This window comes from Cyanistes caeruleus, chromosome 18 (assembly GCF_971803275.1).
Source record: "Cyanistes caeruleus chromosome 18, bCyaCae1.hap1.1, whole genome shotgun sequence".
In the NCBI taxonomy this organism is placed as follows: Eukaryota; Metazoa; Chordata; class Aves; order Passeriformes; family Paridae; genus Cyanistes; species Cyanistes caeruleus.
The window spans coordinates 13,635,119-13,774,756 of NC_141718.1; the positions used below are offsets into that span (position 1 = coordinate 13,635,119).

At 49.3% G+C, this 139,638-nt stretch overlaps 6 protein-coding genes, 2 long non-coding RNA genes and 1 pseudogene across 26 annotated transcripts in view; 5 read left to right on the forward strand and 4 right to left on the reverse strand.

The window, feature by feature from the left end:
* Positions 1-11,836: 11,836 nt before the first annotated feature.
* Positions 11,837-15,728, forward strand: LOC111936779 (olfactory receptor 287-like; annotated as a pseudogene).
* Positions 15,729-18,378: 2,650 nt separating this feature from the next.
* LOC147649961 (uncharacterized) lies at positions 18,379-19,030 on the forward strand. Its single transcript, XR_015277831.1, has 2 exons — positions 18,379-18,492; positions 18,922-19,030. It is a non-coding gene; the product is annotated as an uncharacterized LOC147649961 (long non-coding RNA).
* A 14,945-nt stretch (positions 19,031-33,975) lies between these two features.
* Positions 33,976-36,666, forward strand: PLA2G3 (phospholipase A2 group III). 4 transcript variants are annotated; one of them, XM_086856415.1, is made up of 8 exons: positions 33,976-34,414; positions 34,488-34,620; positions 34,693-34,827; positions 34,929-35,112; positions 35,260-35,389; positions 35,500-35,623; positions 35,734-35,868; positions 36,030-36,666. In XM_086856415.1, the coding sequence occupies exons 1-8, from the start codon at positions 33,991-33,993 to the stop codon at positions 36,235-36,237; spliced, it is 1,473 nt and encodes a 490-aa protein (XP_086712541.1). In that variant the 5' UTR covers positions 33,976-33,990; the 3' UTR covers positions 36,238-36,666. The 4 variants fall into 4 exon arrangements, with proteins under 4 accessions (XP_086712541.1, XP_086712542.1, XP_086712539.1 ...); XM_086856416.1 differs by having other exon boundaries at positions 36,033-36,666; XM_086856413.1 differs by having other exon boundaries at positions 34,929-35,389.
* A 99-nt stretch (positions 36,667-36,765) lies between these two features.
* INPP5J (inositol polyphosphate-5-phosphatase J) lies at positions 36,766-44,908 on the reverse strand. Of its 2 annotated transcripts, XM_023937809.2 has the most exons (12): positions 44,207-44,908; positions 43,295-43,405; positions 41,705-41,813; positions 41,004-41,120; positions 40,757-40,932; positions 40,113-40,224; positions 39,607-39,716; positions 39,095-39,284; positions 38,747-38,884; positions 38,305-38,397; positions 37,958-38,062; positions 36,766-37,843 (listed from the first exon to the last, which is right to left on the reverse strand). In XM_023937809.2, exons 1-12 carry the CDS (start codon positions 44,812-44,814, stop codon positions 37,223-37,225), a joined length of 2,490 nt encoding a protein of 829 aa, XP_023793577.2. In that variant the 5' UTR covers positions 44,815-44,908; the 3' UTR covers positions 36,766-37,222. The 2 variants fall into 2 exon arrangements, with proteins under 2 accessions (XP_023793577.2, XP_023793575.2); XM_023937807.2 differs by lacking the exon at positions 41,004-41,120 and having other exon boundaries at positions 44,207-44,905.
* A 3,339-nt stretch (positions 44,909-48,247) lies between these two features.
* Positions 48,248-51,010, reverse strand: LOC147649962 (uncharacterized). Its single transcript, XM_086856417.1, is given in 1 exon segment — positions 48,248-51,010. A coding segment is annotated over 1 exon segment (1,077 nt). The 5' UTR covers positions 50,920-51,010; the 3' UTR covers positions 48,248-49,842.
* A 6,295-nt stretch (positions 51,011-57,305) lies between these two features.
* Positions 57,306-61,740, forward strand: SELENOM (selenoprotein M). Its single transcript, XM_086856418.1, has 5 exons — positions 57,306-60,231; positions 60,314-60,349; positions 60,429-60,463; positions 60,859-60,937; positions 61,026-61,740. The coding sequence occupies exons 1-5, from the start codon at positions 60,013-60,015 to the stop codon at positions 61,236-61,238; spliced, it is 582 nt and encodes a 193-aa protein (XP_086712544.1). The 5' UTR covers positions 57,306-60,012; the 3' UTR covers positions 61,239-61,740.
* A 622-nt stretch (positions 61,741-62,362) lies between these two features.
* Positions 62,363-84,120, reverse strand: SMTN (smoothelin). Of its 5 annotated transcripts, XM_086856408.1 has the most exons (22): positions 83,879-84,120; positions 78,941-79,101; positions 78,616-78,709; positions 78,442-78,520; positions 78,077-78,348; positions 76,484-76,586; positions 76,062-76,279; positions 75,875-75,938; positions 74,582-74,680; positions 73,742-74,071; positions 72,688-72,791; positions 70,547-70,663; positions 69,390-69,545; positions 69,223-69,298; positions 68,798-68,962; positions 68,191-68,253; positions 67,957-68,020; positions 67,456-67,626; positions 67,238-67,358; positions 67,016-67,167; positions 65,537-65,708; positions 62,363-63,294 (listed from the first exon to the last, which is right to left on the reverse strand). In XM_086856408.1, exons 1-21 carry the CDS (start codon positions 83,927-83,929, stop codon positions 65,564-65,566), a joined length of 2,805 nt encoding a protein of 934 aa, XP_086712534.1. In that variant the 5' UTR covers positions 83,930-84,120; the 3' UTR covers positions 62,363-63,294; positions 65,537-65,563. The 5 variants fall into 5 exon arrangements, with proteins under 5 accessions (XP_086712534.1, XP_086712536.1, XP_086712533.1 ...); XM_086856410.1 differs by lacking the exon at positions 70,547-70,663; XM_086856407.1 differs by lacking the exon at positions 65,537-65,708.
* A 16,402-nt stretch (positions 84,121-100,522) lies between these two features.
* MORC2 (MORC family CW-type zinc finger 2) overlaps positions 100,523-139,638 on the forward strand; it is a 60,017-nt gene continuing 20,901 nt past the window's right edge. For 4 of the 11 annotated variants that reach the window (XR_015277827.1, XR_015277828.1, XM_086856398.1 and 1 more), the window contains exons 1-11: positions 100,523-101,184; positions 107,185-107,238; positions 108,712-108,746; positions 109,718-109,786; positions 123,580-123,670; positions 125,222-125,330; positions 126,545-126,704; positions 126,786-126,897; positions 128,141-128,266; positions 134,589-134,668; positions 139,491-139,573. Coding sequence is in view for 8 of the 11 variants with exons in the window: in XM_086856398.1 (XP_086712524.1) it covers positions 100,535-101,184; positions 107,185-107,238; positions 108,712-108,746; positions 109,718-109,786; positions 123,580-123,670; positions 125,222-125,330; positions 126,545-126,704; positions 126,786-126,897; positions 128,141-128,266; positions 134,589-134,668; positions 139,491-139,573 (1,569 nt within the window). In the remaining 3 variants the exon portion in view is untranslated. Of the gene's footprint in view, positions 101,185-101,564; positions 102,632-107,184; positions 107,239-108,711; positions 108,747-108,836; positions 108,939-109,654; positions 109,787-123,579; positions 123,671-125,221; positions 125,331-126,544; positions 126,705-126,785; positions 126,898-128,140; positions 128,267-134,588; positions 134,669-139,490; positions 139,574-139,638 lie in introns of all 11 variants that reach the window. The other 7 variants (XR_015277829.1, XM_086856400.1, XM_086856401.1 and 4 more) reach the window with 5 other exon arrangements.
* On the reverse strand, positions 115,002-118,599 carry LOC147649963 (uncharacterized). Its single transcript, XR_015277830.1, has 3 exons — positions 118,556-118,599; positions 118,239-118,459; positions 115,002-117,426 (listed from the first exon to the last, which is right to left on the reverse strand). It is a non-coding gene; the product is annotated as an uncharacterized LOC147649963 (long non-coding RNA).

The following is a 139,638-nucleotide window of genomic DNA, read 5'->3' on the forward strand; positions in this document are numbered from 1 at the left end:
GAAGAAAAGAGATGTAAAGTCAGAAAAATCAGAAATAGGAGGAAACTTACAGGAAACATTAATGAATATGTATAAGCATACAGTATATAAGTTTAGCTTGAAGTGCTTTGTTTTGTATGTGAGGCAGGGTGGAAAGCCTCCATACCCCGGTCGGTTTTGTAAATGAGATAGGGTAACAAGCCCTCCTCGTACCCCGGTTAGTTTTGCTTATGCTTTAATCATACTTAATTACTGGCAAATTATATATATAAATTGTAATCTTTTTATTAAATTATATTCTTTTACTAAAATGTATTCTTGTATACCAAATTACTATACAATTTATTAAATTGTATTAATTTTTAAATAAATTGCCATTAACCCAAGGGACCTAGTTGTCAAAATTCTAATTTCATTTATAACAGTGGGGAGATGAAAATCCACAACTTGTGAACCAGATGCTCATGAAACAAAACAGCCTTGTTTATTTTGCAGAGCTCACTTTTATACTCGAGTCAAAACTTCCAGGCTTAGATAGCTATTGGGTGGGATCTCTCTCTGTCCAGATCTCTGCCCAGTGATCTCTGGCTCACTTCTCAGCTTGAATGGGGCTGGCCAAGGGTCCCCTGTAACTTATCCAGGGACATGTTCAGGTATGAACCAGGCCAGCCAAACTGGATTTGTCTTATGGTCAGATTCACTTTGTCCAGCCCAGGCCAGCTGTACTGTGGCAATACTGTGAAAGGAACAGCATTCAAGCCATGGAAACCACCATGTTGCTGTAAGATCAGTCAGCATCAGGTTTTGATGGCTAAATACAGGTGAGTTCCACCTTCAGCCTGTCTCATGCCTGAGGTCTGTGTGTTTAACAGCCTTTCATCAAGATGTTTCCACAGTGAAATCTACCCAAAATCACAACAAAATCAACACTGAAAATCAACCCTGAAAACTAAGTGTATCAAGTTTTGGTGACTTCCTAGAAACAGACATTTAGCAAGTGAGCCAAAATCTCTTTTTTTGATCACCAGGATGGTGCTTCTTTACTTGCATTACTTGCTTCTCATAGGGCTGAAGGAATGCTCATGTACAACTGTAGAATCATTAGGAGAAACAAAAAGCAGAGTACTTCCAAAAGCAGCACATGCTGATGGCAGCCAGATTAACAGTCCAGCAAAGGATCCCTGCATGTCAAGTGCAGTTTCTCAGGATACCCAGATAATGGAACAGGGAAGGATGGGGGAGAGGTGGGGAAATCAATGTTCTGGTCTCAGACTGGAAGAAATCCTCAAACTATTAAGTGTTGAGGCTGGGAAGGTAAAGAACTGGGCAGGAATTATAACACACCCAGGCAAGAAGGCAAAGAACAGCAAAGCCAGTCTGTCTCAGAGATGAGAGTCAAGCACCTCTGGGAGAGGTGCCTCTACCTGAGAGGTACTAGAAGGGAGACTCAAAACCTGAACATGACTACCAGCCTAGGAAGAGTCCAAGTAGTGTGGGAGCGATGAAAATCCTGGCATTCCTCACCTTGTGTGTCATCAGAGGGGATCTGGAAGCCTCACAGATGAGATGAATGCTGGCATCATGGTGCCTGGCTGTTGGGCTGTTTCCTTGGAGATGCCTTCCCAGAGACTAGGGAGCAAGACAGAATGTATGTGCATGAGGGAAATTCTTTCTCCTTCAGTTCAGTTTTAAAGCAAAGCTCCTTCTCTTCTAAAAGGTCTTCCATTAAACTCTGTAATCTTGTTGCAATTTTGCAACTGTTATTCTCTACAACTTTGTCAAATCTAAGAGTCTTGTAATTACTTCTGTAATTTCAGACAACCAGGTCCCTTGACTTAATAACAATTTAATTAAAAGTAAATACAATTTAGTAAATTGAATAGTAATCCGGTATAAAATAATACCGCTTAGTAAAAGAATACAATTTAGCAAAAAAATACAATTCATATATATAATTTGACAGTAATTAAGTGTGATTAAAGCATGAGCAAAATCGACGGGGGTATGGAGAGGGCTTCTCACCCCACATCATGTACAAAACTGACCAGGGTGTGATAAATGTAACTTTGGAAAAAATTCGTGAAAGAATAAATAAGCATATAACTGTATTTATAAGAATGTAAACCACATAAAAATATAGCGTGGCCTAAAGATTCCTCCCCAGACCCAGCAGTAACTACCTATTCAGGCGATAATGACCCTAGGCGACGCTTATCAGCCTGAGAGAAAGAGCAGAACACGGGCCATCAGAGGAGCCCAGCCGAGATACCCATCGGCTCCATGCCGGACCTGGACACTTCACCCTGAGAGCCCAACCGAAAATACAATCAGGAGGCAATCAGAACCTTTCACGTGTGAAAGGACTCTGCCCAGTTGTCTATTGATTCAGTTCGACGGTTCCAGGAAAATCCATTCAACCAACCATCTAGACTCTTTGTGGAACAGTGACTGCTTGGAGTTTGGCCTCAGGGCACAAAATCCCTATAAAAACCCTGGACAGTCAACCCTCCGTGTGGATTTGGGTAAATCTGTACCTCTGGGTATAGACCCCTGTCCACCCAGCGCTGCGCTGATTTATTTTATTGTGTTTTTTTTCTCCCGTTTGTGATTGAAATTGTTTTATAGTAAATCACTGTCTATATTAACCCTATTTTGCCATTGCATTTATAACAGATTTGGTGCCGTGACTCGGATTTGGAGAATCTGCAGGTAATCTCACTGCCCAGGATGGGTACCCCCACTGATTTTGGCGGCCTGGTGAGTTGAGAACCCCCGTAGCTCGTTCCGACATCTGAACTAAATTTAGACTGAGGTAAAACCACAATAAAAAGGAGACGGATCCGGAGCAGAGAGCTCGGGAAGGCACGGAGCCTTCAGGAAGCCGCGGCTTGCTTTGCTCGTAAAACGTCTGTTGTGCACGAAGACATCCACGCAGGAAAATAGCTGTAAGTACTGCTGGTTGAGCGGGTGATCGGGCGAGTTTGTGAGAGACGTGATCTGATCACGAAGCGAGTGTGGACTTCAAGGCCGCGTTTCTATCCTCCCACGAGGGTACTGGCCAACCGCGAAGGAAGCTATCCAGAGTGAAAGCCTTTTTTCACGACACACTTGTAAAAACCTGAGACCAAAGGGTGTCTCGGGGGACTGATCACAAGGAACTAAAAGGGGAAGGATACGTCCTGTCGGGCTCGGGAACTGGTAAGCGCTTCTAGTTAAACGGATCAAGGTATAGGTCCGGAAGAGGATCAAGAGTGATGATTACAAGAGACCTCAGCTCAGCTAGTTGAAGGGTGAGTATCGGCAAAATTTGATTCCTCGAATAGGTGGGAAAAAGGTCACAACGCAGAAACAGAAACAGACTTACAGAGGAGTCGAAGATAGGTAAGAAATTATATATATATTTGCGAAGTATGGGGCAGAGAAAGAGTAAGCTACAAAGAAATCGCACAGGGAAAAATCCCTCCTCGATCAGAAGGAGGGATCACTAGACATCCCGCTGGAAAGTCCCTTGGGGTGGATGTTAAAACACTGGGAAGACTGTCCCCAGAGGAAGGGGAAATCAAAGGCAAAATTAATACATGACTGTATGGAGGTTTGGGGAGGACAAGAGTTGAGAAGTCACCTTACTTGGCCAGTGTTAGGCACATTTGAAAAATGGACGTGTAATAAGTTATTCTCCTATGTGGAGAACAAAGTCCCCTCGGATCCCGAGGAGAAGGAATATGCTAAGCTCTGGTTAAACGCCAGAGTAGGGCTGTTCCCAATGAAACAAAAAGAAAAACGTGAGTCGAAAACTGAATCCTGGGAACCCCTTGACCACTTACCTCCCCCGTATCATGAACCGGCTGAGCCTTCCTCCCCAGATCAAGTGGTGCCTTCAGCACCTTCGGGCCCCCGAGACCAGCCCACTGAGATGCATGTGTCTCAAGCGGGAGACTCGGTGCCAGCAGCGATGCCGGCAGCCCTTCCCCTTCCCCTGCCTGCAAGCACCGTAGCCACAGGAGCCTCTTTGGAGGTTTCTCCTGCACAAGGCTGGGGATTGCTCTATCCGTCCTTGCCGGTCCGGCCGCCACAACCAGGACCCTCCCATATACCGGAGGGGATCCCCCCCGTCAATCGGGTGGCGGCGGAGTTCCCACAATTTATAACGGGAAAGCAACCCACAATCACCAACTCCCCTCCCACAAGTAGAACCCGTTTAAGAGCAAGAATGATGGGAGATGAGTGGGGAGAGAGTGAAGAAGGGCACCGGTTGTTCCCTCTTAGGGAAGTACCGATGGCCCCAGGAGTGATCGGTTTTGTGAATGTACCCCTTAACTCTGGACATGTAAGGGCATTTAAGAAAGAGATGGGGAGGTTGTTGGATGACCCTTTTGGTGTGGCTGAGAGGTTAGACGAATTTTTAGGGAGTAGTATTTATGCCTTTGACGATCTTATGGCAATCCTAAGATCATTGTTTAATCAGGAAGAACGAGAGATGATTAAACAAGCTGGTATCAGAGACTGGGACAGATGCAATCCACAGGGGACACCAGGCAACCAGAAATGGCCTAGCGTAAGCCCGAGCTGGAATGCACAGACAGAGGAAGGCAGACGGAATATGATAGATTTAAGGAGCATAATTGTCCAAGGTATAAGAGAAGCGGTCCCTAGGGGCGAGAATATTAGCAAAGTTTTTGGAGAGTGTCAAGAGAAAGAGGAATCACCCACTGAATGGGTCGAAAGATTAAGACGCAGTTTACAGATTTATTCTGGAACTGACCCGAACTCTCCTGTGGGGTGGTGTTGTTGAAAACACAATTTGTTGCTAAATCTTGGGAAGACATTTAAAGAAAATTAGAAAAGATTGAGAGATGGCAAGATAAAAGCCTCCAAGAGCTCCTAAGGGAAGCTCAAAAGGTATACATGAGGAGAGAGGACGAGAAGCAGAAATTGCAAGCTAAGGTTTTAGTAGCTGCAGTGAAAGAAGTCCAGAAACATGAGCAGGCACAGGGTAAGTTTAAAACACTGCCCGGAAAAGGTCGAGGCTCTCACCGGGCAGCCCCAACCCCACGGAAAGAACCCCCTGAGTGCTATTATTGCAAACAGGTAGGACACATTCAGCGGAATTGTAAAAAAAGAATAAAAGATGAGAAAATTTTCCAGGAAGACTAAGGGTGTCGGGGGCTCTTTAATTTGGGGACCAAAACATCCAAGGAGCCCTTGATAAAATTAAAAGTGGGCCCCCAACGGCAGGAGGTAAGTTTTCTTGTGGATATTGGGGCGGAGAGAAGTACCCTGCAGAAATTACCATACGGATGTGTGGCCAGCCGAGAAAAAGTTTTTGTAATCAGTGCAAAAGGAGACCCCTTCGAAGTGCCCGTAATAAAGGATGTAGAAATAGAATCTGAAAATAAAATTTGCTTAGGAAACTTGCTACTAGTAGAAGAAGCTGATTACAATTTGTTGGGAAGGGACATGATTGTCACTTTAAGAATTAATATCATGATTAAAAATTCTGAATTAGTAGTAAAAATATTCAAACTGACCCCTAAAGATGAAGAAGAAATAAACCCTGAAGTATGGCATTCAAAAGGAGAGGTAGAAAAGCTAGATATCAAACCGATCAAAATAGAGCTTGAGAACCCAGAGGACCCTATAAGGGTTAAACAATATCCCATCCCGATGGAAGGGAGAAGGGGTTTGAAACAAGTAATTGATGACCTCTTAAAAGGAGGTACGCTAGAGCCTTGCATGTCACAACATAACACCCCCATCCTGGCTGTAAAAAAGGTGGATGGCAGTTTTCGATTGGTCCAAGACCTAAGAGCGATAAACGCTAGGACCCGAACTAGGTTCCCGGTGGTGGCTAACCCCTATACCTTGTTGAATAGACTCTCACCTGAAGATGTGTGGTACAGTGTGATTGCTTTGAAAGATGCTTTTTAGACCTGCCCTCTGGATGAAAGGAGTAGAGATTATTTTGCATTTCAGTGGGAGGACCCAGATACAAACCGAAAGCAACAGCTAAGGTGGACGGTCCTCCCCCAGGGGTTCGTAGAATCTCCGAACCTTTTCAGGCAGGCTTTAGAGCAATTGCTAACCCAATTTATTCTTGAAGATGGGACAAAGCTTCTACAGTACGTAGATGACTTGTTAATAGCTGGATCAACGGAGGAAAGTGTGAGGAAGAGTACAATTGCTTTATTGAATTTTCTAGGAAAAAGCGGTTTGAAAGTCTCAAAATCCAAACTGCAATTCACAGAGCCTGAAATAAAATATCTAGGCCATTGGATCTCTCAAGGAAAAAATAAATTGGACCCTGAAAGAGTGGCAGGCATCCTTGCATTGTCTGCACCGAAAACAAAAAGGCAAATTAGACAAATTTTAAGGCTCTTGGGATATTGCAGGCAATGGATTGAGGGTTTCAGTGACAAAGTGAAGTTTTTGTATGATAGATTCAACTCTGACAGGCTGAAGTGTACTGAACAGGATGAGTCCAATTTCCAGAAATTGAAAAATGTCCTTATGACCGCCCCCATACTAACTCTACCAGATACAAACAAGGAATTTCAGTTGTTTGTAGACGCGAGTGAACAGACAGCACAGGGAGTCCTGACCCAAGAGTGGGCAGGCAAAAGGAAACCCTATAGGGTTTCTCTCGAAAATCTTAGATCCTGTTAGTCGGGGTTGGCCTACATGTTTACAGGCAATTGTAGCAGTGGCTCTGTTGGTGGGAGAAGCAAAGAAAATAACTTTTGGGGCTCCCCTGGTAGTTTACACTCTCCACAATGTGAGAAACATATTGCAACAAAAGGCAGAGAAGTGGCTGACTGATTCCAGGCTTCTGAAATATGAAGCCATTTTAATCAGCTCACCAGGTTTAAAATTAAAAACCACGTCTGCACAAAATCCTGCCCAGTTTCTATTCGGTGAACCTCCAGAAAAATTAGTACATGATTGTACTGAGATCGTGGAGTTGCAGACCAGAATAAGACCGGACTTAGAAGATCAGGAGTTAGAAGGAAGAGAGAAGTGGTTTGTAGACGGATCTTCGAAAGTCATTGAGGGAAAGAAAGTCAGGGTATGCGATAATAGATGGAGCATCCGGGGAAGTTGTAGAATTGGGTCCTTTGAAAGCAAGCTGGTCCGCACAAGCTTGCGAGCTCTATGCTCTCCTGAGAGCCCTCTGGAGGCTGAAAGGAAGGAGAGGGACCATCTACACGGACTCACGGTATGCCTTCGGGGTGGTACACATTTTTGGGAAGATTTGGGAAGAAAGAGGATTAATAAATACTAAGGGAAAAGACTTAATCCATGGGGGAAATAATTTGACAGATTCTAGAGGCTGTCCGAGAGCCGGAGGAAATATCAGTTGTCCATGTAAAAGGACACCAGACGGGGTTGCAGTTTCAAACCCGAGGTAACAACCTAGCCGATAAAGAGGCGAAGCGAGCAGCTCTGCTCACCATAAGTATTCCTGAGGTAACTCCAGAGGAGTCGCCTGAAATCCCCGTGCTCCCTTCAAAAAGGGAGATTGAGGAATTCAAGAATATAGGGGGAGTCATGAAACAGGAAAATGGCGGTTACCTGATGGGAGGGAACTACTTCCGAAGGGAGCGGCAAGGAAGGTATTACAAAGACTACACAAACAGACCCATTGGGGAATTCGGGCACTGGCCAATCAGTTCTTGAAATTTTTCAGGTGCAAGGGGATCTTTGAAATTACTAAACAAGAGGTACAGGGGTGTGTGGTTTGCCAAAAGGTGAATCGATCCAGGTTCAAACAGTTTGGGGAGGGCGTCCTCTCTCATACAGACCATTTGAGAGGATCCAGGTAGATTTCACCGAATTACCAAAAATTGGTAGACATAAATTTTTATTAGTAATAGTTGACAAACTAACGCACTGGGTGGAAGCCTTTCCTAGAGCAAGAGCCACAGCCCAAACAGTGTCTAAAATTCCATTAGAAGAAATCATCCCTAGGTACGGGATAGTAGATTGTATTGATTCAGATCAAGGAACTAATTTCATTTCAAAAATTTTAAAACAAATTTCAGAGGCTCTGGGTATTAGATGGCAATACCACACCCCTTGGCATCCTCAAAGTTCAGGACAGGTGGAAAGAATGAACCAAACACTTAAATCCCAATTGTCTAAACTCATGATAGAAACAAAAATGTCATGGATTAAGTGTCTCCCCCTTGCTCTGCTAAATACAAGAACGATGCCTCATTCTGAAACGGGTCTGTCACCTTTTGAAATGTTGTATGGGATGCCATACAAACATGGAATGCCGGTGGGACACCCTCAAGTGGAGGATGTGCAAATACAACCTTATCTCATTGCTATCAACAAAAATTTACAGGACCTGTGAAAACGAGGACTAATTCCCCAAAGCGCCACTCTAGGATTCGCTATACACCAGATACAGCCTGGGGATAAAGTCCTCGTCAAAACTTGGAAGGAGCTTCCCCTCACCCCCCATTGGGAAGGACCGTTCCTCGTTCTCCTGACCACAGACACAGCTGTCCGGACTGCAGAAAGGGGCTGGACACACTCATCTCGAGTGAAAAAAGTAAAGGATTTACGACGCCTCCAAGTGGAAAGTCACCACCCCTCCGGGAAAGCTGAAAATTAAACTTCAGCGTCATCACAAATGACCAGTGACGACCAGATAAGTTGTATCAACCCTGAATGTGATTGTTTTCCATTTATACATTTTAAGTGCGCTTATTGTAAACAGATTTGGGTAACCCACTGTTGGGGAGGGTACAAGCCTAAGGGATTGTGTACCAAGTGTTTAGAAAAGAACAAGAGGAGACTAGCCATCTCTTAATACTTGCCACCCGGGCGGGGTGTTTAGAACTTGACTCTCCTGAGTGGTATCTGCTTTTTCAAAAGGGGATAAGAGGTAAACTAGACTCCAAGGCAGAAGTTTGGAAATCGAGTGCCGAAAGACAGTTAAGGTACCGTGCAGGACAGACACAATCAAGTCATCTCGGTGGGCTACTTTCAAAAGAAAGTACGCCATAGGGACTACAAGGGCCCCTGAAGAATATCCTTGCTGTCAAGAAGATGGTAATCCCCGCTGTATATTTTTATACGGGCGAAGGGCAAGGCAGAGGGATACAACGGTGGGAAATCCTGATCGTCCTGAGTCTAGCCGTGTGCTTGGCCGAGGGAATGAGTCTCGAGGTATCTCCGGGGGAGCGTCTCCTGGGGAAGTGTGAGCAGTGTCAAACTGCCACAGATACCGGACGAATAATTGACTGTCCTCCAGAACGACAAAAAGGGCTTTGTTTGTCTAACGGCACTCAGTATAATCTCTGTGAACTAAAGGGGGAGGTCTGGTGTTACCACTCAGGGGCAGGTTTTAAGGACGGGCAGTCTAGGACTCCTATGAGAAGAAAAACCAAAGCTACCCACTTCAGGTATAAGAGAGAAGTGGGAATGCTTCTTCCAATTCCAATCTGTAGCCAATGCAACAAAACTGTCTGGATAGAAGGAAAAAGACAATCCACCTTTTTAGCATATTATAAAGTCAACCCTTTGTGTTACAATAAAGCAAAGTTAAAAACGTGTACCATAGGAGGAAAATTGTATTGGGAAGGTAAAAATTTAAAACATGAAGAAAAAGCCTCCTTTGGTAATGAACCGATAATTCTTGATTTGTTAAAAAGTGATGATGACCAAGTATGTTTACAATTTGATCAAGTGTTCTGCTTCTCCAGAGATGAGGAAGGGATGGACCCTGAAAGCAAAATAAAGCAACTAACCCTAGAATTAAAAAGGCAAGAAGTAGAAATTTGGAAAAAGAGACTAGAAAGAAAGAGACTAAACTCTCTTAGCGAGCACTATGAGCAATTAGAAAAACAATACAGTAACTGGGGATTACCAGCCCCCAACCAGAATCTTTTCATAGACCTAATGCAAGAAATAGCCACAGAATTAGGTCTATCTAACTGTTGGATCTGTGGTGGTTTAAAGTCGGCTGAAAGGTGGCCTTGGAAGGGAGAGGGACTCACCCCAGAGCAACTCCTAAAATGGGAGAGCTCAAAAATGTCAAAAACGACACGAAGACCCGAGGGATGGGTGATAGACCAAAGAATAATTGCTACCATCTGCATTAGCAGAGAGAGAAAAGAATTCACAGACTTAGTAGGTTATACCCCGTGTATAAACACACTCACAGTGAATTCTAACATGAAATCAAAAACGTGGCAACCTGAACCACCTGCAGGCTATTGGAGTCGCACCCGGGGAAATCACTGTGAATGGGTCGAAATAATTGAACTATGTTGGTATAAAAACTCCGGGGCCAATCCCTTCCATGCACTAGAAGGCCTAAGAGAATATTGGGATGATCAGGCAAGAACAAACAAAGGTTGGGAAGCTCCCGATGGCATTTACTGGATATGTGGCAAGAAAGCATATAGTGAGCTACCCAAGAAATGGAAGGGCTCCTGCACACTCGGAATAATTAGGCCCTTTTTCTTTACTCTACCCAGAACAGAAAGTAAATTACTGGGAGCTCCCCTCTTTGAAACATTAAATAGACAAAAGAGGGAATTAAAACGAGAACTACCAATGGCAAGAGGCAGTCAGAAATGGAAAGAAGAAGAATGGCCTGCTGAAAGGATCATTAAGTATTATGGGCCTGCCACTTGGGCAAATGATGGCAGTTGGGGTTACCGGACTCCCATTTACCTTCTCAACAGGCTTATCAGGTTACAAGTGGTAGTAGAAGTAGTTTCCAACCACACCTCAGAGGCCCTAGAACTCCTAGCGAAGCAACATTCACAAATGAGAGCTTTAGTGTACCAAAACAGATTAGCTCTCGATTATTTGTTAGCCGAGGAAGGAGGAGTGTGCGGTAAATACAATGAATCCGGATGTTGCATGTGCTATAAATGCAACGGCAAAATATGACTAATATAGACAGCGATTTATTATAAAACAATTTCAATCACAAACGGGAGAAAAAAAACACAATAAAATAGATCAGCGCAGCGCTGGGTGGACAGGGGTCTATACCCAGAGGTACAGATTTACCCAAATCCACCCGGTGGGTAGAATGTCCAGGGTTTTTATAGGGATTTTGTGTCCTGGGGCTAAACTCCGAGCAGTCACTGTTCCACAGAGAGCCTAGATGGCTTGGTTGAATGGATTTCCTGGAACCGTCAAACTGAATCAATAGACGACTGGGCAGAGTCTTTTCGTATGTGAAAAGTTCTGATTGCCTCTCGATGGTATCTTTGGTTGAGTTCTCAGGGAGAAGTGTCCAGGTCCGGTGTGGAGCAGATGGGTATCTCAGCTGGGCTCCTCTCACTGTTTAGTTAGATTGCTTTTTCCGTCGTGGCTCATAGGGTGGGGTAACCAGATTCGATGTGGAGCCGGTGGGCATCTCGGCTGGGCTCCTCTCATTGTTTAGCCTGATGGCCCGTGTTCTGCTCTTTCTCTCAGGCTGATAAGCATCTTAGGGTCGTTATCGCCTGAATAGGTAGTTACTGCTGGGTCTGGGGAGGAATCTTTAGGCCACACTATATTTTTATGTGGTCTACATTCTTATAAATACAGTTATATACTTATTTCTTCTTTCACGAATTTTTTTCCAAAGTTACATTTATCACACATGGAAATAGATGATTATGGAGAAACGATAAAAGGACTAGCTGCCGAAATAAAGAAAGTAGCACATGTACCAGTTCAAAAATGGAATTTGATTCTGCAGGCTTCCTGGTGGGACCAAATATTTGGGCAGAGGGCTTGGTGGAAAAAGTTAGTGTTCTTTATATCTTGTTCAATTGCCGGAATCATCTTCCTCCCATGTTTGATTCCTTGCTTCATCAGATTAATTCACTCTGTGGTGCAAGGAATGCAGATTGCCACCCTTCCAATTGACCCAGAAAAGGCACAAGAGAAACCCACTCCTTTTTCTAAACTAATGAAGTTAGAGGAGAAAAGAGAGAACAAGAAAGCAGTTGAAGCCTTAAGGAAATTTGAAAATAAAAACAACCCTTCTCAGGAATACTGTGAGAATTCACTTACAGACTGGGAAGAGGAAGTATGTAGTTAAAACTCCACAGTTCTCCCTCATTAGAAATGAATAGAATGACACGAATTTTTTTATGTGATAAATTATTAGGCAGGGGACTGTGATAAATGTAACTTTGAAAAAATTCCTGAAAGGATAAATAAGCATATAACTGTATTTATAAGAATGTAGACCACATAAAAATATAGTGTGGCCTAAAGATTCCTCCCCAGACCCAGCAGTAACTACCTATTCAGGCGATAACGACCCTAGGCGACGCTTATCAGCCTGAGAGAAAGAGCAGAACACGGGCAATCTGGCTAAACAATGAGAGGAGCCCAGCCGAGATGCCCACCGGCTCCACACCGAATCTGGATACTCCACCCTGAGAGCCCAACCGAAAATACAATCAGGAGGCAATCAGAACCTTTCACATGCAAAAGGATTCTGCCCAGTTGTCTATTGATTCAGTTCCAGGAAAATCCATTCAACCAACCATCTAGACTCTTTGTGGAACAGTGACTGCTCGGAGTTTGGCCTCAGGGCACAAAATCCCTATAAAAACCCTGGACAGTCAACCTTCCGTGTGGATTTGGGTAAATCTGTACCTCTGGGTATAGATCCCTGTCCACCCAGCGCTGCGCTGATTTATTTTATTGTGTTTTTTTTCTCCCGTTTGTGATTGAAATTGTTTTATAATAAATCGCTGTTTATATTAACCCTATTTTGCCATTGCATTTATAACAAAGGTGTAATAAAGAATTGGGTAAATAAAAATTCGGAATAAAAGGTTTAAATAAAGTATGTGTAATTATAACTAATGAAAATATGGAATAAGGAATTCTCCTCCAGGTCGAGGTAGAATTCCTTTTCCAAAGTCACGGATTGCAAAAGAACCCCCCCAAATAACAAGCTTCAGCAGGCTCATCAACTCGGAGGAAAGGACAGGACACAGGCCATCATAGAAACAAAAGAACTAGCCTGAAAGTCCACCTCCGGACAAAAGCAACGCCCGGCCGATTTCGGCCGGAGACCATCAAGCAAGACAAAAGGGACGAGCCCCAGGAAAATGGTCGTTGCCAGAATTGAACACCACACCCGCCAAACCCATGCTACCGAAACTCAATCAAGAAAGACAAAGAAGAGACTACTCCTCCGAGATATCCATCGGCGCTAGCCCGGATCCCTCGACTCTGCTGTGATGAAATATGTTAAAATACATACAGACTCACTTTGCATTTGAGGAGACTCTGCCCGGACACTTACTGACTCAATGTTCTAGGCCAGGAAATCCATTCACCCGACAATCAGGGACACTTGGTGAATGGAAACTGGTTGGAATTCTAGCCTGGGGACATAAAATCCCTATAAAAACCCAGGCCAAAGAACCCTCAGACGTGGATTTGGGAACACCTATACCTTGCGTATAGACCCTGTCCACCCAGCGCTGCGCTGTCCATTTATTGTGGTTTTTCCTCGCTGTTCATTGCTTTATTAATTTATAATAAATTTATCTTTGTTAATCTTTAATCTGCCGTTGCATTTATAACAAAGGGTATGGAGGGGATTCCCCACCCTGCCTCATGTACAAAACAAAGCACTTCAAGCTAAACTTATATATTGTATGCTCATACATATTCATTAATGTTTCCCATAAATTTCCTGCTATTTCTGATTTTTCTAATTTTACGTCTCTTCTCTTCACGGCATATGCTGCACCTGTTGTTAGGGGGTCTTCAGTCTTCTTTTGGGGGTCTTTTGGATGAAGGCTTACACTCATCCTTGCTGTCCTCTGGATGGCCTCACAGGTTGGTGCGTGTGTACTAAGCGTCGTGTTATGTAAGTCTATTAATTAGTCTTACATTTGTCATGAAAATTAATCCACAAACACCAGAGGTTTATGTCTGAAGAGGAGACAGAGGAGTCCTTTTACTTTATTTGAATAAAGGGAGAGGCCATGGGGCATTCCCCTGGGGTCTCTCCAATTTTTTTGAGGGCGCCGACAACTTTTTATCATAATTCTGGCTGCTTGTCCCTTCTCTCTTTCCCCATAGGCTGAGGTACTTGAGAGGTACAGGCTTCCCGGAATGCCTGATACCTGGGATAAACCACCCCCCCACCACCCCCCACAAATGCATAATCCCTTCTTAATTCTTAACTTTTGTGGAATTCGTGGTGCTTCTTCAGTGCCTCTTTCATCTATCAGTGGAATCCATCCCATTGTTTCTGTTATCTGTCAGTGATAGTTTCATCTTATCAGCAGACTCGCAGCTTGTTTGTAAAGACAAACCCATCATCTCTCTCACATTTAATGAATTTTAGGCCCTATGACTAAAGTCGTTCTAATTTTGTCCATTTCAAGGTCGTTTTTGTCTTGGGACATCACTTACTTTCCACACTACATCCTGTACCTTAATTTTAACATGTAACATCTGTAAAGGGGTACATCTGCTTTGTAACACTGATTCTTGTGATTGCTTTTAATAATAACTTTCCAAATAGTTATAATTTAGTTAGCACAAATCAATTCCATTTATTACACCCAGAAGCGGGAAAGGGTTTGGTGGGGAAACAGCTGGAGCCTTGAAGTGCCCATTTCTCTCCCCTGACTTTAACCAGCTCTGATTAAGAGGACATCATCATCTCATTTCATATGAAAGTGCCAAAGCCATGATAGGTTAGAACAGGTATCAGCCTCTGTGAGATGTATGCTCTGAATGTAAATTGTCCTTGATCCCCTCAAGACCAAGGGAGAGTGAGTCAGGTTTCTCCACAGTTGCCTCTGCTTTCTGCATGCCCAGCCCCTGCAGTCTGTAGTCTGTGTTGCTGGATGTGCAACAGAAGTCAACCCAAGTGAAGGAGTTTATCCTGATTGGATTCCCTGGTTCTCAACACCTGCAAGTATTCCTGTTTGTTTTCTTCCTCTCTGTGTATGTCCTGAGCCTGAGTCATTGGCAATCTCAGCATTATTGTGCTCGTGAGTACTTACCATCAACTCCACTACCCTAGGTACTATTTCCTCTGTAATTTTGTCTTCCAGGAGATCTGGTTCACCTCTGCCTACATCCCAAAGACACTGCCCAATCTTTTGTTACAAAGCCACTCCATTTCCTTCAGAGGTTACCTCCTTCAGATGCACTTTGTCTTCTTGTTTGATTGTACAGAATATTTATTCCTTGCAGTCATGGCATATGCTCACTAATTGGCTGTGTGTTACCCCCTGAGCTACAGCAGCATCATGACCAGCACTCTGTCCAGGGGGCTGACAGCAGGTGGTTTCCTGGTCATATCAGCAGCTATGTCTTTCTGTGCCAGGTTATCTGTGTTTCTAGTGTTGTTAACCATTTCTTCTGTGATATCTCCCCCTGGTTTACCCTTTCCTGCGCAGATATCACACTCATTGAGCTGGTGTGCTTTGTCCTGTTTTCTATTGTCATCCTCGGCCCGTGTCATTACCCTGACCTCCTTTATTTCTATCATCTCCACTGTACTGAAGATTTCATACACTCAAGGCCAGTGATGATCCTCTGCCACTTGCTCTTCCCATCTCATGATAGTAATTATTTGGTACTGCTCCACCATCTTTCACCACATCAAGCCATCTATCAAAGCTTCACTGGGACTGACCAGAACAGTCACCATCTTAAACACAGCTGTAACCCTGAAGCTAAACACCTTCAGCTACACATTCAGAAACAGAGGTGAAGAACATCTTGACAAAGGCTTTACGTAAGTAGCCAAACAACTGTGTCCAAAGGTCTTGTCCAGGACTGTCTTCCCCAGTCTAGCAGAAAAGAAAAGCTTCAGAGACATCTCAGATTCCAAAGACAGACTTCTGTTAGAAGGAGATGGAACTGTTTTCAACTCTTAGCAAAGGTAATTAGCATTAATATAAATATTCATGACACAATCTTCACAAACTTCACTTGCATCAACAAAAAGAATTTCAGACATCAAAGTGAAAATAACCACTGTAACTGTCTAGATGACATGGGCCAGAGCTCCCTGGCTGGCTCAAACATGGGTTTTCTTTTCTCTCCGGGTCAGGGCCAGGAGGGGTCCTAGCCAGAATTTTTGTTTGGCTCTGGACCAGGATTTGAGCTCACCAGCTCACCTTCAGCACAAGTCCTCGAACAAGCAAAGAAATGAGGGGGGACCTTTCTTCTGGGTTCTATTTCACAGCTTTATTTCTGCAAAGGGAAACTCCAGGAGAAAGAGACAAAAGGTTCAGGCTGCTTCTTTTAACGTGATATGTGGATAGAAAAAACTCTGTAACTCGCAGAGTAGTTATGAGAGTAAGTATGAATTTATTCATCACTGAGGTGCATGGGGGATATCTCCTCCAAAGGCATGCACACCTTGGAGACTTGTTTCTCCCTTTTTATTCTCTACAAACTAGGGTTACACAGTATGCCTAATACATATTCATTTGCTAACCCTGCCTGTCCTCGCTTCATATTAAAATTGGTTCTACACCTATTTGCAGCTGTGCACTGCTCCTTGTTGGTCACTCTGGTGGTCTTCTGGGGGTCTTTGGGGCTGAAGTCAGCAATTTTCCTTCAGCTGAAATTTTTACCTTGTCTCTTTGCGCATGCTCCCTTCAGTTCTTTTGACCCCTCCCCCCTTTCCATTTGTAAAAAACGAAGTTCTCTCCTGTAAAATTTTAAAAAGGTTTAATAAAGACAATAAGAGACAGAAAATAAAGCAAAGAATTACGGTCGGGTGCCTTGGCGCGCTGCCAAGAGCACACCTGGTATCTTGGGAACACCCTTTTTATCCCATCCTGCTGTGAGGGTTTCATGCATATTCAAAGCATGTCCCCTGCCTGGTTCCGCCTTCTTAGAACATGCTCTGTATGGTTTTATTTTTGCTGATCATCATTGTTTTTGAGTTTGTTTTCCTTTCTTCTGCAAATGGTCAGTGTTGATAACAGTCTGGGCCCCTCATCCTTCCTCTGAGGCCAGCTGGGCTTCATATCTTTCAGCTGCCTACAGCCTGGTCCTGGCTGCTAATAACAGCTTGGTCTCCTTTTCCTGCTGCTGATAACAGCCTGGTTTCCACTGTCCTTCCACTGAAAACAGCTTGGTCCTCCCATTGTCTTGCCTGTTGGAGTTATCTTGCCTTGTCTGGATGAAACATATCCCTCCCGTTCAGAATTCCTTTCTAAGCCTATAACTTGCTAAGAGAGAGAAGAATATAGCAAAAAGCATATAGCATATAACATTTATCAGAATACTTGCGAAAAGCCAATATTTACAATATGAATTCACAACACATTTCTTTTGGCTTAGAGGTCCAAAAGAATCCAAGGAACCTCCTCATCCTATGGTGCATTTATGCTCGCATCTTGTTTAGGGATTTCAGCTCCTTATCTCATCCTGCAGTCTTTATTCTCTTCCTGCTCTTATGGGAGCAGTCAGCATTTCACACGGGTTTTGTAGCCTCTTCTTTTACTCAAGGCAACTTTTATAATTAATTCCTAATTCTTAATTTCTCTGTTTCAAACGGGGTGCTTTGGAGGGTGGGAGTTTGGAAAGGACCAGTTACTAATCACGGCTGGCCAGCTCCCCAACCTTCTAAAAATCAGGGAAGATAAGAAATAACAGGTTAAGATAAAAAAAAACATACATGGACATTTTCAAATGCCAAGCATTAGTGTTATAAGTATTTATAGTACTATGATTGTAATTGTTAGTCTGTTAGTATGTTCTTGTTTTCCCCTATTAACTGTATTGGTTTTGACCCCAGTTGTCAATTATGTAAACCCCTCCCCTTATTCCCGAACCTTCCCTGCCCGTCACCCTGGCCTGCCCTAATCCCCCTACCCATCATTATAAACCCGACCCTTTCTCCCAGAACCTTCCATGCTCCTCACCCCTACTTCGGTTCGCGATTGGTTCCCTAGTTGCTGTCCCGCCCATGACATGTCCCTATTGGTCACCAGTAATGTAACCGCCTCCCCTCACTCCTCCTCCCCTGATCCCTCATTGGACCCTGAGTTGTACCCTCCCCTGGGGATCAAGCGGTATATAACCTTGTGCACAGCTGTATTGGGGGCTCTCCTTCCTCGTCGGGTTGTGAGTTGCAGGGAGTCAGGCTAGCCTGTCTCCCTACTCCTGTTGGTATTTTTGCCATCAAATAAAGGTTTGGCTACTTCTTTTAACATCCGGAAGTGTCCAGACCCTTGTTTGTTTTTGACATTAGGGAGTAAAACCGCGGGAGGAGCCGCGGGGCGGAAGAAAAGGCGACAAAGGCACCCGCCCGACCTCTTTTGGATGAGACACAAGGAAACGGAAATAGCCGGTCAGAGGCGGGAGCGACCCCGCGCTGGGATCGGGAGAACAGAGATGAGTGTCCCGCGCCCGCCCCCGGAGCCCGCGCCGCCACAACGAGCCCGTGCTGAGATTGGGGCGGATCACGGCAACCCTGCCACGAGCCGGGCGGTACCGGGGGCTCCGTGTCGGCACCGGAGGAACGCAGAGCGACCACGGCTGCGGGTAATGGCGGCGGCATTTCCCCCCGCCCCCTCGGGCTCCCCGCAGCAGCGGCGCGGGATGGGGAGAGATCGGGGCTGCCCCCAGCACCGGCAGGGAGCGGGGGGCAGGGGGAAAAAAGCCCCGGCGGGGTCCGGCGCGGCAGCGGGGGGATGGGGGAAACGCCCCGGTCCGTCAGCCCCCAGCCAAAGAAAAAAAAAACAAGTTTTTAACTCTGCGAATAAACTAACAAACCTCGCCACATCTAGATGCAGAAAATTTACATACTTCCCACCCCTGGCTCCTCTGCCACAGTCGTAACACAGAAACTGGCCAAGTCCAGCCCTCTGGTCTTCAGGACGTGCGTTTGTTACGCTTCCAGAACATAATAAATGTGTGCCAGCAGCACAGCTGCAAGTATATCTTTGGAAATAAACCAGGCTGTCTTTCCAGAAGCCATTTGTGCTGCCGGATTGGCAGTGAGCTGTAACGACTGAGACACGGACTCAGCCAGAGAATCTGAACCGTTTATTCAAAGAAACGAGCTGGTTTTATACACTTCTTCAAGGCACAGTATTTCCTTGCATGGTAATTTTCATTATGTGACCTATCCCATGTTGCTACGTCAGCAACACGCTTTCTAAATGTCCTTCTATGGGGTGATCACACACTGTTCACCCATCTGTCAGCTTCCAGTAGGCTCCTCTCTGCAGGGCTCTGCCCGGTGGCACCTCCTCCCCCCAAGGTCAGGCAGTGAGGAGCCTCTCTGTGCTGCCATGTGCTTCTTTGCACTGCCACGTGCTTCTGTTGGCACATGCCCAATTGTCCCACAGCCCGCAGCTTAACTCTCTCCCATCTTTTCCCCCTGTGAACCCCTGTTACCACTGGAAGTTCAGGTGGTGCTGGAAAGCTTTCTCCCTTTCCAAGTGGAACAGCTATGCTGTTTCTTTTGCTTCTGCCTCAGGCTGCAAATACAATTGTCTCTTCAGGCTGTGAACCAAAATGATGGAAGCATGTACCACACCTTAGCTTCACCTGTTCTCCTCTGGAAAAACACAGGCTGCAGTTAGTGAAAGGAATAAAGAAAAGTGGAAAAATAAAATAGCAATAATAATAATATAAAGTAGGAATTGTAAATGCCTGTCCTTTGATCTCTCACCCCAAGAAGCTTCCAATTTTTTTAACACTAATCTTATTTCCCTCTTCTTTTCTCCGTCTTCTTTTCTCCATCTTTTTATTTCCTGATGACTTGTATTTTTGCCCCTTGGCCCCACTAGTAAGGCACTGGGAGGAAAGGGACTGAGAGGCCTCCTTTCCCTGCAAGATTTATTTATGCAGCAAGAGCTGTCTTTGGACAGCTTTGTCTTTGGGCTGTTACAAGCCATCCTCAAAGTCAGTAGTAACCAGGTTCTCTTTAATAGAGAATGGGGCAGATTAGAGTGAAATGACACTGAATGATTGGTGTTTGTAAATATACACATGAAGGGTTTATTGTATGTTATAAATGCATATTGTAATGTTGGCTTTTCACAAGTATTAAGATGAATGTTATATGTATAATGTTAGAACGGCTTTGTTGTGTGAATGTAGTTTTTTTCTTTTTCTCCTGCTATAGCAAGAATTTAGGCATAGGTCGATACAACGTTTTAACTGCCTGAGCAGTTAGGATAACCTCCAGTGAAGAGATGACGGGGCCCAGGCTGCCATCAATGGTCACACCCTGTAGAAAGAAGGAGCCAAAGCCCAAATCAAAAGATAAGAAAGGAATTAAAACTGCAAGCCAAGAAATGCACATGCTCTAAAAAGGCAGACCCAAGGAGTGGCCATGCAAAATAGTTCCAGGAAAAGTTTAAATATGCATGAAGTCTATGCAATAGAAATGCTATATAAAAGGTATTCCCAAGACACCAAAAGTGCTCTTGGCAGAGCCATTACTCTTTGCTTTATTATCTGTGTCTCTTATTGTCTTTATTAAACTTTTTAAATTTTACCAAGAGAGTGAACCTTGGTTTTCACATTGTAGAAAAATGTGATTGCACAGGCAAGTAGGTAGGTGGTCATTTTGGTTTTTATCTACAGTATTCTGACAAGAGTAGGAAGAACCCGTAGGTCTCAAGAAAGTCTTGGTCTTATCAGATCAGGGATTGGCCATTACACATCCAAAAGCTCTCCTCCATTTCCACAAAGCACCCTGGCATCTCCACAAATGGGAGAATGTTTTGAGTTGTCACCCTTTCACAGTTCAGTCTCTCACAAGGGTCCTCCTGGTATCTGGGGTGCATGATGGCAGAGGAATGTTCAGCTCAATCCTGGACTAATCTGTACTCCTGTCGTGATTTTAAACCAATAACTAAGAAAATTACTTATTTCTTGCTGTGAGATATGGATTAGAACAAGAGCAAAACCGGCATAAAACTTAAAAGGAAAAGAAAAAGAGAGTTTATTGACAAACTACAATAATAAGAACACCAGAATAAACTTCCAGAAAAAAATTTTATCCCCCCTCTACCCACTATTCCCTTGTTCACATGACAACAGAGACAAAAACTTTGGAACTTTGATGGTTAAAACAGTCCCAGTTCTTGCTACAGTCTTTTCACCAGTCTTTATAGAGAAACAGAAGTTTCTTCCTGCTAATTTATGGAGTTTCTCACAAGAAAACTATTTTTGTTATAGTTTTCCATTGCCCTAATGTTAGCTGCCCAGAGCTGCTATTATTAGAGTTCACTCCTCCCATTTTCACATCACTCTGAAGTGTGTATGGGCCATGAGTCTAGAGATAGCATTTTTAAGGATAAGTTATTCAAAGGCAAAAAAGTCTTCTTCATCTGTTTCTGTGAGCTTCACCAGAAAACAGTTTTCTCATTGCCTCTCAAGGCTTCAAATCTCCCAGCACTTCACTATACCATAATTACTCTACTTTTTACTCAAATTTACACTTTGAACACTTTATTCCTCTCTAGATACCGTATCATGAATTAAAGGAGTTCTTTTCAGGACTTCATTGTCCATCTCCATAGTTTAAACAGAAAGATATTTCAGCTTAATTAAAGCATCTTCTTAATTCTCTACCTCTTCTGAAGCTTCTTTTCTTTCCTGTCACTGGTAGTTTATAAAGTCTCTTTTCATGTTGATCTCTCTCTCTCTCTCTCTGGATAAAAAGATTAATCCGTAAGTCTCATCTGGGTAATGAAAGAGTTAAAATCTTGCCCAGGCTTTTGTGGATGATCTCTGTGATCTCGGTGATCTCTGCCGAACAGGAGCTGGAGCTGTTTGCGATTGAAGGTCTTTCATAGCTGCTCTGGAGAGTGTGGCTGTCTCTGCTTGCTGCTTCTTCATTCGGCAGTTTCTAGTGAATGTAGTTACAGCAAAACCTTCAGCTGAGCCAGAGATCGGCTCGGCCCGGCCCGGGCCCGAGGAAAACCTTCCCCAGGCCCCCCCATCTCCCGGCCGGGAGCCGCGGCAGGCCCGGCCCAGTCCCCGCCCGGCCCCATGGCCTGGGCAGGGAACGGGAGGCCTGGAGCTCTGCCACCCTTCACAGCCAGGAAACAAAGAGAGCCCAGAGAACTCTGGTTTTACACTTTAAGGTAGGGTTCACAAGTTGATCCCACTTTTTAATGGCCTAAACTGCTGTCAATTCTCAGCAATGACCGATAATTGGTCAGGAGAAAAGACTCTAGGCAGTTCCCAGCAACTCCAACTCCCTTAAAGGTAAAGTAACTCCATGACAGCTCCCAAAGTCCTTTCAGACCACAGGGCTTTGGATTACATCCCCAAACCACCTGCTGTTGCCTCCCTCCCGACCAATCCTTATTCTGGGGCTCTGGGCATTGCCTGCAGAGGAGAGACCCCCACCAACAGTGCAGAAGGAGGTCCAAGCCTCTGGCCATCCCAGCACCCATCTGGGACACAATAGGAAGCTGGATAGATTTTCCACCTCTGACAGCAATGCTAATTAGTTTCTCAGATGCCCCTTGTTCTTTGCACCTGAACTAGCCACCTTTCATGTCTTGCTTCTGTCCTGAAGGCAGGGCAAAACAGAAGAGATGGCACCAGCTCTCTGAGCAAAGGGCAGGTGGCCCATCTCCAAGGCAGGTTCAGCACATGTGATACAGTGTACAGGTACAGTGGATTTAGGGCAAAGGGACACTCTGGCTTCCTGTTTGTGAAGCAGTTGCATCTAGTACTGGTGGGTTCTCTGGCACAGCTTCCATTCCTTGGCAGGGATGGAAGCTATGGAAGTGGCTATAGGCAAGCTTGGGCTCTCCTGGGGGCTGGTGGTGATGGCAGAGCTGGCGGGCAGGACAGTGCTGCCCAGAGTGGGGTGGCAGCCATGCATACTGTGAAAAAAGACGTTCACTTTTTTTTATATAAAATTGAAAAGTTTAATAGACAATTAGGAGATAGGAATAAGGCAAAATGAACAAATACGGCTGGATGCCTCAGCATTCAGCCAAGAGAGCACACCTTACTAACAAAGGATTGTCCCTTAAAAACACAAATCTATTATATATTCATAAATTCTTATACATGATTCAAACAGTCCTCTTAAGTTTTAAATATTCCTTTGTTTAGCTGCAACTCCCCCCTCCCCAGAAGATCCATCTTCTTGGCTCCGTTGAGTCTCACACTCCCCGATAACAGAGGTTCAGTAAATTTCTCCCGTGGAGTCCTTGCCACTGCTGTCTTCATCTGGATAAGATAATCTAAGAATGCAGGAGGAATTTCTGACTATCTTTTCAGTCTCTGAGTTATATTAACAAAAACAGTCTTTATTTTCATACCACACTATTTCTAAGTTTTATCAATAACAGAAATAAACTATACTAGTACAGCAAAGTTTTCCTACAGTATGTGTAACATTTGTTTTAATATTTGTGAAAAGCCAATAATACCATATGCACTTATAACACATACCCATGTCCTTCCAACGGGCTGCTGCTGGTTTGAGGGCGATCCCCAGGCAGGCATATTTGTGCCTCAAGCTGATCAAGAACAGGGCCAGCTCATGACCCAGTCCCTGCTGTGTGCCTGGTACATGGTCAGGGAGTAGTCTCTGCAGTGTCCATGAGGAGGGTTGTCCTATGGGGATGCCAGGGCTCTCCTGGCCCAGCCAGAGCTGCATCTGGGAGAATGCCAGTGTTGGGGATGCCCAGCACTCCTCAGGCAGGGATGTGATAGTGTGTCAAGGATCTTCCTCATCAGAAACTCTATGTCAGAGCACCCAGCTCTGCTCCTGCTCAGCAGTACAGGGCCACAGTACTCGCACAGCTGGACCCTGGACATTCCTGGAGGTACCGGGGACTGATGCAGCTGCAGGTGGGGAAGGTGATGAGTTGGGGTGGGATGGGATATGGCACAGAGAGCCCTGGGTGTCCCAGGTCTGCAGTTCCTTTTCCCTGAGGGGCAGCATTTGCTGGTGAGTGCTGGAGGTGGCCAGGATTGTGCTCCAGAGGTGGCATCCCAGGTGTGAAGGAGGCTCTAGGAGACCTCAGACCTGGTAGAAGGGAGGCTGAGGATCGATCCTGACAGGAAATATGAGTTCAAATGTCTTTACAAACGACTTGATGGGTGAGGGTCTTTAGGAGAAATAGGTGTTAATGTCTCTACATCAAGCTGCAAGTTTGTTGTAGAACCTAGACGATTGACCCAGACAGTTTGAACTTCTGGACTTCAGGGTAATAGGAGAAATGGGTCCACACAAGTCTATTGCAGATCAGAACTTCCAGACTTTGGAGGAAAATTTCGATACATATTCAAGAGGGAAGATATGGTAAGTGTTTCAGGAAGGCTGTACCTTCCTAGTTCTTCAGCCAGTGGAGAAGGGAAGAGGGCAACATGCAGCCAGGAGTTTAGGATAAAAGGAGTCTACATCCTCTGCTTTTCATAGCGTGGCTTTTCTGCACAATCCTCAGCTGCTACAGCAGCTCCTTCTTTTCCCTTTCTGCCCCACATAGCTCCTTGCTCCACCTCTGTTCTGAGCCAGCTGGGGTTGCTTCCTTCTGCACCTGCTCCCCACAGCCATGTGCACTGGCTGCCGCTGCTGCTTCTCCCTTTCGGGTTATAAAACACTTTGGGTTCCATTGCAAGCACAAAGCTTCAGAGAAGCTGGACTTTAACTTGTGACAGGTCTTGCCACAGCATACAAAGCATCTCAAGTCGACATTAACTTTTGTGCCTAATGACAGTCCCTTGACGGTGGCCCTGGAAGCTCATCACTTCCAAACTTCAATGATGTCAGGTTTGCCTGTTCTTGGTTTAATCACCCTTCATTCAAAGATTCACAGAGATACTTTTCATTCGTCCACTGCGCACACAATGATTTCTGGAGGGCTTCAGAAGTGCAACAGTAGCAGCAGTAGTCTAACCCTCTGGGGTTTTTAGAGGGAACACCCTCTCAGAGAGCTATCCTGCAGCCAGGTTTTACTCCTAGAAAAGATACTACTGAAAAGCTCTAATGATCAGTGACCTAGCTGAGCAGTGATCAAAAGAAGCAAGACTTTTTTTATCGCACTGAAGCTGAATAGTGATGTTTGTTGGAAAAACCGTGTCCCAGTAAGCTCTCTTGTGCCAAACACAAAAGTTTTGGTACAAAAGAAGAGGCTCCTGATTAACTGAATAAAAATGTAAACAAGAAAAAAGAGCAGAGACTGATCTGTCTTCTTGGGGCACAAAGCCAGAAGCCAGAATGTCCCTCTACTCTGTAAAGTGTAGTAAAACATTTTAACAGAGTAAAGGCATGATATTTTAGTAAAAGCCTGTCTGCACAAGCCAGCCTTTGGTATAAGCGACAATATTAAAGGTAGTGTCCTTGAAATTTTCATGGAGCAGTGAGAATGAAAGAAAAACAATAGCCTTGTGTTCTGGGGAAAAGAATGTAAACCATATGTATTAACCAATAGTAACTTGTTAAGCCCTGTGAACCCTGTTGGACCCTATAAAAGTGTGCTAAAGATAGAAATAAACTATGTTCGCTATACTTCTGTGAAGACTCAGTGAATAGTCTGAGCAGTTTCTCAATATCCTTCTCACTAAAATTAAGAGACCTGGGATGCACCACAAGGCAGTCAGTGCTCACCAGGCTCTGACAGCAGTCCAGCCTGGGCAGCTCAGCTCAGATGAGTGCTTGGACTACTTCAGTGCTCCCAAGAAGCATCTGGACCCCATCTGCCCCTCAGGAAATGTCTATAGATACCAAATAACATTCTCCTTGGGAGGGAAAAAAAAGAAAGAAAAGTGATGTTTATGTTGAGCTACAGGAAATGGGACATTATTAAGCTTCTGGAATAACAACTTGAATTTTATTGTCCAAAACCACTGTAGAGTGGCAAAGACAGAAGGCAAAGTGAATGTGGTGCTCCACATACTCTGCTCCGTCCTGAGGAAACCTCTGTGGTACTATGTCTAGGCTGGGACTCCAGGTAAATACATAAAGAATGTCACTGACGCACAGAAGTAAATCAGGACACCAGGATTGCTGGGGCTGGAAGTAAGGGATGCATGAGGGGAGGGGGAACTGGGTTTGAACATTCTGGAGTATCAAAGGTTTTGAGGATTCCAGTTGCTGCCTTGAGAAGCACCTGCTCAATGAGAAGATGTCAAGGGGACAGTGCTGGTCCTTAGAGGTGCATGGTGAAGAGTTGATGGGCACATAATAGAACATAGGGAATTCCAGCTGGGTATACAACAGAGAAAAACTACCATGAGATGATTCAGGTGCTGGAACAGGGTCCAGAGAGACTGTGGAATCTCCATCCCTGGAGACACTAGAAGCTCAGCTAGAAAGAGGACCTGAACAACTGCTCCTAATGGAATCTGCTTGGAGTGGGAGACTGCTCTGGAGACCTCTGAAGGTTCCTTCCCACCTACATTTTTCTGTGATACACTGAGCAGCAGTGATAGCACAGACTTGGCAAGAAAACTTGCAATAGACTTCAATGAAACCGAGTGGGTGATTTCAGCTCTGCCCACAGCTGATACCAGGTAAGAAGAATACCCCATAAGAAAGGGAGAGGAGAACAGAGGGTTGATGTGCTAGAAGGTAACCCATGACAAGGTAACCGATGACAAACCCAGCCCACCCTCCAGATTTATTATTGTACTCCACATCTTTGTGTGGGAGAAGATGTTTGTTTAGGTCTGTTTGGAGGGTAACCTGTAGGAGTCTACTAGGTGCACAGAACAGATGTCTTCTCTCCACCTCACCCTGAGCAGTTCTGGTAAAGTGCAGTCAGTCTGCTCATTGTCCCCTGGCTGCTGAGGGCAGATTACGGAGTCTCCTCATCCGCTCCTTCCACAGTCCATCCTGCTTTTCCAACTGCTGGGCCAGTGGAGGACATGCAGTGGGACAAGACACTTGGTGAGGTGGTTGGATAACAAAGGACAAGCAGGAAGCGCATTGCTGGAAGGTTCAAAGCAGTGGCAGCAAGTGAGAAACGTGTGTGGAAAGAAAAACTGTCACAGAGATTTGGGTGCACCATGGGCACAGATTTGCTCATCTCTCTGCACCTTTGACAATCTGCCAAGTAGAGTCCGTGTTTCCAAATAGCTTCTTCGCAAGTAAGTGAATTAGCTTGGAAGGGGTGTCTGGAGATCTTCTGCTACAAGCCCCTTTTCTCAAAGCAGCTCTGACACGACACCATGGCTGGGTGCCATTCTCTGGCGGAATGCCTAGCTGCTGGGCTCCCACACAGGCACCACAGCAACCCAAACCCTGGGACAGTCCCTGCCGCCAGGAGCTCCCGTATCCCGCCGGGGCAGGGACGCAGCTCTGACTCCGGGCTCCGCAGCTGCGCTCCCCACCCGGTCCCTCGGCAGCGCCGGCAGCTGCCCGAGCCGCCCAGCCCGCAGGGAGCGCTGCACGGCGGCACCGACCGGCTCGAACGGAGCGCTTCGGCTGCGCTGGATTCAGCTGGATTCGGCTGCGTTCGGTTGGCCTCACGTCAGGGAGTAGCTCATGGCCAGTTCGTGGTCAGGAGGGAGTCTTGTCTCCTGGCCAGACTGGGAGGGACAGACTGGCACAGGTTCCCCGGGGAACCTTCTTCCCTTCTTCCGCAGCTCTGAGCGCGACCCCGCCCAAGCGGGCCTCGGAACCAATTCTGGCAGGGCCGGGAGTCCAGCTGTGCCCTCCATCGCTCTGCCTCTCCTCCCTGTGCCAGGTTGGCAAGCGAACTCCAGCTCCAAAAATTCTCATGTATGAGCTCACCTGGGAGGCTTCTGCCCTGTGCAGAATTTGGCCAACTTGGCAAGGGTTCTGGTGGGACACTCTGCCAGGAAGGAGTCACCACTTGCTGCTAGGACATGCAATGTAATGAAAGCAGAGCTCTCTCTGCCAGAGCTGTGGTTTGTGCCTCAGTGACCACCTCAGCTTGAGGACCTGATCATTTACATCATCACTAGCTGGAATGTGAATGAAAAGGAATCAAATCTGGTCACAGCTTCGCTGGTGTTCCTGACACAGAACTCAGGAAACCCATGTCCCTGCACAACCCATGAAATACATCTTCACAGGTGGAGGTATATGCCAATGCTTCTGGGGTTCCTCCTGTATTTTTATTTGTGCTTTCCAAGAAAAACAGCCAGTTCTGCTTTGACCATGATGTGAATCCAAAAGAAATTGATGAAAATCAGCCCTTTCTTGTCCTGGAGAACCTCTGGCCACAGGGCACAGGAAAGGTGACTAACAGCCCCAAGAATGCATGATGAGTAACTGTGCATGTGTTATGGACACATGGGAAAGGCAGTCCTGAAGCCTGAAAGCCTGTGAAGCTGTTCTGGCCCTCCAAAATGACTGACATGGACACAAGGATGAATTAAAGCAAAGTTGTAGGTGTTATGAGTATTGAAAAAAAGAAACATGCAGCCTCCTGAACAGCTCTTTCTTCACTGCTCCAGTGGCAGACTTCTGGAAGAGCAGCTGGATTTGCTAATTAACTTGGTGGTTTTCTAGGCCAGATTCACTCCCCAGCCATGGGCTTCTGCTGCTTACAAAACTTTGGTTCTTCTGCAGAGTCACCATTCCTGATGGCTGTGCTGAACCAGACATAGGCATGTTTTGTCTCAAACATTTTGACTTGCAACAGGAAAGATATGATTGGAGGTGAGAGTCCCTTGGAGACTGGGCAATACATTCCTAACAAATTTCCTGGTCGCTCCTGAGTTTCATGCTCAGTTTCCTCCTCCAATTCACCCCTGCAGGAGGGCTGAAATATCTGGCCATCCATGCATGATCAAAACAGCACAAAAAGTCAAGTCTACAAAAAGGCTTGTACCAGGTTAACTAGAAAAGAAAGTGGATTTGGCCCACTCGCTCTCTTTTCCGTCCCTTTCTTTTTGTCTCATAACTCCAGCTCCACACCACCTGTGGCAAGACCAAGATGGGGTCTACATACTGATGATAATCTTTGTTCTCTCTCCCTCCCTCTTCTGTGTTTATTTGTCTTGCCAAGCAAAGCACACTTACCATATTCTACCATATACTGTGTTGTGAACTTTGTTGTGCAAGTGGGAAGTTTATGAGAATGTGGTATGGCTTGTTAGCCAGCACCTTGTGGAAGTGTGTTATAAGAATTTATGGGCTTGTTGGCCAACACCTTTTGAGTCTAAGAAGTGGGCCAGTTGCCAGAGTTACAGTGACTGTACAATGAAACATAAGAGCTCCTGACACATGTCTGGTGACTTTGTTCAACCTGGTGAGAATTTATGCTGAACATCATTCCCCTGACCAGTAGTTCATGACAACAGCACCACAGGCCCAGGCTACCATCTTTGGCCAGGGGACAAGGAAACTCCTGAGTCCCAGTTTCCTTTGCAGAATCCCTTGTGTCAGAAGCATGCCATGTCTCCAGGACTCACTCCATGAATTGCTGCTCTAGCTGCCCTGCTTTGCTACTGCTGACAATCTTTAACAGCCAGGGGCACAGCTGGCCTCATCCTGCTGCTGGCCAACATATGCAGAAGCCATGTGGTTGTGAATGTTCCTGAGGCTTGCTCTCTGTAGAAATTGCTGGAATTCCTGCCTTGTCTCTAGGCTGGACTACAAATGAGAGACAGGACAGCAAATTGGACTTTGCCAGGAGAAGCCCAGACTCAGTTGCACCAGACTTGGCTCCAGTGGGAAGGAGAAATTCATTGGTGCCCAAGGCCACCTGAAATTAGCTTCTTCCTTTACCAAAACTAGGGAAACTGGCTTTCCTGGGAGATGTGTGGAGTTCAAAGAGGAATCCTCATGTTTTTAAGCTTGTCCTGCACTCATACCCCTTTGCTGAGCCATATAATTATGTGGATGTGACGTGGATACTGTAGGCCAGGGTGCACAGGCTGCAGCCCTGCCAGCCTCCATGGGTGCTCAGGGTGGAGCTAGCTGCATGCTGGGCCCTGCTCTGCCATCTGGGAGTAAAAACCACACACGTGCTATGGCTTGTTTGTCTGACTTTGCAGTAAATTATTAACCCAGTACCATACACACTTCCCTCTGCAAGCACCCAAACCTTCCCAGGCAGAGCTCAGTCACGTCTGTTGAACACAATGGGAAGGAAATCTGAAGCATGTGGGAATTTTTTCTCTTGTCAAGCTGCTTTGGTCCCTTCGTTTCATTTCCGAAGAGATGATAATAATACCAGCCCACAGTTTTTCTTGGACAATGAAAGAAAAGTGATTGTGCTTTCCAGAAATGCCTCAACCCCATGACCTTTTCTCTCCCAGTGTACCAGCCCACGGCTCCTGCCAACCCCCCACGCATGCTAGGAAGGGGGTCCCTGCTCTGACTTGCTGCTCCTGCTCTTGGTAAACCCAGCTCCTGCTGACTTACCACTTAACTGACCTTCACCTGGAGTGCAGTGATATGTACCAGTTAGGTACAACTCCTTGCAGAACTGCTTCCTCCTGGATAGTTGCCATAATTTAAAGGGACATGTTCACCAGGGCAGTAAAACCAGGTGGTCCCAAGATCACAGTGGCATGGGGAAATACCTAGGGGCTAAGGGAAAACAGAAAACAGTAGGAATTTTCTCCTACCATCAGTATCCTCTTACAAGGAACCTCTGTGCCTTGTGGTGGTTTTGGGGTGGTTTTCCTTGTGTTCCTTATGTCTTGGGGCTTTCTGTATTTTCCTATAGGCAAGGCTGGTTATTTACCACTGGAAGCAAGGCACACATCCTTGCTGAGGGTGGAGGCTGTCTAGTCCTTGGCTCAAGCAGGGTCACCTAGACAAGACTGCCCAGAGCCTTCAGGGTGCTCTTTAACACTTGGAAAAGACTTTGAGAAGGCTGCAGCTGTGGCTGAGGACCCAGAGCAGGAGATGGCTCCTGTGAGCTGCAGGATCTGCAGATGTGCAGAGCCTGACCATCCCCATCATCCCTACAGTCTAGATTCACACTGAAAATACCTGATGGAGCCAGCTCTGCTTCTGACTCAAGGGTCTCCCTGGATCTGCAAAGTGCTTGAACTGATAATCTCAACTCAGGAGTGAAATAACTACACCATTCTTTTATTCATTCCAACTTAAATTTTGTCTTCCAACCTTCACAAGACATTTTCTCTCATGAAATTGTTTCCCTGTTCTGCCAATTATGTTCAGAGCCATGGATGCCCTGGATGTTCTATTGCTTCTTTCCACAAAGCTGTAAGTTCCAACTTAGATCAGTAGAAAGCAGAGAGGCTTAAAGCAGTGCTGCAGCAATTCTTTTTCCAGAAGGCAGAGCTGTGCATCCCCTCCAAGGTTGCCTGTCCCCAGGGGACATGAGCAGGACACAGTCAGCAGCATGCATGGTACACACACAATGGGGAGCCAGTCCTGCTGCCTGGGTGGGGGCAAAGGGCAAGACTGGACATGGGGACATCTGTATGTCTGTCAGCACTGAGACATGGATGATGCCCTAGGTCTGGCAGCCACTCACACAGTCTGGTCATCCAGCCCCTGCCTGCAGGATGCATAAGAGGCATCACTCCAATGCCCATGCTGGCCAAATGCACCATGGCATGCAGAAGAGGAGAAAATAATTGCTTCACCAGCCCATTTCTGCACTCCTGCTGACTCAGGCTGAGACCCACTCCCCACCCTTGCTGCATGAACCATGACTGCTGGCATCTCCACCCGAGCTCAGTGCTCCCCCACTGCAGGCTCAGCCCTGAGTCCTTGGCAGCTTAGCCCCATGCTGGCCTTGTCTATGGCCTTCAGCCACGTCAGTGGAGCCGGGTGCAAGGCTGACAGTGCTGCTTGTTGGGGTGAGTAGCCCAGGGCTCAACCCCATGTCCTCACTGTCCAGCCAGACACGGCATTGTGCCAGCAGGGCAGTAGCTGCATGGTTACACAGCGGGGAGCTCTGCTGCAAAGGCAGCCCTGTAACCCACTGGCTGCTTGGGCGGTGAAGGCCAGAGCACTGGACATTCCTACTTATCCCCTGTTATCTTCCAGACAAACCCAAACTGGGTTTTGTGTCTCTGATGCAGACATACACTTGTCAGCCAAGGCTGTCCTGTGCTGCCCCATGGATCCTTCCCTGTGGGGCCCATGGGGCTGCCAACACAGTCTAGGCACAGGGTAGCTCCAGGGTGCCAGGCATGAGGGGGCATAATGCATGTACAGAGCAGCTCCAGGTGCACTGGGATGGGGACGCAGCACCTCCATGGCAGGAGGGCTCTGTGGATCCCTATGGGTGGAAAGCTGGTTCTCCCACATCTGGGGTACCTCCAAGCAGAGCCCTTCCCCAGCCCTGGCATGCCCATCCCCATCCCACCAGGCCTTACCCAGCTTCATGAACACAGCCCCCAGGACAGGGGAGACCTTTGTGACATCTGGGGTAATGTCACGGGTGGCACACAGCAGCCCTATCACAGCCACAGAGTGGACTCTGCCCTGTCTGCAATGCATTGCTGTCAGAGAAATCCTGATAAGGTGAAATAAGCCTACACTGCCAAGCCCCATCCATCAGCCCCCAGTGTCCTCATGTTAGGGCACATGGGATTCCACAGACCACCTCCCCCGGGCCCCCCAGAACTCCAGCAGGGCAGAGCATCAGCCTGGACACAGACATGACTCCAGACTAGCCCTGAAAGAAAGAGATTCCACCAGAGGAAGCATGGTTCCCTCCCTCCCTCCCTCCCTCCCTCCCTCCCTCCCTCCCTCCCTCCCTCCCTCCCTCCCTCCCTCCCTCCCTCCCTCCCTCCCTCCCTCCCTCCCTCCCTCCCTCCCTCCCTCCCTCCCTCCCTCCCTCCCTCCCTCCCAGCAGAGAGAGGTGATTCTGGACTTCAGTGGGCCAATTCTCCAGAGCAGTTCCAGCATCCTTTTGGGATGCAGTAGTGATGCAGTAGGATTCCCAGTCCCACTGGCTGCCCTAAGCAATGCTTCACTGGGGCCCTGGGGTGGGTGGCGGATGGGCTGTGCCGGACAGCCCATCTACCCTCCCAGAGCAGAGAGATCCTGATTCCCAGGGGGATATTGTACCAGCATAAGTTGGGCCACCAGCTGGAAAGCAGCTCTGCAGGGATGGGCCTTGGGATTCTGCTGGGCACAAACTAAGCAAGAGCCAGGGACGTGTCCTCATGGCAGCAGCCCAAGCTGCTCCAGGCAAAGCTGGGCAGGGTGCATCAGGGGCAGGCCATGCTGCTCCAGCTGGGATCACCTGGGCAAGGCACAGACATGCTGGGGTGAGTTCAGCAAACAGCCGTGATGGTGGTGGAGTGAGTGGAGCACCTGTACTGTGTGGAGTGGCAGTAGGAGCAGGGTCTGCGGAGACTGGAACAGAGGAATTTTGAGGGATCCTGTTAATACATAGACAGGGAGGGTGCAAGGAGACAAGAGTTTGTCTCTTCCCAGTGATGTCCAGAACTAACTAGAACAAAATGCAGTAAGAATAAACTGGGACATGGGAGGTTCCTTTGAATATCAAGAAACACGTTTGTACTGTGAGGATCAGGCAGTAGTAGGAGTTGCCCTCGGGGGCTGTGGTGGTTCCACCCTCAGGGATCCTCAGCTCTTGAACAGAGGCGGTCCTAGTGGGCAGCTTCTGCAGGGGCTGGACAGCACAGTGCTCTGTGTACTGGCCGCACACAGTAGACACTTGAACAGGGACATGACTACAGCCTGTACGGCCACACACATGGTTGGGCATGCACGGCACATGGACATACATTCACACACGTGCGTACACATGTGCTCAAGGTGAGTGTGCATGCACCCGTGCACACCTGCACACACACCTGTATCCAGAGTCGTGCACGTGAGAACGCAGTCGTGAGTGCCCAGGGAAAGAGCGTGTGGGGTAAGCGCGGGTAGCAGGGGGTGGCCGGGGTGGGGGAGTGCCCGGGAATGGAGGATGCCCTAGATAGGGGTGGTACCCGGGATGAAGAGGTGCCGCGGCTGGGAACCCCCGCAGCACCCGCCGCTCTACCCTGGGGCGGGGCGGGGCCTGCACGGCGCGGGCCAATTAGCGCCGGCTCCACTGCCGGGCGCGGGCCAATCAGCGCCGGCTCCGCTGCCGGGCGCGGGGTTAAAGGCGGGCACGAGGGGGGGCGGCCTGCGGGATGTGGGCGCGCGCGGCTCTGGCTTGCGCGGCGCTCTGCGCATGCGCGCGCGCTTGGTTCGGTGGGGCCGTGTGCGCGCGGGAGGCGGGGGGCGCTGCTGGCGCGCGGTACGTGGCGTTCCTGAGCGCCGGCACCGGACCCGCGCTGGTCGAGAGCGTCTGGGCCGCCCCCGGCCTCCTCCGCGCCTGCTGGGCCCGTCGCGATCCGCGCCTCGCCCGCGCCTTCCGCGCCGCCTGCGCGCACCGCCCTCCCGCCGCGCCTGGGGCCGCGCTGCGCCGGGCCCTGTCCGCGCTGTGGCGGCGCCGCGCCGCCTGCACCGACCCCGTGCCGCCGAGACCGCAGCGCCGTCGCCGCCGGGGCTGGACGCTTCCAGGAACGCTGTGGTGCGGCGCGGGGGACTCGGCGGGGAACTGGAGCGAGCTGGGTACGGAGCGGAGGCGGGCGGCGGGAGCACGCGGTATCCCTCTGCGGGGCCGCACTCATCGGCGCCTCCGCAGGGCTGTTCCGCGGCCCCGACCGCTGCTGTCGGGAGCACGACCAGTGCTGGGCGCAAATCACGGCGCTGCAGTTCAACTACGGTATCCGGAACTATCGCCTGCACACCGTGTCCCACTGCGATTGCGACGCCAGGTAAGCCCGGGGCCGGGGAGTGAGGAAATGGGGGGCCTGGGGAGCCCGCCCTCTACCGATCCCTGCCCGCAGGTTCCGGCAGTGCCTGCTCGCCATCAACGACACCGTCTCCAACATCATTGGCGTCACATTCTTCAACCTGTTGGAGGTGCCATGCTTTGTGCTGGAAGAGAGTGAGGAGTGCGTCCAGTGGCACTGGTGGGGCGGGTGAGTGCCCAGGGGTGCCCTGGTCGTCAGCGTGCCCTGCTCGACTGCGTCAGGCATAGTTTGGTTGGCGTGCAGGACCTCACAGCATGTGGTGTCCCCAGGTGTGAGCGTTATGATGTAGTGCCTCTTGCCAGGATGGTGCAGCAGAATCAGTACCACCCCAGCCTACCAGCAGAGAAGAGGGGAAGCCCTACTGTGCAGCCCCCAGGCAAAAGAAGGACTTTCTCTAGAAGAGGGCGTAAGTGGCTTCGACAGGAACTGAGGGCAAAGCCTAGGCATCACCAGGTATGGAGACCTAAGACAGCCCAGCTGCTGCAGGGCCCAGGTACCCCAGCGTTGGCCAGGGACAAGGCTGAGCTCACAACCAGGCACCCAGCAGTGCAGTGGGAGTTAGAGCCTGGCCCTGCAAAAGCACTGACAGTGTCAGGACAGGATGTGGTTGGAGCAGAGCAAGGAGCTGGAATCTCAGCATGTCCTTCGTATGGCAGCATTAGACCCAGCCCAGCCACAGCACAGTGTGGAGCCACCCCCATGCCAGCTGTGAAGGAGCGCAGGGAGCAGGGTGAGCTGGTACTGTGGGCAGCATGTGCACACTGCAGACAGAGTGGCCCAAGGCCTCAGGCTTGTGGGGTCATGTGCTAGGGGTGGCCCTTACCTCCCTGTTTTCTTCAGGCACAGGGTGCAGGTGCAACAAACTCCTGGGTAAGTGTGAGCACCAGATTGCACCCCACGAGGCAAAGTACCAGCTGCACAACGTGGACAGCCGGACACTCCTCCACTGCAACTGCACACACAGGTGTGAGTCCAGGAGGAAAAGGGCACTCTGTGCATACAGCTGGGGATCAGAGGAGGTGGGATGTCTGCCTTGGCCAGCATTTGCTGATGTGTGCCCTCCTGTGCCTGCAGGCTGGCACGGTGCCTCCACAGGGCAAGGGACTGCAGTGACATGGACGTGGCTGTTCTGGCTGACCATATCGCCATGGACTGCTTTGTCCTGGAGCTGCCTGCTGCCTGCAGCCCAGGCAGAGTATCACAGCACAGGTAAGTGGGGAGGTCAAGAGGCCAGGGCCTGGGTGGGGCAGGAAACCAGTAGTGTAAGTGATGGCCCCTGCTCTGTTGTGCCACAACCAGGTCGCAGGGCAGGGGGCAGTAGATGTTGGTGCTGCCAGATTACAGTGATGCTCACAGATTTGCTTCTCCAGCAGCTGTACCACAGTGACCAGGGCTGTGCTTGTACCTGCACGGCAGCTCAAAAAGATTCTAAGACGCTGGGGCCTTCTGCGTGTGAGCTCCAAGTCCAAACATCCACACAGGAAGACACAGGCCAGGGGAGGCACCCTCTGTGAGCAGTGCCAGCATCTGGTTGTACAGCAGACACCAGGTGCTTGGCCCCACAGAGTGCTTCGATGAACCCAAGCAGTGCTGCCTTGGGAAGGAAGGGAAGATGTGTGCAGCAGCTGCAGCCTGGAGGCTGCCTGGGGTCTGGTCCTCAAGTCCAAGGGTGGCACTGAACATGGCTCTTGGCATGACAGTATGGAGCTGGGGACCACAGCCAGAGCACAGGCAGAGGGACTGAGAAGCCTCTCAAGGAGCTGTGGCTGCCATCCATGAGTATCAAAAGCAAGGGGAAAGAAATAGAAGGGAATGGGGAAAACCCATTGTCCTTCCCTGGTGTGCCCTGGGACAGGGCGGGTAGCAGGCCACCCCACCCCTACAATGGTGACCCTTCAGCTGGGGACCCTGAGCAGTGAGGTGTGATCCCAACCCTCTTGCCCAGGCAGGGTAGGAGGGCTAGGGTCAGTACCTGCATGCGGCAGAAAAAATAAAGGGTGGTCAGAGCATGGTGTATGGTGCAAGTGTTAAGCCTGCCGTCCACTCTTGATGCTGAGACCCCCACCCTGGGGCTGATCCTGCCTCCTGCAGTGAGCACAGTGCAGCTGGGATGGGCAGGATCATTTATTTTGTCACTTGCACTATGTTCAGGCTGAGGCACAGTGGTAGAGCAGGGAAGGAGCAAGCTTTGATCTCCAGGGTACCCTGTGGTGGTCCTTGCTCTGTGCCCTTCACCATTCCTGCCAGAGCCCTGCCCTGGCCTCTTGTGCGACCTCAGGTGTGAGGTCAGCATTCCTCTCACGGGACAAGAGTCCTGCACTTGGAAGTTCATGAGGGATTCCCCAAACGAGCTTTGCCCACCCTCCCCTGTGTTGTCACCTCACAGCCCTGCCCAGGGCAGGAGCTTGGGCTGGGGGCAGCGAGGGGGGGGGCCTCTACCTGCCAGGCACACAGCAGGGGTGAGGAGTCACTGCAATAAATAAGGTAGGGAGTGTCAGCGGGGAAGTGGCAGAGGAAAGCACACAGCAAGCACACTATGGGGAGGAGAAAGGGAGCCGCTACATCAGTGGCCCATGGCATAGCTATGTCTGTCCAGTTCCTGGGGGCTGTGCCCCTCCTTTGGGGAGGTGCCACAGCCTGGGGGGCTGGTGGGGCTCATTTTCCGGCAGGGATAATAGCCCTGGTCTGAGCTCTCCTGCCGCTGGCCCAGGGCCTGGTCAATCATCTCCAGGCGCAATGCAGGCAGCAGGCCCAGGTTCCGGGGGTCAGCCCTGGCCAGGGAGCTGTCAGCAGACACACACCGGAGGCCACCTTGCTCCTGCACAGTCTGGTAGAACGAACTGCCCTCTGGGTTCTTGGCTGCCTGTCCCAGCTCCTTGCTTTTGCCTGCATGGTGTCCCAACTCATCCTGGGGCAGATGGATAGTAGGGATATTCCTGGGGAGGCTGCGACGGCTCTGGGGTGAGGGACTGCGGCTTGTACCCCTGTCCCGGCTTGATGGCCGCAGGATGAGGCCCTGGAACTTGGCCAGGCTGGGGCTTCGGCTCCGGTGACGTTTCATCTTGCCCGGGCTGGGGCTACGGGATTTAGGGGCCAGGAGGACAAGTGTACTGTCATCCTCTTCTGAGCTGCTGCCTGAGCTGTCCGAAGAGCTGCTGCCCTCCTCTGACCTGGGTAGGGAAATCTGCACCCCTGCATCAGCACTGCTGGCTGACACTCACAGGGGACTGTTGGGTACCGTACCAGCTGCTTCCCCCATACTCATCCCCCCTCCCCCTCACCTCTTGGATGTGCTCACCTGGAAGGGCTCAGTCACACCAGCGATGCTATTGGAGGTGTTGCTGTAGTATCCAAGGATGTACTCGCCATTCCCCTTCGGCAGTGCTTCCTCAGAGAACATCACCTGCAGCCCAGAGACACCTGATGGGTACTGGGTTTGGCACAGGAGTGCCCCCTCTCCCACCTCCAGTCCCAGCCAAAACCACAGATCTCTTGCTACAAACACTGTGAGCTTGCTCCAGGCTCAGGAAAAAACAATAATGAGGTGCCTGCATCCCCCTACTCTGTCAGGGGCACAAAGGGGCCATTGTCCTGCCACTGTGGGGCAGAAGTGCCAGCAAGATGGCAGGGCTTGTCCCACCTCACCTGTGCACACAGCTGCTTCTCCAGGCAGCGCTCCCCATCATCACTCCTAGCCCAGACATAGGACACGTAGTCTTTAGGGTGCCGAAAGCCCACCTGTGTACAATACATAGGAGAACACAAGTGAGTGGGACAATGTGAGCCCCACTCTGCAACATCAGTCTCCTGGTGCTCAGGCCCCTCTGCTCACACAGGGTGATCCAAAGCTGCCTTGCTCCACAGGGCCCCAGGTGTGCCCTGGGGCCCTGTGGAACCCACAGAGCAGGAGGAAGAGGAAACTGCTGGACCTGAGCCTCCTGAAGCAGGACCACATGATGCCAGGGGAAGGGAGGGCACATCTTCATGCCCTCACCATGTTCGCTGGTGGGGGTAGCTCAGAAGGGACCCCGCAGTGCTGTGCAGTGCTCCCCACTCCCTCCAGCCCCAGCAGCCCTCAAGCCCCTACCCGGTAGAGTCCTATCCAGTCCCAGGAGCTCCGGTGGAAGCCAACAGCCATCTTGTACCTGACAACTGCTTGCTCAGGCCTGCTCCACTCATCAGCCACATAAATCTCAACCAGGGGCTTGTCCACCTTGGAAGCAAACTGTCAGAGACAGGTAGATGGTGAGCAGGGGCATGGCAAAAAACTGCCTCTGCTGCCCAGTGCCCCCATGCATATACCCACAGCAGACCCCAGTAAGGGGCAAGGCAGCTGAGCTTTCCAAACAGAACTAAGTCCCCCCCTGCCACAAGGCTGGGCATTTCAACCCTGCAGCTCCTGCCTGTGTTCCCAGCAGCCCTGGATAGTGCTCACCTGCACAGCAAAGATGGCAGCTACTGGCTTGTGGTCACTGATGGTGTATTCCATGTGACTGCAGTAGCACAGCTGGCTTACTGACAGCACACCCTGGCTGGGCCGGTGCCCACCTGTGCCCAACCCCTTGCTGGGAGGTTTTATCTTCCACAGGATGCGGTCGGTCCAAGCAGGTTTTCGTTTCTTGGCACTGCAGGGCACAGAGGAGCATCTCTTGCCTGGCAGGGGAAGTGGGCTCTGACCCAAACTCCCTCCCCCTGGCACTATGGCATGTATAGGCGGGGGATGCTGCTTATCTTGGCACTCAGCACAGCTGCAGGGACAGGCCTGTGCTGGCACCAGCACTGCCATCACACTCCAGTCCAGCCTGTGCCTGTCCCAGCATGGCTGCTTTGCCTACCCCACCCATCCACTCCAGCACTCACACTTGGCCTTGCAGCTGTGTGCTGAGTGCCAAGCACAGAGCTCCTGCATCTCTTAGCGCCACCTCATGCCCAGCTCTACTCCCCTACCTGCTGTCATACTTGTTGGTGCCCACATCAAACTTGAAAGTGGGTGGGAAGTTCAGGGGTCCCTCCTGGAAGCCTCTGAGAACAGGCCAGGTGCTTTTGGCAATGTTCAGCTGTGGGGAAGAGAGCACATCAAGGAGCACAGCAGCCACCACAGCCAGACCCCTACACAAACCCCCAACAAGATTGCTCCACCCTCACACACTGACATCCCAGTCCTGTTCCTGCCAGTTCCCACAGCTCTCAGGGTTTGTCTGTCTATGTCAGCAGCTAGTCTCTAGACTCAATGCCTCAGCTCTTCACACACTGATGAGGGAAGTGTGCCCAGCTCCATCCAGACTGACCCGGGACTCTGCTGTCCCTCCCCCAGAGACATGAGAGCCAGGGCCCTTTGTGTCCTGTGGGTTGCAAGAGGACATGCCCTGACCCACAAGCTGCATGGGCAGTTTTAGGGAGAGTCCATCATTGCTTGGGGTCCAGTGTAGGCTGGCAGCATGCCCATCCCTCACCTGATCCTTCTCCCAGAGCTGGCTTAGGACATTGCTGTCAATGGCATACTTCACAAAACAGATGTCCAGGCTCTCGATGCGGAAATTGAGGTCCCCAAACCAGAACACGAGGCTGTGGATGGTAGCAAGGGCAACAGGCTGAGGCTACCAGAGCCAGGGACAGCAGGGGTAAGATGTCCCTAGCCTGGGGGCAGCCTTAGCCCACAGCACAGATGCTTTTGGGAACACTGGCACAGGTCAGTGCTCAGCTGGCAGCCTGGCCAGCTGCCAGGATTCTGTAGGTAGGACCAAGCATCATTAGCCAAATAGGACAGACTTCCCGAAGCGGAAACTGAGGGTGGAAATTTCCACAGTGAGGCACCCATTGGATTCAGATCACACAGCCAGCCCCTTTGCCTGACTGGTGCCAAATCCCAACAGTGCATGCAGTAGCTGTACCAGCCCTAAATGTGATGAGACTAAGACTCCCCTAAACACCTGCCCCACCATGCTGAGTCCACGCTAGGCCAGCTCTGCAGGCAAAACCTGATCTCCAAGCTGTGCTAGGATGCAGGGGACAGACCCCCGGGCCCTACATGGAGGTGGTCAAGGACTGGGACTGGCACTAGAGCCCAGACTGGGGAGCAAAGTGGTGAGGTACGCACTCATGATCCAGGATGCCGTTGGCCACAGGCCCCTCAAACTGCTGCATGTGCAGTATGGTGGCAAAGTCCTCCTTGCGCTGCTCTGCCTTCTCCAGGTGTGCTGGCAGGTGGCAGTTCAGGAAGCAGACCATGTGGCCGAAGATGGAGAGACGAACACTCACCCCACCCTTGTTGCCCTGCACCAAGAGGATCCCATGACTCCTTGGGAAGCCAGACCCTTGCAATCTCCCCCCAGGGCCACACTCACCCAGTATCCCCCCAGCCCTGTCCTAGTGCAGTCTGTCTGGATGTCCTGCAGGAAGGGCAGGTGGTAGTACTTGGCAAACACCAGCAGGATCACACCTTGCATCCTCACTGTGCTGACCTGGAATGGGAGCAAGGGCTGGAGCAGGATGGTAGAGAGCCTGGGGACAGAGGGACAACTTGCCCTGCTCTGGGCCATGGGGCAGCACCTCCACCTTTTGTGTGTCCCCCCCTATCCCACAGGTGACAAACAGCACATCTGGTTCAGAGATCTGTGCATACCCTTCTGAACACTGACAGCCAAACTTGAGCCTCAGTGATGTTGGGTTTACATACGCTCTGAGGCAAATTCCTTGGGGAGCTGAACCTCTCTGGAGGAGCTGAGCCTGCCCTGAGTCTTGCAGGCTGTTGCCAGCAGCTCCGGCCAGTTCCCACATTCACCTTCTCACCCTGGTTCAATGCAGGGGGCAACATAAACCCCAAAGCACCAGAGGCTAAGCATAAGCCCAGGAAAGGCAGCTGGGTGGCACAAGCCAAACAACTTGCTGGGTGAGATGCAGCAGCAGTCCCTGCTTGGATGGCTGCAAATCCAGGCAGCTCTCCCACCACACCGCCCTCCAACCTGCAGTCCAGGTCTATCACTGTGTCCCACCTGCGAGGCAGGCAGAAAGAACATCAGCTGCCAACTCCTTCAGGACTCCTTACCAGGATGAAGTGGAAGGGGCTCAGCACATCCATGAAGAGTTCACTCCACTGATCTGTGAAGAGGGCATCCTTCAAACGCTTGTTTATCTTGGAGTTTACCTCCTGCAGCCTGAGAGGAAATGTATGGGTCCTTCAGCCACACAGTAGGAAAGCATATGTATCCCAGTTAGTGAAAACCTGGGAGAGGTGCCAAAGCACAATGCTGGACAGCAGGACAGGGTGGGAAGGGCAGTTCAAGGGAAGACACTGATTTTAGAGCACAAACCAGCCATATCTTCGCTCCAGTGATTCTGGGCCATGTGCTGGCAGGAGGCACAAGTGGCTCTGAATCCACGGATCCTTGGCCCTTTCTAAAGCAGAAGCAGTTAAGCTGCACAGGGTTGAGCAGAAGCCTAAAGCCCATCTCGGTGCGGAAGAGGGGCTTAAGTGGCCTTTCAGTCTCTACAGAGAAGTCATGTCCCAACAGCATGAGGTGTCCAGACATATTTGAGCTGCACAGCTTGAAGCAGCAGCAATCAGAAAGTTAACAGTGCTCCTCCCAGCTCAGCAATTAATGAAGAGAGGGAAAAATGTCCACAGAGAACAGTGCAATCAGGAAATGTCTTGCCCAAAAATATCGAGTGCTTAGAGCACAAAGACACAGATCAGAGGAAGGACACATCCAGGCAGAGATGCCAAGAAGTGAGGAGTAGCAGGACACTGTGTCCTGGCCAGGACATGGTCCCAGCAGGTCCCTACGTCAGCTACACCCCTCACCCAGCTCATCCATCCAGCTCAGGTTGACCTCTGCCACCCACACAGACCCGTTCCACTGGCCTGCAAGACTAAGGGGACTGAGAGGCTGGCTCCAACACAGCATCACAGCTCCAGCAGTGTCAATCCCTTTCACCACTATGCCCTCTGCAGCTGAGAGCTTGGGGGCAAGTAAGTCCTGGAGGCAGATCCAGTTCTTCCACCTCATACCAATAGGCAGAGGCTGCTTCCTGCTCCCTGTGCAAAGACAGCATATCCCTGGCCTTAGCAAGAATTCATGCACCACTGCAGTCCTCAAGAGACAGCTGCCCTCGCCTCACCAGCCTCAACCACAGTACAGTGGCACTGCCCTGACAGCTGGTCTGTGTACCAGGGGCATGGAGCCAATCCAGCCTCAGGAGAACAGCAGATCTATGCCCTTAAGGCCTGCATACCACATGCAAAAGCAGAGAGGAGGAGAACGCTCCCAGAAGACTAGGCCAGGTGAGTCAAATACCTTGACAAACCTGACAAGGACTGCCACAGCTCACAGCAAGATCAGGGCTAACTTGGTCCAGCATAGCCAGCATCAGGTTCGATGAGGATTCAAGTCTAATCAGTTTTCAAGGGTTTTAGTTCCTCTCAGCACTCCCATTTTACCAGGAGCTGATTCTCCATCACCTTTTCTGACACTATCATTTGTGATGCACACCCTTCCCTGCTCCCCATGCCCCACAGGAGGCTGGTGCTGCAGCTCTTCCGTTCCTTGTCGCCCAGGGCTTTGGGGATTCCCCAAAAAGAGGACTTGTCAGAGGGGGAAGAGGAAGGAAAAGGGGGAGTCGCACCTCATCCTCTTACCCAATGGCGATCATGTCCACATCATTTGTCTCCCCCGTGTTGAGGTGCAGCAGGGACGTCACATCATTTGGGGGCATGGCTGTACCTACGTTCCAGGTGATCACTGTGATGCTTAGGAGGACAAAGGAAGAACAGGCTAACACGAGGGCTCAGAGGGGTTCCTTGTAACCCTGTAAGCCCCCAGCTCCACCAAGGAAGCTTTTTGCTGACAACACAAGTAGTCAAGGCTGAAGCTTAGTCATGGCATATACACCAGGTCCTTAACTCCTCTATGAGGGAGACAGGTTCTTGCCTCTAAGATTCCCCAGGATCTGCACCTGAAATTTAGAAACTGGCATAAAAAGCCCTCATCTTCATCACCACCAGCTGACGCAGGCTATGAGACAGGGTGTCTCCGGAAAACCACTTCCCCCCCTTCCTCAGGAAGGCTTGGGCTCCTGGGGAAAAGGACCCGGATCTCAGTTCCCAGCCCCTGCCAGCCACAAAGACCAGGGCAGTGCATGTGACAGCAGTGCTGCAGCCCCGCAGCGGTGTCCTTCACCAACGCAAAGCCACATCCATCACAACACATTAATGCCATTGCGCAACGGGCACCAGCAAAGAACCCACGGGCTCTTTCGGTAGTGACAAGGAGGAGCCTCCATCACATGGCACACGCTTTAATAGGGAAGGAGAGCAGCGCCACGCTAGCCCCAGTCCTAGGGGACAGCCAGGACAGGTGGCACTCACTCCATAGTCGGTGTCTCTATCACGATATCCCGCACGAACAGTGGGCATCAGGCATCCTCCCCGCCGGGAGCTTGCCTGCAGCCTTGCACCCCAATCCTGCTGAATCTGCCACAGCAGAAAGAAGGGGCACAGCGGGTGCTGCTCCCGCGGTGCTGCGAGCTCCGTCCCCGTGGCCCCACTCACCGGAACGCGCCGTCCTCCGGGGCCCGTCCTGGACAGTCCGGCAGCGGATCGCAGACGTCGCCGGGGCCGAGCTGGCCGAGGGGCCGGGCGACGACGGGCAGCTCGCCCAGCTCCGCTCGGGGGGTCAGGTCCGCCCACCCGCCGGCGAGGAACTCGCTGGACACGGCCTTGGGCAGCATAGGGGCGCGGGGAACGGCGGGGCCCGCCCAGGCCGCGATGCGGTCACTGGACTCCGCTTTGGGCAGCATCTCCCGTCGCTCCTGCGGGGCCGGCGCGGGGAAGGCGGCTCGCCCGGGCGCTGCCGGGAACGGGGGTCCGCCCGGGCCGGGGGACAGTAGGGCCGGCAGCGGGAGACCCTCGGGCGGGGTCTGGGCCGGGGGCCGCTCTTCGGTTCCTGCGCGCCGCGGGCAGCCGTGCCCGAAGCCATGCCCGTCCGGTCGGGAGCTCCTACGGACGCCCGGGACGCCGCCGCCAAGGAAAGGCGCCGCCGAAGCTCCAGCGTCGGGCGGGAGCCGAGCCGCGCTCCCCGGGCCGCGCAAAGGACCGGGTCGGGACCCCGCGCCGGAGGCCGAGCCCCGGTCGGCGCTACCGCGCCGGGCCGGGTCCATCGGCAGGAGGAGACCGAAGCGGCCCCGACCCGGCCCCGTGCACCTTGCGGTCCCGTGCACCTTGCGGCCCCGCCCCGTGACGTAGCCACACACTGACGTCAACGCCCGCCACCTGCGCGACGCCTTAAAGGCGCAGGAACGGCCCCACCCGTCGCTCACCTGCCACCCCGCTCATGTGATGGCCCGCGCCTCGTCCCCTCCGTTCCCTGAAAGCCTTTCCTTGCGTGTGCGCACTTGCTCTTGCACGTCCACATCTGTCTTTGCATAGCTGTCCTTGCACGTGCACACCAATCTTTGCACACCTATCCTTGCATGTATGCATATGTTCTTGTGCATGAACACCTGTCCTTGCAAATGCACATCTGCCCCTGCAAATGAATGCCTGCCCTGGTGCATGATTGTGTATATGACTGTTCACCACTGCAGCTGTTGTGTCAGCTTGTGCCAGATGTGTCTGTGGTCTGCTGCAGTGTTTGCGTTGTTGGTGTGTGCACACACGCACACCCTTGTGGCAGCTGTGTGTGTGTGAGAGAGTGTGTGTGTGTATTTACATGTGGGCTGCAGCATTGGTTGTAACTGGTCAGGCAATGCTACCTTCCCAAAAGCGCCTCCAGAGGAGACAGCCTCTGGGCAGGCTGCAATCACAGACACACACATGCGCTCTCTCTCACACACACCACGGATAGCAATCACAGGAAGGGTCTCTATGTGGAGTTCCAGTGAGGCTTAGTCCAAAAATGCACCAAAGGGGTCCAGGAACAAACACAGGCAGCAATGGAGGGTCCAGGAATATATGTGGGCTTGAGGGGGAAGATCCAAGGGTCAGGGCCCAATAGGAACAGGGGAAAGTGGTGCAGAGGCGGGGTGAGGGACAGGGAGACAATGGGATTACAGGAGCAGAGGAGCGCACCAAACAGGGGCCAACAGGGAAATAGGGAAGGGAGAACTTTCTAGGGAAGGGACATACGAGGTAAAAAGGGGAGCGACAGCCAACAGGCTAACTGGGTATATGAACTGGGGTACAAAAAAAATGGACGTGCAAAGCACTATGGGAGAAGCCCTTCTTATTAACTTTAAAATGGGGGAAAACCTTTCACCCTGGAGGCTTCCTTCCACACCATGATAGCTTTTGGCTCCAGAGCCTCCACAGTGGGCTGTGTGTGCTGCATGTGCCTCTTTGTCTGTGTACTGCTCTGTGTGTACAGCAGTGTGCGTGCAGATGTGTGTGTGTGAAGCTCTGTGGCAGCTGTGTGTGTCTGGTGTGCAGCTGTGTGTATGTGGCTTTGTGTATAGGTGCTGCTGCACCTATGTGTGACACTGTCCATGTGCTTCAGTGAAGCACTTTGTATAGGCAGGTGTGAACACCTGCATTCAGGGTGCACATATACACAGGGGTCTAGGTGACAGATTCACCCTCAGCCTGTACCTGCCACAGTGTCTGCAAAAGGCTGGAGCTTGAAGAGGAGGACCCTGGTGAATTAAGAAGTGAGGCAGAGGAGGATACTGGTTAGAGAGTACAGGATCCCTGGGTCCCTGTGAGACTGAGTCAGGAGCTGAGGGAATTGTAAGAAGTGGTTCTTGCTATCGTATTGGGGCCCTTGCAGTAATTTGTGATCAATGGTGGCAACTGGGAAGGGACTGAGGAGAGTCGACATCACTGCTAGTTTCTGCAAGGGTGTTGTCTTGGTTTGAAAAGACAGGTGTCTGCTAAGGAAGACAGAAACCTTTTTTGAAATGGAAAAAATATAAACCACCCAAACATTTCTGAATTATTATAATCTTTAAATCAAGGGGCTCTTAGGAAAAGATATAGGAATAGGAATAACAGTTCTTCAGTAGGAAAATTAAAATAAAAATGCAGTAGTACAAAAAAATAAAACCAACTAAAGAACAACCCACTGACAGAGTCAGAATACAACCTGACACCCTGTTAGTCAGGGTGTTGGTAGCAGTCCAATTTAATGGTGGCTGCATTCCTCCTGGAGTGACAGATGTGGTCTGTTAGTGATCCTGTAGAAGGGCATAGTTTTCCTCTGAAGGTCTAGTGGTGTAGATGGGTCCAGTTTCTCTCCTCTGGGAATTTAGTGGAGAAAGGCTGCTGTGGTGTTCCCAGTCTCTAAAGATATACAGATTTAGATGCTTGGCTCCTCCCCCTGGGTGGACCATCTCACAATGGGATGATGTAATTTTATCAGTCATGTAATGAGACTCAATGGCCCATTAACAGACGATATCCCCCTGGAGGGAGGGAGGATGGGTCATGGAAGAGATAAAGAACACTGCCCCACCTGGTTTTAACAATTGGCCCATTAACAGAAGATATCTCCCAGTTATGAGGGATGGGTCATGAAAGAGATAAAGAAAACTGCCCCACCAGGTTTCAGCAGATGGTGATAGAATACATACTTTTGGTTGCATCTTGCATTGCAACCCAAGACATGTGTGAAAAGGGGGATTTGAGGCTGGTTTGCCTCACCTTCATCCTGGGAAGATGATAGAGCACCAAGTTCTGGTAACCATCACTGGGCGCATGAACAACAACCTCTTGAGGGGTCAGTTTGGATTCTCCAAGGGGACATCCTGCTTGGCCACCTGACCAACTTCCCTGATAACTCCATCATCAGCAGAGGAGCAGAAGTGAACAGCAGGTGACAGTGTTCACCTACACTGCTTGGAGGTGTCTGGCTCGTCTGCTTCTCCTAGGGAAGCTGTTGGCTTACTGGATAAACAAAAGTTGAAACAGGATGACTGGATCCAGAGATGGAGGTCAGTGGCACACGGTCCTGTGGGAAGCCAGTCACTTGTGGTGTCCCCAGGCATCAGTGCTGGGCCCTGGCCTGTTTAACATCTTCCCACCTGGACGGCACTCTCAGCAACTGTTCAGATGACAACCTGGGAGGAGGGGCTGAAAAACCAGAGGGTCATGTGTGCATCCAGACGGACCTGGATAGGCTGGAGAAATGGGCCATCAGGAATCTCCTGAGGCTCAACCAGGAGCATGCAGGGTCCTGCCCCTGGGGATGAATAACTCCAGCACTGGAATATGCTGGGGCCACCCTGCTGGAAAGCAGCTTTGCAGAGGGATTTGGGAGGGGCACCACGTTGACTATGAGGTCACTGTCTCCTCAAGGCAAAGCAGGTGAATGACATCCTGGGCTGCACTGGGGGTGTTGTCAGCAGGTCACAGGTGGTCATGTGTGACTGTGAGGCCGCTTTTGGAGTACTGTGCCCAGTGCAGAGCTCCCAAGAACAAGTCCTGGAGACATGGACATGCTGGAGGGAGTCCAGTGAAGATCTACAAGGAAGAATGGTTGGAGCATCTTTCATATAAGGATAAGCTGTGAGACCTGGGACTGTGCCTCCCAGAACAGAGGAAGCTCAGGGGGGTCTCATCTGATATGCGGAATAGAAAAGAACTCTGTAACTCACAGAGTAGTTATAAGAGCAGGTATGAATTTATTCAGCGCTGAGGTGCATGGGGGATATCTCCTCGGAAAAGCTTGTGCACCTTTTTGTTTTGTTTTTCTCTTTTTATCCTTTACAAACTAGGGTTACATGATACGCCTAATACATACTCATTTTTTTCTAACCCCACCTGTTCTCACTTCATATTAAAATTAGCTCCATGGCCCTTTTAGTCCTTTGACCACCTTTTGGGACTTTAAATCCATTCCTTCTGGCTTAGGGTCTGAGGAAACCCCTTTATCCTGTGGTGCCTTTGCGTCTTGTTTGTGTATTCCTGCTCCTTATCTTATCTTGTAGTCTGACCCTTTTCCTATTCTTGTGGATCAGGGTGTCAGGGTATGGTTTTTGTCAACACACACACCCCCCCCCCCCCCTCCTTTCTAGTCAAGCATTTCTTTATGTTTATTTCCTAATTCTTAATTTCTCTGTTTCAGTCCCCCCTTTTCTAGAAAATCAGTAAATTCTTTTACTTAGCAATACTAATGCCTTTTCTTTTTCAGTCTACCTCTGCAGCTTGCTCTCTTCGGTATGTATCCCTCATTGCATTACCATATCTGCTTCTAGGGAAGTCAGTCCTGCCATCCATTTTAACATCCTCCAATTCCAAACAAGCAGTGCAATAGATAGCACCAGACTTATACCTACTGATGACACTATGACAATGATAGGGTGGCAAAGTGTGTTCAAAATCCCAGCTGCAGTTGGTGACCATCCAAAGAGTGCATCCCAGCAATGATGATTTGTGTCTTGGTTCACTCTTTGTAATACTTTGCTTATTTCTTTTATATCATGATAGACAGTAATCAGAGTCTTTTGCCCATTTTCTTTAATCCCCTTCAGGATTTTTGCCAAGTCTTGGTGTTAGCTGTCTTACTAATGTAAGGTTCCTTCCAATGGATGTAGGTGATAATTTATGGTATATTGTATAGTTAGATCTTATCAACTGGTGGGATGTAGCTAGTGCCACATATGAAAAACCATACCCTATTATCTTAAAAAAATTACAAATACAGAAATTAGAATGATTCTTATTAGGTAAGGTTACATTGTTATCATCTATTTCTACGGAAACACAAGCAATTCTTAAACATGCACAACCTTGGCCAAGATATACAAGTACAGTTTTTTGATCAGTATCTGGATGAATCTCAAAGTGGCAAATGTTTTGCTCAGTGTCCAGACATATATCTAGTGCATCAATAGTGTTAGTCTCACAGATAAACCCTTGTTGTTCTCGGGTAACACAAGATTCCAAATTTATTTACAGTTTGCCATTTTTCATTTATCATCCAGGCCCATGCTCTATGCTCCGAGGGGTAGAGCACTGTTCTTTCATGATTCAGTCCTAATGCAATAATAGGGTGGATATTGTAAATTATGTATAGTCAGCATGAAAGCAGTAGTGGTCTCAGTGGTGATGTCATAAGTAAAGTTTACCAGAGTCCACCAGGATTGAAGATTCCTTTCTAAATTGTTTGCATTGTCCCAGACAATCTTCCGAATCTCAATTGGGAAAGCACCTTCATTTCCTTCCCTTATTATTAAAGCAATCATTGATTGTACTTATAATTGTGCCTGTATGCAGCTGAGGGCTAAGGACACATTGTCCTGGGCCATATTAAGTGCATTTATTATTAGTTTGTGGTCTTGGTCTCCAGTTTCTTCCCATTTTGGTAAAACTTTGGAAATTTGCCATTGGTTAGTTCTTAGTGCTAATAAAGAGGATTTTAAGGGCTGTTTTAGTTTGGTCAAATCACTTGTTGCAGCACCTAATTTATTCATTAATATTTCCGAATCAATTCCATTTAGGACCCCCAATCGTGTTCCTAATATTCCAGTTAAATCTCTTCTGCTTCTGTAGTAAATTTGTTTCTGCAACAATGTTGCCCAGCTCTCGAATAATGTCTTTAGGAAAGAGGAGCAGGCTGGCTGAATCTCAGAGATGTTAGTTTGCATTAGTAATTCAATATGCTTGAGAGACCACTCCAGGTTAAATAGAAGCTGTTGTTGTCCCATATTCCTTATTACATAGGGGCTAACTTCATAAATTTTAGGTTCAATTTTAGGTGGTGTGGCCTGAGCTTGGGTTACGGTTGATTTGGTCATTGAAATAGGCATGGCTTTTATTTTAAATTTGAATGAGAGCCCAGTAATACCACGGCTCCACAGGCAAACCACATCTACTGTCTGCACTAATGTGAAGTTATACCAACAATCCAATTTGCTTAGATGATTACAAATTTTTCGGTGCTTGCCTGTGGGATAAGTTGAAACACTAATTTGAATTGCTTTTTCATAGTTAGTTCTGTTAATCATCTGGCATCCTACTCTGATTACCTTTCCTATAGTTCCTTGAAGGATCCACAACTATTCTCTTTGTCATTCTCACTTTTCATACACCTGGTTTTCATGCATAACCACAGTTGACAGGTTTAAATCCTTGATATCATAATATTTTCCCATAAATCCAGTGGATTGAATGAAAGCTTGGGACCAAGGCCATTCCGCACTTTTCTGGCTAGAGGTGCTTTCCAATTCTTGGATTACACTTATAGCTACAAGAAAGACAAACAGAATGATTCTATTAACTAGGTTTCTGCAAGCTAAATCATGGAATACTCCCAACCGCAATGTACTCATTTTGCTCAAGTAAGTTTTAGTTTCAGTTGATTGTCACCCAGTGTTACTTTCCAAGGGGCTTCTGGAGCCTTCTTCACTCAAGAATGGTGAATCCAGGCGCTCTGTTCTTCGATCTTAACTGCAGTGAAGGTGGTGAGGATCATCTGGAACGGTCCTTCACACTGTGGCTCCAAAGTTTTTTCTGTAAGAGACTTAACATACGCATAATCTCCAGGCTGTATGTCATGCACTGGCCCATCCAGCCCTCTGCTCCGGGTTCCAGCCACATGTTTCTCAATTGCTTTGAGCTGCTTGCCTAGGGCTATCATATAGACAGTCAGCCTCTCCTCCCCCACTTGGGTACACAATCCCTTTTGCACACCATACAGTCTCCCATAAAGCATTTCAAAGGGACTTAGTTTTTCTTTGGCTCTAGGCTTGGTTCAGATCTGCATCAATGCCAATGGGAGAGATTGAGGCCAGGACAAATTAACTTCTTGTCTCAGCCTCACAATTTGCTGTTTAATTAAATTATTAATTTTTTCCACTTGGCCACTTGACTGGGGGCTGGGATAAGGGGTGTGGAGTTCCCAATCTATTTCCAGATGTCTACTGATTTGTTGTACTGTTTTTGAGATAAAATGTGGCCCCTGTCTGAAGATCTTGTGTCTGGAACCCTGAAGCGTGGTATTACCTATTGTAACAATACCTTGGTTACCTCCTGGGCTTTGGCAGTTCTGGTGGGAAAAGCCTCTGGCCACCCTGAAAAGGTATCTGTTAAAACCAACAAATATAGATACCCCCCTTTTCTTGGGAGTTCTGAGAAGTCAATTTGCCACTGTTGTCCAGGCCCATGGCCTTTCCCAATCTGACCAAGTTTTGGTTTGGGGGTATTCTTGGGTCTAGTCTGGAGGCAAATGTCACACTGCCGGGTTACTTGAATGACAGCAGAGTGTAGATTTCTGGCAGTGATCTTTTTGATGAGATAGTTATACAGGGCATCTATTCCCCAAAGTGTTTTCTGGTGCTCTTCTCTTACTAGTGACCATAACAAATGAGAAGGGATGACTATTGTCCCTTCTGCAGTAATAGCCTATCCTTCTTGGTTATATTTTCCTCCTTGATCCTGAATTAATTTTCTATCTTTTCTGGTATATACTGGCTTACCTTCAAGGGAGACCTGTCCATTGGGAATTAGGGCTCCCTCAATCATTATCTCACCTTTTGCTGCTTTTGCCTCTCTGTCTGCCAGTTCATTCCCTTTCTCCAATTTTGAGCTCACCTTCTGGTGTGCCTTAATGTGCATAATTGCTACCTACTCAGGTAGCTGGACTGCTTCTAGTAGTTGCAATATCTCTTGTGCATGTTTGATGTTTTTCCTTTGTGAGTTTAACAGTCCTCTTTCTTTCCAGATGGCTCCATGGGCATGTACAACCCCAAATGCATATCTCGAGTCTGTATAGATGTTTATTTTCTTTCCCTTGGCGATCTCCAGGGCACAGGTTAGAGCAATGATCTCTGCCTTTTGTGCAGAGGTATCTGCTGGCAAGGGTCCAGATTCTATTACCTCTTTGCAGGTGGTAACTGCATACCTGGCGTGTCGTTTTCCACTGATGATGTAGCTGCTCCCATCAGTGAACCAGGTTTCTGCATCATCCAGAGGGGTGTCTTTCAGGTCTGGGCAGCTGGAGTAGGAGGCTTCAATAGTCTCCAGGCAGTTGTGGTGCACCAGCTCCCCTTGATTCCCACTGAGAAAAGAAGCTGGATTGATAATGTTAGTTACAACTATCTCTACATCATCTTGTTCTACCATGATGGCTTGGTATTTCAGGAACCTTTGTGGGGAAAGCCAATGTCCACCTGTTACTTCTAGGACTGCAGACACTGTGTGAGACACCAATGCAGTCATTTTCTGGCCCAGGGTGAATTTGCGGGCTTCCTGAACATTCAGCACCACTGCAGCAACAGCTCTAAGGCATCCTAGCCATCCCTTGGCTGTTGTGTCTAGTTGTTTGGAGTAGTAAGCAACTGCTCTTCGGTACGGACCCAAGTCCTGGGCCAGTATTCCCAGGGCAATTCCTTGCTTCTCATGGGAAAACAGGAAGAACGGTTTGCTTACATCGGGAGTCTAAGCACTGGAGCTGACATTAGGGTGTTTTTCAGCTGGTGGAAGGCTTGTGTGGCCTCTTTTGTTCACTGGAGTTCTCTGTTCCCGCTTGTAATGAGCGCATACAGAGGTTTCACAAGCAACCCGTAGCTGTGTATCCATAGCTTGCACCATCCTGTCATCCCTAAGAATGTTCACAGCTCCTTCACTGTTTGAGGTTTCGGGGTTTGGCGTATTGCTTCTTTGCAATCTTGCCCTAGAGTCTGTTGTCCAGCACTGATTTCATAGCTCAGACAAATTACCATTGGCTTCACTACCTGGGCCTTTTTCTTTGATACCCTGTATCCCTGAAGTCCCAGAAAGTTTAGTAGGCTTACTGTCCAGGCTATGCATGCCTCTTTTGTCCGGGTGGCTATGAGGATGTCATCCACGTACTGCAGTAGTTTTCCTTCTTCTGGGGGAGCCTCCCAGGATTCCAGATCCTTGGCAAGTTTTTTCCCAAACAGAGTAGGAGAGTTTTTAAATCCTTGAGGCAACACAGTCCAAGTGAGCTGGGATTTGTGCCTGCTTTTGGGGTTTTCCCATTGAAATGCAAAAATTTTCTGGCTGTCCGCATGGGTAGGAAGGCAAAAGAAGGCATCTTTCAAGTCTAAAACAGTAAACCAAGTTAGCTCAGGTGTCAGGCACATTAGCAGAGTGTATGGATTTGCGACTACAGGATAGAGATCCTCATTTATTTTGTTAACAGCCCTTAGATCTTGTACTATCTGGTATGACCCATCAGGTTTTCAGACTGGCAAAATGGGAGTATTGAACTCAGATAGGCACTCTTTTAACAAGCCTAACTGCAAAGTTTTCTACTATGGGACTAATTTCCTTCCTTATCTTCCTTTTTCAGAGGGTATTGTTTAATTCTAACTGGTTGTCTTCCTTCCTTAAGTTTGATTAATACAGGGAGTGCATTTTTTACTCTCCCTGGTACATTGGAGGCCCACACTCCAGGAAATACTTGATTTTTTATTTCTTCACTAATATCTCCCTCCATTTGAATGGCTGTCAACATTAAACTCAATGCCTCTATGTACTGTTCATCATTTACCTCCAGAATAACCTCCCCCTTTTCAAATTTAATGGTTACTTGCAATTGTTCTAACAAGTCCCTCCCCAAAAGGTGTCTTGGGGAGCTGGGCAAATGTAAGAATTTATGAATGCCCCATTGCTTTCCGAGTCTATACTTTAATGGTTTGCAAAAATATGCTTTTTGAGGTTGACCAGTTGCTCCTATTACCATAACATAATCCTTCCCCACAGGTGCCAAAGTTTTATTCAAGGCTGAATATGTTGCCCCTATATCAACCAGAAATTCCACTTCTTTCCCTTTTTCCCCCAGTTTCAATTTTATAACCAGTGGATCTTCTTGGGTGAGATCTACTGGTCTTCTTCAATCTTCTTTCACATATGCAATCACCTTTCCCTTTTCCCCATCTCCCTTTTCCTGAAAGCCACCCTGTCTTCATTCCGGGCACTGATTTTTCCAGTGACCATATTTCTTACATCCCGGTCTCTGCCCAGCTGGGATGGGCCTTGTCTAGGTGGTCCCTGTCCATGTTTCCCTCTTTCCCTCTCACTAAAAACAGCTACGAACTTCTTAATTCCCTGTTTATATCCTTGTTGGGGGTTAAGTGCCCTTTTTTTTTTTTAGTTCTGGCTTGCCTGTGGAATTTTTACCCATTAGTTGCAGGGACAACCTAACTGTGGGTACTTGGTGGGTGCTTGAGAGAAGACAGAGTTCAGCCGGGCCCAGGGTGGGAAGGGGGCAAGAAAAAAAGAAGGTGGAGACAGTTTGGCGGGCTTTCTTCAGCTTCAGAAAAAGACACTTTGAGCGCGGACCTGTTGCAGTGGAGAGAAGGGAATTCACCATCACCCAGATGGAGCTGCTGCTTCTTCTCCTTCTTCCCTCTTCGTTGGTGACCTCTCACCCCCTGTCCTGCTGGGACGTGTGGCAGTGCCAGCCACCGCCGCGGAGCTGCTGTTCCACCTCAGCCACCGGCCCAGGATCTCAGCTCATCCCTGCTGCTCCACCTCAGCCACCGGCCCATGATCTCAGCTCATCCCTGCTGTTCCAGCCGACTGTTCCTCGGAGCCCTGCAGGAGCACCGGGACTGCCCGCCCGAGGGGTTTGTGAAACAAAGCCTCTCCTCCATCCCGTCTCAGCCGAGAAGGCTGTCACAGGGCCCTTGGTTCTATTTTGTTGTTAATGCTGTAGTTATTGTTGCTTGTTTGCCTAGTTATAAATACTAGTAAAGAACTGTTATTCCTATCCCCAGATCTCGGCCTGAAAGCCCCTTAATTTCAGAATTATAGTAATTCGGAAAGAGGGAGTCTACATTCTTTCATTCCAAGGGAGGCTCCTGCCCTCCCTAGCAGACACCTGTCTTCTAAAACCGAGACAATCCCTCTTCCTGGTTACTAAAAAGTCTCCACGCCTCATCCAACAAAATCTCCAAGTTCCTCCCATCTGCTCCCCAAAGCTTTTGATGTTTACACCTTATGTCACCTGTAGACTGCCCCAGGAATAAATTAACTGCTGTATCCCTACTTCAGACCCAGGGTCCAGTGATGTGTGACGACCTCTTAATTTTTCGAGGAATTCAGATGGCAACTCAGAGGGCCCCTGCTTGACTGCATATAAAGCTGACCAATTTATAGTTTTGGGGATGCCTCTTTCCATCCCCTTTGCGATCCACTCCTGATAGCTTTCTAATTTCTTCAATTCTGCTAATCTCTTTGGGTCCCACTGTGGGTTTTGGAGTGGGAAATAATCTTTCACATCCAATTGTTGGGTTTTATAATAATCTTCTGCCAAATCCTCTCCTGTTTTTATAATTAATTGTTTTTCTGCCTTGGTCAGTGCATCCAATAATAATTGCATATCACTCCAATCCAGATTGTGTTGTTTTATTATATATCGCAGGCATTTAGCTGTGTTAATTGGATCACTGCGGTAATTTTTAGCAATCTTTTCCCATGCCTCCAAATCGATTGTGGAGAAGGGAACCTTAACCAATACCACTCCTCCTTCTGGTGCCACTGCCTCTCGCAGCGGCGCCTGTAATATGTGTGTCTGTTGTCTAGTCCGGTGTGCAACCAGAGGGGTGTCTGTAACCTCTGAGTCCACATCCTCATCCTCATCCCTTTCTGGTCTTATATGGGGAGGCTTAAGCAAATCGTCTGCCAGATCTTGTTCCTGGGCCACAGTCTGATAAACCTTATCTGATTTTGTGCATCTTTGCCCTATGCTACACGCTGAACAACACTGCTTAAGCCTCCCCCTCTTAGTCTTACTCTCCTTCTCCAGGGCCAATACCAGAGGGTTAGAGGGAGCCCTGATCCCACAGTCCCTCTGCCATTCGGGGTGATTTCAGAGGGAGAAAAACATATCAGCATATGTTACCTCTGCCCATTTCCCTCCTGAGAAAGAGCATGAGTTACAATAGCGTGTTATAGTCCAAAGTTCCACTAGGTGGCCACCTCGCTCCCTCATCCAATTTATATAGTGGCCACCAGTCCTTAGAGAACCTGATTAAATCCCTCTTGTTCTGAGTTCCCCCACGCCCAGCAATGTCCTTCCAATGTGCAATAATACAACCTAGCGGACTTGCTTTAGGGATTTCTTTACTTTGTCTAGTTCCCATTATGTCCTCCTTCCTGTTCTGTCCCATTTCCACACAAGCTCCTCACACACAATCCCAATTTGCAGGCACCCAATATGACTTTTCCACACACCAAACTCAGATTTTCAACAGTACCAACGTCTTTCACAATCTCCACACTGCAATAAAACTCAGCCAGATACCAATCCTTTGATTCTCTGGTAGCTCTAAATTTCTCACAAAGACAAGTTATCTCATTCACCTTCTCTGGAATACTTAGGATTTGTACTGCGGGAGGGAATTTCTCAAATTGTCTGTCCACGGTTAAAACAAATGCTAACTGCTCTGCATTCAAGTATAACACTCCTCACACTAGGGTTTGCCCCAAACTGACTCCAGTCACTTCGCTTTCCTCTGGCTTCCTCAGTCGCCCGAGGTCGGAGCTGCGGATAGAGCTCCACACTCGCTCCGCACCTCTGGTGCGTCTCACTCGCTCATTCACACACCAAACACACTCAGTGACTCAACGTGTCCGGACTTAGCATTCACACAAAACAAGGGTTCGCTCGACTCACCCCCAGAGTCGCTAGCGGGCTGCTCTATCAGCTCAGCAAGAACCCCCCTTCATCGGCCGCGCTATCGGCCAGGATCGATCCCTTTCCCTCTGTCCCCGGCCCCTCCTGGCCGGCTGCTTGCAAGCCCACCGGGACTGTGCTGTACGACAGACGTCTCTGTTCGCTTTACCAGCAGCTCTTGCCTTGATACTTAATTCATACCCTTATCTGCAGGCCGGCAGGTCGTTGTCTGTCCCCACGGTGAGCGAGCCGAGGTTCAGGTCCTTCCCGGAAAGTCCTGGGGGCGCGCCAGGGAATCCGTTCCTCGGCCGCTCCCGCAGCCAGACAGAGACCCTCCTGCCTGGCTCGCCAAAATGATATGCGGAATAGAAAAGAACTCTGTAACTCGCAGAATAGTTATAAGAGTAGCTATGAATTTATTCAGCGCTGAGGTGCATGGGGATATCTCCTCGGAAAAGCATGTGCACCTTTTTGTTTTGTTTTTCTCTTTTTATCCTTTACAAACTAGGGTTACACGATACGCCTAATACATATTCATTTTTTTCTAACCCCACCTGTTCTCACTTCATATTAAAATTAGCTCCATGGCCCTTTTAGTCCTTTGACCACCTTTTGGGACTTTAAATCCATTCCTTCTGGCTTAGGGTCTGAGGAAACCCCTTTATCCTGTGGTGCCTTTGCGTCTTGTTTGTGTATTCCTGCTCCTTATCTTATCTTGTAGTCTGACCCTTTTCCTGTTCTTGTGGATCAGGGTGTCAGGGTATGGTTTTTGTCAACACACACACCCCCCCCCCCCCCTCCTTTTCTAGTCAAGCATTTCTTTATGTTTATTTCCTAATTCTTAATTTCCCTGTTTCATCATCCATGTATATAAAAATCTGAGGGGAAGTGTAGAGGACAGAGACTGGCTCTTCCCAGCAGTGCCCAGGGGCAGGATTAGAAGCCATGGGCACAAACTGGAATGCAGGAGGGTCCCTCTGCATGTCAGGAAACACTTTTCCCTGGCCTAAGTTTCCCAGGAAGGTGTGCAGTTTCCATCCTTGGATATTCACAAAACCCACATGGAGACTGTCCTAGGCTCCTGGCTCTAGGTGTCCTTACCTGAACAGGTGAAGAGACAAGAGAGACCCCAGAGCTATCTCCATCCTCAGCCAATCCAAGACCCCGTGACCTGTGTCTGGGATGTGCCTGTGTCACTAGAGGACATGAAGTATAGCAAAGGGTTCTGAGAAATCACACACACAGCAAACACAGAGGTTTTTTCATGAGGTAAAGAAGCTTTTATTTCAGGGTTTTGTCAACTCTTTTATAAGCTGTTCCAATCAGGTCACCCTAATTGGTAGAAGGAACAACATTTCCCTCATCCTATTGGCGGGACAAGAGAGAAAACACTTTCAGAACATCTGTGTCTTGTTTTGGAAAAGTAAAACCTTATTTATACAAATAGTCCTTAAGAAAGACAGTTCCCAAAGACTTTCCCTTGGGAACAATCAGCCCCTGAGAGCTTGAAATTCTTTCAGGTTCAGAAATCATGTCCACATGCCTGTGCATGGGTGTTTATGTGCAGCTGTAGTGTGGGGGGCAGGGATTTGAGGTGGACGTGTGCAGGTGTACATGATGGTTTGTACATGTGTGTGCCTCAGATGTGTGTATGTGGAGTGTGTATACAGCTGGGTGTTCATGTAGATCAGCATATATGCACCCACATATATAGGGGTGTCCCTATGCACTGCTGTGTAGGGTGATACATGTGGCTGTAGGCATGGCTGGGAGCAACTGGAAGGTGGGTAGCAGTGGGTATGTACCTATGTACTGTTGTGCAGCCTGCATTTAAATGTATGCAGGGCTGTGTGTACAAACCTGTGCATGTGTATGTGTGAACTGCTGTGTGTGCAGGAGAGTGTGTGAATGTGCACAGCTGTGTGTGAATGCTCACTCCCTGGCCTGGGTGTCTCTGCATGTCTTTGTAGTATGCATATGTAGTGTGCATACTGTGGATGTGTGCAGTGTGGATGTCATGGGGGTGTGTGTGGTGCAGGTGTGTTAGACAGTGTATGTGGTGTTGGTGCGTGCACGGTTGGTGTGTGTTGGTGTGTGCTTCTCTGTATTGTGTTGGTGTATGGTGTTGGGATGTGTGTTGCTGTTGTTTCTGTATCGGTCTGTGCAGGGTTGGCGTGTGTTCTGTATGTATGTGTAGTTGTTTTTGTGTGTTCCTCCCTGTGTTGGTGCTGTTGGCCTCCATGTGTCGATCTGTGCACAGTTGCTCTGTGTTGCTGTGTGTGTGCTGCTGCTGGTGTGCTGGTGTCTGTGTGCTGCCGGTCCGTGCACAGTGTGTGTGTGTGTGTGTGTGTGTATTGTTGTGTGTGCTGGGGCTGTTGGTCTGTGTGCTGCCGGTCCGTGCACGGTGTGTGTGTGTGTGTGTATTGTTGTGTGTGCTGGGGTTGTTGGTCTGTGTGCTGCCGGTCCGTGCACGGGGTGTGTGTGTGTGTGTGTGTGTGTATTGTTGTGTGTGCTGGGGCTGTTGGTCTGTGTGCTGCCGGTCCGTGCACGGGGTGTGTGTGTGTGTGTGTGTGTATTGTTGTGTGTGCTGGGGCTGTTGGTCTGTGTGCTGCCGGTCCGTGCACGGGGTGTGTGTGTGTGTGTGTGTGTATTGTTGTGTGTGCTGGGGCTGTTGGTCTGTGTGCTGCCGCTCCGTGCACGGTGCGCGCTCGCGGGACTTACGCAGCACTCACACTGGGCGCACGCATGTGCGCATGACCGTGCACGTGGGCGCGCACGTATGCGTTTGTGCACGCGAGTCACCGCGCATGCTCGGTTTCGTGCGCGTGCCCGAGCAGCTCCGGACGTGGCAGCGGCGGGAGCGATGAGGACGGTGCCCTCGGGGCCGAGTGCGGGGCTGTGGCTGCTGCTGACGGTGGCACTGGCGGCTAGCGGCGGCTCGGAGCACCCCCGGCTCCGCGAGGCCGTGCTGCGGGACCTGGCCCGCGGCAAGGTGGAGGTGAGCGCGGGTGGGGGCCGCGTGGCGCGCCGGGGGTGAACCGACGCCCGCCGGGTGCCTGACGGGGTATCCTCTCCCGCAGACCTGCGGTGGGTGACGGCTGAACCGCCTCAGGGAGGTACGTACCGGGGCCGGGCCGGGCCGGGGAGTCGGGGTTTCCCAACACTGAGCCGGGCCCGGCTGGCCACTCTCCACAGGTGAAGGCGTTCGTCACCCAGGACATCCCGCTCTAGTACCCGCCGACGGCGGCTGCAACGCTGGGGTCCGGATGGGATGGGATGAAGTATGGGAGGGACGGGCTGAGGGAGGATGGGGTTTTGAGCGGAATGAAGGACAGGGTTTGGTGAGAACTGGAGGACAGGTGGTTAGGGGAGTGTGATGGAGGATCGGATGGTATTATATGGGAAACGGGATGGGATGGTATGTAATGAAGGATGGAATGTGGGACAGAACAGATGGGATGGAAGGGATTGGGATATGAGAGAACATTGGCTGGGGTGGGGGCTGGTACAGAATATGCAGGAACGGGATGTGACAGAGGGTAGAAGGGGATGTAATAAAGGATGGGATAGGATAAGGGTTGCATGGGCCTGACCAGTGCTGCCCACTCCTTGACACATTGCCCAGCCATAACCTGGAGATGAAACACCTGCCTGGCGCTGACCCTGAGCTTGTGCTCCTCAGCCTCCAGTATGAGGAGCTAGAGGTGAGTGGGCAATGTGGCACCTGCTGCCGCACGGCTTGGGGTGGTCAGTGCCTTATAGGTGCCAGGCTATAACCCTGTCTGGGTGCAGAGAATTCCCCTGAGCGACATGACCCGGGAAGAGATCAACCAGCTGATTCAGGATTTGGGCTTCTACCGCAAGGAGACACCTGATGCCCCTGTGCCAGAGGAGTTCCAGTTTGCCCCTGCCAAGCCTCTGCGAATACTGCTGCCCCCCCAAACACCCACCACTGATGGCAAGACCCCATCCAAACATGACAAGGAAGAACATCCAGACCTCTAGCAAGGAGTGCCACACTTGGGGCAGGGTCTTGCAGCCAGTCCCCAGTCTAGGGAATGAGGGTGCTATGGCAGTTCAGGATGGTGTCAAAAGGTGGTGAAGACTTTTTCCCCCCACCCTTCTTGGTGCTGTGTAGCCTCTGCCCCAAGGATGCCCCAGGCAGATCCAGCCTCAAGCAAGGGCTTCCTGGACACTTGAGGGCATTCTGACGGTCCTGTGTGCTGGTTGATGCCCTCCCATCCTTGGAGCCCATTATCCCTGGCCAGTTGGGAGGAGCAGCATTCCTTGCAGTCCCTTGTTATGCCCAGAGGTTTAGCTGCTCTCAGCACTGGGCAGCAGTATCCTGCCTGTATGGGACAGGATGAAACCCTCAGCAGAAAGCACTAGGTGCTAAGGGTAGATGTGCTGAGTCCCAAAGGTGGGAGAGCTGCCCCAAGAAGAGCACAGCACAACCCACAGCAGGGTTATCATATCCAGCTCCTAGTAAAGCTTTTATTTGCAGTCACCTCACTGTGTCATCTTTTAAGAAGGAGCTCGGTGGCATCCTGCACCACTGTGTTCCAAGTACAGCTGTGTGCCCCAGAGCTTCTCACAGAGGCAGGAGAGGATAGCAGTCCTAGTCACTGCTGGTGAGCCACAAACCAACCTACAGACCAGCTGTGCTGTTCCTGTGCCAGGAACACCCCTCCCCAGCATGATAGAGGGGTGAGGGTGGTGGGCACCATGGCATGGAATGAGCTGGGTGCAGGAGGATGGGCATGAGCCCATTAACAAGTCCTGCAGTGTTGAACCAAAGCCCCATGCCTGCACTGGCCCAGTGGGGACATCTGGCCCTCAGCTGGGGAGGGAAGTGGGGCACCGCTGTGCTTGACCACAGTCTTGCTGGCCATGTGGGATCTTTTACCTGTGCTAGGTTTGGGGCAATGTGGGACAGTGAACCGTGGTCAGAGTGCCTTAACTATGGACATCATTAATGAGAGGAAGAGCAATACATGCCCTAGTGTCCCTCTGGGGTGGGTAAGCAGTAGAGCTGCAGGTAGAGCAGCCAGCAGCAGCTGGACTTCCTGTGTTCCCCAAGCACTGTGGTGTGCAATATGCCGCTGGCAGAAGGACCTGAGCCAGAGGCATTGCCCTAGATAAACCTTTATTATCTGGCTAGTGTTGGTACACGTGTCAGCATGGGTGTAGAGATGTGACAGATGGGCAAGCAGCGCTGAACACGCAGGTGCCCTGGGCTGGAGAGGAAAGTGGGGGTGGTTGTCCCAGCTTGCTCTGTTTGCCTTGCACTCCCCTGGGACCCCTTGCTGCTGCCCCCTCCCCAACCCACAGTTGCCCCCAATGTGGAAGTGCCCATGGTGCACATGGAGGTGGGAAGCAGGGTGTTAGCACGGTTATGGAGCTGTCCCATGGGAGGTGACACCAAGTTGGGCCTGCAGTGGGCAGAGAAGCTTCCTTGTAGGGGGCCAAGGGAACCACTGACAGTGCTGCCTGCAGGATGTATCATGGCCCTGGCTGGACTGCAGAGTCATGCTCAGCCACAGACCCATGAGGTGGCCCAAGTCTGAGGGCACAGCTGTGCCCAAGTCACCCCAGGGACACAGGGATGGTGCCTGCAGGGCAAATAATTCCTAGAGAACAAATAACTTAAAAAGACTGGAGCATGGGAAGCAAGTTAAGGTGGGAGCATCCCCAGCAAGGTGAACCTGGCACTGCCCACAGGGTCAGCCCACAGCTGACCAAGGCAGAAGCAGCTCTGGCAAGGCAGAGGTGTGGGGGTGCACTGTTGGAAGAATTGTCCTGTTCTCAGTGCCAGACCTATGTCCCCCCCAGACCCTCCCAGGGAAGCAGCTCCCCTGCCCACAGGCAGCTCTGCGGTGAGGGCAGCAGTGGGGGTGGGCAGGGCAGGCTTTAGCACTCTTTCTGCCGCATGCGCAACTCGTGGCGACGCAGGTGGTTATAGAGGGACTGCACGTAGGTGAAGACGCACTTGGCGTCAGGCTTCTTCCCCATGATCATCATGTCTTCGACCTCCACCAGCGGCACGCAGTCCACCAGCGTCCTGCAGAGATGAAGCCTTCAGCATGGCCTCAAGCAGGCTGCCCCACATGGGGGCTGGGATGGGCACCCCACACTGCCCAGGGCCAGCTGGTGTGGGCACTGCTACCCTCGGACCTGCTCAGCTCCTCTCACACCCCCCCCAACTTACCCTGGTACCCACAGTCCTGCTCCTGACACTGGGAAGAGCATGTGCTGTCTGCCCTGGAAGGGCTTGCCTCAGGGCAGGGGTTGCCCAGCTGTCTGCACCCTTGCTCCCCTGGTACTCTCCATCCTTAGTGCTGGCACTCTGCTAAAGCTGTGCCCACCCTCTTGCTCCTCCAGCTGAAGCTGATGGTCTCTAGGGAGAGCCCAGCCTGGCTGCAGGTGTCTGCTGTGCCCCAACCTCAAACCCTAGCTGGTGGTTCAGGGAAAGCAGGGGGTGGGTCTTGGTTACATGCTGCCCTTTCTGCCTCAAGCCCTGGCCCTGCTTTCTGCCTTCCTCCAAGCCCTGCCAGCCTGGCTCTGTCCCTTGCCCCAGACTAGAGCCTGGGGTCTGCTTGCCCCAGGCCTAGCACACCCTACTGCTGGAGTGGGTGCTTCCCTGCCTCAGCTCACGCAACCTAGGTAGGTTGAGATAGCCTCCTATCTCCTCTCCCTGCCCCACCACAGTGCACGACCTAGCTCCAGCAGCTACCAGTCTTGTGGGGCCCTGGCAGTTCAGCTATGGTTGTGTCCCTATCCCCATAGCAGCCTTGGGGCTCTGCCGCTGCCCTTTTGGTCCGGTAACGCACTCTGCCTTGCCACCCATCCAGTTCCCTGGGCTGTGTCTTTCCCCAAGTTGGGGCACCCTGGCTGCTTGAAGGGACTGAACATGATTAGGAGTCACAATGGCAACCAGGAAGGGCATGGAGGGGATCTGGCCACCTCTTGTCCTCTGCTTTCTACAGGGAGAGAAGGGGTGGGGGGGCACAGAAGCAACCCTGCCACTGCTGCCAACCCTCCTGGCCCTGCCCAGGTCCCACAACCCTACCAGGCACTGTCCCCACTTCTGGCTGCTGCTGGAGCAAGGGCTGCATTGGCACTGGGGGCAGTGCTGACAAAAACCAGCAGGACCTGCTACCACCACGGCCAGTTCAGCTGCTTTAGCCTGGGCCACTCAAGGTTCTTCCCCAAGGCTCTGGTTGCACAAGGAGGATCTCCCAAGGCAGGGCTCTGCCCCCAAGGACAGGGTGCACAAGGAGGGTCTGAACTCTATGCTTGCCACCCACCATGACAACACCCTCAAGCCCCAAGCCCTGTACCTACCCCCTCCCCTCCTGCAGTAACACCACCACACACACTGGCCCCCTAGAACAGCCCTACCCCAAGGAGCGACCCTAGCCAGTACCAGCCCCTGGGGAGCACCAGGGCCCAAGAGAACCCCCACCCTGGGTCCCATGCCCCCAGCCATCCCACTAGGTCTCTGGTGCCTGCTCAGTGGGCTCCAAGCCCACTGCCTGGCTGGCACCAGCCCCACTTCATGATTTGGTCACCGTGGGGATGATGCCTGGGGCCTTGGGAAAGCCCTTGCCACCGCCACTTGGCTCAGGAAGTGACGGCAGAGCAATGGCAGTGCATGGAGAGCTCTGCCCTTATAAAGCCATTGTTTGGGCCCTGGTGTGCCAGCACTGTGCAGAGCCAGGGGAGCTGCAGCTCTAACGTCAGCCAGGATGCCCTGAGACAGGCACAAACACTGCAGGACAAGGCAGGACCTGAGCCTTGAGTCACACTTTCCAGGCTCCTGTTTCTGCCCATATATGAGCAGGCAGCATCTCATCAGAGCTGGGCATGTACCCTGGGGCAGGGGAATAAGGCAGCAAGTGGAAGCAGTGATGCTGCAGTATCCTGGGTGGCCACCCACACACTCAGCCAGCACCACTCAGAATACCTTGAGTGGCATCCCCAGAACCTGATCCCTGGGTCAGGCTCAGCCACAGGGGCAGGGCTCTGTTCTAACTACTGCCCTGCCCACAGCGGGAGAGCAAACAGAACTTCAGCATGACACAGTCCCCCCTGCTGAAACCCCCACTGGCGCTATTCCAGAAGGCCTGATCCCAGCCACCTGTCTCTGCCCATCTCCTGCTGGGCCCTGTCTGGCACTGCCAGGACTTGCCCCTAACCCACCAGCATCCCCCAGCCTCGTCTGCAGCCAAGGCAGTCATTTCTCTGCTGAGCCCTGGTGGTGGTGGGGGCATGGGCAGGTACTCAGAGGGGAAGATTCTCACCATTGGTCCTGGGGGACTGGCAATGGGCTACGACTTTTTGGTTTTTACCAGCCCCTTCTGGACCAGGCAGCGATAGAATTCCTGAATGTATGTGTACACACACTTCCAATCTGGCTCGCGCATCCGGACCATGTCCTCCACGTCCAGCAACTGTGGACAGTCCGCGTGCTTCCTGGGTGCAGGTAGAGAGAGGGGCAAGCCAGTGACCGCAGCCCAGTCAGGGAGGGGAGGAAGAGAAAACAAGAGACACAGATCAGTGCAGTTCCCATCCCACTGGTAGCTGCTCTGCTCTGGCATGCTCTGGGGATGCACAATGCAGGGGCAGGAGGGCTCTGGGCACCCCATGCCAAGGCCATTCAGTGACATTGGGGGGGCAAAAGCAAGGAGGAGAGGGGCAGGTGAGTGGCGTGGAGAGGCGTGAAGTTGAGAAGGAAAGACAGACGGAAGAGAAGGAGGAGGAGTAGGAGGATGAGTGAGGTGTTCTGGCACGCCAGGTGCTCGGGGAGCGGGTTCCAGAGTGGAGCAGCGCTCTATATAGCTCCTATATAGACCCACTGGGAGGATGGTGGGGGCAAGCCCAGCCCTTCTGCCCAGCTCCACTTGGAACTGCAGGGTGCGCCCTGGTGCAGGAAGCTTGGGAGAGGATGCTCACAAGAGCTGGAAGAGGAGGAAGGATGAGAGGCCACCTGGCTTCCAGGCCGGAGAGATCGATGGCTCTCTCAAGTCCATGGACCAGTTTCCCAATTAAGGCAAAAAATCCATTAACAGGAGCACCAAGAGCCAGGCCCGCAGCCCCCTTCTCACTCCACCAAACAGCACCACAGCACCCTGGGAGCTTGCAGGAGTCCCCATCTCACCCTGCCACCTTGGACATCAGCAGGATGGGACCCCCATCCTCAGCCCTGCCCCCCAGCAGGGTGCTGGAGGAGAGGAGAGGGTGGGTGGGAGAGAGACAGAAGGAAGGAGAGAGGGGCTGCCTGCCAGCCCTCCAGCTGGGTGCACTCCCATCTCTCAGCACCCAGGAAAACCAGAAGAAAAAGGGGAAGACTGGAGAAGTTGCAACGGTGTTTGAGCTCCTACAACTGTGAAAGGAGGCACCTGGCATAGGCAAGCCCTGCTCCCCCCGCAGGCTGCAGTCTCACACCTGGTACACCAGGATTGAATGTACTGCACGAAGCCAGATGGGCTCATGGGGCTGCTGCTCTACCTTTGGGTGCCCTGCTCCACACCCAGGAACCTAGACCCCCATACCCATACTTGCCATACCAGACTGCGCTGCACTGGCCTCTGTGACTCTGCCCACACAGCTGCTACGTGCCCCCAGAGCACCTAACCCTGTTGCATTGCATGGGGGGAGTGACACCTACAGGCACCCACCTCCAGCACCATCCCCTCCAGTGTCCCCTCTCGCCCCAGCAGCGAGCAGGAGAGCCACCCCAAGCCATCCCAAGTCCACATGATGGCAAGAGAGGTACGTACTCTGCAGAAGAGAAGGCCACCTCGAAGTTCTGGCGGCGGTTCTGGGGCGTCAGCTTACTGTAGTCAAATGCATCAGGGAAGAAATTGTGGACCAAGGCACAGAAAGCCATGCCATCACTCCAGCTGGATGAGAAGTTCTGGATGTCCACGTGCTGAGAGGGCAACAGAGTTACCAAGGGACAGAGTGACTGTCTTGGGACAGGAAAAGGATGTGGCACCCACCTCATAGCCCCGGGTCTTGGCTCTGCACCAGTCCAGCAACATCTGCTTGATACTGTTGGCGTTAGGCACACCAAAGCTGGAGGAGCGCTGCACAGCGGTCTGTGATGCTACAGGATTTGAACTGTGATGGGAGACATGGCGTGTTATCCATAGCTGCAGGGTGTTGTTTTTGTGCAGCACTCACTGCCCTGGCCAACCTGCCCCAGACCCAGCCTCACCTCCCACCCTCTTTCTGCAGCTTCTCCATCATGGCCTTTCGTGCCTGTGACGCTGATGTCTTGGGCAGGCTCTGAGCCTTCATCAGTTCCTTTTTCTTCTCCGCCTGACGCCGCTCCAGAGCAGCCAGGCTGCTCTGCCGAGAAGCACTCTCATCCTCACGGTCAAAAATGCTGGGAGAGAGACAGGCAATGCTAAAGGGGCTGTGGGCAGCCCAGGGGAGGGCAAGCAGTGGTCTCAGTCCATGGCCAGCCTTGGAACTAAGGAGATCTTCGTGTGCCTTGGACAGACAAGAGGTGGCTTAAGGTCCTCAGCTGGCAGACCGATCTCCATGCCCATGGAAGGAACCATGAGAGCTTCTGAATACAGTGAATATACCTCAAGGACCAGGAGGCTTTGGAGTGACATTTGTGTGGGGACACTGCAATCTGGACAGAGGGCTTGTGCAAGCAGATGAGTGACAGGGACCATGTGGGGCTGTCCCCACAGGCACCTCTGCTCACCTGCCTGTCTTTTTGGATGAGGAGCTGTAGGACGATTTGGTTTGAACGAAAGTGCTGTTGCCATCTGCAGAGAGAGAGAGGAGAGAGGCCCTGGGCTCTCGGCTGAAGGAGCTGAGGGCAGCAGTGCCAGGCAGGCAGGACTCTGCCTGCACCAGGGCAGTGATGGCTCAGCAGCAGCGATGCCCCAGGGTTACACCCTGAGGATGACATAGGGAAAGGGCAGGAAAAACTTACTGTCTGATCTCTTCACATAACTTGACTCCATGGTTGTAGTATGGGAGGTCTTGGTGCCATCACCTGCAAGGATAAAGCAATGGCAACTGCTGGGCTGGGAGGAGCAGCACCCACAGACACATGCTGCTGCCAAGCACCTATGCACCCATGCAGTGTAACAGGGAGAAGTCCCAGACGGTAGAGCCATGGGCATGGCAGGCAGAGGCATGTGCCCCCCAAGCAGAAGCAGAGAACAAAAAGGCGAGCACAAAGCAGCAGGGAGCTGGGGCATCCCTCCACCCCTGCAGCTGATCAGCTTGAGCCACCCAGGGACTGGGAGAGCAGGGGTATAAGAGACAACACACAGGCCAAAGGTGCAGATGAGGCCCTGCCATCCTGACAGGGTTGGGAATTCAGAGGGAAGTCACCAGAGCAGAACCCTTAATTATCCTCACGCAGGCTCTGGGCAAGCCAAAGACTCATCTCTGAAACACAGTCCTGCTCCCAGCACCGTCAAGCCAGACTCAGGACAGGCAGTGAATGGCAAAGGAACTGTGGTGGTGGAGCATTGGGAAGGATTCTGCAAGGCCCCCAAAGAGTTGGCACACCCCCCTAGCCCTGCTCATACCAGACTGGACAAGACGCTCAGTCTTGGTGACAGTGCTGCGTGCTGAGCCATCGGCTGACTGAGTGCTCTGCATGGTGGTGGTCTCTGTGGCATGGCCAGCCCTTACTCCCACAGATTGGCTCCTAGCCTCCTGCAGCCACTGATCCCGCTCCTTCTCCCGCTGGTCTGCAAACATGAATGGGAGATGGCATCAGCAGGGAGGTGGGGTGGAGGGCAGTTCCTGCCACACCAGGGGTCCTGCACTGCTGCTGGCCCACAACTGGTTTGTGGGAGGGATGATGTCCTTGGCCTTGCAAAGACAGGGGGCCAACAGAGGACCCAGCACACACCCTACTGCTCCCCTGCAGCTGGACACCCCCACTTCAGCATCCGACATTGGCATCACCAGCACTCTGACCCCAGTGGGGGTCACCATCCCTGAGTACCTCGTTTGCGCTGGCGCAGCTCCCGCATGGCATTTCGAATCAACCGTCGCTCCTCAAAGTCTGTTGTCTGATCCAGCTGCAGGAGAGGGAAGTCATCATTAGTCTTCTATCATCAGCTTGAGGTCCCTTTACCTTCTTGCAGGAGCCCGAACCAGAGAAAGAGGTACCATCTTATCCAGAACATCCTCATCCTCAATCCTGCGCAGCTCCTCAGCATTCAGCTTGCTCCTCTCCACCTCCCTCACTTGCACCTTCTCCATGCCGTTGGGCAGCTCTGGTTCCTGCCTTGGTGCCTGGTGTTGCTCCACCACCTCCGGCTCCATCTGCAAGGACATCACCATGCAGCTGAGCCCCTGCCAGCTTGCCACCCCCCACCTCTTCTCAGGGTCCAGGCCCTCATCACCCTGACACCAGCCCAGTGCAACAGGCAGTGAGGACCCTGGAGAGGATGTGCAACATAGGGCCTAAGTGCTCTCAGCTGGTGGGATGCCGCAAGAATCTGCAGTACCCAAGGCAGGCAGGGGAGTATGACAATCTGCAGCACCCCATGCCCCAGGAGGGCCCAGCAGTCCCTCTCTTCCTTCCAGTCTGGGTGTCATAAATCCTCCCTGCTCCCCAGCAAGAGGTGGCTGGGTCCCCCAGCAGGCAGGGCCTGCCCTATGCTCTGGGCTGGGCAGCAGCTGTTACCCAGCAGTGGGCGGGGTGCTGGCAAGGCCAGTGCACACCATTAGCAGCACAGGGATTTCCAGGGAATTAAGGGACTTATTGTAGAGAAAAGCTTGTGCAGGAGATCAAGAGCCATCCCCTGCATCCCTGCCAGGATTTAGGCCAGTCTGGCCCCTGCCCAAGCACAGCCAGGACAGGATGCCAAGTCCCTTTTAGCACAACCCCCCAGCAATGCATAGTAGGCAGTAGGCCAGGCCCAGAATAGGGCACAGAGGCACCAGGGATGACAGTGGGGCCACAGCAGCCATGCACACACCTGGCCCCTGTATCCTGTGGCCTGGTAACTGATCCATGGCAAAGCCATCGGCAGGAGTTGACGCTGGCCACAGGTGCCCATGCCACCACCTGTGCTTGGTGCTGTGGTGGGGCCAAGACAGCTGCCTGCAGCTTCTCACCTGGCACACTGGGAATGCGAAACAGGTGGGTGCACAGCCCCACAACAGTGAGCCCAAGGAGTGGTGGATCCCCATGGTGCCATGTCCCCATGCATCACTGCCACAGTCATGCCTTGTACCAGGGCTACAGACAACTCCAAGAGCCCTGGGGGCTGGTGACCCCCTCCCTTCCCCCATCATGATGCAGGGCTGCCCACACTCACGCTGCTGTTGCTTCGGGAGAGATGCAGGGCCGACTGCTGGCACGTACTGGAGAAAGTGGGTGGATGGGCCACAGGGCCGCTGGGCTCCTCAGTGCCCACAAAGTGGGTGCAAGGGTCCTGTGCTTCCAGAAAGAGGGTGCTGATGTCCTCCCTGGGGGGCACCTGCAGCCCTGGCACCAGCAGATCGAGGCAGCGGCCCAGGCGCTCCAGCTCTGCCCGCAACTCCAGGTGCTCCTGCTCCAATGTCTGCAGAGCCTGCACCAGCACCTGCACTTGCTGCAGAGCCTGCTCCAGTTGCCCCTCTGCTGCCCCCCGGAACGCCACCAGCTCCTGCTGCAGCTCTGCCAGCTCAGCCACGCCAGCCTGAGCCAGCCCCTCCAAGCTGAGCCCTGGCATGGTGGTGGTGCAGACGCTGTGGCGAGCCCTGCTCAGCTGTCCGCTGCCCTTTATAGGGGCCCAGGCAACCCCCCCTGGCTGGAGGCTGGCTCGCTCCCTGCCTGTGGGCTATTCTGGTCCCAGCAGCTGGGGGTCCCATGCAGGGGTGCTGAGCCAGGCGCCACACTTGGCAGTGCATCCGGCTGTGGGACCAGGTGGCTCAGCAAGGAGAGCCCAGCAAGTGGCCCCCCCGCTCCTGGAGGCTGTCAGGGCCAGATATCAGCCTGGGAGCCTTGGGACAAAGTGGTGGGGACCAGCCCTGACTACTGCAGTGCTGGGTGAATGAAAAGGCCAACCATTGCTATGTACTTTTGCCCAAGTGCCTTCCCACTCTGGGCTGGCATCATCCACAGCACATCTCCAGCCCCAGACTTGCATCAGTGCAAGGACCTTGATCACAGCATGGATTTTAGGTCTTCATACAACCATGCTGCCCAATGCCTGCCCCAGAGGGAGCAGGTCCCTGAACAGGCAGCACCCCACCAATGAGAAGACATGCCACTGTGGTTACTGTCCCCAGTCCCTGCAGCCTGCTGGTCATCCAACCAAGCCCTACCTGGCAGTACCTGCCAGCACTGCTGCTTCCTCCTCCTCCCTGCCCACTGGGAGCATACCTGGGGGCTGCGTCTCCTGTCAGGCAGCCAACAGGTCTCAGGCCCCCCACCTCACTGGACAGGCCCCCGAATACGTTTATGAGAGCTGACAACTGCTGCCCAAGCGCATTTGCACAGGGAAGGCACCCCACTGCAGTCAGGACCCACGACCTGCTGGCAGGTGTGGGCAGCACCTGTGGGCACTGCCTGCCTCAAGCTGGCAAGGGCTGGGCTGAGGGTGGGATGAAGCCGGTGGTACCACAGCCACCAGTATGCCCCAGGCTATGGATGGTACCACAGCCACTGGCAGTGACACAAGCCACCCACAGTGCTGTTCCTGCAGAGACAGCCAGGCGTGCGCACGGCCATGAGTGAGACAGAGCCATGTTTGATATTCTGGCTCCTGCCAAGGCGGCACACAGGCGCCTTGCATTACCCTAGATGGGCAGGAGCAGATTAAAGCACTTGAAGGGCTGTCTCCTGTGTGCACCCAGCCTCAGGGTAGCCACAGCCTGCTCTCCCCACAAGACACTGCAAAGGGGTTGTTTTTTGATTTTTTTCACCAGCTGCACCCAAGAATCCCTCCTAGGTGGCCTGGGGCTTTGGACACTCTCCACTCAGGATGGCATAGCAGGAACTGGCAAGACCCCAACCCACAACTCCAGAGTGCTTTAGGGACCTCTGACGAGTAGCCTCCCTGCCTCTGGGGAAGGCAGGCTTCCCAGACACATGGCCAAGGTCCATCCCCAGGAAGAACAACAGGGGTGGTTGGCAATGGATTTTCCCCCAAGCTGTCGCCACCCTTAAAGGTGTTTAAAACAGAGGGAGACCCACAAAAGACTCCTTGTCCCCCTCCACCCATCTCCCCAAGTGTCTGAGTACATGGTGGCACAGTCCAGAGGGCTCATGTGGGGCTGTGAAACCACACACAAAGTCCAGATTCTCTTGATGAAAAAACCCCTACCAAAACAAAAGCATCAACCAAAACTAGACAGAGCCTCTGGACCATGCTACCTACACTAATTCCTTGGTCCCTGGTCCCCACCCCAAGCCCTGGAGCTGCCAGGCAATGGCCAGGTAGGGCACAGCCCCACAGACTGCCTGGGCACTCACCTTGGTGACATTGCTGCTGACACTGCTGATGTTGCAGATGCTGCTGACACTGCTGGGGATGGTGGTGATACGAATGGGGGTGCTCCGCAGACCCAGAGTCACCTCTGCAAGGGGAGCAAGAGGCATGTGGGATCTGATCCAGCCCACAGGCTCAGACCCAGCTGGGGAGTGGCTCTGGCTGGGCTCTCTGCCTACCCCACACATCCTACCCTGGCAGTGAGCACTGGGCTGTGGCACAGGGAAAGGTCTTGGTGGCAAGCAAGAGATGGGGAAGTTGAGACCCCTGCTCCCCAAGTAAGGGTGCATTCTGCAGTGCTTCAGCTGGAGCCAAGACCCCCGGCTGAGAGGGATGGCCACAGGAGCATCCTGACCCAGCCACATCTGTGGGCAAGCAGGTTAGGGGCAGGGCTGGAACAGACATGGTGCAGCAGTGGAACGGGACACAGAGCAGGATGTCATGGGTTCCCCTGAATCAGCAGGTCAGTGGGGAGAGGATGGGGCAGGGCTGCAGGGGCAGCGCAGGGATTGGGGAATGACCCCAAACATAAACGTGGTAAGACAGTGGGGCTGTGGACAGGCTGCAGGGCCAGGTGGTCTCCCCGAACTGAGACGCCCCAAGCAGGCTGAGAGTGCATGCCAAAGGATGAGGGCTACCATACGCATTTTGTTCTTCTGGCAGCACCTGTTCTCTGGGCTGCCAGCACTCAAATGCCACTGCTGCCTATCAGCACCCACTTGGCCTGGCTCAGATTGCCTGCCTCCATCTGCCCATTTGTGCCCACCATCTGTTAGTGCCCAACTACCCACTGGTACCAACCTGTTCTACTGCCCAGCTGTGCACATTGTCATATTAGGAGCACAGTCCTGTAGTGCTTAGAGCCTGGTGGATAAGAATTCCCCTGTTGTGCCCACCTCACTGAGAGATCCACATCTTTTCCAGTCCCACCTCCCTGCATGACACCCATGCCCATCACCCCTACAGCGTGAAGCCTAATGACAGATGCCATCTGCCCACTGGACCTTCCTGCACACCCCGTACCCCATCAATGCCCACCTGCCCGCTGGCTGCTGGGGGAGGCCGTGATGCGGGGCGCCAGGGGCTGCACGCGCCCATCCTTGATCTCGATGGTGAAGAAGGTCTTCATGGCGTCGAGGCGGGAGCCGGCAGGGCGCGGGGCCGAGCGCTGCTGTGCGCCGCCGCAGCCCCGCGCGTTTTGAGCGGGCGCCGGCGGGGCCGTGCGGGGCCCCCGCTGCCATTGGGCAGCCCCGGCCCCGGCCCCGGCCCGCCCCCCCGCACCGCCCGCCCCCGCCGGCCCGAACCGCTGCGCGCGCTCCCGCACCGAGCCGGCGGCAGGGGAAACTGGGGGTCCGGCGGGGCGCGGCGCTGCGGAAATGGACGCGGGGTCACTGGACTGCGGCCGCCCTCGCATGTCCCCGCCGGGGCTTGGCTCCGCACCGTGCATGCAGTGCCCCGCGGTGCCCCCCCATCCTGGGGTACCCCCTGCCATGCATGCTGCCCCCGCCCCGGGATTCCACACTGTGCACGCAGCCCCCCTAGGTTGCCCACACGATGCACAAAGCCCGCGGGGTGCCTGACTGTGCATGCAATCCTCTACGGTGCTCACAGGATGTATTGCTGCCCCCCAGAGACCCGAGCATTTCCCAGAGTCGCTGCAGCCCCTCAATGCCTCTGCTCCCTCCTCCCACTGCTGCCGGATGCTTGTGTACATGGATGGGAGGGAGGGATTCTGGGCAGGATGCAAAAGAGCAGGTGGGCAGCCAGCAGCATCCTTCGGCACCTGGCACTGAGGAGCTTCACACCTGCCCAGGCTCCACCAGGGACATCCCGCCACCGGGAAGCAGCGAATGGAGGCAGCCACCACTAGGATCTTACCCGTGTGGCTAGCCAGGCAAAGCGAGGAGGGCACCAGCTCCCACTGGTGAGTATTCAGGCGAGCCGGGGTCCCCATTACCTCCTGGGTGGGCACTAATGCTTGGGAAGAGAGAGGCCAGGGAAGGAATGACACAAAAGGAACAGAAGGTGAGCATGGCACAGGTACTGCTGGCAACCTCCTCACTCCAGCACAGCACTCTGCAGTCTCCCTCCCCATTACTCCGCATTCCCCAGAGTTTAGTGCCAAAATCCACCAGCACTTGTAGGCTGCCCTGCACCCTAGGCATGGGCTCTGTCCTGCAATGCAAAACCACACTGCAGAGGAGGGTAGGCTCTGTGCCCAGTAGCGCAGTGGGGAGCCCTGGGGTCTGTGTTGAAAGGTTGGGACCACACCTGTCCTCACCAGGGCCTGGCACACCATTGCCTCTGAAGAGATGTTGAGGGGGCCAGGTGGCTCAGCCCTTAAGGGTGCAGGCAGGGCTCTGCCCTGGGGCTGAAGTCATTGATGCCCATGGAGGGAGGGGGGCTCAGCTTCTCCTCACAACCCAGGTTTGAGCCCCCTGTGAGGCAAGGGAGGGTTGGATCCTGCACACTTCTCTCTACTCCAGGGCTGTGCCATGCTGCAGCACACCATCCCTAGCATCTTCCTAGGGCTGCTTCTTTCCCAGGAGCCAGCAGCCTCCAGGGGTTCCTTAGAGGGACAGCAACCTCTGCCTGCCAGGACAGCACCCTTCATCCTTGAAGCAGAGAGCTGCTTTTTGGTTTTCCCCCATTTCCTCCTGGCACAGCCGTGGGGATGGTTTTCACAACAGTAGGAAAAGAGCAACTACTGGCCACTGGAATCTCTCAGGGCTGTGGGGAGGCCCTGCAAGGTGCTGGGCCTGGGGTGGGGATGGTCAGAGCCAGCCGTGCACAGCTCCTAGCCTTATAGGGACAAAGAATGCAAAAGGCCAGGGTTTGCTACTGGCACCGATTCCCTTTCATGGCCCTGCAGTAACCCGGTCAGAGTGGAAGCCCCAGTAAACAGCCTGCCTGGCACCCAGTTCCCTGGCTGGGGTGGGCATTGCCACCACTTGGCTAGGCAGCAATCGGCCTCCAGCTAAGGGTGGCCTTTGGCCTGGCCGTGTCCTGCACTCACATTCCTGACCCAGCACACGTGGGCGGGAGTCATGTCCTTAGGGACGGCTGGGATGTACATGCTGCAGAACAGGGGAGTGGGGGGGTCCTGGAACAGCCCTGCCCAGCTGGCAGGGGCCACGGCTCTCATGTCATCCCCCTCAGGGCTACACTTACCCACTGATGGCCTCTTGTGTCTTCCACCTGGCCCCAGCACCTGGCAGTGTGCCCCAACATGAAGCTGTGGAGTAGAGGGGCGGAGCATTCAGCTGGGAGTTACATGCAGTCCCCCCATCAAGTTACCTTCACCCAGACTGCCAGCCCCGGGCAAGGAGGGCAGTGGCAGCTGCCGCCAGCTTTATACCTGGTTGCCAGTACTGGGCTGGCCTGGGATGAGTTGCTCCCCTCTGGGGCTTTGCACCACACTGGGTTCTGGGGCGCTGCCAGGGCTGCCTAGGTTCCCTTCCTTCCAGGCTGCCTGGGGCTGCCCCTGCTGCAGGTCCTCACCGCCATCCTCAGGCTCTGGATTGGGCTCTGGGGCTGGCTGCAGCTCCAGGAGCACAAGGGTCCCCGAAACCTCGGCTGTGGGTGAGAAGAGGCTCTGCTTGGTAAGCCTGCAGCTGCCTGCAATGCATCCCTACTCCTGCAGCCCCTCCAGGCACCCAGCTGCCCTGCCCGCCATTGTGAGATGGTATGCCCTTCATCGTCCTGCAGCTGGCCAGGCACAGGTCTGGCCCCAGGCACGCACCTAGACAGGACTTTGCCGTGACATTTGTGGGGACTCACCCCGGGCACTGGGTTTCTGGGGGTCTCCTGCCTGCTGGCTGCACAGCTCCTGCATCCCAGCTGGGACATGCTCCTGCTCCACCACATCCTCTCGCTTGCAGGCCTGGGGAGAGCAGAACCAGCCCCACTCCGGTCTCTGACTGGGCCACCATGGCCCATTCCAGCCAGGGACGCATAGGCTGTGGTCTCTTCCCATGCTATCTAGGTCCCTGCCTGCATGCTGGCAGGAACTGACAAGCCAGTCCCTGCACACGGGTCACAGCAAGAGGCTCACAGGGGGAGAAGTGTCCCCATACCTTGCTGCATTCTGCAGGCAGGGAGAGAGACAGTGTCTAGTGAAGGGGGACCCCAAACCTGCCCCATGCTCCAACCCCAGGCACTCCAGGGCTCTGTGATGCAGGGAACATCCAGTTTTACATTGCCCTGTCCATGGCACCTGCAGCTCTGCTTGGCAAATGATGAAATATTCTGGACATAGGACCACACACAGGTGAAAGATGTGTTTCTGACAGAAGTCTGAGCAGGGCTAGGGTGTCCTGGCATCAGCTTGGGAACAAGGTGCCAGTTTTGGCTTTGCCAGTGCCTCTAGCAGCACCTTGACTTTAGGACAGGGGCATACAAAAAAGAGCTTTTACCCTGAGGGGACACAGGGCAACCAGGCCCCAAACCCAAGGATGGAAATGGCCTTGGGTTTGTAGTTATCAGCCAGACTGAGCAGAACAGCCCTCTCAGCTGCTCAGAGATGTCCCATTCCAGCCAGGCTTTGGGGGCAGCGCGCCAGCCCATCCAGATGGGGAGGCAGACAGTGCTGAAAGGTGGCACAACTCCACATCCCTTTGGCAGTGTGCTGCTACAGCCCTGGGGCAGGTGGAGGAAGAAGCAGGGCTGGACAGAGGCAGATGGGGGAGCCCATGCCTTCTCACCCAGCTGTGGGTACACCTATTGCTTCTCCTCTTCCCACCCTCACCCTCAAAGGACAATCCCCCAAGGGTTGGGTGCAGAGATCTCTCACCACCACACAGTCTCTGCAGGATCATCCCTGCTGCACTGAAAGCCCCGGCTTGTGTTCATTCCTTCCAGCTCTGCCCACCAGCTTATCCTTTCCCCAGCCAAAAAGCCCCTAGCTTCACTCCAGAATAAGCCCTGGCTCCTTGAAGGCGGGCAGGAACAGCCATCACAAGAAGGGGGACAGGGAATTGAGGTTTCTACCCATGCAAGGGAACTGCTGCAGAGGAGATAAACGGCCGTTGCCTCCAAAGAACCCCATCCCCAAGAAGTGGAGCAGAGATGGGTGTACCACGCACACCAAGGGGCTCCCAGATCCCCACCAGATTGCATCCTTGGGAGAAACCCAAGGAGCACCCTGGCCTGAGACCCCAGCCCCAGCTCATCACTGCTGGCTGGGGCAACACTGGCACAGCACAGCCATGTTTCCCCTGTCCCCAGAGACCCCAGCCCCACCTGTCTCAGTCCCTTTGGGCAGGCAAGCACAGTTTGCCCAGGGCTCTGTGCTCCAGACGGGCTGGCACAGGAACCCCAGGAAAGGGTGAAATCTTGAACAGTTCCACCCCCTGCAGTGCTCTACACACTCACCGCTGAGACTTTGGGCTCCTGCTCCACAGCCTCCCCATACCCACTCTCCTCTGGCCCAGCCAGTGCTGGCTCTGCATCATCCTGCTGGCTGCTCTCCCCGCTCTTGTCTGTGCCTGGAGACTTGGTTCTGCCCTCACCACAGCTCTCTTCACTTCCAGTAAGGGCTGGTGTTTCAGCATTGTCCCTCTGGACTATTTTCGTTTCCCCAGGCACAGTGGGGGGCTTGCTGCCATCCCTTCGGCTGCTCTGCACATTCCCAGCCAGGGTTGCAGCTGGATGGGAGCAAAGATGGCGTTCAGGAAGAAGCTGCCCACATCCCAGAGCCCCCAGGGCATCCACCCCGGAACATGTGAATGGTGCCTCACCTTCAATCTCCTCAGCCCGCAGCTTGCGAATGGCAGCTCGGATCAGCTTGCGCTCCTCATACTCACCCGCTGCCCGCAGCTGCAAAAAAAAAAAGGACCCAGGAAAGAAGCACGGTCAGCCCCAGCACAAGTTCCATCCCAGCAAATGGTCTGCCCCAACACACAGCTGCTCACCAGTTTTGTCAGTTCCTCCACGCTGGTGATGGCTTCAAGCCGCTCAGACAAGGCAGCCAGGGATGCCTGCTGTTCCTCTTCCAGGTGCTGGGACCTGAGCAGGATGAGAGCTGTGGCTGTCACAGGTGCTTGTGAGCAAAGTCCCCTTGTGGGCAGCTGGCAGATCCAGACAACAGGCCCCACCACGTGCCAAGCTGCTCTGTGCCAGGCTGTTCCCACCTTCACGTTCACTCAAATCCATCCCAGCCAGAGTGGGGCTGGGTACTGCAGCCCCCGTCTCCCAGGGCAGAGGCAGGGAATGACCTCAGTTCACAAAAGGACTCACTGTGGCCAATTCTCCTTGTCATCCTGTCGGCGGTTGCTGCGTTCTGGGCGGAAGCGCTTGGATGCCAACATCTCCTCGTCCCTCTCCAACTCCTGCCGCTGCAGCTCCCGAATAGCCGAGCGGATGCGGCGCCGCTCAGCCAGGTCCAGTGTGGCCTCCAGCTGGGTGCACAGGGCAGGGCTCAGCACTGGCTCTGGCCACTGAGCCCCTGTCTCAGTCCTGGTGCCGCCCTCTGCCACACTGTCATGAGCTGCCCACACTCTGGACAAAGGCACTGTCTGTGTGTGGCACCCACGTGCCCTGAGCATGCTGCCCGGCACTGCCAGGCCCTGCAGGAATTGGGCACAGCCCACCCAGAGCAGAATGCTGGGACCACCCATGGTGAGGAGGGGCTGCCATGGTGGCACTGAGACCTCCGGGCATATAAAGGTCAAAGAGACAAGCATGTGAAATGAACACCCACCAGCAGTCCTGCTGGCCTGCAAGGGTTGGTGCCATGCATCTCTGCCCCTCCCAGTGCCACCAGCTCTGGAATGAGTCCTCCTACCCACGCCAGCTCCTCCAGCAGCAAGGGGACAGGAGAGCCCATTCTCTTTCCATCCCATGTTTCCCAGGAGGTGCTGGCTGAAAGGGCCTCAGCATCCCACCAAGGGGTCATCTTGTGCACCCTGCAGCCCTCCCCCCCCGCCCCCCCATCCACTGCTAGTGCATGGCAGGCAGCTCTTGGAACCAAATCTATGAGTGAGATCTGTCCTAAATCCAAGTTCAAGCCTTTAAGTATGGGAAGCACAGCCATAACTCTCCCGTAAATGTCTGAACATCTCACAGGTGCTCCAGATGCTCCTCAGCCCACCAAGGCCAGCACCTAGCATGGGCACCCAGAGCTGCTCCCCCTCTTCCAGACCAGGTCACAGCCCAGCCCCACTACCAGCTCCAGTTTTTCCAGAGGGCCATGAACCCACCTCCTGATATTGAAGGGGCAGAAGGCAGCCAGATCTGCCAGCCAGGGCAGGCATAGCCCTTCTATCCTCACACTGTCCTGCTGTAGGACATCAAGACTGCCCTGACACTGGAAACATGGGAGGTGATTTCCCATGGAGCTTGTTAAAAATAAACCCTGTGACCAACAGCAGCTGCTGTCAGCATCAAGCCCCATCATGCTGGGAGAAGCCATGGCTGTGCCACAGGACAAGAGCATCAGTCCCTTCTCTTCCTGTCCCATGGGCTACTGACACAGAGATATGCCATGTGCCACCCCAGTGGCAGCCAAAACTGTGGTACTCCAACCCTTGCCAGCTGCAAAGCCTAACTGGAAGCATTATCCTTCCCCAACTGGGGAAGATCCCAGTGGCTGGGATTACCAATCCCTAGAGCAGACCAGCTCTAAAAATACACTTAACCTCTGGAGGAGCTGTCTGGAGCCAGGGTGCTCCTTCCCTCCCACCCCAGCAGCCCCCACCATGCCAGCAGGAATTACTATCCCTTCCAGCATCCTGGCTAAAGCCGAGGCCTGCAGTCCACTCTGGGCTTTTATCCAGAGCAGTCACCTCTGCCACCACAAGGCCAGGGAAGCAGCTGGGAAGAGCAGGAGCCACAGCATTGCCAGAGCAGTGTGGAGTGTTGGAGAGAAAACCAGCCCTTCCATCCTCATGGGCCTCTCATTTCCCATCTGCCCCAGATGGCTGCTGGCATCCCAAGGATGCCACTACAGTTGGAACAACTACTACCAAGAAAAAGACATAGTCCAGCAGCAATGGTGCCCATCCTGGCCAGCCAGGAAGCCTGGTTCCCTGCAAACAGGGCATCATCGATGGGCTGGGAAGTGGTGGAATTTAGTTCAGCTCAAAATGAGGGGCTGGAGGCAGAGCTCTGCGGTAAGGACATCTCTCCCTACAGCCATCCAAAGACTTTGAGGACAGGAAAACAGTCCTCAACTGCATATTGGGTGGCCAAGACCTTGGCCCTTCCCAAAATAAGTTGCTGGCAGTGAGTGGCTTGGCCCCAGCATCTGGGTCAGGGCAGTGGGAAAGGTAGGGGGAGGGAGGAGAAGTGGTGTGTGCACAGCAGCTGCAGAAGTCATGAGTGTGCCAGGAAAGGGGGACACAATGGGACACCAGCCCTGCACACCCTGGTGCAGGAAACATGCTGGCACCAGTGTGTGCTGTGTGGCACCCACCTGCCAGCTCTGGGGTCTACTCTACCCAGGAGGCTTCAGCTGGGACCTGACCTGACCCCAGGTCCTGGAAGGCTTCTCCCCACAGGACAAATGGCAGGGCAGGAGAAAATGGCTTATTCCAAGCCCACGTCAGCAGGGAGCTGGGATGAGGCAAATAAGCAGCTTTGGAAGCTATGTAGCCAGTGGCAGGGGAAAGCATGATGGAAACCACAACAGCTGCAAAGGGACCAAGGGGCCCAACCCTGCCAGCACAGGCAGGCTTAGGGATTGGTACATGCTGAGGCCCCATGGGTCCTGCCCAGCTGCCAGCAAATTAATGGCTCCAAGCAAACACCCTCCTCAGCACACAGAGTGCCTTTGTGAAAGGATACTGGCACAGCACACATAGGCTGCTTCCCACCTGGTGCCCAACACAGCAGTGCTCAGAACCCTGGTGCAGTGAGCAGCTCCTCCAGGAGGGCTGCAATTAGCCCAGCATCCATCCGGCTCTTTGAAGTGCAGGACCACACAGCACTTTGGAATCTGGAGCCTGGGCACAGGGAAACTGCTTTAGGGCATCAGATGAACCTGGCACAATGAGCACCTACTACAGCCCCAAGTTTCACTGTCACTTTTGGAAAGAGCCATGGGGAGCATGGCTACCCCCTAGTCAGAGGAAAGCAGGAAGGACACTGGATGACAGGGATGTGGCAGGGATGCAGTGATTCTCAAGGCCATGGAAGACTACTATAGACTACTATAGCCAAAGACTACTGGGTATGAGAAGGGGATCTCATGGCAGTGACTTCCCTAGCTCAGACCTGTCCTGCCTCTGTCACCCTTTGGTGACATATTTACATCGTCCTTAATTAACCAGACTAAGAGTTGGAGGGGCTGGGAGAGGGAAGCATTCCCCAGCCCAAGGCCAGCAGACCTCAGCCAGGAGCTCAGTACAGCTGTAAGCGCTCAATCTCTTGCTTCTGGACATCCACCTAAGGGCCACCCTGCAGTACACCCCATCCCCCACAGCTCCCTCCTCTGGCTTCTCCAAACCCTTGGTCAACTTTATGCTGCACTATTGGTTCATCCCAACTGGCCTCCCTGGGACTGGGATACCAGTGGGCAGCTGGGAAGAGAATGATATGGATGATTCATATGGAGTTGCAGGGCACCTTCTGGCAGCGACCAACCCAGCCAGCACAGGAGTGAGGGGGCTGCAGGGACCTCCTCAAGTCCCCCAGCCTACTTCTTCCAGTTTCCCTGGGGATATCAGATGCTGCTGCCTAGAAGCCCTTGGGAGAAATGAGGAGAAGCAAGGCAGAGTGGAGGGCTGGGGAGAGCAGAGTAGAAGGGAGGAAGTGGCAGGAGAGGCAGTTTTCCCTTATATGGACTAATCCTCTTCCAACTGAGTGGAGCCAAAAACTTAACCAGAAGAAAAATAATTCCTTCCCTGCCTCACATCAGCTCAGATGCGGCTTTCCCCAGCTTATACCACACAGCACAGGGAGATGTGGGTCACAAGCACAGTGCTCTGGGGAAACAAAGCCTCAGAATGTCAAAGAAAAAGCATCCATAGAAGCAGTGCTTGCTGCAGGATGAGATCCACCTCCCTGGGCTGACCAGACACCAGGAACCCATCGCCGCTTCTGGGACTCCATCTTAGATCAGAGACCTCGGCTGGGACGTGGCAGAGCTGGAGCACGGGCAGGATGGGGAGACACCCTGACCACCCATCCCCAAACCTTTAGACAGGTGGTCCATTGTCCCCGACATCACCCCATGAGAAGCAAGTGGGCTCCCCAGCTCGAGCCACGGGCAGTTCTGTGTGTCACCACTCAGAGCTGGCTAAGGGTGGCAGGACAGAAGGCTCAGGCGGGGGCAGCCCCCGTGCCGACCCACAGCACAACCCTCACTTCCCGCCGGCATCCCGACTCTTTCCTGTTCCAGCAGACCTGCCTTCCCGGCTGACTCAGCTTCCTGTTGTGATCATTCCCCATCGTTGACCAGGGCCAGCCCGGCGCAATCCCCGGGACAGCCAACACAGCCCTAGCCCCGGGCTGGGGGTCCCTGGGGTTGCCCAAAGCCGGACACTTGTAGGGGCTTCCCGGGACATCAGCCTCGGCTGCGTATCCCGAGTATCGTTTTCGGGACACGGAGGCCCTCTTCCTCTAGAGCCCATCGGCCTTGACAGCGCACGACTGCGGCTCTCGCTCCCGGGGCGGTGCTCCGGCCGGCGCTCCAGAAGCCGCTGCGCAGGAGGGGATGGGATGCAAAGCCATGCGGGCAGAGCCCGGGAAGTGCGCTTGGCACCGCGCCAGCTCCCGGCATCGCGGAAGCCCGCAAGGGGCAAGCGGGGAGCAGGGAACTGTGCCGGCATCGGGGAACGATCCCCCAGGATCTGCCGGCCGAGAAGATGGAGCTGGGGCAGGCGGTACGGCCGGGCGCGATTGCGAGGAAAGGGCCAAGCGCGGCCAGAGCAGCGGGGCCAGAGCCTTCGGAATCACCGGAGTAGAGCGGGGACTCGTGCTGGATCTCACCCCAGCCCAGAGCCCAACCCAGAGCCCTGGGTCTCCAGCGCTACATCCGCTCCCAGACATGGCTCCGGAATACCCCAGCCGAGCGACAGATCCGAGGCCCGCCCGCTCCCGTTCTGCCCGCGCCTGGGACAGCAGCCCTCGGCCCGGGGGGTTCACGGAACCTAGGCACCTCCAGGCACGATCCGCCCCCGGAATCGGCGCGGGCGCGCACCGTACCCCGAGACCCGGAGCAGCCGCGGGACTCACCAGTTTCCGCAGCGCTCCCTCGTCCATCCCGAGAAGGCTCTCCTGGGACATCCTGTCCGTCGGGCCCGCGCTGCTGCGGCCGGGACTCAGTGGTGATGGAGACAACAAAGCGCGGCCGAGGCGTCTCGGCCCCGCGCTGGGTTCGACTGCGCTCCCGCCACGCCCCGCTCCCCTCCCCCGGCTCCGCTCCCGTTCGTGCTCCCAGCAGCGCCGCGGCCCTACCGCTTACCCGCCGCATCGCCGCTTCCGATCGCCCCGCCCCGCCGTCGCCAGCCCGATTTGGCCCCGCCCCGCCGGACCTGCGGGTCCCGTATCCCGGTGCCAAGCCCTGTACCGGCACCGCGCACCGGCACCGAGACGAGCCGCCGTGCCGTGCCGTGCGGCTCCAGACTCACTCCCGTCCCGGTCTCCACGCCGGTGCTAGTGTAGCGACCTGGTCTGCTTGGGGTGGTACCCCAGGGTGTATCGCTGCTCGCAGAGTGTCCCCGAGCCCAGACCCCGCTCGGGGACTCCCCATCCGCAGGAGCTGCTGCGCCCCCTGGTTGGCGGGATGCGGGGCAGAGAGCCACCAGCACCTCCTCCCCAGAGAGCCTCCACACCAAGCCCGGGGGATCACACCATGGGATGCCCCTGCATGCACTGGGGAGCTGTTTGAGCTGCTCCCTGACACCGCTGCAGGATTAATGGCCAGACCACCCCCAGAAACCTGCGAGGGCTTCCTGGGCATGTGTTGTTGGGTTGATGATGTTGGGGGGACCCACATAGTCCCACTGCTCACTCCAACTCGAAGCTGCTTGTGGTGTCCTTGTCTTACACCCTGTCCCAGGTCCCAGAAGGCAGTGCCAGGACAGCCAAGCGCTGATGTCTCACTGTGCAGAGGTTCCCCTGGAGACCTCAAGCTCCTAACCCGCAGTTGAAGTGCAGACCTGCTCTGCAGAGGACAAACTTTTTGGAGCTCAATCTTGTTTCTGGGCAAAGGCCAGAAGTATTCCCTGGAGAGGACTAAGTACTTGATGTAATGGAGGTGCTAAGGGCTCTGCAAAGCAGGCAACTGTCATCTCCTGTCAGCTCCAAAAGTGACAGAGAGAGATGCTGCTCTCTGCTTTGACTGGCAACCCAGAGGCTGAGGGGCTTCTCCAGAGGACGTCATCAAGGTTAAGTTCACTGCTCTTCTGGGAGTTCCTAGCAATCTGGGAAGATGGATGGGATGGAGCAGGACCACACCATCATCTGACACAGGGAAAGATCCACCACTGTAGGCCAGAAAGATGGGGTGTGGTAGAGGTGCCTAGAAGGTCCAGCAGTTTCCATACTGGAAGTGCTGGTTCAGATGTCTCATTTCAGCCTGTTTGGCAGGGTGGGTTTCCAGCTGCACTGACATTCCAGAGCCCTCTGCTCCCCTAGGATCCTCAGCAGCTCTCCACTCTCCAGGCCAGAGCAGCATTGGGCTCCACCGGAGCATGACAGCCGCTGCCCAAGCAACTATGCTAAAGCAAACTGCTCCAAGAACTGTGCTTTCTAACATAACATCATCCTCTGCCAGTCTCAGCAGCATCATCTTCACTTGCTGAGTGATCCCTGCCATGTCTGCCACAGAGCTGCCACACAGGGGTCTGAGGTCTGCCCTGCCCTGCATCTCTGCTGTCACACAGCCCCTAAGGGACCAGGCACCAGCACAGTCAGGGGTCTGCATCACTTGCAGCTCTGCTGTCACATGGGAGCAGGCACTGCCATATACCCAGCTCCTGGCCTTCAGGCAGCACAGCTGGCAGCAGCTCATCTGCCCTTGGGGTATGGGGGGGACCCCATGGTAAACCTTCAGCTGTTGAAGGTGCATCAGGCTTGTTCCCCAGCCCCTCTGCCAGCAGCAGCACTGGGCAGGGCAATGGATACTGGTGCATGGCTGGCAGCATGGAGTGTGGCCTTCCCACATGGAGCACCCAGAAGCATGCTGAGCTGTGTGGACAAAGTAGCCTTGGGTACACAGTTCTCAGCATGTGCAGCAGCACTTACACTGCCTGTGCTCCCACAGGTCTGCACCACTCCTGGCTCCATCTGCCCAGGTAGTGATCCTGTCACACCCTCACTGACTCACTGACACATCCCAGGATCACCACCACCACAGCATATTCAGGGCTCCCTAGGGGTGAGGTGGGCATGCAGCCAGCCAAGCACAAACTCCAAGTAGACCTCCTTATTTCATGAAGTGGAGCAAGGAGAGATTTACAAACCCCTTGGAAAGCCCAGAGCTCCAGCTCCAGGCCTGGCTCTGGGAGGGTTACAGTGAGGCTGCCCTGTGCATTGGTGAAGGGCAGGTGACGGAGTGATCTCATCGGTTTGCAGCAATCACAGTGCGCTGTTGTATGTTCTGTGCTGACAAAGGCCATTGTATTGCTCAGTAGATGGGATGAACCTGCATCAGGAGGCTTAGGCTTGGGTGGGTGCACAGATCCTGGGGGCTCCCCCAGCCAGGGGACAAGTGCAGCAAAGGGAGAAGAGGCAAGAATCCTTTGGGTTCCCTTTGGGGATGCTAAGCATAATGGTAAATACCAGTGATGGAATTTTATTGTGTAAGCACATGTCTGGAACTAGTCTGGGCACCTGCCTGACTCAGGGATGGGACAATGCAGACAAGGGTAGGGTTGTGACTCTAGTGCAAGGCAGGGAAAATTCAATTTCACTTGGGGCATAGTCCTCTGGGCACAGGAGCACAGTGTGGGGCCAGCATTACCCTGCTGTTCTGGCAGCACAGACCCACTGGCAGTGTGGGGCTACATGGGCTGCAGTGGGCAGAGGAGGGTCCTGGAATCAATCTCTTCTTCATAAAGCTTTTTTTTTTTTTTTTTTTCCTGGTTTCATGCCTCCTCTCCTGGGAACTTCTGACACCAACAGAACTTTGTCCATCCCACTGTCCACATACCCAATACTTTGTGACTTCACATATGGCATGCACATGTGAGGCCTAATGCTCTCACTCCTTTGTATGCTGACAACAGGGTAGCTCCCACAGGGCACCATGCTATTATCAATAGTGACATCATGGTGGTTGAGTTTTGGAGATCTCAAACCTATCTCCCAGGCCTCTGCAATGGCAGAGTACCACTGTGGTTCCCAGCTCCTCTGGGTGGGAGAGAAGCTCCTCCAGCTACCTGGGGCTGCAGGAAAGGTTGGGCCCTCCCTGCCTCCTCTTCCTCCTCTCACTCCTGAGAATTGCAGCCTTGGGTGTGATGATGTGCCAACATCCTCCTTAAAATTAAGTCCCTGGAAACTATGCAGCTTGTTTAGTTCAGAGTCTGGCATGAAGAGAGGCCAGAGCAGCAGGGCCTAGGTGGATGTAGTGCTGTGCCCTCTGAGAGATGGGCATGGCCACACCTCAGAGATGGGGCAGATCAAGGGATAGGTTAAGGGCTGCCCTTGGGTGTGGATGGAGGCTGGGCAGCACAGGGTGGCCAGGGTCATGCACAGGAAGATGTCCTGGGACACACAGTGCAGCTGGAGGACAGCATTATGGCAGCTCTGCTGCAGCCAGAGGGACCACCTGCCTGCAGCCCACTTGCTTAGGGCAGGTCACTCATGCCCAAACACATCCCCATTTCTCAGGCATGACTCCTGCTGGGAGTCAGGACAGGATCAGGTGTGACAGATCCCTCACATCCTGCTGTTGGCAGGGGCACTGGGCAGCCACCTACATGCCCAGGGGTTCTGCTTCATCTAAGATAGGAAGGAGCCATGTTGCAAGGAAGGTCCATCCCACTTCTGGAGTGCTACTTTGTCTAAGGAGGATCAGTGCTGCCACATACACTACAGGCTCCACTTGTCCCACCTGGGTGACCTGTATGGGGACCAGCATGCAGAAAGCACACACTGCTTCCCTATAAGCTAGAAGCAATTTTACCTATGTGTGGATCTCTATTGTACCTCTTTACCTGCATAGAGAAGAGAATGGACAGGTTTATCCATCTGTCTGCAGGCTTTTTTCTGTTGCTAATGCTGGTACAGGAGCAATGCTGGTGAGCACCCAGGGGCTCAGCCTGCTCATGGCATGCACCTGTACTTCTGGTGGAGCCTCTCCAGAGGGTAGATCCACATGTGAGATGCTGGGTTAGTGCCCTTCCTGCCCATGCCCGCCCCAGTCCAGGTCAATTCCTGTTGTGGGAGTTGCAGCACTGAGCCACTGAGCTCCTGCCCCACCACAGCCTTGGCTTGTAGGAGTTAAAGCCCGGATAAGTGAATCCATTTCCCTCCACTGACCTTTGGTCCCTGTCCTACACAGAATCCTCCAAAGATCCTGTGAAGCAAGCACAGTCTGTCCCATTCCCTGCCCTGACACAGGAGTCAGTGGGTCTATCCTTCAGCACCACATCCACCACAGAAGCCTGATCTGCTTCTGTTGCAATGCCTCTGACACAGCCTGCTCCTACCTTGCCTTGCCCCAGGAAGGAGGGGAGAGGAAAACACTCTCAGTATCTAGCACTGCAAGAGCCCAGGGCACCGCACCTCACAGTGCAGGATGCAGCCACAAGCAGGGCACCATGCCCACCAGGACCAGAGGGAGCCCACAGGCAGAGGCTGCTGTGGAACTAGCATCTGCTCAGAAGACGAACCTCCAGGCTGCAGCCTGCTCCCTGGCAGTGGGCCCAAAGGACTAGAGTGCTTGAAAACTGTCAGGGCCTTGGTGTCAGCAACCACAGGGCTGCCAGCTTGCAAAGAAGAGTGGGAACCTCCCTTTCCTGCTGTATGCTGGCATTTCCAGATGGATCTATGCATGGCAACATGTGTACCCAGGCTGAGCACATAGTCCCTATCCTGCTGCACAGCTGCTGCTGCCAGGGACTGCAGAGGTGCTCTGTGGCATCTGAACTTCCCATAGAGCTGTGCCCCTGCTTAGATGGCACTCGTAGGCTGCAGAGTTTCCCCTCCAGCCTGCCCAGACTTCCAAATGAACCTTGTCTGACTGTCCTTCCTCCAAGGGGTTGTATCCCTCCCACCGTGCTGATGCACAAGACTCTCATCCTGCTCTTCTCTGCACCTTGAGCAGTGGTGAGAAACACGGTCCCAGGGACCTCAGCTCCTGGCCACATCAGAAGCTCTACTTGGAGCTGGAGGGAAATATCTTTGTGCTATCAGAACAGAGGGAGGCTCCAGCTCAGCTGCAGCTCTGGGAGCTCACATGAAGCCCTGGCTGTGTGTTACACTGAGGGAGGAAGCTTCAGTATTTCCACAGACACAACATTCCTGAGAGGTGACCTGACAGCAATCTCCCCTCCTGCATTTTCAATTTCTTTGTCACACACAAATTAACACAACTCTTTTTTTTCCTTTTTTTTTGAGATACCTCAAAAGCCCATAAAGCAAACATTGAGTTCTGCTGTGGCCAAGAAAGGAAGGATTTGGAAAAAGAACAGGGGTTTAAGAAAGATGTCACTCCTGGTCACCCCTAAAACCCAGGCTCCAGACATCTCCAAATACTGCTCAGCCTGAAGAGAAGGCTCTAGGGAGACCTCATTGCAGCCTTCTAGTACTTAGGGGGGCAGATAGTGATAGGATAAGGGGGAGTGGTTTTAAACTGACAGGGGAGAGATTTAAAGATGTTAGGAAGAAATTCTTCCCTGAGAGGATGGTAAAGCACTGGCACGTTGCTCAGAGAAGCTGTGGCTGCACCATCTCTGGGCCAGGTTGGACAGGTCTTGGAACAACCTGGGATAGTAGAAGGTGTTCCTGCCCATGGCAGGGGAATGAAATGAAATGAGCTTTGAAGTCCCTTCAAGCCTGAGCTTGCCAACCCTTTCAGGGCTTTCCCAGAAGACTAGAGCAGCCACCTGCATCTCCAAGAATCCTGCCTGTTAGCCAGGAGTTAGGTGTTTTGATGACCAATATGCTGGGAGCTAATCAAGGAATTGTTTTCCAGACTGCCCTAAAAAATGGCTTTATTCACAAGCTGTATGTCAACAGCAAGATGACTCTTCTTGCAGGGATGGGTTTGGGGAAGGACACCCAAATCACTGGGATAAGAGGCCTAAGTGGCACTACAGTGCCACAAGGAAGGCAAAACAGACCTGGGTAGAGGTGGCCAAACCCCTGGACTGCTCAGGTCCTCTCTGCAGCCTTGTGCCAAAGCAAACAGACTGCTTGTCCTGGAGCTGCAACACTGCCTTCATGGAGGGAGACACAGCCCCAAGTGCAGGGTTCAACATGGCCCATGCTCACAGGCTGGCTGCAGGCAGCCCTCGCTACAGGCACAATTTCTCCTCCAGGACTGAGGAACTGGGGGCAAATCTGCTTCAGCACTCAGAGGTTGCTCTCTTGTGGTCACTGGCAGCATGAAAACCACATCACAGGCACCAGAGCCATATGACTCCAAGAAACTTGGAAGCTGTAATGTTATGGAGCACCTGTACATGACCAGACCTGGTATTTGCTAATGAGCAATATCACATGCTGACAAAAGACAGTTGGGTGTGCTGCTCCCAATGGGTCATGTCCTACTAACTGCTGGAGGGCCTGGCTGTGTGTCACAGCTCTGGGCTTTCTGCTGCCTGTGGTTGGTGATAGGTGTCCCATGCTCCAGGATTACTATGTCCTCATGGATCAAGAGGATGAGCTTTCATCTGCTGCTCTCTGGTGACAGCTCTGTTTGCCTCTGTTTACCTGTCTCAGGCAGGGGCCCTTCTGTCTCATTTACCATGTGAACTATTTCAAGACCAGACTCTTTTCTGAACGTATTTTCTCCTTATAGACACTTGATTCTCCCCGGGACAGTCAATTAAGACAAATAATTAAGAAGACTTGGAAAAATATTCCTGGGTATGCTCTTCAAGGATCCTCCTCCCCAGAACCATCCTTCTCCTTGCCTGCAGCTCCATGCCATTTCCTCTTGCACTACCTGAGTTTCATGGGCTCACCTTTTACTCGCTGTAATAAATTTCACTAGTTACTGTTCTTTTCCATTATTTTTATAGCAGTTCATAGACTTTTCTCTTACACATGGCTGGCTGCACTACCAACATCCTTTTTCTGTTTCCTCCTTGCTTTGCACAAGCTCAGATGTGAAAGCTGTAGACTGGAGACCATCTGTGTAGGGAGCAATACTCTCATACCAGGGCATTGTTGCTTCTTGTCTTCTTGTCTAGATGGCTTACATAAGAAAGAACCAAACAGAAGTCTTCCCTGCCCAGCTGTGACTGCCAATTCTTGCACTGGACTCCTAATCCTTGTTGCTATGCCTAATATACTGAAGGCAGGCTATGCTGTAGCATTAAAATGCCCTGTCCACACACAGTGAGAGTCACAGAGCTTTTCACAGAATCACAGAATAGTCTGAGATGAAAGGGACCCAGAAGGATCATCAAGCTCAACTCTTAAGTGAATGGCCTATAGGGGGATCAAACCTGCAGCCTTGGAGTTACTAGCACCATGCTCTAATCAACTGAGATTGCTAGTATTCTATTCAGCATTTCACATGTGGTCTCCAATTAACTTTGGAGATGGAAGATAATTTATCCACTGCAAAGCCAGTATTTGCTCCTTTTGACTCATTTACAGCTCTCAAGTGCATCCCAATCCAGCTATCTCCTTCCATATTCCTTCCCCCTCCTCAGTGGTATGATGGTACACATAGAAATGTTAAAATAACCTTGCACAAAAATTCTGCCATTCCTTGCTAGTTGTGCCTGCATTTCAATGTCACTTATGCTGTGTTTGGTTCCTCAAGAAGCTGCCTGCCTGCCACCCAAACTGTGCCCCATTCCTGTCCCCACTCCAGCAGCTGTGATGCAGGACACAAAAATCACCTGTCACGAAGCAAAGCTTCTCCCAATCACCTCACAGCATTTATGTTTTGTTCTTAACACCCACACACCTTTAACATCCTGCATATCAGCAGGTGGTTGTTACAAGGCTCCTTCTCTTCTCCCAGTACCTGTTAAGATGTTCCTGGCGCAGGGTACACATGGTAAAGTGAACCAACAGAATAATGAAGTCTATCATCAACATCCAACAAGATCATAAAATGGATCAAAGTTTCCATCTGATGTTACAAAAATTCCTCACAATTCTTAAGATGTTCCTACAGTGGACTTCTTAAACCACCCCATGGAAACACAACAGGTACTGGTCACTGAGGAAACACCACAGAACACACACTGTAACTGCCAAACTTCCCACTGAAAGCAAAAAGAGCAGGCAGCTTGTCCCACCAACTACCGTGTGTGACAGACATCTTTGCTCCAGGTTCTCTTGTCAACCATAGCCTATGCCTAGCTTTGTGGCTCAGCCTCAGTGGAAACAGGAGCCTCCAGCTGGTCCAAAACCCATCAGCTACAGCTCAACAACAGGCTGGGGTGGTGAGCTCCCAGATGAATGTGCTTCCCTGTGCTGGGCAGAACTTGCTGCTTGCTGTTGCTTCTGCTCTTGACTCCTTTGGCCTGCAGTTGTCTCAACTTTCTCCTTGTTTCAGGGAAGTGCTTGCTCAAGAGACACACAGCTCCTATCAAGTTACTAGCATCCCAAAAGGAAGTTGAGCTTCACCAGTCTGCATACCTGGAAGCTGGTGCCTGCTCATTCCAACAGCTACAGCCCAGCAACCTGATCTCAGCTCTGTCACAAACTTGGGAGAGGGGAGAGCATGACCAACCACTTGTGTGCTCTGATGGCAGTCCTGCCAAGGTGTGTCCCTCAGTGCAGGCTCACACTCCTCTCTGCCTGGTGCATCTCCAGACCGTGAATCCAGCAGACACTTGTGGACACTGCAGAGCCCTGGGTGCAGGGCAGGATGTTTCTTCACAGCAGGGACCATGCAGTGTGCATAAAACTCTTCACATTATGAAACTGGGTAATCCTTTTGCCATCCAGAGGGAAGGCAAGTCTCTCAACAAGCAAAGATTCTGGAGAACCTGAGGGAGGAGCTGGCAGCCACAAGTTCCAGTCGTACCACTTGACCCACACTGACTGCTCTTCACCATGCTGTAAGCTCTGGGGATCCCACAAGCTCTGATATCCCATAGCCTCTCTATCAAGGGCTCTCCATTCCTAGCAAGTGACCCCTTCCCAGCACAGCTGATGCAGGGGAACAGGGAAGCTTGGCTTCTGCCCCCCAGTTGTCCCATCTTCTTCCAATGTGCTCTCTTTCATACTCCGCATTCTCAGTGGATAAGTCTGTCAGATGGAAAGCTTTTATCAGGACTAACAAAAGATAAATTATTTTCTCCCCTTTGCTATGACAGTGGCTGGATTAAGATTGTACCTACACGTGAACAGTGGAAGGGAACCCTCATCATGGACAGAACCTAAGCCACATAATTAGCAAAGAATGAAATCCCTATGAGGCGAGGGAAGGAAGTACTGTCTTAGAACAAAATATTTAGATTCTGTGGAATATTGGCCAATTACAACAATTTCTTCAAACAGAACATTTATAAGAACACTGAAATAAATATTTGAGAACACTATATACCAAAGCTTTGAGTAATTCCTGATGCAAAAGCATTCCCTCATTTTTCAGACAGCTTTCCCATTTAGTGTTTGGAGTTGGGATGACTTCTGGTGGGACTGAGTTGCACTGACAGATCTGGTGACACATGTCCCTGCTGCCTGGGAATGGTGAAACCCTCCTGGCAAGGGTCACCTCCCAGTTTGAACCAAATGGCTGGGTGTGCTGGAGAGAGAGATGTGCTGTTGACTTCAAAGACCCTGCCAGCAGCAGCTTGGGAAAGGGCCTGCAGAGCTCTTCTTGGGGAGGTCAGTTTGTGACCTTCCTCTGTCTTTCAGTCCTGTATGGAGGGCTGCAGAGGGATGTGGACATAAATGAGATTCCTTAAATGGCCTTTTCTGAGATTCTGATGAACTGAGCTGATAATTTAAGTCACACTCACTGCTGCCATGTCAGGGGACTTGTTCAGTGATGCTGGGGACCATATCCCACTGCTGTGGCTGCAGAAGCAAGGCAAACCCACCCACAGTGCCCTAGCAGATTTAGTGTTGTGCTCCTGAGCTGATGCCCACCCTGGCCCTGAACAACCCCATCATATGCTTTGCCTTCTATTTTGCCCCCATTTCCCCCCACCATATGAACAACCTAGCCCAGTTCTTTCTCTCTCAGGCTCAATTTTTGCTGACTTTGCACCCTGTTCAGTGATTGTAGCCTTGGTGAGAGATCCCAGTCAGGCAGCACTGCTGGTACTCTCTCACTCCTTTGTCTGGCTGTTTCTTGCTTTTTGCTCAGCTGCAGGACAGGGCTGGCCTTTCTTTGGCATGGCAGTCACCTCTCCATTTAATCTCAGCCCAGAGCCAGACACCTCCTTGCAATTTTGCACTACTGTCATTAATGCTGGTATTTTCCTACATTTCAGCCACTACCTGAGGAAGCCCTTAAGCCTAGTAAGGGAATTTCTGGGCAGATGTCCTGGAAGAATCTGCCACAGGCTTCAAGGAAGCCTGACTGCTTAGGATGAGACAAAAAGGACTCTCCATGGTGCTATGCTACCTTAACACTAGGTAAATTTACCTTGTTTCCTATAGGTCAGTGCCCTTTGCCTTGCCCCTGTGCCACCCCTGTGCCCCTAGACTATTGGCTCCTGACCCCATACTTAACCTGAGACACTGCAGAAAATCCTGGTCTTTTGTTACTGGAACTCTTTGGTGGGACTTTGGAATAAGCCTCACTGGAATACTATACGGAAGACCCTTCCTGTCTTTCTTTGCTGACCTATCCATGGTGTTATACACACCATGTATACAGTGACTGTCTGTTCCCACCCAAGAGAAGTTTGAACTGGTAGCAGAAACACTGTCCATTTTTCCGAACTGCTACAACTGCCACCTGATGCAACACCAAAACTGACTTTCAACACAGGTTGGAGTCTCTCTTAATTGGCTTTCACATACCCATTATCCCACATGTCAGTAGGAAAGAAGCCACCACCACACTCCTTGTGAGCCTATGGAAACTTTGCTCTTCCATATGTTAGGTGGGGCAGGGTTAGGGAAAGAGTTTGGGAAAGGCACACAGGCAAAACTACCTTCACAAAACAAAATCCTTTGTCTTTTAAAAATATTATGCAGATTATGTATTATGCAGATCACCAATGCAGGACAAAGAAGCAGGATGTATTGAACAAGTGTGATGACATCACACATCTTCCAAATGGATGGGATTATAGGATTGATAAGGACTGGTCAAACCATCATGAGATGATCCAACTGCGCTTATAAAACATTTCCTGAGTTTGCTTCTCTTAAATAACTTGGTTTGGATGGAAGATCTGAGTGACAAGAAATAACTTCAGGGTGAAGTTGCTGAAAAAATGACACTGCCTCAGATTCTTCTTTTTTGGCCTCCCAAAAACTTCCCAGCTTCCTGATAGTCCCAGCTCAGGCTAGGTACAGTCTCCAGAGCTGTGTACAGACAGAGTGCTGGCAGCTTTTTCCTACAGTACTTTTGCTCCTTACATCATCTCTTGACTGACAGACTGACCAGCTTCCCACAAACCAAGACATTCCAGGGAATATACTACACATCTGTGAAGTTCCCCTCATTCTCTCCCACCACGGCAACCAGCCCCTCATGGTGATGTCAGATTCCTATAAGGCAGAAGGGCGGCCCAGGGTTTTTGTGCATCTTGAACATGTCTAGAGCTAAAGCTAGGGGAGATGAATGCCTTCAAAGATGACAAAAGACATTTGATCCATCTTGGCGTTCCCAGAACATGCTAAAAACAGTTACCTAGTCACCACTGAGAGATGCTTTGATGGGAATGAATGGCAAAACCTGCTCTCTCCATAGCACTCCTCAAGCGTGTTCTGTGCCAGATGTGGTGATACATCTGTTCATCTCTTCATTGGCATCACAGTTCAATCTACTTGGATGCTGCTTCCATGAGGCATCCAAGAGACTTCCATAAGCTTTTCACAATAAGAGTATGTTTTCGGTTGCTTTCAAGTTGCCAGACTGAAATTACCTGAGCTGTCCATGTCAGGCACACATCCATCAGCCTGGGTTAAACAGACACTCTGAATTGGACCAAACCCACAAGAAACACAGTCCACATATTTCAAATAATGAGACAGGGAAAACTATTTATTCATGAAAAAAACTGTACTAGTTAGTCACGTTGTTAAGAAGCCTGCATACCTTCTCTTGTTGGTTGAAGCCACTAAAAACATCATACAGTTACAGCTCAGAGCAGAAAGCCTCCGGGCTTGAGTCCTTTGAAGCATACCTGTGGAAAACCATGCAACCTCGACCAAACTATCCATTTGTGACAATGAGTTCATGCCATCCGTAATTCTTTCAAGTTTGTGAGGAAAATTCTTGGAAGATACCACCATCACTCCTTTTCTTCTCATAGGCTCTTCTGCCTTTCTGCCAAGGCACAGTGTTTTCTGCAGTAGGCCTGAGGTGGTGACATAATGCTGTAACAGTTGTGACATTTTTTTCATGTTTTAATTCATTAATCAAACCTGGACTCAGGACACTGGGAGCCTGACTGGCAGTGGAGAATCCTCCCTGTTCACCATTTCACTGACAGTTCACTCCAAGATGTCTCCCTGCTTCCACCCAATCTTACCCTTTCCACTCTTCTGAAAACTGATTTACAAAGTAATTTCTGACAGCCAGTGTCTCACTGAGAGTGGTACCTAGACTGAAATAAGGATTTTAAATCCGTGATGTGACTTTCCCTGAAAACAAAGCATCAAGAGGCTGACACTTGGTACTACAAAAAAGGTCTCTGAACCATTATGCCAGTACCTTCTACACGTTTAAGTACTCATCTTTGAACACCTTCCTCTGCATGTCTTGTAAGGCCTGATACACAGACTGTTCATAAAACTACTGTTACAGAGAAGAACTACAGGATTTAGGCTTCCCAACTTCCATGAAGAGAGGTCTAACCTAATGATATTTACATTTAGTGAGCAAATTGCTCTGTTACTTGATGTGAATGATGGAGAAGCTGGGCAGATGTAGCTATGAACACAAGAAACAGGGCTGCCCCAGGTCATACAGGGATTAACTCCTTACTAGGAAAAGTGAGGAGGAAAACACTTCCTTCTAAATGCTTGACTTCAGGGTTGTGTTCTTGGATTGTGTTGAATCAACATGGAGATGCAACTGATGCCCAAGAAAAGGAGGAATGCTTTTGATGCTTTTTGACGCAGCTCTTCTCTGTAAGTCTGGCATGCTCTGTGTAAAGGAGAACACCCCACATTGGAGGCAGAAGTGTATTTCACGGCAGAAGTTCCAATTCTGTATGGGGAGACAATGAGAATTCACACAACAGAGGCAGCATCCAGCATGACATGAAAGGATGAACCAAAAAGCTGTGAGGCAACATGATTTCAAGCCCTTTAAAGGAAGCTTTGAATTTTTTTCTACAAATTCAGGACAACAGAAAAGAGATCCATGCCAATCTGGTTACTGTGGCTTGCAACTGTACCCAATCTTCTTAGAATCACCAAGGCGAACACTCAGTAGAACAACATTGACCTTGAACTTCAGCAGCTTCTGTCATGACATAGACAGAGGACCTCGCATCCAAAGGCAATGCCATTTTTTCCTTCCAGAAAAATGAAGGATAAACAAAGGACCAGTTTGGTAAAAATAAAAAAGACCACCTGAGAATTACTGGTAATGCCTCAGATTTATTTTTCACTGCCTGCTTATTTCACTCTGAAAATCTAATTTCTACAATGCAAAGTTTTCAATTTCTTCATGTACATAAACACAGAATAAAGCTACAGTTAACCTGGGAGACCTCACAAACATGTGGAAAAAATGCTTTGCTGCACTTATAGCACTTGTCTGGTGTAGAATCTAGTACTTACCACTATGGTGACTCCTGCATTAAGTAGTGGCTTAGAAGGCTAGCTTATTAAAAAATAGGAGAGAAAAAGAACAATTGTTGACTCAAGGCCCACACAGGTGTAGACATGATTAGCAGAAGAAAAAAAAAAAAAGGGGGGGAGGTTGCCCATCATAACCAGTATAACTGAAAGATCTAGAACTATTTAAACAGTTTAGGGAGAGAATTTCCAAAGAGAAACAGCTACCTCAAAAGAGGATAAATGTGAATTTACAGTAGGAAGACTTTAGTCTCTAAAGTACTGAGAAATTCAGCATTTTGCACCAATGGTACACAGGCCAAACAAGCCTGTTATGTCTCCATCCATGGACAGAGAGGTCCCTATCAAAGCATACCTCTGCTGTGGCCAAGGCAGAGATGTGATGTAATCTAAATGCTGCTTTGCAAAAGGTGAATTCATTTCATTACACCTTGGGCCAATGTCTGGCAGCTCAGAGAGCCAGCAAACAAAAGGTATATATCTTTCAAGACTTGGGCAAGAGAGACCAAAGAGCAGAAGTCAGGAACATGTCTGAAATCTACTGCAGAACAGCTAGGGAAAGTGTAAGAATTCTCACTTCACTTTTGTCAAATTGATCACCACCAAATAGCAAAATGGTAATGAGCAATTTCCTGCCTGGGTTGGCCAAATGAAATAGAACTGCAGTGTACTAGTCCTCTACCAAGGGCCAGAAAGAAAGGATTGGCATTCAGCCAGCCTATCCTCAGAACGTCAGACCCAATAGGAGCAGCAGGAAGGTGTTCAAATGCTCTGTCCACAGTGCTGCAGTACTTGGATGATGTTGTCAACCTCTTCAACACCAGGAAAGAAACACTGGTTTCTCCCTGAAGGTAAGATGATGAGACAAAGTTCCTGGTAGGCAGAGAGACACTCCGATTACCTAAGAGGACAAGGTTGATAAGATACATAAGTTCAGGTTCATGCTCCTCAGGAACGCATATTTGGGTAATTACCTTGCCCTTACACTAATAGGATTTATATTACTTTTGAACATCTGCTGCTGATATTGACTACAATATGACAAAAGCTGAGCACAACAGATGATGCTACAATCTTTAATAGGCTCATTCATTGTCATAAACCAAATACACCTAAATACAGTTCTGAACAGTAATTTTCCCAATTCTTTCATGCAGTTTCATGTCCTGTTGTGCACAGCTTTTCAGAGAAAAGGCCTAAAAGAGCCACTGCACACACATGCACAGTGATTTTTTGATGCCTTCACACGAACACAGAGAGAAATCCCTGCCAGGAGGTATGATACAACTTGCTGGCTTGAACAGGGCAAACTGAGGGTAAACAGAGCAAAATGCTGCTCTGGGAAGTGAAGTTCAGGCTAAAGCTGCAGGCTTGTTAGCTCAGGCTCACACATGACTGGGGATGGTGGGGTGCAGGTCAAACAACTCAAATATGAAACTCAGGTCTTAGCCATTTACCAATCATAAATAACAGATTTAAATTTAACTTTTCACCACATAGCTCGGGTACAATAGAATCACAGAATCATGGAATGGTTTGGATTCAAAAGGATCTTAAAACTCATCTTGTTATACCCCTGTCATCAGGGACACCTTCCACTAGGCCAGGTTACTTCAAAAGCCCTGTCCAACCTGGCCTTGCACATTTTGAGGGATGGAGCAGGTACAGCTTCTCTGAGCACACTGTGCCAGGGCCTCCGCACCCTCACAGGGAAGTTCTTCTCAGTATCCCAATAACCCTGCCCTCTGGCAGTGGAAAGCCATTACCCCTTGTACAAAGTACCTCTCCAGCTCCCTTGGAGATCCCTCAGGTACTGAAAGGCAGCAGTAAGGTCACCCTGGATGCTTCTCTTCCCCAGGCTGAATAAATCCAACTCCCTTTTCTTTCCCTAGCCTTTTCTTTTTTTCTCTGATGAATTAGGTTTTATTGTTGGAAAATTATCAGACAATATTGAAGTGCTTCTTTTTTTTTAACAAGACCTTTACTTTTTCCCTGTGGTGCCCTAAAAATAAAGTATCAAATAATGTTTATCGTTTTTAAATCTTACATGTTTCATTCTTGCTGGACATTCAAGAAGAAATATGCCACATTAATTTCTGCACAAACTGAATTGCTTCAGATTTTGGATATTAATTTCAGATTCATATTATCCAAGACAGAGCAGATGCAGCCATGCTGTTTCAGTGTCCTTTTCAGAAGGACAACTGGGCGTTTTTCCACTGGACAACTCAGGTGCTCAGACAAGTATTCCTGGTCTTCAGGGTTCCTGCATTGAGGCTGCATTTTGGGGGGGCACGGTGCGTGCATGAGGACAGCCCCTGATCTCAATCCCTTCACATTTCAAGACGAACAAAAGACACAGAATTGAAGCAAGAATATTTACGATTTTATATACCCTTTATATTAACGTTTTTTGGTAAGTACGGGCATGTTCAGGAGCTTCTCCTCGGTGACTGCCCAGAGCCTTCACCAGCGCAGCAGGACCGGCAGCCGCCGAAACCCGCGCGGAGCCTCCGTAAGTGTTCAGCGGCGGGATCCTTACATCCAGATGCGTCCCGGGGCCATTCCCGACGTTCGGGACCGGCAGGCCTCACCCGCTCCAACCTAGCACCCAGCAGTCACCGCCAGCTGGTGCCCCCGCGCATGCCGCCCGCACGGCGGCGATCAGCCCCCCCAGCTCCGGCGAGTTCGCCCAAGGGCCTGACGGGGCTCCCGGGCCGCCTCACCGCGCAGCTTGGCCGCACCACACCCGCTCCCCCGCCTTAGGAGGCCGCGGCGGCCGCTCCCACGGCGCTGAGACACTCGGCTTCCGCCGGGATGGAACCTGGGGGAAAAACAGGGTCCCGGAGCGGCCGCGCGCCGCACTCACCCACCTGCGCCGCACTCACCCACCTGCGCCGCACTCACCCATCTCCGCCGCTCCCGCCCGGCCGCGCGCTCCCATCACGCGGCGGCGCACAGCCCACATTGGCCGCGCCGGGGCACTTGCAGCACGTGTCTCTTCTTGACCAATGGGTGGCAGCCGCGTGGCTCCACCCCGCGGGGGCAGTTGCGGCGCCCGATGCGATCCCACCGCGGCGGAGACAAAGTGGGCCCGGGCCGTTGAGCCCGCACCGGTGCCGGCGCCCGCATCTGCATCCGCACCCGCACCCGCACCCGCATCCGCACCCGCATCCGCACCCGCACCCGCATCCGCATCCGCACCCGCACCGCACCGCACCGCACCGTACCGTACCGTACCGCGAGGGGGCGGCGGGGCGCGGCACAACGAAGTGCAGCGCAGTGCCAGCTGCTCACCCGGAGGGGACCGTGACCGGCAGGGGGCGGGGAGGGCTCGAGGCACGCGCGGCCGCCGGTGCATGCGGCGCGGGCCCCGGCCCGATGGCGGCCACTGCCGCCATGTCCCTGGGTAATTACAGCAGCCTGAACCGAGCCCAGCTTACCTTCGAATACCTGCACACCAACTCGTGAGTACTGGCTGAGGTGGGGCGGGCCCGCGGCACCTGGCCAGCTGCGGGCACCGGCTCAGTGCAATGGGCCTGGCCCAAGCCACGCAGGCCGGTGGGGCTGACCAGCCCCCGGCCCGAGTGCCTCGTGGTCCCTCTGGGGACCGGCTGTTGTACCGTGGGCAGGTCCGCGGGTCTCAGAGAGCCGGTGTGTGGGGACAGGAGTCGCCGGGAGGAAAGGGGAAGCCCATTGGGCAACCATACCCGCACGGCCGGACCTCTGCAGAGCAGTGTGTGTACGCTGCCATGCCGGCCACCATCCCTCTGCAGCATCTGGCTTTGTTTGTGACTGAGTGTTTTGCAGGTTTATTTTTAACAGGATTATGATACTCTTTTTCCAGTCAGATTTTTGCATGTCGCCAGTGAATCCCCCAGAATAACACCTCTTGAAGAAGAGGCAAAGCCATTTTTTAAAATGAGTTTCTTCTGAGCGTATGTCTAGGAAGCGCCATCAGGAAGTTGTGCTTAGCAGAGTCAGGCACCCATCAACAACTGCCTGCTGCTCCTACACCATGTATATGTAATGCCATGTATAGAGGAGATGAAAGAGCTTGTTCTGCCCAAGCTGGAAGAACTCTGTGGAACCACTTGGCATTGCTTCATTTTGATCAGCGGGTCACCGACATAAGATTGTCTGCTGATGTTCTGTGGAAGTGTTGACTTACTGTTATCCATCAATTGAAGAACAAATAAAGTGCAAGTTTATCTTTTTGTTTCCCTTTTCAATGTGTGGAGGATCACAGCAGTCTGCAGCAGTCCAAAGATGGCATAGAAACATGGGCAACTTGGTTTCTAAGTATTTTTGTCTGGTTCTGTTGGTAATGAGATACATCCACAAGAGCAGTTAAGACTAATCTCACTTACATACACCAAGACCATTGCAATCCATTTATTTTCAGAATCAGGAAAGTAATGGGCTTTGAACAGGGGAATAAACCTAATAATGGCTTCATGTCACATTCGGGTCTGCTCTCTAGCTTGGCTAGTAGCAGTTGCATATGGAGTGAACAGTCTGGTGCCTGAAGATGGACAATATTGAGTCATGCTGTGGTGCTGTTTTTGATTTGTGAAATTCTCATGTCCAGCTCCAGAAGACGATTTTTATGGATTAGAAGACCATGCAGATGATTGCAGTGCTCTGTCAGCAGACTGTGTTTGCCTGCAGAGCTCCAGAACTCTGTCCATCTTCATAAGAAGATAAAGCCTGTGCTGTAGAAAAGACTGAATTGTTGCTGCTGCTCTCAAGTATATTAAAGCTACTTCATATTGCCGTTGTGGTTATGCTGCTGTCTGCTTGTGGTGTGCTGCATGTCTACAGTTATACCTGCATTACCGAATTCTTGGGAAGAGCTGGAAGCTAATGCTTGGATAAGCCAGAGCCTCTTGTCCATCGTGAACAAAGAGCCTTGTGAGGTTTTAGGAATCAGTGCATAAGTCAAATGCTTCTCTAAGAATGGCAATGGGAGTAATGGAAGTCATTATAAAAACAAAGCACCAAAGTAACACAAAGCAAACAATGTATCCTGCTCCTCCAGTAAAAAGAATTAACAAAGAAGAGAAAGAGCAAATACCCAAATCAACCCAAGGCAAACATAGGGATTTGATAGAGGAGACTGGGCTTTTGGACTGTTCTCTCTTGCTGAGGAACACCATCCCATCTTAGATAAATTTTAGTTCAGTGCTAAGGGTGTTCTCATAGTTGAGGTAGAAATTCTTTAAATTGCAGTGAAAGACCAGATACCTGGCTGTTAGGGTGCAGAAGAAAACCATGTTGGTTTTTTTTTCCTTTTTAAGACCTTTCAGAAAAGTTTCTGTATGTCTAACTTAGAGTGCTTGGTCTGAAGTACTTTACAGGAGACAGTTGATCAGGTCCCTGAGCTTGAGGACCTTCAGCCGATCTTTCCAATAGCCACTTAATGCTTACATGTATGATGGCACATTGAGTTGAGCCTCCAGCATCTACGTGATTTGATTCAGTTGCTGTATATCACTGTGCTTTTCCAAGAGCTTTGCTTGATGAATAGTTGAGAGGAGACAGACTTTTCAGTAATGATTCTGTAATGATTAGACACAGGGTTATGGCTTTAACTTAAGAGTGTAGATTCAGACTAGATTTAAGGAAGACTGTGAAGTGGTGATGCCCCATCCCTCAAAGTATCCAAGGTCAGGTTGGATGGTGCTTGGAGCAACCCGGCCTAGTGGAAAGTGTTCCTACCCATGGCTGGAGGCTGGATTAGATGACCTTTAAAAGGTCTATTATAACCCTTATATTTCTGTGTTAAAGTTCTTTTAGATCCTAGAATGAAAATCAGTATGCATAAGCACATGACAATTACATGTGCATTGTTTTATGACTTTCCAGAGTCACCTACTTGCCTTCACATTGATTTGCCTTAACAATTAAATGCTGTTACCTTAAGATACTTCCAAAGTTATTTATTGAAATGATGCCAAAAATATGAGACCAGCCAATTTGTATTTGCATATTTTGAATATTTATAATAAAAAATTGAAGGAGTTTGTTCAAAGTTGAGGACCTGAAATTGTCTTCTAGCAGTAGGTAGCCTTTAGCTTGTAACTTGAGTGTTGTGTAACTAGAATTGTCCTGGTGAATTGAGTGAACTTCTTCCTGGAGTGGAAGAAGGTCACTCAAATAGACTTCAAGATGACTAAACGATGGACTTGAGGAAAACTAGTAATAACAGACCAACAGACCAAGTATCTCCCTACCCCCCAAATTCCCTCCTCTTGTGTTTTTTGTCTGTTTTGGCCTGAAACAGATTGCATTACTTAGAGAATGGCTGTTGTTCCTCACTCATGTGCCAAAATGAAACATTTTCCCAGATGAACCCTCCAGAACAAAAGTGAACTCTCAAGTCTCTCATTAGTAATTAGGTACTTGTCTGCAGGGTCTGGAGTCTGACTTGGTTCAAGCAGGACGTTCCTGTAGGAACTGCTCACTAAACAAGCTTTTCTTCCCTTGGGACATTACTCCAAATGATTCTTTGTAGAGGTGTTTGAAGTTGGTTGTATTTTAGAGCTGTCTAACTTGACCTTTTGCTCCTATGTTTCAATAAATTGCCAGTGTTGGACTTGCCTGTTCTGTTCATTGTCAAGCCTCCAGCTCTGCATGGAGCTCAAGTGGAAGATGCACATTGTGGGATGGTCCAGGCAGATGGGCTGATCTTTTTTATGCAGATGGGCTGTTGTTGAGACTATGGATTTTGATGATACTTTCCTCCCTTCTCTACATTGTTTCACCCATTGTGTGGTAGTAATAGTTGAATTTTGGATGCTTTGATGCAGGTTGTTGTTGCCTCTGATGATGCCTATAAACTCACTGTGTTTGCAAGTTATTTGCAAAGTGTGATGAACTTCATTTTCCCAACAACTTGTCTTGTTTTTTTATAGTTGTTTTGCAAGTAAAATAATCCCAAACTTTGTTTGGGGAGGTGTGAGAAATGGTCACTGGTTGATCATGATGGATGTGAAGTATTTCAGGCACTTTGGACTGTAAGGGAAGACCATGGGATTTGTTTGAGATTAGTTGATTGAATCAGGCCAAAGCACTTCATGGGACATTAGTTAGATATTGACAAGTGTGTTCAAATTCATGAATTGAGTAGAAGACTTTGAAGTCTACTTAGGAGTTGTATATTCATTTCTGTTAGTGATAAATAGCTGGAGTGAATTTAATTGGCTTGTAACACAGTTTCCCTTTGCTTGTGTCAGCACAAGAAGTAGTTTTGGGAGATGGCTGAGATCAGTACAGTGTTGGGCTATGTGGAGATGTTATGTTTTGCCTTTCTTATCATCTATAGCTGTGTTATCAGTTGTTTTGTTCTAGCATCTTTCTTTGGAAATCCTTATTTCTCCTACTTGCATCTTTTCTTTGAAGTATTCCTAAAATTGTGGAGTAAAAGGTGCTCAGGAAGCATAGTTACTAGTGCTGAAGCATCCATTTGCTTATGGATTACTTCCTAAATAAACTTCTGTGATGTTGACCTGTGGAGCTGAATAGACACTTGTAAACTCAAAAGAACACTTGAAATCTTTAGTCTTATGTACCTGCTCAGTCATCTCCCCAGTGGGATGTGGAATCAAACAAGGCTAAAACCCATGGGCTGAGATAAGAACAGTTCAAAAATTGGAGTGAAGAAAGATACAATAATAATAGGAAAAAGAGAAAGAGGGATAAGCCCCAAAAGTCAGGTGATGCTCAGTACAATTGCTCAGCACCCACTGACCCATGCCCAACTTGTCCCCTTACTGGCCAGCTTCCCTGTAGGAGCTGTAACTGAGCAGAACATTCTGTGGTACAGAATATTTCTCTGGCTGGTTTGGGTCAGCTGCCCTAGCCATCCCCTCCCAGCTTCTTGTATAGCTGACTAGCGTAGGACACCCAAAAGTCCTTGACTTAGGATATGCATGGCTTGCCACCAGACATCGGTGTGTTATCAACCTTATTCTCACACTAAATCCAAAACATAACTCTGTAACACCTACTGAGAAGAAAATTAATTCTATCCCTGCTGAAACCAGGACAGCAGGAAATCCTGTTCAAAGGAAGGAACACTGAGATTGTGTTTCTGTGGAAGCTTTCTGATTTGTAGATGGTTTTCTAAACACAGTTCTCATTGATCTTATCTTTGTGGGACAGTGAAGATACGGAAATCTTTGTTGTAGTTTTAGTGATAACTTTGAAGGTTTGATGTGTTTTCCTCTGACTGGAACTGTGTTGATGGTTCAGTGTGGTCACGCTGAAGATGGGTATTGAAAGCTTCTTTTGTGGTTATTAACAATGTGGACAGCTATATATTTTATGTGTGGGAAGTACCTATGTGTCTGTTCTTGGAAAGCTGAAAATATGAACAAATGTCTTCTCTTTGGTCACCTGTTGGTCTTTTTGTGTAGTGGTGAGAACAGGTTATACGTGAACGTTTTGTGCCAACAGAAACATGTTGATAAAACTAGTTTCTGAGGTCTTGGTCTCTTCATTGAACAACCTAGAGGAGCAAATCCCATCAACTGTTTCTCCACGTCTTTGTTGTTAACATTATGGTGGATGTGGTTCATCTATGTTTGAAATAATTGTTAGATTTTGAAGTTAGGTTGTCATCTTGGGCACAATTCTTTCAATGTAGAGGCATATAACGAATGGCTTCCAAATGGGAGCTGCTTATAAGAGGTGGCAGTTAAGAGGCTGGAAACTAAACATGTCTCTCGAGATTGTGCTGAAGTAATAGCTGGGTTCATGATTTTAGCATTAAGTTATGAAGGTGGCATGGTACAATGGAGTCTTTCTCAGGATTAGAAGCAGATGCATCTGCTGGATGTTAGGATCTGGAAGCTTTTTTCTGTCACAAATAACTTCTGCCATGGGACTGTGTGCAGCGGGGAGACACACCGTGTTCATAATGTTGTTCATGGCTTGTTGCCCAGAGTGGCTGTGGCTACCGCATCCCCAGAAGTGTTCAAGGCTGGGTTGGACAGGGCTTGGAGCAAGGTGTCCCTACCCATGGCAGGAGGATTAGAATGAAATGAGCTTTAAGGTTCCTTCCAACTCAAACTGTTCTGTGATTCTATGATAATCCTCATCTGGCCATATTTACTTATAAGCAGTATTTAATTGCTGTGAAAAGATCTGTCAGTGTGGTGAATAAGGATTTCCATGAACTGTTGACTGGGTCATAGGCTGGTTCATTGGATCATCATGTTCTGTATCGTGTCTGTGTAGCTGTGATATGTTTTAGACCATAGTGAGCTGCAGTTTGGAGCAGCATGCATGGCTGCCTCTAGCAGACAGAAATCACTCATTCCTAGTCTGCTGTCAGCCAGACCATAGTGTTGTACCCATTTGACTGGATTTATTTAAAATGTAGTTGAGATTCTCATTTATTTAAAGGTCTCTCTTTTTTCAAGTGTTGATGTAATTCTGCTGACTTCTGTGTTTCATTGCAGAACTACCCATGAGTTCCTGTTTGGTGCCCTTGCAGAACTTGTAGATAACGCCAGGTATGTACCTGAGGCTACCTAATTCCTGAGGTAACTTTGGTTAAGATTTAATTCACCTATGTATTAGTTGATCTTAAGCAATTTTCACTTCTAGTAGATTTTGCAAGAAAATAGAAGACAGTGCCACAATTCAGTATGAATATTTCACTTGCTCCTCTTACACTGGCACATCAAGCTCCTAAAATAAAATAAATTATTCCTGGAAAGACAGGTTTGAATGAATCCTGAAACAACTCATATTGTAAAGTAAATTGATAGCAGACACAAGATAGATTTAAAGAAAAAACTGCCTTTCTGTGTAAAGAAATGGCTAAAATATTACAGGAGCTGTGACTCTTCTGATATCTAAATAGTCATAGTATCAAACATGACAATAAACATGAAAATCAAATCAGAAGTGGGATGCTGAAAAACAGATCAAGAACAGCTAAAGGAATTTTGACGCTTGAGGAGATATGGTCTTTGGAAATTGCAGGTGTTGGGTCACCTCTCTTGGGTGTGTGGGGAATCCCTGCTGTAGCAGCCTCCCAAGCTTTGCATGCTTTTCTCTTGAGCTGCAGGAAGTACTTTCATGAAACACTGTGGAAATATTTTAGGATTGTTTTCTCTCAAATGTGATTTGTCACAGTGTGCATTTTGTGATGTAAGGTGCTGAAACTGGGGCATTTTTGAGCTGGAAAGCTTCTGTTTAGAGAATCAGCTCTGTGTGTGTGTGTGTTCGAGCAAGCCTTAGAGAGTTGGTGCTGTGTTCAGTGTTGCTACAAGTAATAAAAAGTAGGGTCTTTGAGGGTGGTTTTCCCTTCACCTCTTGGTTCCCCTCTTGCTTATAGAGAGGTTGTCTTCTAGGAAGACTGTAGCTTGGCTGGGCAGGAGGTACTAAATTGAAACAAAGTGGCTGTGGCATTTGCCAAGTGGGATTTTGTTACAGCGCTACAGCTCCAGGCATCTAGTCAGCAAACCAAGGTTGGTTTGAGAAGAGGGAAGTAGTGCTGTACATGCTGTACTTTCAGATACAAAGGAGGATGCCATGTGTGAAGGGCCTCACTTCAGTGATCTTGTAATGACAGTTTCCTGTAACAATCTTTAAATGTATTGGGATGAAGCTTTATGTGGAGTTACTAAACCTTTTGTAGGCAGCTTGACAGAAAAACTATAGGCATTGTTTCCTTTGTACAGGAGGGAGCTCATAAGCATGTACTCATTTGATTCCCAATCCCAATCCCAGAATTCTTAGAATGCCAGTGCTACTTACTGTCACCAGAACTGTTTGTGTGCCAGCAATGTCTTATGCTCAAGTTTAGGTTCAAACAGACATAAAGTAGGAAAACGTTTTCTGTCAGTGATGACTCTGAGGCCTCTGTGGACTTTGATCTGTGCAGCCAAGTTATTTTGGAAATGCTTTTGTATGCCTGGATTTTTAGCTTCATTTCCGTTTAACATTTGAATAATAGTTGTGGTTTTATTTTTTTGTAGAGATGCAGATGCCACGAGAATAGACATTTATACTGGTAAGTCACTCCTGCTGCTTCCTTGCATGTCAGCAATTAAGTCAGTAGATACCTTGGATTTAGGCTGCAAATGTCTGTTGTCCTTGACAGAATAAGAGCAAGGGTGCTTATGCAACCTGGGGTTGGTACTGATCTGCTCCAGACAAGAAAGACAAGAAAGACATTGAGAGGCAGGAGCATGTCCAGAGAAGGGTAAGGGAGCTGAAGAAGGGGCTGAAGCACATGTCTGGTGAGAAGTGGCTAAGGAAGCTGGGGGGAGTCAGCCTGGAAAAAAGGAGGCTCAGGGGGGTCTTATTACTCTTACAGCTCCCTGACAGGAGGGGGCAGCCAGGTGGGGATTGGATTCTTCTTCCAGGTAACAAGTGACAGGAACAAGAGGAAACAGCCTCAAGTTGTGCCAGGAGAAGTTTAGATTGGATATTAGGGAAAATTTCTTCACTGAAAGTGTAGTCATACACTAGAACAGGCTGCCCAGGGCAGTGGGGGAGTCACTGTCTACCCATATTTCAAAAATGTCTCGATCTAGTGTTTTGAGACCTGGTTTAGTGAACTCAGCTGGGTTACATTTGTGGTTGGACATGATGATCTTAAGGGTCTTTTCCAACTGGAATAATTCTATTGTTCTACCATTTCTTCTGTGCTATAGTGCCTGTTGTCTTTCAAAAAGGGGTACCTTTTACAAATATCTTTGGGAAGCAATTAAGTCAACCTTCACCTGAGGTCAGGCGAAATCACAGTGAAGTCACTGTTTTTAATGGATGCTAAAAAACTACACTGACACAACACAGTTTTGTAGTACAGAAGTGATTAATCATTCTGTAACAAAAATCTGGTGTTCTTTCTTACAGCTTAGTCATATTGCAGGTGTAAAAGTCCCATTTGTTGTGTTACTTTGGTTGTTAACACAGATCCCATTTTGTGGAACTTTTAACTTCTGCTTATGGGAGCAGTGAGTAAGTCTTCCCTTGCAGAGCGACGAGAGGACCTGCGAGGTGGATTCATGCTATGTTTTTTGGATGATGGAACAGGAATGGATTCAAGTAAGTGACAGAAAGTTATACTTGCATTTGCAAGCTGAGGTTTCATGTTATGGTTTCAGTTGAATTAACAGCTTAGTTCCATTGAAGAGGGCATGTTCCATGCCTGTATACACGTTCCTGCCTCTCCAGTAGCTCTTTCACGCCATATTACATAGCAAACCATTTACCTTTTCCATTGCAGAAAGCTAATCTGGTCAAAAGAAAATTGTTTTGCTGCATTAGGGTTGGGTCAGCTTGACCTGAAGTTTCCCAGTAAAATGAAGTTGGCCTTGGGGCTGAAGTGAGAATAGTGGAGCAAGAAGGGGAACAAGCATTTTGATGGCATAAGCCTTTTCCCCATCTGGCTGCCAGGTGATCAGTGTATCTCAGCTCTGACCAGAAGGTGTGCAGAAATTAAAGGCTCTGCTTTGAAAACAGTTTGCCATTGTTTCATCATGGACATTGTCTGAGATCAATACTAGGCAACATAAAATTTTAGTAATATGAGAAGAATATAACAAATGTATTTCTGCCTTGTAAATATTGGTGTAAATCAGTGTTGTATCTAGCCAGGAGAAAGCTAAAAGCTTTTCTGCTTTTATTTAGCATCAATGAGCCGTGCTGTCAACCTTTGAGTCTTGAGGACTGGTAAATCATCCTTTGAGGAGCTCTGTACAGGGCAGTGAAATTGGGAGGTGAATTTGAAGAAAACAAAGAAAATAAGCAACAACTAATGTTTTTTGCGCTGATTCTTCAGTACTTTAAGTTCCTCTTATGAAATTTTCGTTGTTTAATCCCACCTGGCAACTCAGCCCCTCACTATTGCTTACTCCTCCTCCACTGGGATGGTGGAGAGAATCAGAAGGGTAAAAAGTGAGAAAATTTCATGGATTGAGATAAAGACAGTTCAATAGGGAAAGCAAAAGCCATGCACACAAGTACAGTAAACCAAGGAATTCATTCCCCGCTTCCTATGGACAGGCAAGTGTTCAGCCATCCCCAGGAGAGCAAGCCTCCATTATGTGAAACAGTGGCTTAGGAATGTAAATGATGTAAGGCCTCACATGCCCCTCCTCTTCCTCCTACTTCCCCAGCTTTATCTAGAAAGCACCTACACCAAATTGCATGAGGCTTGGAGCCACCTGGTCTAGGGGAAGGCATCCTTGCCCATGGCAAGGGGTGGAACAAGATGGTCTTTAAGGCCCCTTATAATCCAAACAATTCTGGGATTTTATGGTATTGTCTGGAATATCCCTTGGGTCATTTGGGTTAGCCATCCCAGACATGTCCCTGCACAACTCCTTGTGCAACCCAGTCTGCTTGTTGGTGGTACAGTTTGAGGAGCAGAAAAGGCCTTGATGCTGTGTAAGCTGTGCTCAGCACTAATGAAGAAACCTCTGTATTAGCAACACTCTTCTCTAAAACACAGTTCCATGCAAGTTACCATGGAGAGATTGAACTCTGTCCTAGCCCAAACCAGTACAAATATGAAGCATTTCATTAAATTTAATTTGTGCTTTGATACACAGATTTGTGACTTCCATAAAGGAAATTGGTTTGAAGTCTAGGTACCTTCTGTATATTCTTTGGAATACAATTAAGAATGCTGAACAGGTCTTCCGAGAGTACTTTTCTGCCACCAGTGTAACTGAAGGAAACAATAAAGCTCCATCCATAAAGAAAAACTCTGAGATTGAAGTGTGGCCTTCTTGTAATCTGTAGGATCAGGGAGACGAAATACAACCTTTTCTGCCTGTGTTGAAAACTGTGTGTTTCTCTGGAAGATGCCAGATGTCTATTCTAATGCCACAGACTTTCATGGCAGCTTTTATACTGTTGTTGCTTCTGAATTGCTGCTTTTGTGGCAAAATGGGATTTAAATATTGGCTATAGTCTTGGCTTAAGATAATTTAAGGGGGATGCTCTGAACTGAGCTATTTTAGCTTTAACCATTCCCTTTCCACAAGAAATTAATATGTGTAAATATAAGTGAAAAAGTAAGTTTACTAACAAGCAAAACAGCAACAGGTGCAAAATAACAATAAATAATCACTAGATACAAAATTGCTAAATCTCATGGACTCCCTGGGAACAAAGAGAAATTCAGAATGGTAAAGTGACCCCTCTCCCCAAGATGATGCTTGCCACGGGCAACTGCATGTGAGGAGACAAAGGGAAAATTATGGCAGCCCTGCATTTTATCTCTGGTGGCAGCAGCTCCATCAGTATATGCAACTGACCCCCTTTGGAGGTCAGAGAGAAACTGAGGAAGAAAAAAACCCAAAGCAGAGCCTCTGCCGTGGGCAAAAGCTATGAGAGATGAGAGAAAGCTCTGCCAGAGTGCCTTAACTTTTAAAGAGTTTGACACTTTCCTGCTCCCACCCCCAGCCCTGTGATTCTGATTCTGGCCATACCACTAGGTATGGTCTTAAAGAGACAATCAATTTTAGGCACAGATGGGTATGGAATACAATATTTGGGTTACCCAGGACAGCTATTAAGTGGCTTCTTTTGTCTAATCTTTCAGCTAAATGTTGAATTTTATCCTGATAGTCTGAAATGCTCAGTAAAGAATGGCAGATACTGTGTGTTGCAGAGGTATTTCACAGCACTGTGCATTGTATATGGCAAATACCATGTAACTCATGTTGACTGTCTTGATGCTTGACAAAGGGCAGCCAGGTGGAAGTTCTGTGTGCTGCACCATTCTGTCAGCATGGACAGAAGCACCTAAGGAGTCTTTCATTCAAACTCCCTTCATGGGCCTCTGGTTCCATCCCTGGCTGTAGGGATCTGAGCTTTAATTTCTTGTAATGCAGGGTCTACCAGTTTTAAAGATATGCTGAAGATCTCCTATCTGACTTTAAGCGATGTCAGCAGAAAACCTTTTATTGGACTTTTCTCCCTTTATATAGACCTTGCTTCAACAAGAAATCATGGATCGTGGGCGTGTTTTATTTTTGTGCATGGTAACTTCAATTAAAAATTGTTTTTATTGTACATAAAGCTGACATGTTAAAAAGAATAGCTCCATGATTTGCTGTAGTGCTGTTGGAGCCCATGCTAGCATGGGATCTTGCCAGGTCAACTGAAAGGATGGCTTGGAGGCAGGATGAGGCATCATCTAGGGATGATGAGTGAATAAACCCAGTTGCATCTGGGCACTTATAAATGGAGGGAATAGCTTGAAGGGCTCAAGTTAACTGTTCCAGTAACACAATCTCTATGTTACTCTGTCTTGTTGCTGTTCTCTTGGGCCTTGTTCTGTCTTGGGCAATTCTAGATTCATCTGGCAGGCTCTGAAAACAGAAAGTTCTAGTGAGACAGTTGGTCAAATTTGAGCGCTCTGATGACTTCTGATTAGCAAGCCAAATGACAACTCCTCATTTCTGAAAATTGGTGTTTGTCAACTGATCGTTTGATTCCTGCTGCAGTTGCATTCTGTATTGGCTGTGCTGTATTGGCTGTCTTAATGGTCACTCTGGGTTGTGTGGTCTCAGGATCAGAATACATTTGTACTCAAGCTGTAGCCATCTGTACTGTAAACAGCTGTACTGTACAGCTGACACTGTAGTCATGGCTGGGGACAGTGTGGCTGGACAGTGCCCAGGCAGAAATGGACCTGGGGGTACTGGTAACATCAGCTGAATATGAGCCAGCAGAGAGCCCTGGTGGCCAAGAAGGCCAACGGCCCCTGGCCTGGATCAGGAATAGTGTGGCCAGCAGGAGCAGGGAGCTCATTCTCCCCCTGTACTCAGCACTGGTGAGACTGCACCTGGAGTTCTGTGTCCAGTTCTGGGCCCCTCAGTTCAGGAAGGATGTTGTGATACTTGAGCATGTCCAGAGGAGGTAACAAGGCTGGTGAGGGGCTTGGAACACAAGCCCTGTGAGGAACAACTGAGGGAGCTGGGGTTGTTTAGCCTGGAGAAAAGGAGACTCAGAGGTGACCCTATCACTCTCTATCTACAACTTCCTGAAAGGTGGTTGTTGTTGGGTGGGGGTCGGTCTCTTTCTCTGAGCAACAAGAGAGAAAGTGACAGAACAAGAGGACACAGTGTCAAGCTGCGCCAAGGGAAATTTAGGTTGGATATTAGGAAAAAGTTTTTTACTGAAGGGGTGAAAGGTTTTTTACTGGAATGGTCTGCTGGGGGAGGTGGTAGCGTCACCATCCCTGGATGTGTTTAAAACAGATTGGGTGTGGCACTTGGTGGCATGGTTTAGTTGAGGTGTTAGGGCATGGGTTGGACTTGATGATCTTGAAGGTCTCTTTCAACCTGGTTGTTATAAATACACTAGAAACAGATATATAAGGAAAGGTTTTTATTAATTATAGCAAGCCAGCAATAAGCAAAAGTCGGCGCCGGGCGGCAGGGAGGAGGAGGAGAAACCTCTTCCCCACGGAGCTGCCGCGCTTCCCGCTTCCGTGTTTGTCCTGTTATTCGTTTCGGCCTCCTGGTGATGTGGCTTTCCTCCGGCGTTTCTGAGCATGCGTCTCTGGTCATTAGATGATCCTTTTCTACTCTCTTGTGGTCGTAGAAGGGAGGCTTCAAGTCTTCCTCACTCCTGTTCCATTGACCTTTTCTCACTGTTTCTCTCTCCAAGTTTATCTTGTCCTAGTGTTCCAGGGATTTCTGCTAGGCTGTTATTAATTATGCCAGCTTCAGCGAGTTAGTGGCCTTCAAACCCCTTTCTCAACTTTATATCTAAAGTACAATTTCGCAAAGCATTCTATCATATCTATATATTTAGGCAAACAAAAGAGTTTCTATCTATCACAAACCCCCCTTTTTCTATTTTTTACTTTTGTTCGCTGAATTTTTGTAGTTTTTTTCTACTTAATTCTAAATAATCTTCTGTTTCTTCTCCTTTTAAAGCTTCATATTTGGCATGTATTAACATAAGGTGTGCTGCTTCTAATCTGTTTTTTACGATATTAATAATTTTATTGAGAATGTAAGGGCCTAAAGTAAGTATTAAAATTAGTAAAATTAAGGGCCCCATTATGGTGGATAATAAAGTAGTTAACCAGGGGGAATAATTAAACTAAGATTCATACCAGTTCTGGTGCATTTCTTGTTCTTTTTTTTTTTTTTTTTTTTTTTTTTCTAGTCTTTCTTGTAATTTAGCCATGGTCTCTCTTACTATTCCACTTTTATTTACATATACACAACATTCTTCTTTAAGGGCAGCACAAAGGCCTCTTTGTCGTAAAAATAATAGATTTAATCCCCTTCTATTTTGTAAGGCCACTTCAGCCAGTGAGTCTAGGGAGTCTGTGAGGTCTTTTATAGATTTATCAATCCTTCTTAAATTTTCATCTACTGAAATTCTAAGCTCTTTGAGCTCCTGGTGCTGATTTACTAAGGAAGCTACACTTGTTCTTAATCTAGCCCCTCTTATGCCTAGCAATACAGCTACTGTTAGTGCTATGAGGGGTTTTCGCTTCACTAAATGATGTTCTGGGTTTTGATATTGTGTATACACATATTCTTCAGAATGATAAATAATTCTGGGAACTATTATGACTTGTATGCAGAATTCATAAATTTCATTAAAGGTTGTTATAGAAACACATGGAGTTACTCTTAAAGTGTTACAAACCCATTTAGTATTAGGTGCTGGAATCAGCCACTGAGCTGGCTTGTGAGGGTCATTAATCAATATTTTTGTTTGGCATAAGTAATTCTTATCTAGGGGCACATTTCTCACACATTTCCTTTTTCTAGTGACTCGAGATAAGGTTATTTTTGGAGTATTTTCCTTTCCCGATTTCTATAAGCAAGCAGCAGGATTGGTACCATTCACTCTTTTTGGTTCTGCTATGGAGCTTATGGCTTTATAAAAAGGTGGGTTAATGTTATAACTAACATTCTTTAGTTAAATTTGGATGTGTATCATTTAATACTCTAAAGGTAGCTTGCAGAATTTTCTAAAGAGCTTCATTTCTATATTCTTGGGGTGTCTCTACTGTGGTTAATACTTGGGTGTTATTTTCTAATTTTTCTGAATGGTTATTCTGATCTCTTACTTTAGGGTCTTTTACTCTCCACACCACTGGACTTGGTCTAACAGATCTCGAATCATGGGGAACTACCTCTTTTCTTTATGAGTATGTGCACCCCCCGATCTCTTCTGGGTTCTCATACTCTAAGGCCCCAGGTTCTTTCTAATAACTACCCAGGATCTTGGGATTCTTTAATATTTATATAGTGAAATTTAGAAGTTTTAATATATGTTATCTTCTTTTAGGGGCCTATCCAGGGCTTTACACATCCGTGTGGACCCCGTTCGACCTTTAGATACTTATCTGGGTTCTGTACTTTCCATCCTATGGAAATTGTTTCGCAACTTCAATATTTACAGTAAAATTCTCCGGGAAAATTACAATATCTTCTGCCTGGGTTAGAAGCTGGGCACATGTATAATACCTTATGACCAGGTGGGAAATAATTAATACCCTTCCACTTAATGAGAGAGTCTAGTGTAACTTGAAAGCTAGGGGCTCCAGAGGTAATTTGTGATTGAATAATAACCTGGTCCTCTCATCGAATTAAGGACTAGTTAAAGGGTTCATGTGTCTTACTTAAACAAAGGTTAAATGTGTTAATTAAAATTATAAATGTTACTGACCTTTTTAATGAGCATTGGTTTCCCTTGCTATAATAGAGGCTTTCCTTTGTAAAATACTAATTTGGGCTTCCCATAAATTATTTTGCTGGGTTGTCTTATTCTCATTTTTGTGGCATTTCCAGGACCATGACCTTTTGGTCTCATGTATATTGGAGTGTTTCCCTCCACAGTTTATTACTCCTCTGCCTCTCCCGTCGTCGACCCGGTTGCCTCGGGCCACGGGGTGTACCATCTTCTCGGCAGCAAGAGTATTCTTCAGGAGGGAGATTACTCTTTTTTTTTTTTTTTTATTCTTTCTTTGTATATATTTTTCCCAATTTTTATGTTTTACTAAAGGGGTATCACACCTCAATTCCTGGAGCCTCCGTCTGCACAACCCAGCTACTATATTTACTGCAAAAGGTGCAGGTTCGTTTGGATGGTGACAATAATACAAGGAATTAACTCTTTTTGAGTAAGTGGCCCACCACTTTTCTGATCTTTTTTCAAATTCTCCTGCCTGTGTTTTGGTTCTTAAAGCTTAATCAGTGAGTCTTCTCTGGGCAATGTAGCAAAACCTACACACCCCTCTCGGTGGGTAGCCTCTATGACAGTGGGTCCACCAATGTTCTTCACATACTATACATTTAAAACAAACAAAAAGGTAACAATTCTGGCATACAGCACAACCTATTTTAACATTACTATTATATATTTCCTCACTACTAGTGGGGGTATCTTATATTCTATATAAAAGCTTTTATGGAGTTTACTATTCATAAGTCTCTACACAGATTAATAATTTTCAGATGTCATTTTTTCCAGGATATTTTAAGTCTCAGGTCCCCAGCCGGGCTAACCACTTTTTAGTTATTAGTTTGTTTTTTTTGTGGCTCCACAGGTCTCTTAATTTGACTTGCATGTGTCCATCCTTTCTCTGCGGTTCGTATTGCAGAATCAGTTGTTAGTAAGACTTGATACAGTCCTTCCCACTTCGGTGTTAGGGGATTCTTTTTCCAACTTCTTATCAACACTCAATCTCCGGGTTGTACCTGATGTAATATAAAATCCAATGGTGGTCTTTGAGCTAGCATTCCTTTTTCTTATAATGCTTTCTTATACTTCATTAATTTTATTAAGTACTTACTGATATATTGGTCACTCACATTTGGATGTGTTTGAACTTCTTTTATATTATAAGGCATTATCTATATATAATATAGATATATATAATATATATCTATATATATATATATATCCATATATAAGGGATTATCAAAGCATCTTCTTTTCGGGGTTTCTTTTTCTTTCCCTTCCCCTCCCCCAAATTCTCTGTCAACCTAAATATAAAAGCCTCGGGATCCACTACCCAGATCTCTGCATAAGCACTTTCCTCTGGGTTAAAGGGAATCTTTATTTTTACTTATGAATTTAACTTTTGTTTAACCCAATCTTCAGTTGATCTAAATACAGGCTAAAATACATTTCTTGAAATTTCTTTTCCTTCCCATATTTCTACACAATAATGAATCATTTTTGCTTTATCTTTATTTTCTGTTCCGGGGAAATGCTCCTAATTCTCTAATATAAAACCCAATGGACTATCTCTAGGTACCGGTGGGAGTTTAATGGATACAGGGTGCTTGCTCTTCCCCTGTTCCATTCTTCCGGAGTGCCTTCAATCACAGAGCCGCTTTCGCTTCCCCTCGTTTGTGGCCCACGCCCTCGCGGGCCAATGGGAACCGCACTACTTGAGGGTCCGCTCTCGCTTGGGGAATCTGGCTGCCAGTTCTCCTCTCACACACACACCACTCGCCACACTCCGGGACCCTGACCCCGACCGAACGGCTCTCGTAATACTCACGCGTCCTGCGTCTTCGTCCGGACACTGTGCACAGATTTTAAGGGGTCGACCGGTCTCCCTTTTGCTTATTGCTTAGATCTTTTAGGTTTGTCGGTACAACTGAGGCAGAAACCGGTCCTCCGGACCGCTAAATATTAAAGCGGGGGCGCCCACTGGTGGTACCGAGAATCCGTCCTGCAGATTGTATCTGAGTCACGGGCACCAAATTTGTTATAAATACACTAGAAACAGATATATAAGGAAAGGTTTTTATTAATTATAGCAAGCCAGCAATAAGCAAAAGTCGGCGCCGGGCGGCAGGGAGGAGGAGGAGAAACCTCTTCCCCACGGAGCTGCCGCGCTTCCCGCTTCCGTGTTTGTCCTGTTATTCGTTTCGGCCTCCTGGTGATGTGGCTTTCTCCCGGCGTTTCTGAGCATGTGTCTCTGGTCATTAGATGATCCTTTTCTACTCTCTTGTGGTCGTAGAAGGGAGGCTTCAAGTCTTCCTCACTCCTGTTCCATTGACCTTTTCTCACTGTTTCTCTCTCCAAGTTTATCTTGTCCTAGTGTTCCAGGGATTTCTGCTAGGCTGTTATTAATTATGCCAGCTTCAGCGAGTTAGTGGCCTTCAAACCCCTTTCTCAACTTTATATCTAAAGTACAATTTCGCAAAGCATTCTATCATATCTATATATTTAGGCAAACAAAAGAGTTTCTATCTATCACACTGGTGATTCTGTGAATTCTGTCAGTTGCCAAAAGGTCTGAGGATCCAGTGATGTCACAGGACAGCTCTTTTCAAAAGAACCATCATGTCCTGCAGAGAGGTATCAGAATTATAGAATCTTCTGAGTTGGAAGCGACACACCAGGATCATGGAGTCTGGCTCCTTGCCCTGCACAGGACACCCCAAAATCCCACCTAGTGCCTGGGAGGTGCTTCTGGAGCTCTGTCAGGCATGAGACCATGACCACTGCCCTGGGGAGCTTTTTCCAGTGCCCAACCACCACTTGGTGAAGAACTTTTTCCTAATTTCCAATATTAGAAAATATATTACCATCCAATAAATACCCTCTGCTTCCAACACAGAGAATATAATAGTACTGGCCCGAAAGTTTGGCTTTTATGTAAGGAGCTAGACAGGAGTCCATAGAAAACCAAACAATAGATCTCCTGCAGCACATCAGATTTCTCATACTATCAGTGAAATCACTACTCTGGCTTGAACTTTTACCTAATTCCTGGCTCTGAAAATGCTGCATGAATTTAAAGAATCAAAATACAGGTTGAATGATTCAGTGGACAACTTCTAGGTTGAGAAAGTATAACAACTAGTTTAGGAAGTGACTGTAGTTTTATTCTTAAGCAATTGAAGAAAATAAGTCTCTACCTGGCATTTTCATCATAGAAGTGCTCAGGTTGGAAAGTACCTCAAAGTTCATTTGTACTAGCCTTTCACGGGAAAGGAAAAAGATGATTTTGCACTTTGTCTCTCCAGTGATGGGGACTCTACCACATACCTGGGGAGGTTGTTCCAGTGACTGATTAAATAACTGATTGATCTCTAAAAAATTTCTTACTTATTTTAAGAAGAAACCTCTCCCAGTGCAACTTGTATCGCCTCTTTTTCATGTGGATCCTAGGGAAGGGAGAGACTCCATCCTCTTTGTAGCTACCCTTCAAGTACTGTAATACTATGAGGAGATTTCCCCTGAGCCCTCTCTTCTCAAGGAAGGAGACCTAGTTCTTCTCATAGGGCAGATTCTGCAGGCCTCTGATCATCTCCTTTGCATCCTGTTCAGTCTGCCTGCATCTCTCCTGAATTGAGGAGACAGAACTGGACACAGTACTGCAGGTGGGGCCTGACAAACATGGAGTTGAGTGGGATAATCACATTTCCATCTTTTTGGCAATGTCTCTGTGGATACAGCCCAGGATACTGTTTGCCTCAGTTGCTGCTGTGCAACACTACTGGATCATACTTGGCTTGTTGTCCACCAGAATGCTTCCAGCAAGGCTGCCCCTCCCAACCTGCAATTTCCAGACTGTGCTGGGCTCTCAGGTTATTTAGTCCTAGGTGCAGGACTTTACACTTCCCTTGAACTTCAGACACAATCTTGCATGCCCACTATTCCAGCCTGTCCAGGTGTCTAAGAAAGCATTCCTTATGTGCCTAATTTACCCCCATCAACAAAGCTGGTGAGGGTGCAAAAGCACCCCAGGATCCAGATTCTGTATGGAGATGTTGAGTAATGTGGGGCACAGCATCAGTCCCTGGGGTCTCTGCTTGTGACAGGCTGCCAGCCGGAGTGAAAACGATTGATGATCACTTCTGAGCATGACCCATAAGCCAGTTCCCTACCTGTTTTGTATACCACTTGCCTGATTTGTGTCTCCCCAGTTTGTCCAGGAACAGGCTGTGGTAAACTGTGTCCAACACTTTGTTGAAGTCCAGCCAAACAATACCCACTGCTCTCTCCATAAGGACAGAAGGTGCTGCCTTGTAGAAGGTGACCAAATCTGTCAGGTGTGACTTGCCTTTGTAAATCTCTGCAGACTTAGCCCAGTCTGGCTTCTAATAGTTTTTAAGAGGGCTTGTTCCATGTCTTTTTGAGAGATTGAAGCGAATATATCAGGTCCTGCTTTTTCAATTGTATTTTTGAAGTATGGAAGCTCAAAACAACTTTTGTTTTAATGGAAGCAGTTAATTAAGTAGTAGTGTCTTGGTTGCTTTATTAGATTTTGTGTTTTAAAAATACTGTTTATCCAAGGCTCGTGATGGTGAGGAACACTGTTTAACTGGAACTCCAACTCCTACTTTAGAGTGTGTACACACTTGTGTGTGTGGACAGTGACTCTTGGGGGCCACTTTCGGGGGAGCAGTCTACACAGTTCTCAGGAGAAAATGTCCCTTTAACCTTGTTTAAATCTTGTTAAACTTTGTTAAATCTCTAACCCTAACATTGATGTTTACTCTAAAGTTAACAGATTTTTAAAATTAATTACAGGAACAATCAAAGTGATTTGTCAGTCACTGTTTCTAGTCAGTGCCCCATATGGGGCTCATGTCCTGTGTTTGTTACAGTGTCAAAGGACCTCACAGCTTCGCCTTTGTTCCTCTGTCCTTGGGAAAGTTCAACTTGGCTTTAGGATAATTTTCCCCAGGTAGTGAATTAAATCCTTTAGCTCTGGGATGTCTTTTGAGAATGCTGTTGAGTCCGCTGCAAATACTCCACCTAATGTGAATACAGCAGATGAATTTGTGGAGAAGGCAGGAAGTATAATTTTCTCTGCTAAGATTGGGACTTTCTTTAGTGCATTCTCAGCTGAAGACCTTGGAGATACAAGAGGACTCTGTTCAACAAGCGAAGTGGGGTCTGACTTGAGGAGCACTTAGGAACTGAACAACTTCATCCACCATTTCCTTCCTCCCAGGCATCCAGTGTTTCTTGTGAAGAATCTTTTTATATGTGCCCTTGATTTCTTGGGCTTTGAAGATCAACCTGCTATCTTGGCCATCTTTAATGAATTTCTTTATCTTTTTTTTCTCTTTGTTTTGCATAGATCTCCTTCCCCCATTTTTCTTGCTGGGGAGTTTGGCTTTTTTTTAATCCAGTGACTCTGAGGTATAACAAAACAGAAATAGTGTGATTAAAATAGCCTTAAGTGAAACACCCTCCAGAGCCTATAAAGAACTGAAAAAAAAAAAAAAATCATTTGTATCTTGCTTCTTGGGAGGATATAAGTATTAAATCTCTCCTAAAGACAGCCTGGAGAGAGATGCTACCTCACAGTCCTCTCTGCCCAGCATCACCTTAATCCCTCTGCCCTGAAAGAGGAGTCATAATAGGGTGGTTTCAAACATCCAGCATTGAGTGATAAACCATCTGGTCACTTTCCTGAGAGGGGAAATGCTTTGGGTAACTACTCTTTACCCATTTTAGGCTTCCTAAAAGTTTCTTAAAAATAGTTACTGAAAAATGTTTGTAGAGCAAAAAGGTTCCAATAGTCCTCTTTTTGGAATATTCCTATCTGCTTTCCTTACTAAGCTTTAAAAATAACACAGCAGTAGTAGTTGGAGTAATAGTAACAATATCATCATCACTGACATCCTTACCCAGATCTCAAATACAAGACATTCTGGTGTTTTCTTTCTTTGGCTAGAAAATACCACAGTAGGCTGAAGGGAAGGCCTTATCCAGTCCAAAGCTGTTTCTGGAATAGTGGTGGAGCTCCATTGAGAGTAGCTGCAATTGAGGCAGCAAGGTGTTTGCATAGTTGTTCTCCTGTATTCATGTCTTTAACAACTGAAAATGGCATTCTGACCCAGCTCAGTGATGTCATGTCAAACCAATGGTGTTAGTAATGAATATTTTACTGTAAAACTGGCCAATGCTGATAGGTCTGTGTGAGTCCCCTGCATGCTGAAATCTAGCTTGTCCATGGGCTCAGCCTCACTGTAGCTGCCTGGTGGGGTGAGTGATGTCTTGTGCTTCCTTGTAGCTTGTGTATGCATTTGTTTTTAGCCCTCACAGCAAGGCACTTTGTGTTACTTGTCTCTGGAATTAAACTTTATTTTTCCCAGTAAACTCTCTGGTGAAATGATTATTATCTCTTGGGGGAAGGGAAAGAAATGATTCTGTCCTAGGGATGATTTTAAAAGGCTTTATCCCTTGAACAATAGAAAGGCTAGAACTAAAAATGACAGAGCCTTTCAGCTGTAAAGCCATTGTGTCCTGTGCTAATGAGATCCTCTGCTAATTGCTGTAGGACCTACTTATGTTGCCTTTCTCCCCAGCTGTCCTGCTGCCAGGGCTCCAGCAGTCTGCTGCCAAAGTTAGCTTGTGTCCTACTAGTGCTTTAATTAACCGGAGTGCTCAGTTCTGCACTGTGAAGAAATAGCAGTGTTTATTCTGGATTCCTGACCTTTATAGTAGTCCTGACTTACGCTCTAGTGCCAGTGCTCTCAAGTGTGTGGTGTCAGTGGCACATGGGGTGCAACAGATCCACTGCATCCTGGGGTCTTAATTTATGTGAGCTGACAACTTTTTTTGGTAAGAAGAAATGTCTTCATGCAGTTCAGATGGGATAGTGAACTAGACTGAAACTTAAAACTCTTTTTGTCAGCATCATGGCACCTGTACAAAGCTTCTGGTAACATCAGTGCCCTCACGCAGCATGAATCTCACAGGGCTCTGTGGTACAGCTTCAGGATGGAACTTCAGCTTTGGCTTCTGGCCTCTTTTCTGGCCTATTTCCAGTGGTGAAGGAGTTATCTTCCTTCTTTATCTAAAAGAAGTATGCGTGTGTATGTGTCTGTACCCTGAAATAAGCCTTTTTTGTTCCTTGTCTCTTGCTGCAGATGAAGCTGCCAGTGTTATCCAGTTTGGTAAATCAGCCAAGCGATCACCTGAGTCCACTCAAATCGGACAGTATGGGAACGGCTTGAAATCGTAGGTACAACAAGAGCCAGCCTCCTGAGGTTGGGGAGGTCATAGTCCAGGTGATCGATGTACCTTTTGCTCAGTGGTATATTGCATTTTTTCCAGAAAAAAAAAAGAAAAAAAGTAGATGAACTCTAAGATACCCTGGTTTGGTAGACAGGAGCTCTGTCAATATCTGCTGTAGTTTTCTAGTGGTCAAGAAGGCTCTGTACAGCTGATGACAGTGTTTTGGCACTATGTTTGCATAAGGCAGAGGGTATGGGTCAGAGCTTGGGGAAAATAATGGAAGAGCTGGAAAGAAAATTGTAATCTCCCTGTTACAGTCAGGTAAAATTTGAGCAAGATAGTGCTGCAGCCTCTCAACAGGAAAGTTGTCTGATACAAGCAGATGGACTTAAACCTTTTCTTTTTGTTCTTAAACCAAACAAATGCAGGGGGAAGGGGAATGATGGAAGCAATGAGAGGAGGGGTGGGATTAAGTGCAGAGGAGCACATGTGGGAAGGGAATCCTAGTGGTTGGAGTAGATTTCCTAGGAAAGAGGAAGAAATTTGATGTGTCTTTGGAAGAGTTACAGAGCTTTTGACTTACTCTGGCTGTTGTGCTTTGTGCTCACCCATGTGGCTTGATTATATGCATCCTACTTGGAAATCAGTGGAACTCTATAACCAGGGGTGAAAATCCAGGATTAGGGGTTCTTGAGACAATGTCAGTTCAGCTGCAGTGCAGGGCAGATCCCAGATCCTGACTGTATGCTTCCAGAACAGATCTCTGTCCTTTCTTAACCTTGAGCAAGAGGTATACTGTTTTACATCTGAGAAATGCTGCCTGGAGCTGCTGCATGCAAAAGGTAGGTTGTGGTATGGCTGTGGTATGGACTTAAGCCAGTCTGAAGAGAAATGCTGACATAATACTAATACTTTTTTCCATGCAATGTTAATTGTTATCTGTTAAAGTGTTTTGGTTGAGTTTGCTAACAGGATAACTTTGTAGAGAAGATAGAGAAGATGCAAAGACTATTTGGGATAGGAGAATGGGGAGGAAGAGGGAACTGTCCCTTTTTGTGACAACAAGCTGCTAAGCTGCCTTAGCTGAAGTGTCGGTAAGGCTTTAGTGAGGTTAGGAAATGAATTTTCTGTATCCAGACTGTTGTGCTTGAATCTCGGTACAGTGAAATGGGGATTGTGCTTGTTTTCTCACTGACATTTCTGCTCAGAGATTTAAAGGTTATTGTCACATCTCACATCAGTTGTCTTTTTAATTTTTTTTTTTAAATTTTTATTTAAACTTTCTACTTAGTATGAGTCTGCAATGCTGTGCACCTTTTAATTGTGACTGGTGTTAAATGTTTTGAAATGTTGTGAAAGTGCCTGGATTGATATGCCTTCTGAAAGGAGTGAGATGTTAAGAGAGAAACGGTAGTTGCTGTTTCAGCCCTTCTGCCTAACCTGGTTTTGGCATCTCATAACTGAACATAATGGGAAGAAAGCTCAGTAATGTGGGCTGCATTCTGAACAGTGTGGTACATCAGGTGTAACACACAGTCTGACTTCTGTCTACAGGGGTTCCATGCGGATTGGGAAGGATTTTATCCTGTTCACAAAGAAGGATAACACCATGACTTGCCTCCTCTTGTCACGGACGTTCCATGAGGAAGAAGGCATCAATGAGGTTTGCATGTGCTTCTTGTTATGAACTAATACAGTGAATACTGCCTCATCTGAACTTGCCCATCTTTCACAGAAGAGTCTGTGTCAGGGCTGGTTGTGACTCTGGTGGGATCAGTGTATGGTTTTCTTTTGGTATTATGCTTGTGGGGCTTCTGCAAAGTCAACAAATTTTATTTCCTTTTGGTTTTAATTCTAAAATTTATTTCTAATTGAGAAGTCTCTTTAGAGTAGAGCAATTTTGAAGGGCTTATTTCAATCACTTAAAGGTATGCTTGTGCTAAGTTCAGGACATGCCCAGACATCTTGCATCTTCCCTTTCCCACAAAATTTGAGGTGCATTTAATTTTACTTCTCTGATTGGATTTTATGTGGAGAATTAAAGGTGTTTGAAGTTGTTACTCACAGGTCATTAACTGCAGGTGTGTCTCTTCTTACAGAAGTTTTTGATTTTTTTAATAAAATGTCAGTGTAGTTCTACCTATAAAAAACTTGTGTATTTTAATAGATAATTCAGGAATTGTTGTTCCAGGCAAGGTTGATAATGAAAAGTTTTTGATTTGCTCTGGAGTGGTATCTCAGCATCTTCCATTATGGGGGAGGGATTGAAGGGTCCTATGCAGAGAAGCTGGGGAGGGGCAGTGCATGCTGGTAGCCAGCCCATGACTGAAGCAGGTGGGAACAGTAAAGTAATTCTAATTCCTGCAGCAGCTCTGGCTACTTTTTTGGTTTGACAACAATTCTGGAATGGGATTTGTGTCCTTGATGTGCAGCTGCAGTTCATAATTTTGTCTGTATATTTGCTCTAAATGGCAGAAATCACCTTGCTTTAAAAAATCAAAGACTGAGATCAGGATAAATATGGGTAAAGGATATCTGAGCTCTTCTCAAGAAATTAAGCCAGAGTGGTTTTTTTAGTATTATGAAAGTTGCTACATGGGAAGGGGAAAAAGCCATTGAGTGTGTGAGTAGCCAGTACTGTACATGTGACTTGGGAGTAGTTGATTCTGGGACTGGTATTGCAAAAAGGCAACCCAGAGGCTAGCAAAGAGGGTCTATGAGCATTTGATAGACATACAAACTACTGAAAAGCTGGAAAGGACTCTCATGGTGATTTAGGGGGCTGTCAGGAGGGGTAAGTCACTGGAACATGACCTGCAAGAGGGGCTGACTGGAGTGGGAGAGCCTGACTCACTGTTACTACGATGGGATTTGCAGGTTATTGTTCCCCTACCTACCTGGAACACACGGAGCTGTGAACCCGTGACGGACAACATGGAGAAATTTGCTATCGAGACGGAGCTTATTTACAAGTATTCCCCTTTCAAATCAGAACGGGAAGTGATGGACCAATTCAATAAGATATGTGGTGAGAAAGGTACATGTGGATGGTACAGGTCACGAGTGAGGTATTTGGGGTTTGGCTGGGGTTCACCTGGTCAACTTGTTACTTGCTCAGGCACCCTGGTGATCATCTTTAACCTCAAACTAATGGATAATGGAGAGCCAGAGCTGGATGTGACTTCTGACCCTCAAGATATTCAGATGGCAGAAACACCCCCAGAGGGAACGTAAGTGTGACTGGCATAACAGGCCCTGATCAGATTTGGTGTAGGGTTTGGCTGTATACCATGTGTATGGGTTTTTTTTAAGCTTCTCTTTTTGTGGTGAATTAGAGAATTTAGATCTGTAGTTTGTTCTTTAGCAAGTTGGGGTTCATTTGTGTGTCAGCCCATGGGTGTTGTGGCTGTGTGTGAGGTGAATGCCTGCACTGGCTGATCTCAGCTTAGCCAAAGCAGCAGACTCAGTGTCCTTTAGGCACCATAAAAAAAGGAGCCCTAAGCTAAATGTTTCATTTTCTACACCTATCAAAGATGTTTTTATCAGAATGAGACCTGGTTGTGAATCAGTGCTTTTCCCAAACTGCTCTTCAGTTTTGTGATTTTGTGGCAAAACACAAGGTGCTGTGCAGGTCAGCCTCTGTGTGGGGATGATATGGGAGGCAGGTGGGGTGCATCACCCCATCTTTCAGGGAGCAGGGAGCACTTCTCCCTGTGGAGGGGCAAGAAGGATGTGCTCAGAGGGCGGGTGGAAGAGTACAGGTCCCTGTTTAAAGAGAGCTGAGTGTTTGCTGAGTTGATCACCTATACCCTGAAAACAAAAAACTGAGCTGAGCCAAATGCTTGATTAAATCCTGGAGCTCCATGGGCACACCTAGCAAGCTTTACCTTTTTGATGAGATTACATGCTTCTTCCCTGAAGTGCTTGAATTTTCCATAGGAAGTGTCAGGCCCTGTAAAGCAGCTTTGTTTATGTATTAGAGTGATGATACTGAGCAAACTCCTTGGGGTCCTCCAAGGGATCATGGCATCTTTAATGCCTGTTTGTAAGGGAGGCATAATTACCACTGGTCACTGCCTCTTTCTTCTGATGTTGCAGTACCATGTGTGTCAGTGAGTAGTGTAGGTTCTGTGGCAGGGTACTGCTGACTCACTGAAGGGTAGAAAAGCTCTGCTAAGTGGGCATACTTTTAGTGTTAAATAGTCCAGTTTATAGCTTTGGCCATTATTATCTAGATGTATTCATACTCCCTCTTCAGGCTGCAGTAATGTATGTATCAGTGTCTTGTAGCAGTAGTTAGGATGTACAGCTCAACAGAAAGTCTGGAGAAAACACAGGTAGAAACAACTTCATAGAAAAGCTTTGCTTAATGTAGCTTCATGGTAATTAAAATAGAAAGACCTTTTCTTTCACCTGTCTGTTTTGCTGAGGGTATCTCTTGGGCGTGTTCTGAAGTTGATGGCTGTCTTGCAGCAAGCCGGAGCGCCGCTCCTTTCGTGCCTATGCTGCTGTGCTTTATATTGATCCCAGGATGAGGATCTTCATCAACGGACACAAAGTACAAACCAAACGACTCTCATGCTGCCTCTACAAGCCAAGGTAAGTGTTGTATCCAAAATCTGCAGATGTGTGGGACCATTTGGAGTTAGAGAAAAGGTGTAGTGTTTTGCTCTCCAGGTGTATCGTGCATAATTCCATTCCTAACCCTAACCCTAAAGCCTCAGAATCAGACCATAAGAGAATGGCATGTGCTATTGACATCATGGGAAGATAGATACATAGTGTAAAATCTAATGCCTTTGAAAATTGCATGAGTCATTGGTGCAATTTGGCTCCCTTTCAGAGAAAACAAAGAAATTAGGATCCTGGTTGCATGAAATGCCGTATTCACACAAAACTCTTGGGTAACTGTTGTTTTTTTGAGCAGAAGAAGGAAATATGTATGGTAGGTGTTGGGATTATTTCCAAAAAGAAACTAGATTGAGCACTTTGAAACAGTTACTTTTATATGTAGCTAATCTAGGTTTTAATAGAGATTGAGAAAAAGCTTTCCCTATAATCATTTTAAATTTCCTTAATTAAAAGTGTGACAGTGAGTTGGGGTGTGCTGTCACTTGGCTGAACAGAGACTGGAAAATGTTACTGGGATGGGAGGGGAAAGGAAAACCTGTATTTAAGTCTGCTTGAGGGAGGCTCTCTCTAGGAGCACAGTTTGCATTCTAGATACCCTGGCATAGTTTATTTGAATAAAATAGTAGTAATTTTGTAGAGTATTTGTGGATTTTTTAGCAGAGCATTTTGGGCTCATTCTTAGCCTACCAGGTACTGTTAGCAGCCGCAGGCCAGCGTCATGCCATTGACAGTGCCTGACAGTGCCATTGACAGTGGCTGGGTTTTAACTTAGCCTTTCCTCAACTCCTTACACGTGACACTGTGAAATGGTATCAGAAACCTGACCAAAATAAAAGAATGTTACACCCACTTCTCTTGATGCTGGCCAGGCCAGTTGTTTCCTTGCAGAAGGCAAGGAACTTGCCACTGCAAATCCTGATTTACTGGGTAGAGAATCTCTGGATTTCTGGATTTTTGACTGTATTTTAGCTACATGTGAGGGCCTTGTGCTGCTTTCGCTTGTGCTGCAGTCCATCAAAAAGTACTAGAGAGAGAAACCAGAGGAGGACACAGATTTTTGTCTCATCAAAGACAAGCTTCTTGTGAGACTCAGACAGGATGCTGTCATTGTGGGTGATGCTGCCAGCATCATGACAATATTAACTGTCCCAGGTCAACCCAGATATTCATCTGCCTTAGTGCCTTCTTTTTCAAGTGGTCAGTAATCTATTCTAAGGAGCTCCAAGCTGATGGATTTAGTGCTTGTGACAGGTTTATCTCACAGATCTGCTTGTGCCACATCTAAGCAGACTGCTGTTGATCTGCTTATAGTTATATACCAGTGGAAATTCCCAAACACTGTAAAGGCATTTGCATTTAAAATCCCCATTCCTGCAACATAGCAGTAAAGACTTTGCAAGGCCTTCCTGTAGAGCACAGTGTAAATATTCTCAGACTTCTGACGATTACTGTGGCTTTACTAGGCCTCTCTGGAGAATGTCCAGTCTGCTCCCTTTTTGGCTGGACTTCCCGATGCCTTTGGGCTCCAGAAGCTGCTTGGCCATCAGGACAATGTCATCAAAACCTTCACTGTGGGTTCTGAGAGCCAACACAGCTCTTGGGGTAGATACTACACTATCCCCATGGCAGGTTGAGAAAACTCAGCCTTTTTCCTGAGGAGAACTCAAATCTGCGCTGGGTGGCTCTTTCCAAAGGGAAAACCAGTAAATCAGTCCATTCTGAAAGTGGAGCTACTCTGCTTTTACTGGCACAGGTGTGGGGTTTTTTTACATTTTTCTCCCTGAGCCTGCTAAAAAGGTTTGCTTATGCCCTTGCTTTCCCTTTAGAGCTGGAGCCAGAGCCCATCATCCCTATTTATCTACTAGTCTTTGAGTGCTCTCCAGGTTAATACTGGGTTAATCCCTTGCACTTGTACAGGTGCTGCTTTGTGTGTAAGTCCACAGGGGAAGGCACCTCCATTATGGTGCTCCTTTGGGGTCAGCTGATATAGCAGTGAAGCTCAGCTCTTCAGCATGGCTGTGTTTCTGGCCCAGCAGCCTGGGCCGGGTAAGTGTTCAACCTTCCTGGTCAAGCAAAGGAATGGGGAACAGAGAGTGGAGGTGCTGCTGCGTTATAGCCTGAGTAGCTGATGTGCTTGTGTGGGACATCTGAGGGGCTCTTTCCTTTTAGAGTGGGTTCCCTCCTGCTATCAGTTAGGTTCCCTTTATCTCTGAAGGAAAAACCTGTACAGTGGCTTGTCTGCAGGTTCCAGTGTTGGTGTTAGTGGACAATGAAAGGAAATCCACTGTGGATTTAGGGTATGTAAGTGCCTTTACTGAAAAATAGGTTTTGCAGCCCTTGCACTGTTTTTCAGGAGTAACAGTGCATCTCCTAAACAGAGCACTTGTTTTCTTTTTATCACCACCCATGTTTCTGTGGGAGAGGCTTCTCCTTACCTTTCTGGAGCTGATAACATCCTGGTGGCAGGGGCGGGCTAGTTTAGTGCAGATCCTTCACCATCATTTGCAGTTGTGTTACCACGTTCCCAGCTTCCCTGGGAATGGCCTGTGTCTCTGTCGTGGTTTTAAACCACTAACTAAGAAAATAACTTACTTCTTGCTGTGAGATATGGATTAGAATAAGAGCAAAACAGGCATACAACTTAAAAGGGAAAAACAAGAAAGTTTATTGACAAACCACAATAATAAGAACACCAGAATAAACTTCCAGAAAAACTTTTCCATCCTCTATCCACCCACTATTCTCTTGTTCACATGACAACAGAGACAAAAACTCTGGAACTCTGATGGTTAAAACAGTCTCAATTCTTGCTAGTATGTTCACCAGTCTTTATAGAGAAACAGAAGTTTCTTCCTGTTAATTTATGGAGTTTCTCACAAGAAAACTATTTTTGTTATAGTTTTCTATTGCCCTAATGTTAGCTGCTCAGAGCTGCTATTATTAGAGTTCACTCCTCTCATTTTCACATCACTCTGAAGTAAGTATGGGCCATGTGTCTAGAGATAACATTTTTAAGGATAAGTTATTCAAAGGCAAAAAAAAAAAGTCTTCTTCATCTGTTTCTGTGAGCTTCACCAGAAAACAGTTTTCTCATGGCCTCTCAGGGCTTCAAATCTCTCAACAGTTTTCTCATGGCCTCTCAAGGCTTTTAATCTCCCAGTACTTCACTATACTATAATTACTCTTTACTCAAATTTACACTTTGAACACTATTCCTCTCTAGATCTTATATCATGAATTAAAGGAGTTCTTTTCAGGACTTCATTGTCCATCTCCATAGTTTTAACAGGGAGATATTTCAGCTTAATTAAAGCATCTTCTTAATTCTCTACCTTTCTTGAAGCTTCTTTTCTTTCCTGTCACTGGTAGTTTATAAAGTCTCTTTTTATGTTGATCTCTCTCTCTCTCTCTCTCTGGATAAAAAGATTAATCCGCAAGTCTCATCTGGGTAATGAAAGAGTTAAAATCTTGCCCAGGCTTTTGTAGATGGTTTGGGGATCTCTGCCGAACAGGAGCTGGAGCCGTCTGCGATGGGAAGTTCCTCATGGCTGCTCTGGAGCGTGTGGTCGCTGTTCCAACCTGCTGCAAGTCCAGGGCTTCCCTCTTTCTTCACTGGGCAGTTTTTAGTGAATGTAGTTACAGCAAAACCTGCAGCCGAGCCAGAGATCGGCTCGGCCCGGCCGGGCCCGAGGAAAACCTTCCCCAGGCCCCCCCATCTCCTGGCCGGGAGACGGGGCAGGCCCGGCCCCATCCCCGCCCGGCCGCATGGCCTGGGCAGGGACGGGAGGCCTGGAGCTCCGCCACCCTCCACAGCCAGAAAACAAAGAGAACCCAGAGAGCTCTGCTTTTACATTTTAAGGTAGGGTTCACAAGTTGATCCCACTTTTCAATGGCCTAAACTGCTGTCAATTCCCAGCAATGACCGATAATTAGTCAGGAGAAAAGACTCCATGCACTTCCCAGCAACTCCAACTCCCTTAAAGGTAAAGTAACTCCATGACAGTCTCTTGAAGGATTGCTTCCATCTCTTCCCCAGTACTTGTTGGAGCTTGTTTAGCAACACTGGCTGTGAAAGTAGAAATAGGCAGGCCACATGCAAGACATGTGCCTCTATGAGGACACTCCAAGGAAGTTGGAATGACTGTCTTGAAGCTGGTGATGGCTTACAGTGCCATCATCTAGGACACCCCACTGTTGCTTGCAGTGCTCCCTAGAGCAAAGGACTGCTGTCCCTACAGTTCCCCCAAGTGCTGCCCTGCCCTCTGAGCTGGGCATGGGGGGATAATTCAGCTTCATTCTGCTTCTCTGTCTTTTTATTTTCCCCCTAGAAGTCAGACAGATGTGGTTGAAGTAAAGCAGTTATGCCAACACATTGAAAGCAGCATGGTTGCATCCCCATGTGTTTTTGCCTCTCTGTAAAAACAGCATTTCTAGTAGCTTTTGCTTTAGCTAAATCCTGGAAAGTCCCATCCATGTGGGGATTTTCCTCTTGGTATATCCTCTTGGTATATCCAAAACCTCATGTCTTAAGATGATCTGAGTTCCTGCAGGCTCTGCTTGTCCTGGGTGTCATCTTTCCTCATGATGTTCTTGGAGATGATACGCATTCATGACCTTCTGCCTCACAAACACCCATCTCTCACTCTACAGCAGTCATAGTTTAGAGATGGTGCCACCAAAATCTTGACCCTCAGCTCCTGACATGATGAAATCACCAACTGTGATTTCTGGAAATCTTAGGACCTGCCTGTTTTTTCTCCAGGGAGAAAATCCTTATAAATAGCAGAAAATTAGTTTAGCAAAATGTAGTTCCAAGAACTGTGCGTGTGGTATTAATTTTCTAGATTTGGGAGCTAGGGATTCTTGTGAGATTATGTCTGATGTCAGTACTGACATCCATGTATGCTCATCCACAGAAACAAAACTTTTAATTGCTACAAGGCTGTTTCTCATGAATCCTGACAGTTTATTTGCCATTTGGGGGGAATTTAGTCTCTCATTAGAATCTAAGTGTGATTCCAATCAGTTGGTCAGTCAAGTGTTGCATCCCCATGTGTTTTTTCCTCTCTGTAAAAACAGCATTTCTAGTGGCTTTTGCTTTAGCTAAATACTGGAAAGTCCCATCCATGTGGGATGGGATTTTCCTCTTGATATATCCAAAACCTCATGTCTTAAGGTGATCTGAGTTCCTGCAGGCTCTGCTTGTCCTGGGTGTCATCTTTCCTCATGATGTTCTTGGAGATGATACACATTCATGACCTTCGGCCTCACAAACACCCATCTCTCACTCTACAGCAGTCAGTGAATTTGGGTCTCTATTTGGCATGTTAGAACACAGAGAAGGTGAAACAAGCTGCTCCATCTCAAACAATTTCTCAAGGTTGTGAGTCAGATGTGAAGCACACAAAAGCATCCTGAAACCTGAAGTTCTGGTTAAATTGTTGCCCTGCCTTGAGCTATCCCTGTGTGAGATGGACCTTTATTTTAGTGCCAACAACATAGGTTATGCGATAGATGAGAGGGAGAGAAAGAGAGAGGGGGGAGAGAGGGATAAAGAGGCAAAGTGAAAAGCGAGAAAAATGGGGGGTTATAGCTACCAACGGATGAGACGGGGTCGCCAGTGTCTTTTTCTGTGGGGAGATCTCTCTCTTGAAGAAAGTAACTTAGAAAGTCACTTTTATAGTCTGTTTCAAAGTGAGGGGCAGTTGGCCAAGAAGTGGAGAGATTCACAGGCCATTGTGATAAGACTTGTTGCTCTGGGAAGCAGGTGTAAGGTACAGAACAGGCCACTCCTTACAAGTCGCTGCTCACCAGCAGAAACGAAGTCAGTGTACTATGGCAGCAGAGCAAGCACACCTGCAAACAATCACTTGGCCAGCATCCACCTCAACCAGGCCAGAACCCCTGTACCAAGTCTCTTGGGGTCTTCAGGGTCTTAGTCTCTGTCCTTGCGACAGTCATGAGGCAGCTGAGGGAAACTTTGGACCATCTCTTACAAAGTCTTGAGATTTTCTCCAAGAATATGGATATATTTCACCCCCACTGGTTAGTACAGAAGAAGAGAGGGTATTGTGGGTGCAGCTACTACTACAAACACCTCTGACTTAAAAAGATTTTGCCTAGCTTCATCCAAAAATGTCCAGTTCATGATATGTAAACCTCCTCCATTTATTGAATCTATTGAGAGGAGTATGGTAGCATGTGGGGACTTCGTTCTCTCATGCAGTGATGAAATTTTGGGTTGACCTTACTGCTGAGTTTGCTGATTAATAAATTTTGATCATCACAGGATGTACAAATACACTTCAAACCGTTTCAAGACCCGTGCAGAGCAAGAGGTGAAAAAAGCAGAGCACATGGCGAGGATAGGTGAGTTGTCAGAGTATGCATGTGCCCTCGTTCAGCTGTTGCTAAGGGGAGGACCAAACCCTTGATTAATGTGACCTGGGATTGCTTGCCTCTGGGATCGCTGGGATTGCTCAGGAACTGAATTATTGCAGCAACTACAGATGACACAGACTTACGTTCATGCAATGGAAGGAATGTACATTATTCCCAGAGACCATTTCATCCGAGTAGCAGATGTGCAGGATAACCCTTGGAGTCCCAGCAATTTGCCCCCACTCCAACAAAAGTCTGGCTGAGCTCTGTCACTCTGCAGTTCTTTACTCACCTTTAACATATTATGAGCTTTTGGTTGTGTTTTTGTTCTGCGCCTTTCCTCTTAAGGCAGTTAAAAATTTTTATTTTTAGATTTTTATTCTGTCACTTAATGTAAAGGGATTGGTCTGGGTGTACAAGGGAGTCCTGGTTTGTTTGGTTTTAGCCCTTCCAGGCATACCTTTTGTCCATCTATTCTTCCTTTCCCGTTAAGTCCTCAGGGAAAACTCTGTCATTGTTGGATATTCAGTGTATAGAAATCGCACAAGCATATAAATACAACATTAAACTGTATTGTAACTGCATTAAATCTCCAGAAGTTTAACCCACAAAGCAGTGTCCCTCCCTGACTCTTGAAGGAAAAATGCTGTTGTGAAGGAAGCATCTTGGAAGTTGTGATTTATATGTGACCTGTATATTCTGGTAGGTTTCATAAATCAACTCTGTAAATCACTTGGAGGCATATGTCCTCTGTCCCTGTGTCAGAGCTGCTTTAGGCAGGTCTGTGTGTGGCTGCAGGTCAGATGCACAAGGGGTGGTGCCACATTCAGACTGCGCAGCATCACAGAGGGCAGTGTGACTGTGACCCTGCCCCAAAGAAAAGCAGCAGAGTGAAATGGTTTGAATTGTCATGTTACCTGTTCCTCCTTTAGGAAGTACAGCCTGGGAAGATAGACTTGATAAGATGAAGCTTAAGCAGATTTTATTGTGTGCCTCAATCCTCAAGGGTGAATTTATTTTTAGATTGAGTTCTATAGTCAGGGCAGGTCTTGAGCACACACTCCCATTGCTTTTCAAGAAGATGAAAAGAGCAGGATTTAGAGAGGCTTCTTCCCTGAAGCAGCCTATGAGGCTTTCATGACACTTAAAAGTGGAGTTTAGCATCTGGCCCTGAAAAATGATGCCCATTGTTGTCCCAGTGGTGAGAACAGGTTCCATTTGCGTTAACACATCACACTTTTCCATCACCAAAGCAGCCTTTGGGTGTGTAGGGGTCACTGAACCTGCAGTGTGTCCAGGTGGCCAAGAAGGCCAATGGCATCCTGGCCTGTGTTAGAAATAGTGTGGCTGGTAGGACCAGGGAAGTGATTCTTCCCTCCCATCTGATACTCAGCACTGTTGAGGCCACACCTTAAGTACTGTGTCCAGTTCTGGGCCCCTCATTTCAAGAAGGACATTGAGGTGTTAGAGTGAGTCCAGAGAAGGGAAGCAGAGCTGGTGAAGGGCCTGGAGTGCATGTCCTGTGAGGACAGCTGGGGTGGTTTAGCTTAGAGAGAAGGAGGCTCAGGTAAAACTACCTGAAAGGAGGCTGTAGCCGGGTGGGGGTAGGGTCTCTACTCCCAGGCACGTAGTCACAGGATGAGAAGACATAGTCTGAAGGTGTGCCAGGAGAGGTTTAAGGTGGACATTAGGATTAATTTCTTCACAGAAGGGGTCATTAGATATTGGAATGGACTGCCCAGGGAAGTGGTGGAGTCACCATCCCTGGAGGTGTTTAAGGAAGGACTGTGTGTGGCACTTAGTGCTGTGGTGCAGTTGTCACGGTGGTGTTGGTTAAAGGTTAGACTCCATAATCTCAGAGGTCTTTTCCAACCTAATTGATTCTGTGATTCTGTCAACTAACCCAATGCTTCTGGAGTGCAAGGATCACCAAACCAACGCAGTGCTGCAGGGAGTGCAGGAATCACTGAACAGGCCTGGAGCCTCTGGGGGTAAGAGAGTGCTGAGCTTAGGACTCTGGTGAAAACTCCCAGCTGAGCTCACACTGTTACTGCAAGATTGGGTCACATGGAGCCTCCAGGACTAAAACATGCTCAGGGTATTATCCTCAGCGGCATACATGTCATTGCTTTTCTTGTAGGAAAATAGATTTCATCTGTAAGACCAAGTTTTCTTGTTCTCCTGCTGGTAGAAATTATTAATTTCTAATGGTCTCCAGTACTTCAGAGGGATCCTCACTCAGGAATGATTTGCATTTTGCTCTTTTAAACCCAAGAGTACATTGTGAGAAGTAGTGGGTCTCAGCTGAGCAAACAAGCAGTTCCAGAATGCCAGAGATACCTGCCTGCAAAAAATGTGTTGGAATCAGTCAGATTGAGAGATTGCTGAGTCTCTGGAAGTAGTTAATGAGCTTGTAGAATCAAAACAGGAGAACCGAAAAATAGCTGGAGGGGGAAGATGTGTGAGCAGCAGTGACTATTGGTGATATGGCTTTAGCATATCTAAAATGAGCCATGTCTCAGTAGTGAAGACATACATATATTTAAGATGAGGAAAAGCCATTTTTCATTCCCCAGGAACTAACTTCCTGCCTCATGCAATAAAGCTGTAGTATCCAGATCCCTAAGTGAGTGGGTGGACCTAAAAAAAAAGTTCCATTCCTGGGCAAGATGGCTGTGAAAGACCATCACCTGCTTTCTGTGTTCTTCTGAACCAAGACTGAGTACTGCACTGAGGCATCTTGGCATTGCCATTGCTTTGCTTCTGGAAATCTCCTTCCAAAGTTTGGAAAGCAAACAAATGGAAGAGTGAGGAGTCATGGAGGTGTCACATACTGGAAGTTAACAACTCTATGCTGCTCTAGGTATTATTTCAGATTATTTTGGTGTGTTCATTGACCTGTTTGGCAGTGCCATGGGTACCATGCCTGTTGTCCTCTGGGAGAATGTGTATTTGGGGTCCAGCTTCTGCATGCTCACTGTCCTGCATAGGACACGCATCTTTACGCCTTGTGGCCTCAGCCCTGTAACTATATCGGTCCCTGTCAGCTGTCTCAGTTACCACTGCGTTAGTGGAGCAGGTTTGACCTATGCCCTTCTAGACTACCACTGTGTTCTTTCCACTAGCCACAAATATGTTTAGCCCACCAGCAACTTCCCTACAAGCTCTGACTGAAGTGGACTAAGCAGCTTTAAGCAGCTTCCAGCCTCCTGTTAGCTTGATTTATCCAGGCTGTCTCTTGATGATGGCCAGTCACACAGCACAGTCCTTGGTAAGCAGCTGTGAACTCCAGAGCATGCTGCTGTGGGAATGAGGTGAACAAAACTCCAATGGGACACTGCTTAGAAAGGAAAAGGGATTTTCTTTGTAGTGGTCTAAATGAACTGACTGGCTACAGTCTCCAGTTTCCTTCTGGCTGGCAACCGAGTTCTGCTTTTTGGAGAGATATTGGTAATCTCTAGGAGCCAATTGCTAGCCTGTCATCTTCTTGCTTACCTTGTCCTATGTAAATCTTAGGCAAGGTTGCTCCTCCATTGGTGTGTTTCCTTGTGTTTCACAGCCACAGTTTATCTCCCTGTGAGGAGAGCAGGGAGGGAGATGTCTTCTGGGTGTGCTGTATGTAACCAGGCTGCTACACCCCCAGGTGTGGGGTTGCAGGCACTGTTTGTCCTGGTGTGAGCTGTGCCATCCCTCAGCATGAACCCATTGTATTGCCAAATTACAGAATCACAGGATGATTTGGGTTGGAAGGGATCTTAAAGCTCATTTTGTCTAATGTCTTCCTGAAGCCTTCTCTAGACTGAACACCCCCAGCTCTCCTAGCCTGTCTCCAGAGCAGAGGAGCTCCAGCCCTTGGAGCATTTCTGTGGCCTCCTCTGGACTCAGTCCAGCAGCTCCAGGTCCTTCCTGTGCTGGGCTCCAGGGCTGGAGGCAGCTCTGTAAGTGGGGTCTCGCCTGGGTGGGGCACAGGAGCAGAATCCCCTCCCTCCCCTGCTGCCCACGCTGTGGGATCAGCCCAGGGCATAGAGAGTTTCTGGGGGCCAGGGCAAACAGCTGAGGCACTGCCAGCTCTCACCCACCAGCACCCCCAAGTCCTTCTACTCAGGACTGCTCTCAGTCCATTCTCCTTGGGGAAAATGAGGTTTATTGAAGGAATCTTAAGTAATACAAGGGTGATGTGTGCTTATAGTCAGCATTCCTTTTTTGTCTAGGAGGGAGGCAAAAAGGAGAGTTCCTTTTACATGGTAAGTTTCTTAAGGTAAGATCACATGCAGTGTAGGTTTTCTGAATGCTGGGTCCTATTTAATGTGTAGGACAGATTTGTCTTTTCTCCAGGCAAAATTTAGTAATTATCAGAGATTAAAGCTTTTCTGAGAATAATCCTTTCCCTTAATCTCTGCAAGAAAATTACCTCTTTGGAACTCCTTTTCAAGCCTGAACTTAGTCCTGGTTTTGTGAGAACTGTTCTCTGAATCACATTACCAGGCAGAGCAGGCAGGGCCATGGGCATCCTTATACTTTCCAGTTCCTCTTTGACTTCCTCATGGATCCTTCCTTCAAATGTGTTTTTGCACAGTTTATCCCTGCTATTGTGCCAGTGTTGACTGTCACCTCTAAGCATGTTTAAGATGCCGTGTCAGTGGTACCCTCTCACATAAGGTTTGATTTTTGTATGTTTTTGTGTTCCCTTTGTACCCTGGTACACATCAGTTCAGCAAAGGCTCTCTGGAGTTGCTCTCATTGGGTGAATGCCTGAAGATGTCTGTCTGTACCAAATGGCTGATACCACCCTTGTCCCTGTATGTTTCAGCGGAAGAGAAGGCTCGTGAGGCAGAGAGCAAAGCCCGTGCCCTCGAGCTACGCCTTGGAGGGGATCTCACTCGGGAGTCTAGGGTGAGCCTTGTGCTTTTGGCAGCATGTCATGTTTTGGGCACCAAGGGATGGTTCAGAGCACTGGC

Coding starts and splice junctions, on each gene's coding strand:
- SMTN (XM_086856407.1), bottom strand. CDS start 83,929: ATGTCCCAGGAGAGCCTTCTCGGGATGGACGAGGGAGCGCTGCGGAAA. Junction 78,710..78,940: donor GACAAGGAGAATTGGCCACA/GTGAGTCCTTTT, acceptor CATCCTGCTCAG/GTCCCAGCACCTGGAAGAGG. Junction 69,299..69,389: donor AGGATGTTCTGGATAAGATG/GTACCTCTTTCT, acceptor CCTCTCCTGCAG/CTGGATCAGACAACAGACTT.
- PLA2G3 (XM_086856413.1), top strand. CDS start 33,991: ATGTGGGCGCGCGCGGCTCTGGCTTGCGCGGCGCTCTGCGCATGCGCG. Junction 34,828..34,928: donor CAGTGGCACTGGTGGGGCGG/GTGAGTGCCCAG, acceptor TGGTGTCCCCAG/GTGTGAGCGTTATGATGTAG. Junction 35,869..36,029: donor GGCAGAGTATCACAGCACAG/GTAAGTGGGGAG, acceptor TTGCTTCTCCAG/CAGCTGTACCACAGTGACCA.
- INPP5J (XM_023937809.2), bottom strand. CDS start 44,814: ATGGACCCGGCCCGGCGCGGTAGCGCCGACCGGGGCTCGGCCTCCGGC. Junction 43,406..44,206: donor CCGGAGGACGGCGCGTTCCG/GTGAGTGGGGCC, acceptor TGTCCTCCTAAG/CATCACAGTGATCACCTGGA. Junction 38,885..39,094: donor CTGCCATCTTTGCTGTGCAG/GTGAGCACTATC, acceptor TGTCTCTGACAG/TTTGCTTCCAAGGTGGACAA.